We start from the raw sequence: 104728 nt of genomic DNA, 5'->3' as shown, positions 1-104728 counted from the left end.
TCTGAATCCTGTGAATATCCTGACAAGTTCATTCTCATAGATAACTCTCCTGTTATCTTCACAAAACAAATATAATCTTGAGAAAATGAAAACTTAGTCTTGTTCTCATCAGTCTCCCTCATCTTATGAGAGGTCTATACCTGCTGTTCATAGATGATGGACTTCAGTCCTCACAGATTGTTAATGAGGAGGAAGGACCTGATGTCATTTTGAGAATTCTTCAGTATGTTCACATGTTGTTCACATGTTTGAAGTGGATCTTAAGCAATGGAATAAAAATATGTTGCAAAAGAGGAATTGTGTCTCCCTTTGGTTCAAGTCCAGTAGTCACCACATTTTCTGTGTTCACAATGATCCACAGTCGGCACGTTTACACTACAGTACATGCTTGCAGCACGGCTGCAGTGAGGCCATGTTGATCGGTCAGTCGGCCCACCGCTCTGATCCACACTGAAACTATGTGATCTAAACTAAACTAATATGATGTGCCACGATTTCATTTGTCCTATAATTCAGTTTATAACTATTAAAAACTCCTGCAAACATCATGACATCCTCATCGCCTTAGTCTGTGTTAATGAGCCCACGTTAGCATGCTGACACTCTAAGCTAATAGGAGGATTGTAAACACTGTACTTGCTTATTGTTAGCATTTTATCATTGTCATTGTGAGAATGATAGCATCCTGATGTTAGCATGTAGCTCAAAGCACTGCTGTCAGAGCGTCAGGATGACTGCAGACTACTTTTCTTGTTAATCCATCTTGATTGGTCGTGATCAAATTGAATCAGTGCCGTCGTGACTCTGTCAGTGAACCTTCATAAACTGTGGTCCAACATAAAGGCTGGTTATATACAGCCTCAGGCCGACCTGCAGCACGTCCACGTGTCTGCACACTTTGTGTTGATGCTGCTTTTACCTTTTACTGATTAATACATTCATGTTGAGTGGAAGGACTGTGAAATCATGTTTAACAATCCATAGTTGTGTTTTCCTTTTGATTGAAAGGATTAAACTGACTCAGTACAGCTATGATCCTGTTAATGAACCATCATGAATGGTACTGCCATCATTATCAGTGGAAGGGCTGCTCCAAACAGTTGGTAGACAAAATAACACAAAGGTCTCTGTTAAGATTTCTGACAAACATTTTATTCAGACTCTCTCGTCAGTAGTGGACCATATCAACTGTATTCATGTATTCAAAGTATTCAGAGTCATTTCATTCTAATCATAAACATTCAAGCTGACGGTCAAAGAACAATCAGTCCCAACACTGTGTTTGTATTTTCCAGCAATTCTTTTCAGAAGAAATAACAATAACAATAAAATCCAAAACAAATGTGACAAATGTTGGTTGGTGTAGTTGTTTTCTGATGGAGGTCCTTCAGAACTTTGTCTTTGTTGTCGGTCCAGCAGTAACTCCTCTGCTGCACTTTACATGCAATGTCTCTGGTTACAACACAGACAATAAGTAACAATGTCAACAGTTAATAAATGAATACAAAACTGGAAAAATAAAGTGTTGACCAACATTAAATGCACAAAACAATTAAACAGAGTATTTCTTAAGAAGGTAAATAAAAGAATAACACTTACAGTGTATGGATTACAACCTGAAAAGAATCCAATAAAAGCAGTGAATATTTCAGCAGGTAGTTTAAAGGTTCAATACGACATTCACTGACACTAGATGTCGCACTAGAGCATCTCAGACTACAATGAATGTGTGTGTCAGCCACACCTCCCCCTGACCACAAACAGCTGGTATATAGCTCTCCTCAAATGGAGTATTTCCACCAGCACTTTTGGTTGTGCCGAGTCAAACCGAGCCGCGCTCATTAGCTTTTCCATCACCAGTTTCACTTTGGCGAGTTGAGCCGAGCAGCGCCTGTGATGGACCTGCTCCGGAGTAGGGCCGAACTGCACCCATCCCGACTCCAAGCGGGCTGCGATGACGTCTGACTGAGCCTACCTGTAACAATCACCCATCTCCCCCTCAAACAAGTGTGTGTTGCAAATTGATACTCAACTCATGTCTGAGCAGGAAACCTGAGAGAAAGACGTTTTTAGAGTCAGTGTGTTCAGCTCTCAGTACTTGTTGCCTCTAACTGAATCTCTTCAGTTTCTCTCTCACTGTTTTTTCCTAAGAGCAGTAATCAGACTTTGGCCTCTATCTGGACGCAGCTGCTGTTGGATGTGGAGTGATGGACAATATGTTGCTGAGGTATGTGGAGGCAGCTATGGATTGAGCAGTCTCCAGAACCATTGGATCGATCAGACAGATGGAGGAAACGTTTGTGAGGATCAGATGAGAGAGAAAAAAGAGACTACAGTGTGATAAAGATCAGTCTGTTTGAGTTCATCCAAACAGGAGACAAAGAGGACAGACACACCTGTATAGGTCTTTGTTGCTGAAGCTAAGTTACAGTGACTTCATTAGATGTGTTAGTGAGTATTTACATGACCAGAATGGAGTATGTGGGATTGACTCAAAGTAAACTACAGTGCCCATGTTCATCCTAATGAAGGAACCTGTCAGCCAGGGCAGCACTGACTCACTGATGTGTTTTTAATAGGTTTTGGACGACAGTGGAGCTCTATGACACAGAGGAATAAGATACATCAGGCTTCAGCTACACGGGAGAATACTTATTAGTCGGATCAACACATGCTGACTTTTGTTCTTTTAATGGGATTTATTGACAATATAAGTTAAGAATGATGATAGTCTTATCCTTTAAATAGAAAAATCAGTTTTCACTGTGTATGGATTTATCTTTGTGTTCTGTTAAACCTTCATTATTCTTTTTAAACAGTGATTCAGATCTTAAAGAGTTTATATTCATGTATGTTTGCTGACTATAACAATACTCAGACTGAAAGCAGCGTGTCAAATTAAAATATAAAGAGATTACTTATACTTACACCGGGGAGTTATCGCTCCATTAATACACCAAACATCACTGATGTAATCAGCCCATACACATGAAAAACGGCGCCCCTCTCCTTCTCTTAAACGTTGAAATCCAGATAGTTTTAAATAACCACCATATCGAGCAGGATTCAGGACACAGGATTCCTCTGCACAAAGTAAACATAAAAACATACGTAGAAATATTTAGTTACTGACTCTGACAGACTTTTGGAAAAAAAATAGTTGTATTGATTTGTTTATACCTTTGCAGACAGGTAGTTGTGACCAACTGCCATCACCGTGACACACCACGGTGTTTGAACCAACTAGTGTGTGATAGTCATAACATCGGTATTTCAAATTGTTTCTTTCCACTTTCACAACAGCACCATTTGCAATAGTTGGGTATGGTCCACAGTAGCCGACTGAAATAAAAAAGGAGGTTATTCACAGCACTGTGGTCCTCGACACCACATGATGTCACCAGCTGCTTCTCTTCACCTGCCAGTAACACAGAAAATACACACTATCCCTGACACATCCCACCCTCTGTCATGAACGCACACCAACCAATCAGTAGCAGTTACTAGTGTAGTGATAAAAGCATGATCCCTCACTGGCTTCCCACCAACAAACACTGCCACAACCACTCAGTAAGGCTGTACTGAAGTGATACAGATGTCATTTGAATTACCAGTTGGTACAAATTCAGCTTAAATTCAGCAATAAAACATGTCTGACACACGTGATGTAATGCCTCTGAAGGATTTACTTTCTACGAATGTAGGTCTGCTGTCTCCTCTGCTCGAGTCAGAGGTGGTAGAAGATCCTGTAAGACACAGAGCAGATGAAGGTATAAATACAGAGAGCATAAGACATATAGTAACTAAACTACTTTACTTCTACTACAGTAACTATGAATAGTTTATTTCTTCTGAACATTTGTTATGCTAACGATTCTTCTTCTTAATCTCCAGTGAAGTGCTTTTTTTTCACTAGCCTACCTCCACCTGCAGGCTGCAGACTGCTGCCAGATGTACCTCCTCCATGTCCAGGACTCGGTGTGGTTCCTGTGCCTGATAGGATGAGAGCGAACTCAAGACTCAGTCAAACTAGACTTACACATGCATCAGGCCTGCTATTAGGAACCGTGGACAGGGGGACAACATTTTCCAGATTAGGCCCCTCATCCACGCCCACTCTAGCACCACTGCTATCTACTGAAGTTAGCAACCTAACCAGCTAGCTCCGGCCCGTCCTAGTCCAAAGCTCCTGTGCTGGTGGTGTAAACACCATCACTCCCCGGGCCACTGAGCTCCCAGTCCAAACTGCTGGCTACGTGGCTAACTGAGCTAACGGCAGCTACAGTTAGAATCAGGAAGCAGTTACCGTGGTGTTATGCTGCCCCCTGTTTGTTCTGAGTGTGAATCTGACAGGTGTATAACAATTCTTGCATATTGCCTCTTTAATTATAACAAAGCACACAGAAAGTAGACTGTGACAAGTACAGGTATGTTCCTAAAGTAAACTGATTGAATTAAATCAAACAGGAAATAACTTAAATAATAATAATAATAATATCCAAATTAATGTGACTCAATGAATCAATAACAATGACTTTTGCTGTCTTCTGTTTCATAAATGTCACATCTCATATTCTGTCTTCATTTCTTCTATCCTGTCACGTTTCCCTTCTTCCAACCTTGTGTAATCTCTTTGTTCAAGGTGTTTTGTGGTGACAGTGTCTGACCCACCTTGACTCAGCTGCCTGACATCGGCTCTTCAATGACTAGTTAACGTTTGCAACGCATTCCTATGTAGTTGTGTCAATCTGTGCGCAATCGTCCTCGTCAGCAAGAAAATGCCTGACAAATGTAGTACATATACTACAGACATAATAGACTGGAGAGATAGATGCACACTCATCCACACCCAATACTCCACCTGCAGGTTGTGTCCCACTGCCAGGAGATGGAGTGTGCTCCCCACCTGTTGCTCCCTCTGTGGATCCACCCTGTCCAGTACCTGGTGCGGCTGCACTGCCTAAGTGGTAACAAAATAAGGTTTCATTTAACTCACCAGATATTTCTAAAGAAAATAAAATAAAATAAAATATAATTAAAACAATAGAAATGTTTATAATGTTTTACTTTTTGGGAGGTAGAAATGCTTCAATGGAAGGATCCCTAATGTTTTCATTTTTCATAAGCGCAGCAGGCAGAGTTGCACTCGCCAGTCAATTAAGGGAACTTGTGATCCGAGGACCATTTAGCATGTAACAGAACAAAACAATAGGTGTGTTTGCTTTTGGCCTGTTACACCATTAAGTTTTAGTTTTGGCCCTCTAAAGGAAAAAGTTTGGGCCCCCCTGCTTCACAGAGATATTTAACGGTGCAATATGTAAGACAATTATCTACTACAATCTACTACAAACAACAGTGTTGACGTCATGTCACAGATGTCTGTATTATGTTGTAAAGCATTTCTGCAGAAGTTAGCATGCTAACCAGCTAGCCCCGGGCCTGAAAACCTCTTTGTCCCAGTAGTCCAAAGGTCCAATGCTAGCGATGTAAATGCACAGACTGTCCAGCTAGCTGCGCTGCTAACTGAGCTAACAAGCTAACAGTCATAAACAGAATACAGTTAGCAGCAGTTAGCTACTCTGGTGATGTGCTGCTCCTAGGTACTTGTACTTTACTTGAGTATTCACATTTTCTGCTACTTTATACTTCCATTCTTCTGCAATTTGAAGGCATATATCTTACTTTTTGCTCCACTACATGTATTTGAAAACTTTAGTTACTAGTTAGTAGTCAGAGCCAAAGTAGCGCACTTTTAAATCAATGTATTTTTATCGGCAATCGCATTAAAAAACAAAAAACAGATTCCAACAGCCAGAAAAATGCTGAATATTGGATAATACGTTGAACCAGACAACTCAGACAAATTGGATTCATTTGTATGTATTGTTTTACTTAAGTGAATTTATTGCCAGAAAATAACTTTTTGATACACTGAATAGGAATACTTTTACTCAAGTACTATTTGTGTGGGGGAGGTAATATTTTAACACTATATCTTGACTTTTACTCAAGTATGATCTTTGGGTTCTTTGTACAACACTGACTACAGGGTACAAGTACTTAATACTGTGTTTACAATCTCTACAGTACTGATGCCATCAGTCTCTCTCAGCACAACTGTGGCAGATTTACCACCCAAATGTCATAGTACTGTAATGTTTGATACGGAGGGTGTTCGATCTCACACAGAAGTTAACAGAAGCAGGGTTCCCACTTACATAGCTCTGTCGCTAGCAGAATTTATCAGCTTCGGCTAGCTAACACGAGCTAATGCAAACACTTGGAGTTGTTTGAAGTCTCTGAATGACATTTTAAAATGAAGAAAGCCTGTGAAAAGGTCTGAAATAGGCACTTGATGGCTACATTATACCATCTATGGATATGATGCTAAACCACTGAGGCTCAGCTACAGCACATGTCCCAGGAGTCTGCATCCCAGCCGGCTGAGCCATTTCTAGTTCAAGTTAAAAGAAATCCAAAGTTTGACAGGCCCGTCATACTCAGTTAAAGTTTCTTTATCCATGGTTGGACAACAGCTGCTCAGGAAGGATTTGCAACTGGTCAGTTTTCTCTTTTACATTCAATAAATAAGTATTTTTATCACTGCATATCTCAGCACATTGTCAGTGTAAAAGAATAGCACCTGAACAGAATCCAATAAAAGCAGTGAATATTTCAGCAGGTAGTTTAAATTTTCTATACACAACATTCACTGACACTAGATGTCGCACTAGAGCATCCCAGACTAAATGAATGTGTGTGTCGGCCACACCTCCCCCTGACCACAAACAGCTGGTATATAGCACTCCTCAAATGGAGTATTTCCACCAGCACTTTTGGTCGTGCTGAGTCAAACTGAGCTGCGCTCATTAGCTTTTCCATCACCAGTTTTACTGTGGCCAGTCTAGTTGCGCCTGCTCCGGAGTAGGGCCGAACTGCGCCTGCCCTGACTCCAAGCGGGCTGCGATGACGTCTCGCGACTGAGCCTACCTGTAACAATCACCCATCTCCCCCTCAAACTAGTGTGTGTTGCAAATCGATACTCAACTCATGTCTGAGCAGGAAACCTGACAGAAAGACGTTTTTAGAGTCAGTGTGTTCAGCTCTCAGTACTTGTTGCCTCTAACTGAATCTCTTTAGTTTCTCTCTCACTGTTTTTTCCTACGAGCAGTAATCAGACTTTGGCCTCTATCTGGACGCAGCTGCTGTTGGATGTGGAGTAATGGACAATATGTTGCTGAGGTATGTGGAGGCAGCTATGGATTGAGCAGTCTCCAGAACGATTGGATCGATCAGACAGATGGAGGAAAAGTTTGCGAGGATCAGACGAGAGAGAAAAAAGAGACTACAATGTGATAAAGATCAGTCTGTTTGAGTTCATCCAAACAGGAGACAAAGAGGACAGACACACCTGTATAGGTCTTTGTTGCTGAAGCTAAGTTACAGTGACTTCATTAGATGTGTTAGTGAGTATTTACATGACCAGAATGGAGTATGTGGGATTGACTCAAAGTAAACTACAGTGCCCATGTTCATCCTAATGAAGGAACCTGTCAGCCAGGGCAGCACTGACTCACTGATGTGTTTTTAATAGGTTTTGGACGACAGTGGAGCTCTATGACACAGAGGAATAAGATACATCAGGCTTCAGCTACACGGGAGAATACTTATTAGTCGGATCAACACATGCTGACTTTTGTTCTTTTAATGGGATTTATTGACAATATAAGTTAAGAATGATGATAGTCTTATCCTTTAAATAGAAATCAGTGTTCACTGTGTATGGATTTATCTTTGTGTTCTGTTAAACCATTATTCTTTTTAAACAGTGATTCAGATCTTAAAGAGTTTATATTCATGTATGTTTGCTGACTATAACAATACTCAGACTGAAAGCAACGTGTCAAATTAAAATATAAAGAGATTACTTATACTTACACTGGGTATGAGCTATCACTCCATTAATACACTGAACATCACTGGTGTATTGATCCCAAATACATGGAATACGCCGCCTCTCTCCTTCTCTTAAACGTTCAAATCCAGATAAATGACGATATTGAGCAGGATTCAGGACACAGGATTCCTCTGCACAAAGTAAACATAAAAACACGTGTAGAAATATTTAGTTACTGACTCTGACAGACTTTTGGAAAAAAAAATAGTGGTATTGATTTGTTTATACCTTTGCAGACAGGTAGTTGTGACCAACTGCCATCACTGTGACACACCACAGTGTCTGAACCAACTAGTGTGTGATAGGCAGCACATCGGTACTTCAAATGCATTCTTTCAACTTTCGCAACAGCACCATTTCGAATGGTTGGGTATGGTCCACAGTAGCCGACTGAAATAAAAAAGGAGGTTATTCACAGCACTGTGGTCCTCGACACCACATGATGTCACCAGCTGCTTCTCTTCACCTGCCAGTAACACAGAAAATACACACTATCCCTGACACATCCCACCCTCTGTCATGAAGCCACGCCAACCAATCAGTGGCAGTTACTAGTGTAGTGTAATCCCTCACTGGCTTCCCACCAACAAACACTGCCAGTTATAGTTATTGGACTGAACTTCCAAGTCAGAGGTGCCGCTGCTGAGAACTAGAAACCAGGTCTCTGCAGTAATGGATAAAGGATTTGACCCAAGCTATCCCCACAACCACTCAGTACGGCTGTACTGAAGGGATACAGACTTCATTCAAATTAATTACATTAATCAGTCAGCCATTGAGAAAATATTTGAAAAGAATCTGAACTAACTTGGTCTGAATAGAGACAATACTAAGTTACAATACTTTTTTTTTCTTTACAAAGATAGAACAGGTGCAGTGTGTTCCCCACCTGCTCCACCCTCTGTGGATCCACCAGGACCAGTACTTGGTGTGGGTGCTTTGCCTTAGTGGAAAAACAGTACAGTACACTTCAGACAGATATTTGAAACAATGGATATTCAACCAATTCTCATATCTGCCAGCAGTGGCGGACTGGCACCAAAAAGAGGCCCTGGCAATTTTGACAGAGAGAGGCCACGTTTGTCTTCTCAGGTCATCTGCAACCAACAGAAACATAAACATTACACTGCCACAGAACATTATAGTATAGCTTAACCAGAACATGAAAAATAAATGTTTTACCTTTATGTAGTTACATTAGCAGGTTGCGCAATAATTTGCTTTTCTCTGCCACTCAGTCAATCACATCATCCGAGTCCAGTCTCATGAGGATCTCCTTCTCTGTTGCCATCAACATGAAGGCTTCCAAATTTTCCTCTCGCATTCTGCTCCTGAGACGACTCTTAATGAACTGTGTCGAAAAGCTTCTTTCACATGCCACTTGTGTGCAGGACAAGGTCAACAAAAATTTGTAGGCCAACTGTATTTTGTGGTACGCATGTGAAAAAAACTTCAGCTGCTGGAGGAGGAAGTAGCAACTAGGCCTGTCACGATAACACATTTTGCTGGACGATAAATTGTCCTAGAAATTAGAGACCATTTTTCAACTAATATAATGATAATGGCATAATAATGCAAGTACACCCTTTCAGAGATCAATAAACCTTAATTTCTAAAGAATATTTAACATTGGAACGTGAAGAAGACATTTTAAATATCCAAAGTAAATAAAGATGGAGCTTGTGGCCAGCCAAGATTCATAATTTGCAGCAACAATGTTAGCACCATTGTCTGTAGTGATGCGGAGGCGTGACGGTACACGTGATGATGATGATGACGTATGTGTTTTTTCCAAGGTGTTTCCCCGTGTCCTCCTGTTAATCTAAACATGTACCAGCTGTCTGTTTATAATCTTATGATGCTGTTATAATGTGCTGTGATTGAGATCCTGACTCACCAAACATCCTGGAAAGTGACAAAGTTAAGTTTTTCTATAATTTACATAATTACATAATCGCCATCAGTAAACAGGACGCTGTCTGACCATTTCACTCGGGGAGTTCACGAAGTTCACTAAGTCTCAGTCGGGAGGGCTGACCGTCAGCCAACAACAAACACTTGGTGAGTTAAAGTTTTCTGCCGGGGACAGACGCCGTTTTTCGGGCAGAGATGTGATGAAGAGTCGGCCGGACCGACAGGCTGACAGACATTTCTCCACGAATAACTGCGGTATTATTTTCCTCATATAAGTTGCCAAAGACACGACCAGTTACTATGTTACTGTTGTATGGTAATGTAACGTTGCTTTGTGGGACATTTATCTTTATTTTGTTGAGTGAAGGATCTGTACAGTTATCAGACACCAACACCATCAGACCGACACACCCTCGCTCCGCGCCGCGAAAAATAAAAAACGTCATTATTTTTATTTAGTTTAGTATGCCTATTATTTGTCAGAGTTAACAGGCCGTTTTGTTTGTTTGTTTGCTTTTTTCCCTCTTTTTTGTGGCCGCCTTCAGCTCCGCTTTAGTTTTTATTATAATGCGCCTCGCGGCCGCATCACCGGGCAGCTGCAGTGGCATTTGCCCACATTGCCCAATGGCCAGTCCGTCCCTGTCTGCCAGCAAAGAACCAAGTCTATGTTTTAAACGGACTTAAACTAGACACAGATATTTATTCATAATTTTGTATATTTAACACATTTATGTTAGCTTGTTAGCTCACTTAGCCATGCAGCTAGTGGCCCTATTAACTGACTGGCTCGGGGCAGCAGGGAAGTGTTGGTGTTTACATCACGGCCAACAGAACCGTGCTCAGCAGCCTCCCTGTGAACATGACCGGATCAGCACCAGATACGGCTGCTGAGACCGACAGATGCCAGTTTGATGACAGGTGATACGGTACGGAGGTGATTTACAGCGGCTCTGACCAAGATTCTAACTCCGGGGACAAAGCAGACACAGCAGGCGAGGACAGGAGAAGACGCAGCAAAGAATCACCAGCAATCACCGTCTGTTTAGTAAGAAAAATACAGTCGTGGTCAAAAGTTCACATACACTTGTAAACAACATGTATATCATGGCAGGCTTGAGTTCCAAATGATTTCTACAGAAAATTTGAATGACACAACTTTCTATAATCACCTAAATTGATTGTTCGAGTTGCTGTTTGGATGTTTTTGATCCAGCTGGTTTGGTCTCATTTTCAGAAGAACTATAATAAATTAATCATTGAACCAAACTTCATGGAAGTTTTTGTGACAGAGTAGTTTGTGTTCCACTCATTCATCACAGAAAAATGAGAGCTGTAGAAATCATCGGAGGTGAAGACTGCCATGATATACATGTTCTTTACAAGTGTATGTACACTTTTGACCACAGCTGTAGGTGCAAGAATATTTCCTATTTTGACATGTAGTGACTGTATTTTGTTAAATGAGTGATGCTCGATCGAGGAGAACATAGCTCAACAGTTCTTCTAGTAACACTGGTAATGCCATGCCACTTCTGCCCATCTGTGACTATTTAACCCACTACAGAACACTCTGTGGAAAAGTGCTTACCTAAGTCACGTTGTTGTTGATGGGAGAATATGGAGTTTGGTCAATCATGGAGCCAGAGCGTCTCCCGTATGAGATTTAGTGAAGGTTAGATACTGAAGGAACAGGGATACAGCACCTCATCTCCCCAGCTGCTCCATACAACCTTTCCTCCCTTCAACTACTAACGAGATAAGGTGTAAGGAGAGGAAGAGGGACCTCTGCACATGCAGAAGCCTGAGACCCTGAGCATGACCTCAGGGTAACTCTACCTCCTGGGTGAGCAGAGTGGGAGATGTATGTCTACAAATTTACAACTGTGGATTTCTGCACATTGTCCACTTACTGCACATTGGGCCTTCAGTCCAGGCTCCAGCTATGCACACGATGGTCTTGTCGCTGCCTGCTCCCTCTGCAGTATATCCATCTTCACATTCATACTGCAGCTCTGTATCTGCAGCAAACAGCTCCTGGTTTCTCTGATTAATGATGACGGCATGGGGGACGTGAGGGGGCTCACCACATGCATCGACACTTCCTGTAAAAATCAGCATTAGTGTAGCTGGTGAGAATTCAAACCTATGAGTGACGTTGTAGTCACTGATAGTTTTACAGCTTATTGGTGCAAAACATCTGACAGACTTACTCTCACAGACTGGCACAGAGGACCATGATCCATTTGTACATAAAGCCGTGGCATCCCTGTTTTTGAGTTGATATGCTTCGTCACATGTTATCCTGATTTTCTGTCCGTCTTCATACCAACCAGTGGGGCTTTCTGTGTACTTTGCATTGGGTATCTCTGGTGGAATACAGGCTTCTTCCACTGAGGGGGACAGAAAGACTCAACATCACAGTTTACTATGGTGATGGTCTCAAACTCTTTTTGGTGTTTGTATTTCTAAAATGTCAGTATATATATATCTTAAAAGACTTCCTGTTAAAGGGAAGGCTCCACTGCCTTGACTGTGGATATGGGATTAAAATATAAAGTCATTATTAAAAGTCAGAGGATCACTACAGTGCATCAGTTTCATGACAGTCCAGCTGATATGTGGAATAGTTCAGTCTGGACCAAAGTAATGGATCGACTGTCACTGTCATTCACAGAGCGACGGTGCAGCCGCGGTCAAAGAAAGAAAAAGAAAGAGTTAATTATAGACTCACAGATACATTGTGGTTGTGGAGACCATGTCCCATTCTGACATGTGCTTCTTGCCCACCAACCCTCCACTGCTGGTTTACGTCCAAGATCGCAGGAGTAGGTCACGTACACACCATTAGCATAAGTCTCACGCTTTGGGGAGAACTTACCACCAGAGTGTGGGAGCGCTGCAGGACTGTGTTGCACTTTGTGCTGAAATACAGTCATCAGCAAGATCACTCTACAGTGACTGTGTTTGTTTTAAAGCAATTCAGATGATTGTTGGTGAAAGTACTCGATATTCTTACCATGTAGCTCTCCAGGACACCAGATCAGAAGAACAAATCCAAGATATCTGATGCACATGTTGTCAGGAGTTGAATCATCCCACGACAAAGGAGACCTGTGAACTTAGTCCAGATCGCAGCCAGTTAATAATTGTTGAGGACCTGCCCCCAAAAGTTTGTGGAGTAAACACTCAGTCATGCTGTGGATGTGGAGCCTAAAGACAGACGAGCACAAAGGCGACATGCACAAGAACATATCTACAGACAAACAGCAACACACTCTCAGTTAAAGCCTTTTCCCTCTAAGTGTGCAGAGAGCCCTCCACTTTACAGGAGCATCTTTATTAGAATTCATTCAGATTACAAATTATTATTGTTCAGATTCAGATGATGAAAAAAAAGCAGTTCCAGATTGAGATGTGTTTTGTTTAAATGAGGTTCCTAACAAACAAAGATTGTGTTCAGTTTTGTGTTCAGCATGGCTTCCTGACCTCAGGTGACACTTTGTGTTTATTCCACATGATTTTATGTTGTAAAGGCCTGAGACAATGATTCATTTGTCTGGAGAGAAGAACCACCAATGGATCATTTGCTATCCAAAAAAATCTATTTGCTTATCGAGAGTCTAAATTTCAAAATGATTTCCCGGACTGGTGTGATCAGAGGTCAGTCGTACCCGCCCATATTCAGTTATTTATCCAGCCTGGTCCCCCTCTGGATTGACCTTTGATTGCTTCTGAGCACACTACACACCTTCAGTACACCCAGAGCTACACGGATACTCGACCGTTATGTCAGAATTAGACTCCATTACCATCCACTTACAAGAGCAGATATTCTAATTTAGAAACTTGTAAATCAAAGTTGTCAAACAGGTTGAAGTAACAAGCATGTTTAAATCTGATCATCTCTGAAATGACAGCTGGCCACATCTTAAGAGCGAAGCTGCTCAGAGCAAATACTTAGCTCTGGTGAAGTCATTGAAGGTAAATGACATGTTAGATACACTAAACCTGCACATTGACCCAATTCTCCTGTACAGCATGAGTGAGCTACCTCCTGCTCCTGGTGTGTGAATCTGAATCCTGTGAATATCCTGACAAGTTCATTCTCATAGATAACTCTCCTGTTATCTTCACAAAACAAATATAATCTTGAGAAAATGAAAACTTAGTCTTGTTCTCATCAGTCGCCCTCATCTTATGAGAGGTCTATACCTGCTGCTCATAGATGATGGACTTCAGTCCTCACAGATTGTTAATGAGGAGGAAGGACCTGATGTCATTTTGAGAACTCTTCAGTATGTTCACATGTTGTTCACATGTTTGAAGTGGATCTTAAGCAATGGAATTAAAATATGTTGCAAAAGAGGAATTGTGTCTCCCTTTGGTTCAAGTCCAGTAGTCACCACATTTTCTGTGTTCACAATGATCCACAGTCGGCACGTTTGCACTACAGTACATGCTTGCAGCACGGCTGCAGTGATGGCCATGTTGATCGGTCAGTCGGCCCACCGCTCTGATCCAGACTGAAACTACTGTATGTGTTGGATGTGCCACGATTTCATTTGTCCTATAATTCAGTTTATAACTATTAAAAACTCCTGCAAACATCATGACATCCTCATCGCCTTAGTCTGTGCTAATGAGCCCACGTTAGCATGCTGACACTCTAAGCTAATAGGAGGATTGTAAACACTGTACTTGCTTATTGTTAGCATTTTATCATTGTCATTGTGAGAATGATAGCATCCTGATGTTAGCATGTAGCTCAAAGCACTGCTGTCAGAGCGTCAGGATGACTGCAGACTACTTTTCTTGTTAATCCATCTTGATTGGTCGTGATCAAATTGAATCAGTGCCGTCGTGACTCTGTCAGTGAACCTTCATAAACTGTGGTCCAACATAAAGGCTGGTTATATACAGCCTCAGGCCGACCTGCAGCACGTCCACGTGTCTGCACACTTTGTGTTGATGCTGCTTTTACCTTTTACTGATTAATACATTCATGTTGAGTGGAAGGACTGTGAAATCATGTTTAACAATCCATAGTTGTGTTTTCCTTTTGATTGAAAGGATTAAACTGACTCAGTACAGCTGTGATCCTGTTAATGAACCATCATGAATGGTACTGCCATCATTATCAGTGGAAGGGCTGCTCCAAACAGTTTGTAGACAAAATAACACAAAGGTCTCTGTTAAGATTTCTGACAAACATTTTATTCAGACTCTCTCGTCAGTAGTGGACCATATCAACTGTATTCATGTGTTCAAAGTATTCAGAGTCATTTCATTCTAATCATAAACATTCAAGCTGACGGTCAAAGAACAATCAGTCCCAACACTGTGTTTGTATTTTCCAGCAATTCTTTTCAGAAGAAAAAACAATAACAATAAAATCCAAAACAAATGTGACAAATGTCGGTTGGTGTTGTTTTCTGATGGAGGTCCTTCAGAACTTTGTCTTTGTTGTCGGTCCAGCAGTAACTCCTCTGCTGCACTTTACGGGCAACGTGCCTGGTTACAACACAGACAATAAGTAACAATGTTAACAGTTAATAAATTAATATAAAACTGAAAAAATAAAGTGCTGACCAACATTAAATGCACAAAACAATTTAACAGTGTATTTCTTAAGAAGGTAAATAACAGAATAACACTTACACGGTATGGATTACAACCTGAAAAGAATCCAATAAAAGCAGTGAATATTTCAGCAGGTAGTTTAAAGGTTCAGTACGACATTCACTGACACTAGATGTCGCACTAGAGCATCTCAGACTAAAATGAATGTGTGTGTCGGCCACACCTCCCCCTGACCACAAACAGCTGGTATATAGCTCTCCTCAAAGTATTGGTGGAGTATTTCCGCCAGTTGAGCCGCGCCTGTGATGGACCGAACTGCGCCCGCCCCGACTCCAAGCGGGACGTTTTTAGAGTCAGTGTGTTCAGCTCTCAGTACTTGTTGCCTCTAACTGAATCTCTTCAGTTTCTCTCTCACTGTTTTTTTCTATGAGCAGTAATCAGACTTTGGCCTCTATCTGGACGCAGCTGCTGTTGGATGTGGAGTGATGGACAATATGTTGCTGAGGTATGTGGAGGCAGCTATGGATTGAGCAGTCTCCAGAACGATTGGATCGATCAGACAGATGGAGGAAAAGTTTGTGAGGATCAGACGAGAGAGAAAAAAGAGACTACAATGTGATAAAGATCAGTCTGTTTGAGTTCATCCAAACAGGAGACAAAGAGGACAGACACACCTGTATAGGTCTTTGTTGCTGAAGCTAAGTTACAGTGACTTCATTAGATGTGTTAGTGAGTATTTACATGACCAGAATGGAGTATGTGGGATTGACTCAAAGTAAACTACAGTGCCCATGTTCATCCTAATGAAGGAACCTGTCAGCCAGGGCAGCACTGACTCACTGATGTGTTTTTAATAGGTTTTGGACGACAGTGGAGCTCAATGACACAGAGGAATAAGATACATCAGGCTTCAGTTAAACCTTCATTATTCTTTTTAAACAGTTTATATTCATGTATGTTTGCTGACTATAACAATACTCAGACTGAAAGCAACGTGTCAAACTAAAATATAAAGAGTTTACTTATACTTACACTGGGTGTGAGCTATCACTCCATTAATACACTGGACATCACTGATGTATTGATCCCAAACACATGAAAAACGGCGCTTCTCTCCTTCTCTTAAACGTTGAAATCCAGATAGTTTTAAATAACCACCATATCGAGCAGGATCCAGGACACAGGATTCCTCTGCACAAAATAAACATAAAAACATACGTAGAAATATTTAGTTACTGACTCTGACAGACTTTTGGAAAAAAAATAGTTGTATTGATTTGTTTATACCTTTGCAGACAGGTAGTTGTGACCAACTGCCATCACCGTGACACACCACGGTGTCTGAACCAACTAGTGTGTGATAGGCAGCACATCCGTATTTCAAATATTTTAGTTCAACTTTCACAACAGCACCATTTGCAATAGATGGGTTTGGTCCACAGTAGATGACTGAAATAAAAAAGGAGGTTATTCACAGCACTGTGGTCCTCGACACCACATGATGTCACCAGCTGCTTCTCTTCACCTGCCAGTAACACAGAAAATACACACTATCCCTGACACAACCCACACTCTGTCATGAACGCACACCAACCAATCAGTAGCAGTTACTAGTGTAGTAATAAAAGCATGATCCCTCACTGGCTTCCCACCAACAGGCACTGCCACAACCACTCAGTAAGGCTGTACTGCAGTGATATAGATGTCATTTGAATTACCAGTTGGTACAAATTCAGCTTAAATTCAGCAATAAAACAAGTCTGACACACGTGATGTCTAAGGAGCAATGCATCTGAAGGATTTACTTTCTACGAATGTAGGTCTGCTGTCTCCTCTGTTCGAGTCAGAGGTGGTAGAAGATCCTGTAAGACACAGAGCAGATGAAGGTATAAATACAGAGAGCATAAGACACATAGTAACTAAACTACTTTACTTCTACTACAGTAACTATGAATAGTTTATTTCTTCTGAACATTTGTTATGCTAACGATTCGTCTTCTTAATCTACAGTGAAGTGCTATTTTTCACTAGCCTACCTCCACCTGCAGGCTGCAGACTGCTGCCAGATGTACCTCCTCCATGTCCAGCACTCGGTGTGGTTCCTGTGCCTGATAGGATGAGAGCGAACTCAAGACTCAGTCAAACTAGGCTTACACATGCATCAGGCCTGCTATTAGGAACCGTGGACAGGGGGACAACATTTTCCAGATTAGGCCCCTCATCCACGCCCACTCTAGCACCACTGCTATCTACTGACGTTAGCAACCTAACCAGCTAGCTCTGGCCCGTCCTAGTCCAAAGCTCCTGTGCTGGTGGTGTAAACACCATCACTCCCCGGGCCACTGAGCTCCCAGTCCAAACCGCTGGCTACGCGGCTAACTGAGCTAACGGCAGCTACAGTTAGAATCAGGAAGCAGTTACCGTGGTGTCATGCTGCCCCCTGTTTGTTCTGAGTGTGAATTTGACAGGTGTATAACAATTCTTGCATATTGCCTCTTAATAATAACAAAGCACACAGAAAGTAGACTGTGACAAGTGCAGGTATGTTTCTAAAGTAAACTGATTCAGTTAAATCAAACAGAAAATAACTTTAATAATAATAATAATAATATCTGAATTAATGTGACTCAATGAATCAATAACAATGACTTTTGCTGTCTTCTGTTTCATAAATGTCACATCTCATATTCTGTCTTCATTTCTTCTATCCTGTCACATTTCCCTTCTTCCAACCTTGTGTACTCTCTTTGTTCAAGGTGTTTTGTGGTGACAGTGTCTGACCCACCTTGACCTTGACCTTGACTGCCTGACATCGGCTCTTCAATGACACAACGTTTGCAACGCATTCCTATGTAGTTGTGTCAATCTGTGCGCAATCGTCCTCGTCAGCAAGAAAATGCCTGACAAATGTAGTACATATACTACAGACATAATAGACTGGAGAGATAGATGCACACTCATCCACACCCAATACTCCACCTGCAGGTTGTGTCCCACTGCCAGGAGATGGAGTGTGCTCCCCACCTGTTGCTCCCTCTGTGGATCCACCCTGTCCAGTACCTGGTGCGGCTGCACTGCCTAAGTGGTAACAAAATAAGGTTTCATTTAACTCACCAGATATTTCTAAAGAAAATTAAATAAAATAAAATATAATTAAAACAATAGAAATGTTTATAATGTTTTACTTTTTGGGAGGTAGAAATGCTTCAATGGAAGGATCCCTAATGTTTTCATTTTTCATAAGCGCAGCAGGCAGAGTTGCACTCGCCAGTCAATTAAGGGAACATGTGATCCGAGGACCATTTAGCATGTAACAGAACAAAACAATAGGTGTGTTTGCTTTTGGCCTGTTACACCATTAAGTTTTAGTTTTGGCCCTCTAAAGGAAAAAGTTTGGGCCCCCCTGCTTCACAGAGATATTTAAAAGTGCAATATGTAAGACAATTATCTACTACAATTATCAACAGAATGTGAAGAAACAACAGTGTTGACGTCATGTCACAGATGTCTGTATTATGTTGTAAAGCATATCTACTGAAGTTAGCATGCTAACCAGCTAGTCCCGGGCCTGAAAACCTCTTTCTCCCAGCGGTCCAAAGGTCCAATGTTAGCGATGTAAATGCACAGACTGTCCAGCTAGCTGCGCTGCTAACTGAGCTAACAAGCTAACAGTCATAAACAGAATACAGTTAGCAGCAGTTAGCTACTCTGGTGATGTGCTGCTCCTAGGTACTTGTACTTTACTTGAGTATTCACATTTTCTGCAACTTTATACTTCCATTCTTCTACAATTTGAAGGCATATATCTTACTTTTTACTTCACTACATGTATTTGAAAACTTTAGTTACTAGTTAGTAGTCAGAGCCAAAGTAGCGCACTTTTAAATCAATGTATTTTTATCAGCAATCGCATTAAAAAACATAAAACAGATTCCGACAGCCAGAAAAATGCTGAATATCGGATAATACGTTGAACCAGACAACTCGGACAAATAGGATTAATTTGTATGTATTGTTTTACTTTTATTTTTTTAATACTTTTATTTTTTTAATACTTAAAGCTCTGGTCTACGATCTGAGAAAGGTTTGAAGAAAGCATCCCCCCCCCCACACACACACCCCTCCCCTCCGAGCTCGTATCGCTCTCCCCTCGGAGCCCCGCGACACACCCCCTCCTGCAACAAACAACAAGAGCAACAAGCCGGCCGGCAGAAACCAAATACAGCCCAGCTTTGAATGCGGAGTAACGATGTCGGATTCACAGGTAGTTATTACAATGCACGTTGAAACTCACGTAAATCTTGTAAGTCATTACAATGTCCACAGCTAAGCTCCACAGCCAAGCTAGCGTAACGTCATTAGCATGCTACAGCTACGTTACCTTACAGCTAGGTAATAAGTTACAACAGCTAAGTTAGCCACTTCTAAAAGTATTGAGGGCCAAGAGACTAACAGATGCTGCCGTCAGCTTTCATCACAACGATCGCTTCCACATTGTGGCTGAAAAATAAACCTGTGTGAGTCTCGGACCAGCTCAGCTGGGACACACACAGCTGGTCCGAGACTCAAACAGACCGCGACACAAACGTGCCCGTAAACCGTAATCTCTTGTTTATGACAGATAAGACACACAAATACACACATCGTAACGCGTTTATGATAATCCATCATATTGATTTAGCAAAGGCTTTGTTGAAAACAAACAGACAAGACCGGGAGGAGGGTTAGCAAAACAGCTGAGTAGTGACCGGGCGAGAGGTTGTTATGGAGAAATAAATCCGGACAAATAAAATAAAAATCTGGAAATAAATCCGAAACCCCTCCGCTTCGTGTTGGGGTTTCATTCATCCTTTCATTCATCTTACTTGTTGCTTCATTTAGCTGCCACGAGCAAATACATAGGCTAATTTGGTGTAAACATGATAGCAATGTTAGCTTGTTGTTAGCTTACAATGCTAGCATAGGGCTAACATCTCCGTCGAACAAGTAAACAAGTGTTGACAATACTGCAGAGACAGACACCGTCTAATAACACAGAAACAAACTAACGGCAGCTTTTGGTTTCTCTGATCAACGATGACGGCATGCAGTACTTTAGGTGGCTCGCCACATACATCGACACTTCCTGTGAAAATCAGCACATTTGTCATCAATAGGTATGGGTGCTCAGAGGGCTGCTTGGTTGGCTCGGTTAGTGTAGCTGGTGAGAATTCAAACCTATGAGTGACGTTGTAGTCACTGATAGTTTTACAGCTTATTGGTGCAGAACATCTGACAGACTTACTCTCACAGACTGGCACAGAGGACCATGATCCATTTGTACATAAAGCCTGGTTTTTGAGTTGATATGCTTCGTCACATGTTATCCTGATTTTCTGTCCGTCTTCATACCAACCAGTGGGGCTTTCTGTGTACTTTGCATTGGGTATCTCTGGTGGAATACAGGCTTCTTCCACTGAGGGGGACAGAAAGACACAACATCACAGTTTCACTATGGTGATGGTCTTAAACTGTTTTTGGTGTTTGTATTTCTAAAATGTCAGTATATATATACTGACACTCACATATACTGACACAAGACTTCCTGTTAAAGGGAAGGCTCCACTGCCTTGACTGTGGATATGGGATTAAAATATAAAGTCATTATTAAAAGTCAGAGGATCACTACAGTGCATCAGTTTCATGACAGTCCAGCTGATATGTGGAATAGTTCAGTCTGGACCAAAGTAATGGGTCGACTGTCACTGTCATTCACAGAGCGACGGTGCAGCCACGGTCAAAGAAAGAAAAAGAAAGAGTTAATTATAGACTCACAGATACATTGTGGTTGTGGAGACCATGTCCCATTCTGACATGTGCTTCTTGCCCACCAACCCTCCACTGCTGGTTTACGTCCAAGATCGCAGGAGTAGGTCACGTACACACCATTAGCATAAGTCTCACGCTTTGGGGAGAACTTACCACCATCCAGTGTGGGAGCGCTGCAGGACTGTGTTGCACTTTGTGCTGAAACACAATCATCAGCAAGATCACTCTACAGTGACTGTGTTTGTTTTAAAGCAATTCAGATGAGTGTTGGTGAAAGTACTCGATATTCTTACCATGTAGCTCTCCAGGACACCAGATCAGAAGAACAAATCCAAGATATCTGATGCACATGTTGTCAGGAGTTGAATCATCCCACGACAAAGGAGACCTGTGAACTTAGTCCAGATCGCAGCCAGTTAATAATTGTTGAGGACCTGCCCCCAAAAGTTTGTGGAGTAAACACTCAGTCATGCTGTGGATGTGGAGCCTAAAGACAGACGAGCACAAAGGCGACATGCACAAGAACATATCTACAGACAAACAGCAACACACTCTCAGTTAAAGCCTTTTCCCTCTAAGTGTGCAGAGAGCCCTCCACTTTATATGAGCATCTTTATTAGAATTCATTCAGATTACAAATTATTATTGTTCAGATTCAGATGATGAAAAAAAAGCAGTTCCAGATTGAGATGTGTTTTGTTTAAATGAGGTTCCTAACAAACAAAGATTGTGTTCAGTTTTGTGTTCAGCATTGCCTCCTCATCTCAGGTGACACTTTGTGTTTATTCCACATGATTTTGTGTTGTAAAGGCCTGAGACAATGATTCATTTGTCTGGAGAGAAGAACCACCAATGGATCATTTGCTATCCAAAAAAATCTATTTGCTTATCGAGAGTCTAAATTTCAAAATGATTTCCCGGACTGGTGTGATCAGAGGTCAGTCGTACCCGCCCAGTTTCAGTTATTTATCCAGCCTGGTCCCCCTCTGGATTGACCTTTGATTGCTTCTGAGCACACTACACACCTTCAGTACGCCCAGAGCTACACGGATACTCTACCGTTATGTCAGAATTAGACTCCATTACCATCCACTTACAAGAGCAGATATTCTAATTTAGAAACTTGTAAATCAAAGTTGTCAAACAGGTTGAAGTAACAAGCATGTTTAAATCTGATCATCTCTGAAATGACAGCTGGCCACATCTTAAGAGCGAAGCTGCTCAGAGCAAATACTTAGCTCTGGTGAAGTCATTGAAGGTAAAGGACATGTTAGATACACTAAACCTGCACATTGACCCAATTCTCCTGTACAGCATGAGTGAGCTACCTCCTGCTCCTGGTGTGTGAATCTGAATCCTGTGAATATCCTGACAAGTTCATTCTCATAGATAACTCTCCTGTTATCTTCACAAAACAAATATAATCTTGAGAAAATGAAAACTTAGTCTTGTTCTCATCAGTCGCCCTCATCTTATGAGAGGTCTATACCTGCTGCTCATAGATGATGGACTTCAGTCCTCACAGATTGTTAATGAGGAGGAAGGACCTGATGTCATTTTGAGAACTCTTCAGTATGTTCACATGTTGTTCACATGTTTGAAGTGGATCTTAAGCAATGGAATTAAAATATGTTGCAAAAGAGGAATTGTGTCTCCCTTTGGTTCAAGTCCAGTAGTCACCACATTTTCTGTGTTCACAATGATCCACAGTCGGCACGTTTGCACTACAGTACATGCATGCAGCACGGCTGCAGTGATGGCCATGTTGATCGGTCAGTCGGCCCACCGCTCTGATCCAGACTGAAACTATGTGATCTAAACTAAACTAATATGATGTGCCACGATTTCATTTGTCCTATAATTCAGTTTATAACTATTAAAAACTCCTGCAAACATCATGACATCCTCATCGCCTTAGTCTGTGCTAATGAGCCCACGTTAGCATGCTGACACTCTAAGCTAATAGGAGGATTGTAAACACTGTACTTGCTTATTGTTAGCATTTTATCATTGTCATTGTGAGAATGATAGCATCCTGATGTTAGCATGTAGCTCAAAGCACTGCTGTCAGAGCGTCAGGATGACTGCAGACTACTTTTCTTGTTAATCCATCTTGATTGGTCGTGATCAAATTGAATCAGTGCCGTCGTGACTCTGTCAGTGAACCTTCATAAACTGTGGTCCAACATAAAGGCTGGTTATATACAGCCTCAGGCCGACCTGCAGCACGTCCACGTGTCTGCACACTTTGTGTTGATGCTGCTTTTACCTTTTACTGATTAATACATTCATGTTGAGTGGAAGGACTGTGAAATCATGTTTAACAATCCATAGTTGTGTTTTCCTTTTGATTGAAAGGATTAAACTGACTCAGTACAGCTGTGATCCTGTTAATGAACCATCATGAATGGTACTGCCATCATTATCAGTGGAAGGGCTGCTCCAAACAGTTTGTAGACAAAATAACACAAAGGTCTCTGTTAAGATTTCTGACAAACATTTTATTCAGACTCTCTCGTCAGTAGTGGACCATATCAACTGTATTCATGTGTTCAAAGTATTCAGAGTCATTTCATTCTAATCATAAACATTCAAGCTGACGGTCAAAGAACAATCAGTCCCAACACTGTGTTTGTATTTTCCAGCAATTCTTTTCAGAAGGAAAAACAATAACAATAAAATCCAAAACAAATGTGACAAATGTCGGTTGGTGTTGTTTTCTGATGGAGGTCCTTCAGAACTTTGTCTTTGTTGTCGGTCCAGCAGTAACTCCTCTGCTGCACTTTACGGGCAACGTGCCTGGTTACAACACAGACAATAAGTAACAATGTTAACAGTTAATAAATTAATATAAAACTGAAAAAATAAAGTGCTGACCAACATTAAATGCACAAAACAATTTAACAGTGTATTTCTTAAGAAGGTAAATAAAAGAATAACACTTACACTGTATTGATAGCAACCTGAAAAGAATCCAATAAAAGCAGTGAATATTTCAGCAGGTAGTTTAAAGGTTCAGTACGACATTCACTGACACTAGATGTCGCACTAGAGCATCTCAGACTAAAATGAAGGTGTGTGTCGGCCACACCTCCCCCTGACCACAAACAGCTGGTATACAGCTCTCCTCAAAGTATTGGTGGAGTATTTCCACCAGTTGAGCCGCGCCTGTGATGGACCGAACTGCGCCCGCCCCGACTCCAAGCGGGACGTTTTTAGAGTCAGTGTGTTCAGCTCTCAGTACTTGTTGCCTCTAACTGAATCTCTTCAGTTTCTCTCTCACTGTTCTTTCCTACGAGCAGTAATCAGACTTTGGCCTCTATCTGGACGCAGCTGCTGTTGGATGTGGAGTGATGGACAATATGTTGCTGAGGTATGTGGAGGCAGCTATGGATTGAGCAGTCTCCAGAACGATTGGATCGATCAGACAGACGGAGGAAAAGTTTGTGAGGATCAGATGAGAGAGAAAAAAGAGACTACAATGTGATAAAGATCAGTCTGTTTGAGTTCATCCAAACAGGAGACAAAGAGGACAGACACACCTGTATAGGTCTTTGTTGCTGAAGCTAAGTTACAGTGACTTCATTAGATGTGTTAGTGAGTATTTACATGACCAGAATGGAGTATGTGGGATTGACTCAAAGTAAACTACAGTGCCCATGTTCATCCTAATGAAGGAACCTGTCAGCCAGGGCAGCACTGACTCACTGATGTGTTTTTAATAGGTTTTGGACGACAGTGGAGCTCTATGACACAGAGGAATAAGATACATCAGGCTTCAGCTACACGGGAGAATACTTATTAGTCAGATCAACACATGCTGACTTTTGTTCTTTTAATGGGATTTATTGACAATATAAGTTAAGAATGATGATAGTCTTATCCTTTAAATAGAAATCAGTGTTCACTGTGTATGGATTTATCTTTGTGTTCTGTTAAACCATTATTCTTTTTAAACAGTGATTCAGATCTTAAAGAGTTTATATTCATGTATGTTTGCTGACTATAACAATACTCAAACTGAAAGCAACGTGTCAAACTAAAATATAAAGAGTTTACTTATACTTACACTGGGTATACGTTATCTGTCCATTAATACACTGAACATCACTGATGTATTGATCCCAAACACATGAAAAACGGCGCTTCTCTCCTTCTCTTAAACGTTGAAATCCAGATAGTTTTAAATAACCACCATATCGAGCAGGATCCAGGACACAGGATTCCTCTGCACAAAGTAAACATAAAAACATACGTAGAAATATTTAGTTACTGACTCTGACAGTTTTGGAAAAAAAAATAGTGGTATTGATTTGTTTATACCTCTGCAGACAGGTAGTTGTGACCAACTGCCATCACTGTAACACACCACGGTGTCTAAACCAACTAGTGTGTGATAGTTATAACATCCGTATTTCAAATATTTTCGTTCAACTTTCACAACAGCACCATTTGCAATAGATGGGTTTGGTCCACAGTAGATGACTGAAATAAAAAAAGGAGGTTATTCACAGCACTGTGGTCCTCGACACCACATGATGTCACCAGCTGCTTCTCTTCACCTGCCAGTAACACAGAAAATACACACTATCCCTGACACATCCCACCCTCTGTCATGAAGCCACGCCAACCAATCAGTGGCAGTTACTAGTGTAGTGATAAAAGCATGATCCCTCACTGGCTTCCCACCAACAGGCACTGCCACAACCACTCAGTAAGGCTGTACTGCAGTGATATAGACGTTATTTGAATTACCACTTGGTACAAATTTAGCTTAAATTCAGCAATAAAACAAGTCTGACACACGTGATGTCTAAGGAGCAATGCATCTGAAGGATTTACTGTCAGCGAATGTAGGTCTGCTGTCTCCTCTGTTCGAGTCAGAGGTGGTAGAAGATCCTGTAAGACACAGAGCAGATGAAGGTATAAATACAGAGAGCATAAGACACATAGTAACTAAACTACTTTACTTCTACTACAGTAACTATGTATAGTTTATTTCTTCTGAACATTTTTTATGCTACCGATACTTCTTCTTCTTAATCTACAGTGAAGTGCTATTTTTCACTAGCCTACCTCCACCTGCAGGCTGCAGACTGCTGCCAGATGTACCTCCTCCATGTCCAGCACTCGGTGTGGTTCCTGTGCCTGATAGGATGAGAGCGAACTCAAGACTCAGTCAAACTAGACTTACACATGCATCAGGCCTGCTATTAGGAACCGTGGACAGGGGGACAACATTTTCCAGATTAGGCCCCTCATCCACGCCCACTCTAGCACCACTACTATCTACTGAAGTTAGCAACCTAACCAGCTAGCTCCGGCCCGTCCTAGTCCAAAGCTCCTGTGCTGGTGGTGTAAACACCATCACTCCCCGGGCCACTGAGCTCCCAGTCCAAACCGCTGGCTACACGGCTAACTGAGCTAACGGCAGCTACAGTTAGAATCAGGAAGCAGTTACCGTGGTGTCATGCTGCCCCCTGTTTGTTCTGAGTGTGAATCTGACAGGTGTATAACAATTCTTGCATATTGCCTCTTTAATAATAACAAAGCACACAGAAAGTAGACTGTGACAAGTACAGGTATGTTCCTTAAGTAAACTGATTGAATTAAATCAAACAGAAAATAACTTAAATAATAATAATAATATCCAAATTAATGTGACTCAATGAATCAATAACAATGACTTTTGCTGTCTTCTGTTTCATAAATGTCACATTTCATATTCTGTCTTCATTTCTTCTATCCTGTCACTTTTCCCTTCTTCCAACCTTGTGTAATCTCTTTGTTCAAGGTGTTTTGTGGTGACAGTGTCTGACCCACCTTGACTCAGCTGCCTGACATCGGCTCTTCAATGACTAGTTAACGTTTGCGACGCATTCCTATGTAGTTGTGTCGATCTGTGTGCAATCGTCCTCGTCGGCAAGTAAATGCCTGACACATGTAGTAGATATACTACAGACATAATAGACTGGAGAGATAGATGCACACTCATCCACACCCAAATACTCCACCTGCAGGTTGTGTCCCACTGCCAGGAGATGGAGTGTGCTCCCCACCTGTTGCTCCCTCTGTGGATCCACCCTGTCCAGTACCTGGTGCGGCTGCACTGCCTAAGTGGTAACAAAATAAGGTTTCATTTAACTCACCAGATATTTCTAAAGAAAATAAAATAAAATAAAAAATAATTAAAACAATAGAAATGTTTATAATGTTTTACTTTTTGGGAGGTAGAAATGCTTCAATGGAAGGATCCCTAATGTTTTCATTTTTCATAAGCGCAGCAGGCAGAGTTGCACTCGCCAGTCAATTAAGGGAACTTGTGATCCGAGGACCATTTAGCATGTAACAGAACAAAACAATAGGTGTGTTTGCTTTTGGCCTGTTACACCATTAAGTTTTAGTTTTGGCCCTCTAAAGGAAAAAGTTTGGGCCCCCCTGCTTCACAGAGATATTTAACGGTGCACGTGTAAGACAATTATCTACTACAATCTACTACAAACAACAGTGTTGACGTCATGTCACAGATGTCTGTATTATGTTGTAAAGCATATCTATTGAAGTTAGCATGCTAACCAGCTAGCCCCGGGCCTGAAAACCTCTTTGTCCCAGCGGTCCAAAGGTCCAATGTTAGCGATGTAAATGCACAGACTGTCCAGCTAGCTGCGCTGCTAACTGAGCTAACAAGCTAACAGTCATAAACAGAATACGGGGGTGGCCCCTCCACTCCGAAACACCAAACATATCCCAATATGGTTAGGGTCAGGGGTTCCCCAATAGCCTTTTCGGAATAGCGGGGTCTTTAGAAAAAATGGGAAACCACACCATTACGAAGAATGGAAGTCTATTTTCGGAACAGCGGGGTTTCGGAAAGGCGGGGTGTAACCATAGAATACAGTTAGCAGCAGTTAGCTACTCTGGTGATGTGCTGCTCCTAGGTACTTGTACTTTACTTGAGTATTCACATTTTCTGCTACTTTATACTTCCATTCTTCTACAATTTGAAGGCATATATCTTAATTTTTACTCCACTACATGTATTTGAAAACTTTAGTTACTAGTTAGTAGTCAGAGCCAAAGTAGCGCACTTTTAAATCAATGTATTTTCATCGGCAATCGCATTAAAAAACAAAAAACAGATTCCAACAGCCAGAAAAATTCTGAATATCGGATAATACGTTGAACCAGACAACTCAGACAAATTGGATTAATTTGTATGTATTGTTTTACTTAAGGGAATTTATTGCCAGAAAATAACTTTTTGATACACTGAATAGGAATACTTTTACTCAAGTACTATTTGTGTGGGGGAGGTCATATTTTAACACTATATCTTGACTTTTACTCAAGTATGATCTTTGGGTTCTTTGTACAACACTGACTACAGGGTACAAGTACTTTATACTGTGTTTACAAGCTCTACAGTACTGATGCCATCAGTCTCTCTCAGCACAACTGTGGCAGATTTACCACCCAAATGTCATAGTACTGTAATGTTTGATACAGAGGGTGTTCGATCTCACACAGAAGTTAACAGAAGCAGGGTTCCCACTTACATAGCTCTGTTGCTAGCAGAATTTATCAGCTTCGGCTAGCTAACACGAGCTAATGCAAACACTTGGAGTCTCTGAATGACATTTTAAAATGAAGAAAGCCTGTGAAAAGGTCTGAAATAGGCACTTGATGGCTACATTATACCATCTATGGATATGATGCTAAACCACTGAGGCTCAGCTACAGCACATGTCCCAGGAGTCTGCATCCCAGCCGGCTGAGCCATTTCTAGTTCAAGTTAAAAGAAATCCAAAGTTTGACAGGCCCGTCATACTCAGTTAAAGTTTCTTTATCCATGGTTGGACAACCGCTTCTCAGGAAGGATTAGCAACTGGTCAGTTTTCTCTTTTACATTCAATAAATAAGTATTTTTATCACTGCATATCTCAGCACATTGTCCACTTACTGCACGTTGGGCCTTCAGTCCAGGCTCCAGCTATGCACACGATGGTCTTGTCGCTGCCTGCTCCCTCTGCAGTATATCCATCTTCACATTCATACTGCAGCACTGTATCTGCAGCAAACAGCTCCTGGTATCTCAGATCAACAATGACGGCATGGGGGACATGAGGGGGCTCACCACATGCATCGACATGTCCTGTAAAAATCAGCACATTTGTCATCAATAGGTGTGGGTGCTCAGAGGGCTGCTTGGTTGGCTCGGTTAGTGTGCAGTAGCTGGTGAGAATTCAAACCTATGAGTGACGTTGTAGTAACTGATAGTTTTACAGCTTATTGGTGCAGAACATCTGACAGACTTACTCTCACAGACTGGCACAGAGGACCATAATCCATTTGTACATAAAGCCGTGGCATCCCTGTTTTTGAGCTCATATGCTTTGTCACATGTTATCCTGATTTTCTGTCCGTCTTCGTACCAACCAGTGGGGCTTTCTGTGTACTTTGCATTGGGTATCTCTGGTGGAATACAGGCTTGTTCCGCTGAGGGGGACAAAATAAACAATCACACAAAGACATTTATGACCACTGACGGCTAATGTTAGCAGCTTTAGCCCCAGTGACTGAGCATTCTGGAAAGTCCTGTCCTAAACTAACGGCTAACCAGCCGAATGTGGGCAAAGCTGCCAATGGCCTCTTAGAAGATATGTAAATATGACAGTACTTGAGTTACTGGGAGGCCCATTTCATGAAAGACATTACTTAAACATTTTAAGGTGCACTACGTAGTTTAGGGTTTGAAATTTTAATCAGAAGAGAAAGGTCTTCATAAACTCTCTTTGTTTTCATGACTGAATAAACAAACTGACCTAAAAGGACAACATAATTTCATACTGTTTTATTTTGTTTATACGTGGCAGACCCTGCCACCTTTCTAGCTTCAAACAGTGTTCTGTGACCTCATTTGCCTCTGAGAACAGCTTGTTTACTCATTTATACAAAAAAACCCAAACATTTTCTGAGTTTGTATTATTACCTCATTAATTTGTTAAATATTAAAATTTGAGTTTGAATTTCTTCTCCAAAACTACATAGTGTCCCTTTAATATGTTACTGTAGGTATCGAAGCAATTTGTGCTCCTTTCAGTTAAAGAAAGTGGACTCTGAGACTCTGGGGTTACTTGGATGCTTGTTACAGACAGATGATTAAGTTCTTAGATGTAAACATAGATATTGTTAGTTTCAATAAGAAATGTAACAACATTAGATTGATTTTTTTTAACTCTACATCATCGTCATACACTGACAGATAGATGACATTATACTTCTGTAGTATTGAACCTTTAAATATATAAAGGTTTTTAAGCGTTATTAACCCATAAAACATGAAAGGTAACATACATTTTAAACTGGGAAAACACTTCTGTAGGACTTCAGCATTCAAAAATCCAGTGGAAATATTATACTGCAGATCTCTTACCTATGCATTGTGGTGTAGGAGACCATGTGCCATTTTGACATTTGCTTGTTGACCACCAACCCTCCACTGCCGGTTTATATCCGCTTACACAGGCATAAGTGAGGTTGGTTTCATGAGCATACCGGTCTTGCTCAGGGACAAAATAACCATTAGGCAGGATGGGAGCACCACAAAACCCTGCTGCACTTTGTGCTGAAACAGTGATAAGAGAGCAGTGTACTGCAATGTTTCTCTAAAACGCTGAAATGATAGGTGATAGAATGTAATGTTCTTACCATGTAGCACTCCTGGAAAGCAAAGCAGAAGAAGAAATCCAAGATACGTCACGCACATCTTGTCAGGGATTAAATTGATAGCAGAGCGAAGAGCCCAGTTCAGATCAGAACCAGTAAATGATTGATGAGGGCATTTCCCCAAAAAGTGAAGAAATGCAGAGTAATCTATAACTGTGGCTGACATCACGCTGTTGCTCGGAAGCCAACCCACTGATTAAATGCAGCAAGTGTATGTATTACACACACACACACACACACACACACACGCATATCGGTCCTGAAGAAAAGGTTTGCCCATTTCTAAAAATTAAAAAAAAATCAAAACCACCTATTTTTTATTTATTTCAATGTCTTATATTCACTTGTTTTAAAATGAGAAAATATGATATTGTTTCTGTGATTTGTGTGATTGTTAATGATTATATAAAATCAATTCTAATTAATTGATTAAGCCATGAGTTGAAACTAATAAAACAACATTTATAACATAGTATAAATATAGTTGTCATAATGATTTAGTGTCTTTGTAATTATGATATTATCTCCATATTGTGGTATTATCCTACAAGCCATATGAAATGTGTGGCTAAGTTTCACAGTCCACAAAACATTTCTGGATCAATTTGGAATATTGGTGCTTTCTGAGACTTGGATTAAGCTGTACGGAGCCATTTTATGTTTTCTTTCAGCTGTTTTTTTTTTCACATTATAAAACAAGTAATTCCCCCTGTGACTGAATTTTCATTTTTGGGTGAACTTGTCCATTAAGGCTTTACTTTAATCTTCAATTTTTTCACGTTTTATGTATGTAGCATGCCAGGAAAGAGTGTTTTTCTTTTTGACAAGTTTGTTGTCAGAACAAACAAACATCAGTGATTTATTTGTTTGGAGTCCAGATTTCAAAGTCATTTCCCGGACTGCTGTGATCAGAGGTCATCATTATGAAATACCAAACACAGTCAGGCCAGAGGTCAGACTGCAGTGGCGGACAGGGAATGTTGTTAAAAAACAAAACAAAAAAAATATGTATATTTGATTATTAAACAAAAACAGACCAGGAGCCATCCTCCATATTATGTATTAAAATGACCTAGATTAATATCATTGATTCTGACGTGACTGGATTGGATTGGATTGGATTGGATTGCCATCTGCTGGATGCTCATGTGCTCTGCATCACTTCACCCAGCCGTTGCTGTCAGAGCAACATGCTGTATGTTAATGACTGACATGGACATGCGGTGTGAATCTTTCCCAACATTTTATTTGATCAGTTTCACAACTTCTTTCAAGAAGTCAAATCATAAAGCAGCTTCAGCATCAGAGAACAGAAAATATAATAGATTTTGTCTTAATCGTTGTTAGGTATGCCAAATGCTTCGGGTGCACTGCTGCCTCTTTACTGTCCAATAGACCTACACTTCCTCCTGCACAGTCATAAAATATATTGCAGTTCAATATTTGGATTTTTTGTGATTATTGTTCTTTTTTTTAACACTAGACCTGTGGAAATAGCTGAATCATACACTTTTGGAGACTTTATCATGAGTCATATTTTTAAAAAGGTTAGTCAGTCCTTCAGCAGCATCATTGCTATAGAGAGCTGAAGTCACGCCCATTCCAGTTTCCCTCATGGGGAATTTCAGGAAAATGATGTATAGAAGTGAACTGAGAGAGTCAAAACCATTTTTTGATCCCATATTCATATATGATGTTTGTCAATTTAAAAGATCATTTTTAAACTTAAGAAAACTTGACGTCGTCTCGTTGAATGTTCACCTGTGACATAAACATTGTAGAGCAGTGGCCTCCCTCGTTCTGAGACGCTGATCCACAAACGCATTTTGCATTTAAGTCATGGTAGGAAACAGATTTAAATATTTAAAATAAAACAGGATAAACAGACATTTTTATCAGATTTTTTATGATCAGATTATTCATTTTCCTCCAGAAACATCTGGTGGACTGATTTGAACCTTATGGCGGTCCCAGTTGCAGGGCTGCCCTGTTGTAGAGGCTGTGTTCCTGCCTCGTGCTAATTGACTGCCTCTTTCCGTTGACAGTAATAGTGATAGATTGACTTGAATTGATTTGCATTCTGGGAAATGTTGCATCCTTGCTGATTAATAAGGAGAAAGACTTATCTTTGGTGCCTCTTGGTATGTTCAGCATGGTTGTTTTGAAGGGTTTTCACTAAAAAATCCTTTTAGACGGAAAGCTCACACACACACACACACACACACACACACACACACACACACACACACACACACACACACACACACAAACACACACAACTTCCTTTTGATAACCCCTTTTCTTTGGGCAAAGTTTCTCTCAAGCCGGCGTAGAAAGAAAAGTAAAAGTTCTTCCCCTCCTCGCGCACATCTGTTGCTGCTGAAATCACACAATACCAAACCACACTGCAGCATCTCAAAACAAGAGGAAACGAAAGCTCACAGTTACACACTTTGATCTGCTTGTTTGTGACACTTTAAGTTGCAGAGCTGCAAACAGAAACTGTAACTGCTACAAAACGAACTCCAGCAGGGCTGCTTAGGGGCCGCATACATACAGCATAGTACAGTGGAGCCTACTACCTAACATCAGTAGATATCTCTGCAACAGAACGTGTAAACATCATGATGTCAGTACCGTTATTCATCCACATTCTGTGGATAAATCCTTCGTTCTTACTGTGTCTGCTATTTTGTTGTTGTGTTCTTTGATTCGTTTGTGTGTTTAAATGCTGTTGTTGTGTTTTGTGAAATGTTTTGCTTTATAGATATTGTTGCGTTTTTCCCTCTCTGGGCACCCGTACCTCAGGATACAACACTGACCTTTGAGAGTTCAAGTCAGTCAAGTCATGTGTAATCGTGATCTCCATCACGAAAAACCAGCCGAAACCAATTATCGACCCACAAAGAGAACTACTGCATCTCCTCCAAGGGCAGCAGCTCCAGAAAGTGATGCAGGATTGGATGCTGTAAAAGAGGACGTGGGGTCTGGATGCGGTTTGTCCTCTCTGTGTGTGTGTGAGACCCTCAGTCTCCAGAGCTTTGTATTGATCTCTCCCTGCCTTCTCTGATTGATGAAGACGCTCTCTTTCCAATTTCCTCCTGGGTTTTTTTTTTTTTTTTCTTGCTCATCATCCGTCTTCACACTTCATCCTCCTTTGCCCTACATTTTCTTCACACACCTTAAACCCGATGACCATCCATCAATCCATCTCCAGTGAACTGAGCACAAGTGAGCTGAAGTAGGTTGGAGGTAGCCACTTAGTCCCCCACTGTGTGGACTGAGCAGTGGAGATAAAGTGCTCATTACTCTTCATTTAGGAAACATCCCCTGCAGACTTCATGTGACGATACAGCTGGAGAATAAACACTGGGGTTTCAACACTTCGTCTGTGTCCCTAACCCAGTTACGGTTTGCTACAAATGCCTTGCCGCCAGCCTATACTTGCCGTCAAAGGCTGTGGAAGGAACACATCTTCCTTAACAGCGGAAGTTAATGTATCAAAAGTTCATCCTGACCTTGCAGCAAAAAGCTGTCAGCCAAAGTTAACTGAGAACATAAGAATGTTTTAAGGCTTCGAGTGCTTCTTTTTCTTCGCTAATCTTTGAAAAGCAGAAGTGAAGTTCATGAGATGAATATTTACCCTCATGAGAGCCAGATATGCACTCTCCACCCACCCACACACACACCCACACACACAAACAGGCAATCAGCTATAAAGACGGTCACACAGTCTTTCAGTTGTGTTGATGCCTCTGGCTGCGTGACGTAATTGTTCTAAAAAAGAGCAGAGTCTGGGAACGCCGGCTGACGTGGCTTCCTGCCTGGCAGCGTCAAGCAGCAGACGATGGGGAGGACGGCGAGGTGGTGAGCCAGTGGATGCTCGCTCCCTCTGGGATGTGCTGCAGTGAATCCTCGTGCCTCGGTGTGGAGCCTGAGGAGCGGAGGGCCGTGGCGATGAGGTGCCTTCCTGCCGGCCTGGCTGATGAGCCCACAGCCTGCAACAAAGGCTGGTGGGACACAGGGCTGAAAAGGCCACTATTGTGTTTTGTTATTTCTTCTTCAGTTTGGTAATTTATTTTGTTCACCTTCATCCTTGCACGGAGGTAGATTTAAAGGGAACGTTAACCCAAAAGTAAATTCAGTCATTATCTATTCACCTCAGTGTTGTGTAACGTTCTGTAGTCCACTAAACATTTCTGGAGCTTTGCGGCAAAACACCCTTTTTTAAGGCCTTATTTTGGGATTAGTGATGTGAATCCTGGCTCTTTGCAGGGAGCCAGAGTATTTGGCTCAGCTCAGCATTAAGAACCGGCGCCTAAGCGGCTTTGTTTAGTCTGGCTTTGACAATTCAGCCAAGTTTAGCAACATTTTGACCTCTGATGGGTATGTGTAGATATAGATCACCTAAATTACCAGCAGGAAGTTGTGATATATTTATAGTGAAGAGAGGTTACTTCCCCACGTTTTGTCCACTGGAAGGGCGCCCTAGAGGGCACTTTATCATGTTTATCTACCAGGGGCAACCAACTAAATACCCCTCAACTCACACACTCACTCACTATGGTGGCTGTTAAAAACACAAAAGACTCTCTAAAGCCAGTGTTTGGTTTGTCTGCTCTGAGCTACAGTAGAAACATGGTGGGCTCTGTGGAAGATGACACATTCCCTGTATAGTTAATAAAGGCTAATTCTAAGCTAATGATCAATAGTTTCAGGTAGCTGAAAACATAATTATGAATATTTTCTGCCATTTCTGCCAATATCATTTTTGAAAATCCTTTACACTGGACCTTAAAGATCAAATAAAACCTTTATGAAACTGAGACAAAGATTAAGTGAACTTCAACCATGTACAACAGGCAGTAGACAGATATGTGTTTCTTTGAGGCTTTATTGTCTATTTTCATGTAATGACATAAAGCAATACTTTCCATTACTTCTCTCCTCTAGCACAAGACCAACAAAGAAGAAGAAGAAGAAAAAAAGACTTTAACAAGGCCATTGCATGACCAAATATGTGCTGTTCTTTCAAAAACTGAACTAGGAACTGACTGAGATCATTTAACTGAACCAGAACAGAGTCGTCTTCCGAAGTATTAACAAATCACTTACCTGCGCCCTCCTCTCTGCTCCAAGAGCTTTGGCTCTGACAGTTTTTTTTTTATCATATATGTACATTCAGACCACAAACACCCAAAATAAAAAAGAGAAGTGTAAAGGAAGTCTCTTTCCTCAAGTGAAGTGGCTGTTTGGTTTGTACTGAGAGTCACGTTCACATTTCTCTCAGTCTAAACATTGCTGAGTTGAATTCACTGACAACAAAATTGCAAACTTCTCTCCCTCTGACCCCATTATGTATTTGTCTCCACAGTATGTTGCCTTTTTATATAAAACATATTTTGGTATCTTGTTGAACTACATGAAAACATTAGAAAACAAATACAACAAAAACACAAAAATCCCCTAAATCTTCTCTCCGGTGTCCAGAGCAACATATCCACAGAGGAAGTGTTGGAGGAAGTCCACTGGATAATCTGTCCTCCTCGTGTTAACATGGGGATAATGATGGAAGATGGGATGGCAGCTTGGATTAGAGGGGCCACCTCTGCAAGAGGTGGACCGGGGAGAGTTGGAAGGTTGGAGATGGACGCTGTGATCTGGGCTCAGAACCTGAGGTGAGATTTGTGTTTCACCATGTATCTGTTAAACAAGAAAAGGAAGGAAAGGTGAGTTTTATGCAAATTGAAACATTATTCTGTACAACTGCAGTCCACAAAAACAGATGGGTGTACATGGACCTGCACGAGAATAAAGACTGACCTGTCGAGGGTTTCCCAAAAGCGCAGGAAGACGGGCCGGTCCAGATGGCGCCTGTGGCGGCTCAGCTCCAGGACGGTCACGTCCCACTTCTGCACGTTGGGGTCTGTCTTTGCCTCATCATACTTCAGATGAAAGGCTCGAACTGGAGGGGAAACATGCACAGAGTTGAGGGTGGAAGGAAACAAGGCGCCATCACTGCTGTGGCACCTTTAATTAAAATTCACACAGAAACTGATTACTCAATTAGCTGTTTGCTCTCACGGCTCCAGACTAACTTCTTCCACTAGTAGCACTGGTGCTCCTTACTGGAGATTTAGGAGCACCAGCACTTAAATCATCATGCAAAGCAATAATGATTAATAATAAAAAGTAATAATACAAATTATTACATTCCCTGTGATTCAACTGTATCGCAAAAATCATTCAAGCGTTTTAGAGGAAGTTTCCAAGAGTCCCACTGAATAAAAGAACTAGACATCAGGCTCCGACAGATCCCTGGAGAGGTTTAAGGTGACTGCTATCACTGCTGTGTACAGTGACACTTATGTGCAGTTTGATCATAAAATACATCCGACAACTACTGTTGGCATATAACAGACAAACAGAATGACGGCTGACTCATATGAACGAGTTCACTGCATGTTGCATGTGCATCAATCCACCTTACATAGGCTACGTTTAGGAAATGGCTGTATCGTCACTGTGCTGCATTTTTATAGACCACGAAAATGACGGTAAACTCTCGCCCACATCCAGCCCTAACCCTTCCTTAGATCAGATCTTGTGTGTGTGTGTGTGTGTGTGTGGGGGGGGGTTTGTAAATAAAAATAGCAAACTGTTCATACTTACACTGTTCATATTACAAATACTATGTCATACTGTAAATACTAACTTCATAGAGTTCAATAGAGTTATTTCTATTTCTTATCTTCTTATTATATTGTTTATTTTTAACTTTTTATTATTGTTTAGTGTGACACTGTCCTTTGGCTGCTGTGACTAAGAAATTTCCCCATTTGCAGGACAAATAAAGGAATTCTGATTCTGATTCTGAATATCTAAAGAATGTCACAGTCTGTATCACTCACTTTTGGCGAAAATGTCGACAGGAGATCCATCAGGCAGCAGCCACGGCCAGCCTTTGAACTGCCAGGCAGGACCCTGCACAAACACAGCCACCACTCGATCCCTGCAGGCAGAAAGATTGGTTGTTCTTGTTGTGTTTGAGACGTGTTTGTCAAGCAGCTGTGTTGATGTTAGCATGTAGATTGGTGCACTTTATACTGTAGGGTTAGTGTATTGAGGGTTGACAGGCACTCCACCAGGATGTAAAATCCTGCTCCTACACTGGTGCTGAAAACATAACATGAAAATACAACTGAGAGGGGGAAAAAAAAGAAAAGAAACTGAGAAGAAACCTCAACTCTTAAAAAAAAACACAGAGGCCAGATTTGTGAAGTACAAAAGCTGCGCATGTAACACAGGCTGCAACCCTGAGTCATATTCCTCAAATACTAATGACTCAGTCTCAGAGACGCTGGTGTCAACAGCTGAGCCCCCTGACGAGTGGACTTACAAGTGGTCGTTTAATGCAGTGACTAATGCTGTACAAATGTACCTGTACATCTGCAAACAGACTGAATTTTAAGCTGAAAAAGATTCAATTGAAGGTCAAATCCTTTGCATACTGTTTCAAAAGACAAAACTAGGATGTATGTGATTATATTATACAGAAATGAGCAGAGTATTCCATCAGAAAGGCTCACAGTAGAAGAAGCTACTTAATTAGAGATATTCTCATGCTATGTAATCCTCAGAGCCGTGCTGGTTTTTCCACATACTTCTTCTGTTTGGGGGAAGAATGTTAATAAGCCGTTAAACAGACATTAAATAAATGCTCACCAGTCCTGCGGAGCCAGTTTGAGCGGCTGATCAATGATGCGGTACGGCACAGTGACGCTCAGTGTTGTGCCACCAGGCTGGATCTGATCTTTGCGCCTCTGAAGCAGAACCTCATTGTCGCGCTGGAGTCCCTGCTTCTTCTTCTCTTCTGACGTGACAAACCTGGTATGGTACAAAGTTTATACTGTTGCTTCATTTGGTCACTGTTACACATGTTCTTACTCGAGTTCAAACATGACTTTTAATTAGTCAATCAATAAACCCCTCGCCTGGAGAGCGATTGTCAAATCATATCTTAGAATGTAGGCAAAGAGTTTTGTCCGGCTTTGGATTTTTCAACACGATGAAGTGTACATGGAGGTGTACAAAGACAGATAATAGGTCTGTAATGAGTTTAGATGCTGAATTCCTTTGTGCCCTTTCCAAAACCAGAAATACAAGAGCACAATTGTTAATAACTACATGGAATAACATCTACTCCATTAAAAAACTTTAAAGGGAGAACCCCAAACCTCCGTTATACTTGTCCCAGCCACATTTTAAAGGCTTAAAAAATTACATTTTCTTCCTCCGCAACTTCAATTTTGCTGGTTTCTTATTCAAATCATATACTGTATTTATGTAACATTATCGAGGATTAACATATGAAACCACGTTTCTAATACTGAAGACGAGGTTGTTTCGTCTAACATGCAGGCATACAGTAAACAGACAGATGGAGTTGTTGCATTGTGATGGTTAAACATCAACAGTTTCCGCAGATGCTGATCCTATTTGGAAACAGGTCAAGCGTATCATATGCACAGACGTATTCATGTCCACTGGTCTCTTGTCCATCTAACATGAGTGATATGTTACCTTGAGCCGACATTATGTATTACCTCCACATTCCAAAGAGAAAAGAAACGTGATTTTTCTACTTATAATGGATTTGTTGCCACACAAGCAAACATTACTACAGAACATTTCCTCTCCTCTCCTCTAGGCTTCAACCTCGTCATAGCTGCTATATTTAGTTGCATAATTAATTTCAAGTATAGATAATGGGTTTAATTAACAAGTAGATGTTTTCCAGCCCTGATTATTTCGCTGTTGCATTCAAAACTGGACGTTCATCCTTCATCATCTCTTGCTACATCACAGTTGACTATTAAAAAAATTATAAAAGCGCATTCATCATTTCCATCTGGGCTGCTGTGTGATCACCAGCATCTTCTCATGCAGTTGTTATATAATCATGAACTGTCCAACTGTCACCATCCTGTTAGCACATTACTTAATTGCTGTAATTACAGGGAAAAGGGAAACTGTGCCACTGGGTGTATCAAGGCACAGCGTGCGTCGAGTACATGACGTGCTCATGCGTACTTTGATTAATTTAATTTAATAACTGGGAAAGAATACAACCAGCTATGATTAAATGTATGTAAATTCATGCAGCATCACACAAACCTCTGATTGCTGCTTGAGTGTGTTGTAATGAATACACATTTTCAACATGTTTTGCTGAGGAAAAGTTATAGTTTGAGCTGGAACCAAGATAAGGTTCATGGAAGTGTAACAGTGAGCAGATAATCACAAAGATATGTAGAATTACTGCCCTGGGGTTGTTACAGCTTACGCCCATGTCTGTCCTGACTAATATAATATATGTCGGGAAGACTTTGAATGAATTTAATAAAAAAGGTATTAGGTGTAGATCTTGTTGATATGGAAGTAATCACCATATTAACGTGTACGATTTCACTGAATCATTTTCAATGAGAAACATGCTGTCATCACTTAGAGACAATTTCAGAGGAGTACAGAGAGCTTCATCACAAGATGCACCAACAATCACCTGAAGCTCAAGAGCAGCGAAACCACTCGGCTTGTTCTTCAAGTATGGATGCTGCTGCACAGAGGCTATAACTTGTAAAATGTGGACGCTTCACACACGTCTTCAACCACCACAGTTTGAAAGGTGGGCAGCTGCAATTAGTGCCAACCAAATCTGAGACATAGTGACAATCTCCCCCTCTGTTCCCGAGTTACAGTGTTGAATAATGGCCAGAAAACTGTTTTTTGCATAACATTATGATGTCACAGTGCATTCAAAATCTGACCTTTTGGATATCAAGTGTCATAACTTCATTATTTTATCCTATTGGACACTGGTATGTTGGATTTTTTCCAAATTATTGTAGGAATTCTTGAGCTAAAGCCAAGACCTCACCAAACACAGCGACCTTGATCTCTGACCACCAAATTCGAGTCAGTTCCTGCTTGAGTCATAGCGAACATTTGTACCAAATTTGAAGAAATTCCCTCTTGCGTTCTTGAGATATCGTGTTCACAAGAATCAGATGGAAGAACGGACGGACAACCTGAAAACATAATGCTCCTATGATGCCTCTGCGCCGGTGACAACCATTGTTGGAGGCATTATGTGTCTGGGTTATTCATCTGTTACAACGTGAACTGATTAGAGTTTGCATGTCAAAGGTAACTGTTACATAATAAAAAAACCTTTTTAAGCCTCCGCACTGGCGACAAGTGCGGAGGCCGGTTGTCCACTTACTTTAGATCCTGCAGAAGCTCCTTCGCATTGAGCATTGTGATGAGTGAGGTGGTGGCAGCGGGAATGATGACAATGGGTGTCCGGGACCCTGTCGACAAAGTCATAGGAAAGGCTCTTAAAAACAGGTAGTGTAAAGGAAGTCAAATGACAGAATGGTGACGATACGACGTACTTAACAGCACACGGTATTTTACATGAATACTAAAAACTTAGCATTTGACGAAGTGAAAGTGACGTACCTTTCTTTTGATTAGGTGGGGGTCTGGCCTGAGAAACTAAAGGAAAAAAAGACGAGAAAAATGTGAAAATGTGTGTATAAATACAACATATACAGGCAGCATTACATTTCACAGAGAGCGGATAATATAATGATACAAGACACTGGCATAGAGCTGGAGCCTATCCACGCCGCTGTACAATGACTGCACGCTGTTCCTCAGGGACAGTGATGGAATGTAACCAAGTACATTAGGGTATTGTACTTTTCTTGAGTACTTCCATTTTTTGCAACTGTATACTTTCACTACACTACATTTATTTGAGAACTTTAGTTACTAGTTACTTGGCAGATTACATTATTGATCTCGTGAGAGGTGAGTTGTTTCAGGAAGAAGACGGTGGACACATGAGGTGGAGAGAAGAGTTTGGTGTTTACCTCTAGGAGCTGCCAGCAAGAATTATTTTCCAAGGTCATGGCTGAAGATTTAACAGATTTTGACACTCTAGATGAGCAACAACAGTCACAACTATCCTTGCAAAATTTCAGAGTGGGACTTGTCCTTGAGCGAGACTTACAAAAGGTTACAACGATGATCTTATCATTTAACAAAAAGGTCCTTCTCTGTTGGAATCATTTCTGTAATGTTGTCAGACACTCAGCCTGTTTGTGGCACAAACAAGCACGTCAAGTGAACCCAACTTTGAAGTTCGGAGTTGCCTCTAAGGACTCCGTTGCAGCCATTGCAGCCATGTTGCGGCTGCCAGCTGAGGTGATCTACTGGACGGATTCTGAAAAGTTTGGTGAGTTTGAATCATTTACTCACCAGATTATGAAAACATATTGCATATAAAAATACTGGAATTTCCCCCTTTACTCAAGTACTAGTCATATGGGGAACTTTCGCTCTTAATAGTTTAACAAGAGTTTTACCTCAGTGTGACTTTTGGGTACTTTTTATGACACTGCTCTGGGACGGGTTAAATGAGAACAAACCCCACTTCTTTGGCACTGAGTTTGATTGTATGTGACCAATAAATATTCTGCACTAACTACTAAATCACACTAACTAGTACAAAATTAAATGCTTTAGCTGAACGATTCCTGAGAAATTATTCACTGCAGATGGCTCACTTCAAAACCTCAAATATTCAAAGACATGAACGATCTCTAGGCTGCAAGGACTGTGCATTCCTTTCTTTAGGCCGACATGTATCAAGCTGAGTTCCTCTGATCTAATCTGTATCGTGGGCAAATTTGACTGATGCTGCTCTGACATGCTCTCACTTGAAAGCTGCAGGAGAGTCGTGGGTCCATATTTGCTAAGAAGGGAAACAGACATATGATTCTTCTCACCAAACAAAAGTCCCTTTCACAGAGGCAACTTCCTCCGGAGATCATGTGCATATTTTCTACGGGATGGTCATGTGTGGCAAAAGCCAATATTACAGAAAATGTGACTGCGAAATGTTTTGCTCAAGGCCGAGTGAAGTGTAACTGTTCTGTGGCTGAGCAAAAGTTAAAAAGCGTTTTAAAGAGTATAAAACCTGATCACAGTCAATGAATATCACTGTCATGTACCTTTAATGAAGACTACCACACCTTGTCTCATTCCACATGGACATTTTTACAGATAGTAGCTAATAAAGTGAACAGAGGAAGCCCCCTCGAGCTACAAATGGTCAAATGTAGCAGCTGCTAGTCTCTGTGGAGTGTGACTGATTTGTTGGTTGGATAATGCAGTGTTTTCTCCTCTCACTGTCCCTGTTAAAGAGATAAGATAATCCTTTAAAGCTGTGGGTGGGAGAGCTAAATGACTGACATGTGCAGACAGCTGTCCAACATTTACTGACAGGCGGTGTGGGGAGGGAAACCGCCCACAGCCAGGACTGACGTGACTTGGTGACACTTGATGAAAATCACTAGCAGCGGTCGAGGTTACAGAGGATTATGACAGGAAGGGAGCTGCTGTGACAGAGTTTTTTTAGATATTTATTAAAACTGAAAACAATTTCTTGGGAGGACAGAGATTTTACATTTAACATTTTTTGCCTCATAGATAAGATGATACATGACAGTTAGCACATTAAAAGACACCTGTCTTTGTGTCAGTTGATTACTCAGTCTGTTTCCATGCAGTGCAGTGCAGAGTCAAATTATTACTCAAAATGCTTTCTTTTAGTCAAAGTAGCAAAATTCCAGTAGACTGCAACATGAATAGTAGGGATGCACTATGTAGGGATGTTGGTAAAAAAAACAGAAGATCATATTGCGATTATTCAGACAGATATTGCGACTGCGGTGCGATTCACAATTAGTGGGAATGAACATTTTTGCATCACAGTGTTCATTATTGCAAGAAAAAAAAGAAAAGAAACTGTAGTGCTGCAGAGATGCATGATAAATTCTGTTTTTACAAAGCTTCTTGCAATTTAGAGATTGCACATGATCATGTTGGGATTTCAATAATCTGATTACTTGCACAGCCCCAGTAAATACTTACACAATTTGCTCTGACTGTCCTGTGGTTCTCAAAGTGGGGGAATATTAATTTCCACGAAAAAGTCCACCCATAAGTAAGATTATGATGAATGCAGGACTATATATCATGGGTTTCTCACAGATGGGGGACCCTGGGACAAACTCTTATCAACCCGGGCTCCGTGGTCTAACTTGTGTCAGTTCAGGGGCCCTTGTAGGGAAGGTTTGAGAACCACTGATGTTGTGAATTTTATAGACTCTTCTGCAAAGGCACAGGCTAAAAAAGAAAAGAGTGCAGACGGATCTGCGCTCTGTTTGTGTTTGCTAACGAGGTATGATCTCTAGTTACGAAAGGTGAACCCACCGGAGTCGACTGAACAGTGTACCAATTGTACTTTTTATCCAGTCTGTCCCACCTGCCAGGTAGCTTTAGTCAAAGCAGTCAGTAGCTGTATGGTACAACCTGTACTTCTATATTTCTGAATATGCTTAGTGATGAAAGTCTGGCATGACTACTGCTGGCTGGTGCGGATCTTTAATTATTCTTGTTCAACTGTCATTCACATTAAGTCCAAAAAATGGGATTCAATCATGTTAAAAAAACAGAAAATTGCTCGTCAAGTTTTGTTAAACCTCCGTGCATAAAAATTTCACAATAATAGTAATAGTCATAATTGGCCATGTTTGCAGGTCGAGGTGTCTTGTCAGTCATTTTACAGATGTCTCTTTTTTAAGGAATTTGAAAAGGTACAATCCAAAGCAAGCACTCAGTAAAAGGGGCAATATGTAAGAATTTTGACTTGTTCAAAAATCAATTAAAATTAGCAACAGAATGTAAATAAGTACCAGTTTTGACATTTTGTGTAGGCCTACTGTGTTGCAGAAATATCTACTGAAGTTAGCATGCTAACTAGCTCGCCCCCGCCCCACTTGGCCCAAAGCTCCTGAGCTACCGGTGTAAACACCAATACTACCCTGGTCCTCAAGCTCCTAGTTCGAACCACTAGCTGCACAGCTAACTGAGCCAACTAGCTAAGGCAGCTGCTGTTAGCAGCATTTAGCAGTTATTCCGGTGATATGCTGCCCGCTATTTGTTTTGAGGAGGAATTTCACAGGTGGCCAATTCTTACATATTGCACCTTTGTAGGCAGACATATGCATGAATGTGCATGGACACTAACCTGGACGAGGGACAGGCTGCAGCGCCGGGGTCTGGGCCTTCCGAGCAGATGCCCCTTCCTGGAACACACAAGAACCAACGTGCATGAAAATCCAAAGGCTTAACTGAATTATTCTGACCGCTCAATGACACTCACTTAGACTTTGAGCGCTACAAATTACTTAAGTAATGAAACAGCCAGTCTGAGAAGAAAATGTACATTAAAAAAAGCTGAGTTATGGGAAAATGGGATAAGTTCAATTTAAAAGCTGTGACCCTGTTTCCACATTAATAGAATTCTCCTGGGAGAACATGGTCCTTTGCTGATAGTGGCTCATTCTCCACTCCCTCCAGGTCACTATTGATTCCCTGTAGAGACGTAAGTGTGTGCGCAAGTGCGTGCATGTGGTGGTTGGAGAGATGGGGGCTACACTAGGGGTCACAGACTTGCAGTAATCCATCATCCAGTGACATTCCCGCAGGCTGGAGCTCAAGCTGACAGAGGAGCTACAGAAACATGCAGACCTGGCTGGCCTATGGCTGAGGCCGATCAGTGCCAATACTGTCAGAGTGCTGTTACCTGACAGTCCATACCATCCCTGAATTCACAAGTGACAACAAACTCAACACAGTTATGTCTTAAATGAATAATAGTAGAACTATTACTGATAGATTTATATAAAGGCCGACCGGACCCAAAGCCGACCGAACCCAAAGCAAATATTACAAAATATTTAACTGGCTTGCCACAAAAAAAGAAAAAAAAAGAAGCAGTTACTGCTCTCTTTATGCAAATGAAATTTAAAGTCATACTATTGTAACTTTGCCACAGAATGAAGTTCATGTGATGTGTAGAAACAAAATCAGTGTTAGTATAAGACATGACCTATCTCCATTATTAATTAAACACACAATGCAAGCTTTATAGCCTTGAACTAAACACACAATATATGATTTATGTGAATCTGTCCATTTTTCCTCTCTATAGTCTATGAAATTACAAGTGTGAAAACTATGAAAATATCATACCTGAGCAGTGTGAAGCCTAAAACTTGCTCATGCAGTCCAGTCCAAGACCCAAAAGATACACCGTTTACAAGAATACAAAAATAGAGCAAAGCAGCAAGTCCTCTAATTTATGAAGTTAGAACTAATGGTTGGCATTTTGCTTCAACAATAACTTTTTAACTAACTAGTGATTTTCTAGTAATTAAATCGCTTACCAGATTCGTGGTGATGCATTTTCTGTCAATTGATTAATCGACTATTCGACTAGCGGTTTCAAAACTCGCCCATTTTACTCCCTCCCTCTCTTTCTATCACCACTTCTCTTGAAAGACCACAAGCACCAGTGGTGAAAATCAAAACAGAACTTAACAGTTTCAGTTGTCATTTTCAAAGTGTATATTTCTTTAATTTATAGTTTAATGTCCATGTGCTTGAATTTCAGGCCCATCACATGTAAACTACAGGACAGTATGGTCTATACCCTGTCAGTTTGTCATTGGGTATTTATGCAAAATTCAGTATGTCTTGTAATAGACAAGATTATGTCATGTTTCACTATCTCATAGGGGTATGGGGAGAAAATGCGCAAAGTCTATTTGATCGAGCCAGACAGGAAGTCGCACAGCTTATTGCCATAGTGCATCCAGTCGATTTTCAAAATAGAAAACACCCTGTGCCGACTCGTGATCTACAGCACCACAAAGTAGAAAATCTTAACAATTAACACACTTAAAACAGACAAATGATGAAACAATTTAGCTATGGAGCCTACTCAACCACACTGGAGGCACAAAATCAAGGAAAAATAACGAAATAAACACAACCTGAGCAATTCAACAACATCAGGCAGGCATGATGCCCTTCTTCTGAAATGCTCTCAGTGGGATGGAAAGTTGCATGCAGAGCAGAGCAGAACAAATCAGCGTTGCACACTCCAGGTAACAAAGATATGCCCGATGGAATAAAGGGGTAAGAGATCTGTGTGAAGCCTCTGCTCTGTTATCATGCAAAAGAGGTCTTTGAAATACATTATTCAAGCCACGAATCCACAGTAAAAATAATGAACAGCATGTGAATATTTCATAAGATTCATTTCGACTTCCCTGTGCTGTCCACTGATGCCAGGACAGTTCATCCCTGCCAATCAAAGCAATTCTGATGTCAAACTACTGAGCACTGAGAAATAAAGAGCTCTGTGCCAAAGCTGAGGTTTAGAGAATACCATTTGCACACCGTCGCACTGCACATTTACGATAATATAAATGCATTAGAAAAAAGCCGGTCTTAACTATTAGTGGGTCCCAAGGTCTCTCCATGATTACCAAATTCATTTTCTCTCCTGCCATCCCACTCGCTGCAGGGCAGGGTCTGTCAGCAGCACTGCAGGATCACTGTCAATTACAGATAAACTGCTCGTCTGCAGCTCAGCCGCAGGTTGGACACTTGTACATTTTCTCCCTTTGACAGCACGCTTTGCACCGACAGATCCAAGAGATGCTCTACTCCACATTACAGATTTACAAAACAGTATTCAAGGGAATGCAAGATAAATGGAAGCACCAATCAGGGACTTTCCAGGCGGACGATAGCCACTACATTGATGCAAAATCCTGTAAATCCAGTACTTCTGTACTACAAGGCAGCCCTGCTAACTGAACTGAAACATTATTTGCAGTAATAACATATGATACTAAACATGTAAAGTAGTTTGTCCTAGACAGCTGTGCTTGCTTTTATGGTCCAACATCATGGACTCATCACATCAATGTATTGTATAAACTGTGCTGGTAAAATAAATGGAAGTATTTCACCACTGGAAAAGTGGCTCTTGCATAAAACTGAACGGGCTCTGCAGTAGAAAGAGGCAATTATTCAAATGACTGGGAGAAAACCAAGAAAAACATCCAGCAACCAGAATGTGCTGAACCTTTCAATTCTGTACATTTTAAATGTTTAATTCGTCCAACCAACAGCTTATAAAGAGATTAAACTTACGCATATATACAGTATTGTATCATTTTGTGTTCTGATCTTTCATGCAGCATGAAATAAAATATCACACCTAGTCTTAACGTGGCAAAATTCAAATGAGAATGCCTGAAAAATTTGGGTGTTATAGACCACCACAGCTGAATGAGCACAGCGGAAACATTGTTTTAATTATCTGTGTTCTCATCATCACCCAGTACAAGAGACCGACAGGAGACGCATTTAAAGACTGTGACCAGACAGGGTTTTTGGGTTGCACTGTCCATCACTGCACTGATAAAGAAGATGTAACCTGACCATCAGTTCAATTTGGCATTCTGCAAATCTTTAAGATTTGTGGAAATGCCGACATGAAGGGTTCCCTCCCCTCTCCTCTTATTTCACAGCATGCCAAAGCGAGATAATGCTTTATTCCTCTTTCTGGAGAGTGGGCGTGAATACAAATAGGTCAGCAGCCCAGCCCCCCTCCCCTTGAACAGAGCAGGCAGCAACAGCAGCAGAGACGGCGTGACGTGGTGGGAGAGCGTAATGCCACCAAGCCTGGAGCTGACACACAACTCACAGCGCTACCTCCTGTTCATCTCCCTCCTCCCCTGCTGCTTCTAGCCCTCTCGCAGATATCAAAACGACAGCACAGAGCGGAGCACAAGGAGCTGCTGATTTAGGAGGGCGAGAAGAGGTGAGTGGAAACAACCCCCCCCCATGCAGGGAGGGAGGAAGTTAACATGAGAGCATGTGAATGAAAGAGGAAGAAGAAATAAGGATCAGCACGGAAATGGAAAAAAAACGTTGGCAAACATAGAGATGCAAAGCTTATGCATCATCCAGAGATGTTCCCCATCCATCCCCCGCTGCTGTGATATACACAATACGACAAGCGAGGACAAAGAAAGGACCCTGGGCTGCAGCTAACTGACAACTACCGACTCCTGACCGCCTTTGGCAAAAGGCAGCAGCAACGCAGCACCGTTAGCATCAAGCCTCTGGGGACAATGCGCCAAGGCAGATGGAGAGACTGCAACGCTGGAGATCTGACACATGTTCTGCCAATGCACGCACTCATACACACACTTGTGTATGCATGTGGTAGAGGGCTATCAGTGCCTGGAAGAGGACTAAATTTCCCCCGTCAACACCCACACGTGGGTTGGGATAAAAGAAGAAAATGATTGGTCGAGTACTGTAGAGGAAATAAAGGAGAACCTGAGTCGTCAGGCATAAGCTGTATTGTGATCTGGCTAACAGCGCAGTCGGAGCATTAGTGTGTGACGATTGTAATTCATCATATTTAGGAGGGATGGATGCCAGAGCGAGATGATTACCTACATTTAAACAGGTGAGTTTATGTTGCGAAGGCTTATAATGCAAGCAACACAAATCAGCACATTGCTTCACTAAAGAAATAATTCCTGCATTAAAATCAATCAGCAGTTTATATGACAACCACAGGATGTGAAGGGTGTGCCTATTTAAGGGCAACGGTAGTTTTCGTTTCTATTGATGCATGCAGAAGTGCCAACAGTCTTTTCAGTGCTTCTGTGAGCTCTCACAAACCGCTCTTTGTCTTGTTGGGGTCCTTTAAGAGGGTAGTGTGTAATTCAGTAAAAAACTGAGAGAACACACTCCACTTCAGGGTGCTAGCAGCCTGCGAGCATAGGCTGTTCTTTCAGTAAGCATTCCTCTTCTGGATACTGTTCAAGAGCCAGAAAGCAGAACATATTCTGTTCATCCCTTTACTGAAAGCAACATAAGATGGTTCCTTTAACCAAAAAAGCAACATTATGCAGCCTTAAACGAAGTTAGGTTAACAACCAGTAACTATGAAGATGCGAAAATAATTTCTACTAATGTAACAGTGTACGGAGTATATTCTAAGTGTCGTATCGTAGGCACCTGGACATGTTTCAGTTTCTTGAAGACATTTCACCTCTCATCCAACCATGACCTGGATGACTGAGAACCTTCATCAGCATGTATGGAGTATAAATTGTCCTACATAAGTGCTATGCAAACACTACTACTGACTCAGAGCAGGAAGTAAATTGGATTCATGTCAGTATTCAAGCGTCATCCATAAGTATAAAATGTATACTTAATCAAATCATTTCAATAAATGAATTAAAGTTCATATGAAAACACAGGGTCAAGGGTGAATATTGTTATGGGATGCAGAGTCAGCTGCTCATTTACATATCCAGTAGTTATGGACCAACATTATTATTCATTTGGAGTCATGTTTGTGGCCACCTGATAGATGCAAGTCTCATGCTCACTTTTCTTTTAGCTCCGTTTTCGATCTCCCCAACTCCCGAGGAGAATATCTGGCTGCTGCATGCTCCACTAGTGCTCGCCAGCTAGTCGCTAGCTTGGTTTGCAGCATGCAATGGTGATTTTACTGGTAACAGCTGCCTGGTGAGAGCTGCGAAAGTGAACTATAGTAATAAAGTTGCTGGCTGTAAAACCAAAACAATGAAATGAAAGAGCATATGACATGCTGTACGTATCTTATCACTTCAATATATCCTCTTCTCTGTCTCCTAGGCAATCATTAGAGTGGACCCACACCTCACAGCTGGCTTGTCAGAACACAACCAAAGCGATCTGGATATACGAGAATGAGATCTCAGCACTGGGGGTTTTCACAAGTCTTTCAGGCAGCCCATCACACACTTCACAAGGCCTTGTCAGAAGCTGCTGAGGTCTGCCCTTAAAAGTGTGACAGCTGTCTGGGTGTACAAGTCCTGCTGTAAATATGCAGTGGAGACGACGTCATTGCTGTACACACACAGCTAAACTTTTCTATCTCCTCTCACTGTTGGGTGTACTTGTCTTTCTTGTTCACCAGGTGTGGCTGCCTAGGTTCACAGATATACCACGGTGGAGAGGCCATCCTGTGGTATATGGAGGTGGTGAACTTCATACCACCAAAGCTAAGTGGAACATAAGCGGCCAACACTCAGCATGGAGGTTTGTCATTATTCCTCAACCAACCTTTAAGGCTGATGCCAACATCAGCTCCCCCGAGAAGGAAGGAGTCTCCGTTTCCCCGTTAGACCAAAGTTCAGAGGATACTTTGGCAGCGAGCATAGAGGGAGAACTTACCAGCACTCTAACCCAAGGGCCTTTCACTTATATCATCAATGAGCCTGACAAATGTGCAGAGAGCAGCCCTGTTCCATTTCTGGTGTTGCTGATAGCCACCGAGGCTCGGCAGGTGGAGGCAAGGAATGCAATACGGCAGACATGGGGGAACGAGAGCGTTGCACCAGCTCTGGGATTCATCCGGCTGTTTCTGCTGGGAAAAAACGAGGGCGAGCTGGGCATTTTACAGCAGAGGATGCTAGAAGCAGAGAGCCGGAGATATCACGATATCATTCAGCAGGACTTTATGGATTCATACAAAAACCTGACCATTAAGACATTGATGGGAATGAACTGGGTGGCAATTCACTGCCCACAAGCCAGCTATGTCATGAAGACGGACAGTGACATGTTCGTCAACACAGAGTACCTCATTTACAAGCTGCTTAGGCCTGAAATTAAGTCTAAGAAGAACTACTTCACAGGAAATAACATGAGAGGCTTTGCACCAAACCGAAATAAAAACAGCAAGTGGTACATGCCCCCTGAGCTGTACCCGAGTGAAAAGTATCCGACCTTCTGCTCAGGGACTGGTTATGTCTTCTCTGGAGACTTGGCGAGAAAAATCTATCGAGCATCACTAAGTATCCGCCACCTCCATCTGGAGGATGTGTATGTAGGCATATGCCTGGCCAAGCTCCGGATTGAGCCCACTCCTCCATCCAATGCGTTCCTGTTCAACCACTGGCGGGTTTCTTATTCCAGCTGCAAGTACAGCCATCTGATAACATCACATGGTTTTCATCCGAATGAAATACTTAAATACTGGCATCACCTGCAGAGCAACAAACGCAATGCCTGCATCAACACACCGAGGGTGAGAGCAGGCAGGACACAGTCAGCCAGAATGAACAAAGAGAAGCCAGCTCGATAACTGAACTCATTACGGTTAAACTTGCCTTGTTAAATACAAATGGTTTATATCCCAGCATACTGTATTCTTAAGTTGACAGCAAGGGATTAATACACACTTTATCCAAATGGGAACCCAAAAGAAACTAGAAAAGGCAATTTCTGAAGAAATTGTGGTGTGAATGCTGGCTGTTAAAAAGCTAAAACTAATCTGCATTACTGGCTTTAAAAAGTTGAATAATATCAATGATATGTGAAAGATGTGGAATATTTTAAGGTTTGTTGAAAAGCTGAAGGCAAACTGAATAGCTGGCTTTATTTGTATGCAGAAGCAACTTAAGGAGTATGAAGAGTTGGAAAACAGCGGAATGAAATCGTGTAAGAATAATGTGAAGCATTATACGTTTTGCATGGAGTTTCTAGCAAAAGTGAGAATGAATGGATACAAGTTGAAAAGAGTATGAATAGTTGGAAAAGGAAGAAGAATACAAAACATAGTGTAAGGTGGGAGCTAAACTGCATTGCCCAAATAGGAATAGGAGCTAAAATGCGTTTCTTAAAAAAATGCTTTTTTTAAAAAAAAGTTGCTTTTTAACTTCCCCTGCTGCCATTCTAGTGTTAAAATCAAACAGTTAACATGTGCTATACATGGACCACACATATTTTAGTGCCAAATTTTCTATAGCATACCCAAATCTTAGCGCTAAAAAAATGGGCTTAGCATACCAGGGTATAAAATATGCTGTTGCAGAGTGTTTAATAATGTAGTGTTTATATTTGGACTTTGGACTATTACAATTATGCTTTAAAACACTGGCTGTGTTTATATTTGGATGACATTACAATTTTGCTTTAACACACTGGCTGTGTTAGTTTTATTATTTTTTTAATAATTTTTTGTTTTTACTTTTCTTGGATTGCCTGTCATGAATCTTATTTAATTTACTGCACACATCTTGTAAGAAATGTGTTGTGGGGCCCCTACACTTCCTTTATTGTACGCCCAATTCCCAGAAAGCACACAAAGTGCTGTGATTTGAGGGTTAATGGGGCTAACCAAAAAGTCACAGTGGTGGTTAAGGAATCATGAGCAAAATTAACAGAACATAACATTTTCCTCCAACAAAAAAGACCCTGGACTTCTTCAAAGTTCATGTTAGTAATACATCCGTTTTCATACTGAATAACAAGTTTAACTCAGTTTTTATTTGGGTTTAGCTAGCTGGTTATTTAGCCATATTGGGTACCTTTTGCTGAAACATGTTCAACTTTTTATAAAGTAAATGTTTTTGTCAATGTCACTCTTCATAAACTTACCAATCACAGCCTAGATGGGGTAGGACATTTAAAACTTTCTGAATATTGAACTCATTTTTATGAATGGTCATGATTATTGACAATTTAGTACTTTGCATAAAACCAACCGTCATCGTAGACCACTTTCCTTAAAAAACAAAAAAAAATAAAACCTAGAAAAATGTTAAATACTGGTTGTGCATTTCTTAAACTGCTGTATTGTCAAACTGAACTGCAAGTAGTATGGTTTGCTATTTACTGAAATTAAAGTGAATATACTAACATTATATAATTAACATATTAATATTATAATAACATTATACTATTAAATTAACATTTTACTTTTCCATTTAATGTTATAATATCGTGCTAATATAGAAATTTCAACTAGTTACTCATCTTGGTTGTGGCTTTTAAATTGTATAGATTTAGAAAAGGGCCAGGACACAAACCAGCCAGTTCCACTGTGCAAATATGTGCTCCATCTAGCCAGCCTCCCCCTAAGACAAACAAATTCCCCTTGTACTATTCTACATCCATTTTTACTAAAGTTGTTAGAAATATTGTTCAGTAATCTTGTTTACATACTTGAAAAATGGCTGGGAGCTAATCTGCGTTGCTGGCTTTAATTTGTATGAAGAATCAGCTGAAGGAGTATTAATGGTTGGACAAGTGGGAAGGAGTCAATATGAAAAACTGGACTGAACAGTTGTGAGGATGGAACATTATTACCAGTCGAGACTGCATGGCTGGTATTGTTTTTACCCTGGGAGTCTGTATGTGTGTGTGTGTGTGTGTGTGTGTGTGTGTGTGTGTGTGTGTGTGTGAGATCAAGGCAAAATGTGATCTGAAGAGACATACTTAAGTGGAACCCGCCACAGAAGCTGTTGTTATGATTAATTTGCCAGTATGAATGACATGACTTAATGCAAGAAAGTCCCCAATACTGTTGTGAACGTTTGAGTGGTGTTTCCACATGAATGTATAACAAAGAGGAAAGAGGTTGAAGATGAGTGGGTCTGATGGGTTTTCTGATTGACTTCTTTTGTAACAAAGTTTCAATTTTATTCTTTCAAATAAGAATATTTTGAAAAGTTTAAATGTGATTTGAAAGTTGAATAAGAACCTCAATGCATGAAAGATGTGGAGCATCTATAAAGTTTAAATGGTGTCTCTAGCTGATAGTTTGAAGCTTGGGAAAAGTGTAAAAGTGTGTGATTTCTGAACATTCCTTCAATGATTTTAAAATGAGGGAAATTTCTCAGAAAACGTTAAATATTTCTGAGAGCATAAACAGTATGATTGAGAAAAGCAATAGCACACCATTCCTAATTGAGCTGAATATTTTCATGTTTGAATGATGTTTCTATGATGATAAATTAGGAAAGGGTTAAGTTGCAAACAAAAGCGGTGGAAGAATAATAAAGAGGTTTGTGTGTAGAAGAGCATATGTTTTGAATGTTGGAACCATTGTGTAAAAACTGATTAAGTGCTCTGAAATGATTGCCAATTTTGTACAAAAGAGATCCAAAATGTTGTATGTCTGAGTCAAACCACTGGAGAGTTGAAGTATACAGTTATATTTACAAAAAAATAAGCTGCGTTTCACTGTGGTGCAAAAGCTACATTTTTGTAATAATATTAAGATCTACTGTATTTGTTTTATACTGTGTATGCAAAGTGAACAGGGTACAGTGCCAATAAAACATTTCCACACATGTATCAAACAGTCAATAAAGTCATTTCAAAAGAAGCTTGTTTCCACATGAAGTCATCTACTAGTGATTGTTGCAGACCGACAACAAATGTGGGACCAGCCACTTTTGCACATCAAAAGTCCAAAAAGTCTATTTCTGGAAATAACATTTGAGAAAAAACAAACATCTTAAGACTTAATGAAGTGCAAATGTTCCCCTTATTACCTTAGTACTGTACTGTCTTTGTTAATTCCCTTTCCAGCTGTTATAGAGACCAACTGGCAAACAGCTAAGTAATATGATGCAACATGATTTTAGATGATGCACCTCTTAAATTTCTTAATGGTGGTGGTTTTGGTGGTGGTTTCTGCTGATTCTCTGTGAGATGTTAAACTAAACTGGAATAAATTGTGTATTTTATTTCTGACATTTGAAAACTGTAATTCATTTTAAAGTGGAAATCTCGAAGATTTCTGGAAACAGCAATTGCAGGTGTATTTTTGGACCTCTCTGCTTCCACTTCTGACGTCAGTCAGTTGGCAGCTTTGCCACGGCTCCATAACAACACCACATGAAGGCAAAAAGGGAATGATTCTGAGACAGCAATTATAACACTTATTATTTACTGAATAAAAAAATGTTGCTATAAAAGTAATGTTATGTACATAGGGTTGGGCAATATCTGCCGATTTGGCAAATGACATCGTGATGGACGATGACATAGTCGTTTATGAATTTGAGGCAGTGTTTCCCCTCAGTGTTGTCCTAAGGCAGCAGTTGCGTATTAGCTCACTACTGTAGCCGCCACTGTTTCCCATTGTTGCTCCGACATGAATCTCCAACTGACTCACCCTGCAGAGGAAAGTCCTCTCTTCCACCAACAAACATCTCTGTGCCAGGTTTTAAAGTGTCCTTGTCTCTGCACCACATGCCCGTAACTTAGCTTTGTTCAGCCTCATATGCATAAAACAACGCCGGCCTACTAGCCAAGGAAGCTAAGCAAAGAAAAGTGTGTATGAGAACGAAACACTGCTGCCACTAATTGTCTTGGCTTCGCCTAACTGAGCTGGTTTAATAAGAAAATAATAAACGGGACATGGAGACGTAATGTTAGTGCACTGAGAAGCAACACACTTCTTTTCATTTCCTCTCCCCACATATCACAAACAACAACAACTCTTGCCCTACAGCAACACTGATGGGACGGTGGCGTCGTTCATCGGCCCAACCCTAGCACATGCTTATTCATTGAACGTGTCACTAACTGAGCCGCTTGTAATGTTTTCTGGGAAAGTCGCCACCAACACCCAGTGTACATCTACACTTTGGTATAGCAGCAAATGCAAGGGCTTTCATCAGTGGGCCATAGACTCAATCATCATTGTGTTACCTCATTCGGCGATAGATAGTGATTTAACACATTTATTTACATGAAAATCTTTGAGATTATTACTTAACTGACCTAATTTAACTACCTGAGAAACAGAGATTAAGTGAATGAGAACTGAGCCTTTAGATGGCAGTAATCAACAACATCATATGTTACACACTTTTGTTTTTACTGCCTCAAAACCACATATGACATCATAAAAATACGTCACAGTGAGGGTTTGGTTAGCTACTGCAGATACCATGAATTATATGAATTATAAATGGGTCTTTCCAGATGTGCTCAGGCTAAAATCGACCTGCAGTGTAGCTCCTGTCATCTTTCAACACTATCAGCAAACACGAGAACTTTGATCTTACCGTCACAGACTTGAGGGTCATGCCGTGGTAGGTGCCCATGGTATCGATCTTGAAACCCTCCGTTTCTAAGAAAACAACAAACAATGTGTTGCAGATCACTGGCAGAAAAAAACTTTCTCAAAAGCATAAATGCAATAAAAGATAATGACAAAATGTTATTCAAAAAGTTGGCACCTTTAATTTCTTATCATCCTCACTTAAGGAAAAAGGTGCAAATGTACAATACCACACAGTCACACACAAACACACACCTCTTTGTAATTGTTAGATCAAAGATCAAAAATAGCTACAGAATCACAGGTAAAACTCACCCTCTTTTCCTTTGAATCGCTCCTGATCGTATCTGTTGTAGGCAGTTGGGACAGGCTGCTTGTTCCTTAGGGACGGGTCCTGGAACCAAATGAAACAAACGGTTGCTTACTTTACACACTTGTCAGAGCACAGTGCAGTCAGCCCGAGAATTCATTTCTGTACTTGCCGCGGCTCGAATGAGTTTAATAACTGCTGACCCTTTCTACATACATCTCCCAATTAATTCCAGACTTTATTTATTGGAGCAAAGTAATGTGAAAGAAAAAGTAGCAACTATACACACACAAACAGACACACTTTTTATTTTGACTCGTCTGGCCAAATGTAAACTTCCTTGAAAATTTGAATAAACTAATAATGCACAAAGAATGTCATTCTTACCGCCTGAGTAGTGTTCTGTGCTGGTCTTTGCTCTGGTGCTCGCCCCTCTTCTCTGGCTTTCACTGATTGAAGGATGGCAAAGATGTTCTTGGAGAAGTTCTGCAGTGGATCAACACAGATAACTATATAATGAGTTCATGCGTAAAATGACGATAAGTAAAACACATTAAGGTTTCAGGCTCTCAGCTAATGGTCTACACGTACAAAGATATATCGTACAAAACTGTCCCTCATCAGAATTGTTTAAAATCACATCAAAAGATGTGCTGGATAGTGTGCTGAATACTGCCATCTGCAGGCACACTGAAGTTTTAGCATGATATGATGCTGTAGTGTTCGTCTTTACCAACAGCCTTATTTGTATGGGATCTGTCTCCAACTACAGCATCTCCTGAAAACTGTTGTGTACCGATTTGTCATAAGTTTGCCTCGTGACAACCAAATACACCACAGCAGGGGGACAGAAGACAACAAAGCTGGAATGTTTGTGAGAATGAAAATAAAAGTGGCCCCTTGCTCAGTTGTCAGTTAACACTTTTTGGTTGTGAGAAAAGGCCAAAACTGTAACTACCTTTGTATGGAAATCAACTTTTGGAAGTGAATTAAATTCTGCCAAAGTAATTTATCTAAGCATACAGTTGATCAACCCTATAACAACATTGACTAGGGCATGTCAAAGTCCTTCAGATACCCCAGTAAAAACTCTTATTTTGAGAATGTATACCAGTGAATGAAAACCACACTATTGCTGCCATCTAGTGGTTAAGATTTTCACCTTGTTACACACTGTGGGTATTTCTACAGTTGAGCCAGGTGGAAGTTTTCCCCACACCCACGGTTTTGTCCCTGAGACTTCAGCAGATTTGTTAAAATAGGACAGCTGTTGTCCAACTCAGGTTTGTACAGTAAAGAAGCCTTCCATCCTTCTTGTAAGAGGAGTTGATTTTTGAGTCTCATTCCCAACTTGTCTAACAGCCACTGCCAAAACAGCTGAAAACTGAACACGATAAAACAGTCAAAGACAGCAGATGTCTGATAGTACAAACAAGAACAGAGGAGAAAGACGACAGAGATCCAGTTAGAAGCTACAAAGTTACTGTGAGCTGAACACACACGCTTTTAAAAAACCCTTTCTCTCAGTTCTCCCGCACAGACATGAGTCGAGTATCACAACAAAGGCTTGTTTAAAAAGGAAGAAGGGGAGTCTTCACGGATTGGCCACAATTGCGAATGTCATGCTGCCCGCTTGGAGACCAGGCGAGCACGCTTTGGCGCAGCTCTGGAAAAGGTCCGTGTGAGGGGCGGCTCGTCTCAACTCAGCACGCGGCACGGTTTGACTCGGCATGGCCAATACATCCACTGGAAAATCCCCACTTGACTTGAAATCAAAATCCATATTGAGCCAATGTGTGTATGACAATACAAGACAATCCTGACATTCTTATGCTCATCTGACACAGGTGTGTATGATTAGGCTGGTTCGCGGCCTGGCGCACAACACTGCGCTCAAACTACGCAATATTTAGATTGATGCAAGTAATGCTGAACAAAATTCACACGCGCGACTTCTGTCTGGGAATAAAACAAAAGTCAGTCCTAGTATAGCTAGCAAAAAACACAAAACGCTGGAGCTGGAAGACTCCCCCTGCATCCTTCAAAATCAGTCCCCCTGTACTGTGGTATGAAACAAATCGTGACTTCCGTTTACCATAAGGCCCCTAGAAGGAACAGTCCAACATTTTGGAAAACACAATTGATTGCTGTGAAGACAGAAAGCACATTGTTTGAAAAGACACATCACTGGGATTGGATATCTTGGGTTTCAAGCGGACTCTGACCTTTCCAGTGCTCTGGAGAATGGTTGTCCTGGTCCTCCAGACCCTCTCTCTGCTGACAATATCTCTGGTGACATCCACCTCAGCGTCCACGAAGCTTCTCTGCTTCAGGGTTATGTCGTCATCCAGATCTGTTTTGATGGTGGAACGTTTCTTGGCCATAATCTTGGCTTTGATGGCTGCAATCTTCTCCACTGACATGGCCTCAGACAGCGATCTGAAGAGGGAGGATACAACATTTGATCATTTTAACAGCTCACTGCTTTGAGGAGCAGGTCCATGAGTGTCAGATTAATATTGAGTAATACTGATGCTTCTGTAACGGGCTGCAGCGAACCATTACTTTCTTTATCAATTAATGTCTTTTTTTTTTTTTTTACTTAATGAAACAATTAATTGTTCAGACTATATCACAATTTCCCAGAGCCCAAAGTGACATCTTCAAATTGCTTTTGTCCAACTGACAGTCCGAAATCCAAACACTCTTCATTCATCATCAAGACCAACAGAAGCAGGAAATCCTTACATTTACAATGTATCAATTGTTTTACATTTGTGAATGTGAAAAATGATTGAAATAACAAAACAGATGGCAATTAATTTTTTTTCTATCGATTAATCGACTAATTGTTGCAGCAGGCAAGTCCATTATACCTGATCTGGTCAGTCTGCACGATGCCCTCTTTGTGGCCCTCCAGACGGGCAGCCAGACGCTCCTTATCCAGACGCACACGCTCCTCATCCTTAAAATGAAGACATGTACAAACTATTAGCAAACTACAGAATAAAACAGGATGTAGTATTTGCACCTATGATTTGATTTACCAGGTCAGTGCACTCCTAGAAGTTTAGTACTCTGTCATCTACACCGTCAATTAGTTAGTGGTATTTCGTATGATTACTGAGATTTTTGTCACTTGCTCTTGAAATGAAAACAATCAATTTATGACTTCTTATATTCTTTTCTTTGAACTTTACAGGGTAAATGTGATACGTTGCACCATAAGGAACCCCACATTGAACTATTTAACTGTTCCTTTAACGTTGCAAGAGTGAGTCGGTCAGTTAAAAGTTGTTGTTTTTGTTTTTTTAACAACCTGGATTAATTCATCAGATGTAAGAGAACATGTTTTGTTCCATACAGACTGCAACAAATGTCACATCATCATAGTTTTTTCAGTGAAAATGAAAACTGTAATGCAAAAATCATTACAATTAATTGTAATGTCCCTAATTCTAGCTTAATATCTACACACCAATTTCAAATAGACAATCAAAGGTTTCACTTAGCAATTTCTGTGGAGCCTTTGTGGTTTTGAAGTAGAACCAGATTGAAAGGATGTTTAACTCTTGAAGCCGTGTTTATTAAATTAAAGGCACACTATGTAGTCATGGGGAATAATATTAAGAGAAGAGAAAAATCTTCACTGATAGACTGAAAAAACTGAATTACCAAACTGTCAATTTCATATTGTTTGTTTTACTGTGTTTATATTTGCAGGATCCTTCTAAGTAGCTACTTCTCTAGTAAACTAATGTTTTGGTTACCTTATTCTCCTTGAGGACAGCTTGGTTATATGGGAATACCAAATAACTACTTCTGAGTTTGTATTATCACCTCATTAATATTGTAAATATGAACTGTGGGTGTGGATGAACAGCTATCCGGACCAGCTGCCTGCACACATATGTATTAGTTCACTATAGTAGAGCTGTTCCTGCTTGGGCAATGTAGAAAAGGAAGTAAATGATATAACAGCACTGACCAACATGTGAGTATAGTGTTTATACCAAAGAACTGGTGGCAGGATATTTTGTGTGAGTTTACCTCAATCCTTGGTTTTTTGGCTTCAGAAGATACCTCATCAGCTGCTCGTTTGACTACAGAAGCAGAACAGTGGTGTTATTCACTGCACACAAGTCCATTTGTTTTTCTGTTTTTTTTAGACAACTTTCCTGACTGAGATAATATCACTTCAAAAGAAGCAGTAGACAGCGGCAATTTACAAATTAAGCTTGTAACCAGAGTTTTCAATAAAAACGATTGATCCATGCTCACGAGGCAATAAATTCTTACCGCAGGTAGAACTAGCTATTCAAACGTCATTTAACAAATATAGTGTGAACTTACCTTGCGTTGGCCTTTGCAAACCTATTTCTATAGGTGCACTTCTGTCGATACTTGTTGATGTAGCTGTGAAAAGACAAAATAAGAAACTGCATTAATAAGTAACCAATGAGAACAACTAAATCTACTCTACTCCTCGTATGGTTCCATCAATGAAACCTGTCAATACAGTATAATGTCAGTCAGAGCCTGTGTGACATCAGGACATCGTTTAAATACATTGCGGGAGTACACACAAACAAATCTCTAACATTCTGCACACAATAGACAATCGACACAGGTCTCCCAAGTGCTACTTACAACTTTCGCCATTGAGATATGACAGCAAGCCTTTTCGATCAGGTCGTCTGACAACAGGGATGTTCTCTGTCTATAAACAACATGAAATCATGTTACCCAAAATGAGTGATGTATTTTGCATGTGAGACAAAAAAGAGAGGCTGAAACAGGGGGACTCTCCTCAAGTAATATTTTACTAATTAAAGGTGCACTATGTAGTTTTGGGGAAGACACTTCGGAAGAGAAAGATCTTCTTTGACTGATTTGTTATGCCTAAACAAACTAAATAAACAAACTCTTTTTTTCATGACTGAATAAACAACCTGACCTTAAAGGACAACACAATTTCACACTGTTGTACTTTGTTTATATTTGGCGGACCCTGTCACCTTTCTAGCTTCGAACAGTGTTCTGGGGACTTTATTTACTTCTGAGAACAGCTGGTTTATTCACTTATGGAAAAAATGTATATATCTGCCTTTGTGTTATTACCTCATTACTACTGTAAACATTAAAATAATGAGATTATATTTCTTCTCCAAAACGACATAGTGCATCTTTAATGAAATACAGGCACTGTCAGGATAAGGCAGCTTGATAGTTATTCCAGGACACTTACTGCAGCTCTTCGCACATACGATGGATGCGGGAGATGCACATTGTTGAGCAAGAACAAGATTGAGTCCAAAGTATAGTACTCTTTGGGCTGGCCCTCTTTACCAGTACTGAAGGAAGAAACACAAGCATAGAAAAACATAACCATCACTCCAAAACAAGATCATCTGACAACCATAACATACGATTTATCCTGCACAGACCGCTGCAAGCGGAATATTTAAGTGAATCTGAGTTACATAAGTGTATAATATGCAACTCATATAGTACAGTTACTTGATTATTACGAAACACAAGTTCTGACATGACATAAACACGGAACTATCAACAGTTACCCGGTGTGCTAATCTGCTAATCCGTGTGCAACTTTATTTTCTGCTTTACATGAGCAAAGTTTGCTTGTTGCATTGTAAACAAAGCTGCTTTAAGTCATGACAGTAGAAACTCAAGTGTCTAGTATTTCCACTGGACTCCATGGGAACACAACTCAATGCTAGCTAACGTCGCTGATGAGTTAGCAGCGAATTACTACTGCAAGTTTAGCTGTAGCTACACCGACTATAGATACCTTTAAAGTTTTTAAAAAAGAGAAAGCCTAAAACTAGCAAAGAGGCTTCATGGACTACAGCACAAAACTCAAGTATCACGCTAAAGTAAATTCAGAGTGCTTAAAGTTTAGGGTAAAACAACCGGGAGAGGAGTTAGGTTAGCATCTTAGCAGCTATAGCGAGCCTTCCTCCGTTTCCAGCAGCACAAGGCACCGCTGAGCTTTAGGTGCGGGCCTACTACTGAAGCGATTTACAGACATGTTACCGCTGACATACCCCCAGATTATGTAGTTGGTCTTGACATTTTTCGGCCAGGAGAACTCTCCAAATATAACTTCATCTCCTTTAGCGACGATTTCTTTTTTCTGGATGTTATACTGACGGAGAACACTCAACACATCCGCCATCTTCACTTGTCTTGATGTAGTGTGTTTGCGAGGCCCCCAGTTATCAACATGATGCGGCCTCGCAGGATGCCTGATCTGACTCAAACTTTATTTTTGACCATTTCCTCCCCAACGCGAGTAAAAGACACATTTTCTCAAATTGTGCCAGGTTGAATTAAATATGCGCCATCGCTAAACGTTAATATTTATTTTGACTGGTTTGTTTTTCCAATTGGCGCACACACACACACACACAGTGCTGGAAAGGTCCCAGTACCTTGCTCAAGGACACTTCCACTGCATGGACACTTGAGGCACAGTCCCCATCATATATTCACAAGAAAGTCAGTAATAATAGTGTAGAAAGCCAAAATCACAACAATATTTGAAGAGCAGCAAGGTGTTTATTAGGAGTCTTCATCGCAACTACAGTCAAGTACTTGCATGTTAAGCAAACTGGATACGACAATATGATCAGAAAAGAAGTTAGTCATGGTGGTAAAACACCTGTGAACTACCATACCTCATAACAGCTACCTCTCGTTCCAGACTTTCAACTACAAACGTATCGACGATCACTTTATACAAGTATTTCTTTGTAAGGAGTTAATTACATCAGAATGAATGATCAGTAACAACTTAATTGAATGCTGTCTGTAATTACAGCAACTGCTGTCGACTATAACAGCATTTCCATTTCGCCAAATGAATTGGTCCCTAACACTAAAACTCTGTAAGCAGTGTGTTTATTCTGTGAAACATAAAGCAGTGTACTTTAAATCTCTTCTGTTACAGGTTTTATAAAAGTACATTCAATTAATTTTGTTCCAGGAAGGTGGAAACTATCAGTTAGTTTTTGCATACTGAATGTTCTTACATCAAAAACACAGAAATGTGTGCTAGCAGATTCAGTCTGGATAGTTAACAGTTATTAACTAGTTATGGTGTTTCCTTCCTGGACATACTCAAATCCAAAATTGTAATGCATAGAATTCTGACTAAAAATATGAGAACAAGTCCATTCTCCAACTTACAGTAAACCGACTTACAGTCCCAAACCTTGGCATTATTGGTCAATTCCAAATATTCCATCAAAAATGTATAATCACATTTAAGAGCACCAAGGGTATTTTCTGGTTGATAAAACCCAACAACAGTAGAACAGACAGCGCAGTTTTAAAAATAAAACTGGCTTAGGGGAAAACAAGTGTTAATACAAAAACTAAAATTGTAAGTAAGAATGGAGTTTGAATGGAATTCTAGACATTAATATTACTATTAAAAAAACATCTACTGATCAAAAAACTCAAAGAAAAGTCAACAGAATACATTGTAGTCTTTTAACTTTTAGTGCTTTGTCTCAATTCTTCTCTCTTAGAGTATACACTGTAATAATTTATAATAATGCTACATAAAACAGAGGGACCGGCTTTCATATTTAAAAGGTGCACTATGTAGTTTTGGAAATACATTTTAATCAGAAGAGAATGATCTTCATTGACTGATTTTTTATGCTGTAACAAACAAAATAAATATACTCTCTTTCTACCCTGCCACCTTTCCAGCTTCAAGCTGTGTTCTGGGGACCTTATTTTCCTCTGACAGCAGCTTTATTCAGTTATGGTAAAAATAAATACTTCTGAGTTTGTATTATTACCTCATTTAAATTGTAATTATTAGAATTCTGAGTTTGAATTTCTTCTCCAAAACTACAAAGTGCCCCTTTAAAATGCCTCTACCATCACATCAAACCGGCGAAAAATCATATCATAGAAGCACACCAGAAACTATAGTAAATCCCCATAAAATAAACCTACCGTTAAACTAAGCCTCTAACACTCTGACTTTTATACTGTTCCTCTGACAATCTGCCATCATCTTGCTATAAATTAGTGGAATTTATTGTTAAATGGGTTAGTGTCTCACCAGGTACCATCGAAGCACTAAACAGCTCATCATACTATGCACTGTTTGCCCTCTTGACAGCATGATATGCGAAGACATATCGGGTCTCATCACTTCCTCTTCACATTTCAGAAAAAAATATATGCACATAACATCTTTAGAGTGTTGCCCAGCCAGCTGGACACTTTGTCAATTGAATTGTCATCTTTTGGATTAGTGCTGTTTGAGGGCAATCTACATGCTAAGTGAGCCACGTTGGTCCACTTTGTGCCTTCCTTTTGTACTCTAACCACTTAATTCAGAGACAGTCCTAATACATGATCAGATCAGATCCTGGGCGAGGTTACGAATGACGCTCAATGCTCCAAGGTCAAAGCCACAGATGCTCAGTAGACCCCTGTCCTCCGTGTCTGCGATGGCATGTCCAGTGGAAGTCAGCCCACACATTACCAACTTGGAATTGGCAACCATTTTCTGTTGAGAAAAATTTATTAAATGTTATTTGGGTCAATTGTCTGAGCAAAAAGCATTTACCAGGGTTCCTACACCACTCCACAGTCAAATTCAAGCACATTTCAAACATTTCCAGGGTGGATTTTCAACACACACACATACACTCAAAATGATCATTTCACTTCACATTAAATCTGATGTTATTGTGCTATAAACCAAAATCATATTTTGTGATAGCATTCTACAGAAGATGGACAAATTAAAGTTTCCTGCTTCAAAACGTGTCGCTTTTCAATAAATATAATTACCATCCTGCTGTATTTAACCTGGCTGATTAATTATGAAAGCAATGCAGTTTCAATTTCAAGTATTGTCAGGAACTTTATCCAAAAAAACCAAAAGAAGTTTTCAAGGATTTCAAGCACCTTCACAAACCGTGGTATGCCCACATTTATTTAAAATTCATGCTTAATATGTCTGTTCCTCATTAAAAGCCAAACTGGGTCAAATCGTTACACTTTCCTTGATTTGATGAAGAAACATTTTTAAAAAGGGTCCTGCTGACTGTATTGTGAGTCTTTGCCAGTTACACTTGGTAGGACCTAGCACCGTGCATGTATCCAGTATCCAGTCATGTTATTGCAGAAAACTGATTGTGACATAACAACAATATCACATTATTAGTCGAAATCATGATGATATGACATTTGTTAGGGTTAGGGTATTTGTGCAGCCCCAAACATGAATGCCATACCATTCTGGAAATTGAGAGCACAGGTATCAGCTTTAATGTAAACGTGAGAAGGAACCTCAATTGGCGAAATTAATTCTACTGAGTGTTTGTATGTGAAAGTCTTTATCACAGTGGTGCATTATTCAATTAACCCCCCCCCCCAGCAGAAAAAGAAAGAATGAATGAATGTACTTGTCTGTGCTTCCTTAGAGACTCCACTGGGCTGGCAGTGAATGCCCACAATGGGTTGTTGGTCAGAATGATGAACATATCTACTGCTTTCCCATTCTCCATGGCCCATGTGATGGGAAGGGTGCAGTCTGTGCTCCCACCCGGGATCTGGAAACAGACAGTGTGGTTAAAAAAAAGAGCAGAAACTGAGTTCAAGAGCAATATATGTTCAGTGAAGTGTACTGACAGAATTAAAAAAAAGAAAAAATCTTATTATGCATTTATGATTGTATGCTCAAGGACCTCTCGTGGTTGCGGTGATCAGCAATTTTTGGAAAACCTATTTCTCTGACAGTTCAACAGCCACTGACTGCTTTATGAAATACTATTTTCACTGTCGCTAGAACTCCTCTCTCTGCACCTTTCTTACTCAACGGCTAATCTACTGTTATTATGAAAAACTTTGCAACCAGTAAAAATGAGTAGTTGCGAAACCCTGAGTCAGCACTGGTTTACTACATGTGTTGCTCAGCCAATTGAGATAAGATGAGATGAGAAATAAGCATTGCAACTTGAGATAGTGAGATACACACATGCACAATACTACTGAATTGTCCTTTATTTAACTCGACAGTTGTCGTTGTTGACTACATACAGGTGTAGGCTACTTTGGTATACTGTACATGGCACTGAATCTTAACACAAGTTTGACATTACAATGTTCAAAGCCTTTGCTTAGGGGAATTTTCTCGAAACTAGTCCTCTTTGAATTTTAATTGTATTAATACAACATACATACATGGCAGTAATGTTAAGTGTTGGCAGATTCTTTTGTTGGCATTTTCACTTTAAGATTTACATTTTACATCAACTGTGGTTTTGAATTGTTCCTGTCAGAGATCTGCAATCTTCTGCTTTATTCTTTGCTGTTGTGACATGCCTTACCTTAACCAGTTCAACTGTTGCCTGTGCGAGAGTCATGTCAGCAGTGACAGAGCATGGAACCAAGGCTCCTTCAGAGTAGGCCAGTACATGTGTGTCCGCTTCTGTCCTTGCAAAAATCTGTGCCAGTCACAAAGGTAGAAAACAAAGCATGACATCACTATTCATTAAAATTCATCTCGCTCCCGCACACACATGTACAATGCTCCATAAATGAAACAAATACACATGCAACAAGAATTTAAACACTCAGAATCCTCATTGTGATGATGCGTCACTCAGCTAATGCCTGGAGGCTCTTTGGACTAAGATAATCGCAACGCGGAAGGAATTTGCAGGAATCCACAGTATGTACAAACAGACCAATTCCTTGATCCAGACTTCCTCCAAAGATGGGGCGGCCGGAGCCCTGCTTACAGACGCAGCTGTTCCAACTGGAGCAACAATTACCCACACGCTGTCTGTGAAGCCATCCAGCTCTAGAATCATCTTACCATAGTAATAGCTGCAGCAGCGACAGCAGTGCTGACCGACGACCCTGGGACAATGCTGCTCAGTGATGTGCTCACGTCTACTGCCACTACGATGCGTTTACCCACAGGCTCTACATTCTGGGGACAAAATGAGAGGTGAAGTGTTAGCGAATGCTACGGGTTGCAGTCTTCTTTTATGGTATGTTAGAAGCTGTGAAAATAAAAAGAACCTACCATAAAACTCTTGTAAAAGGCAGAGTCCAATGCTTTGAGGATGCTGCTGTCTGGTTCCCATTTTGTTTTACCTTGATAGCCTTGGCCTCTTTTGTAGTTTTCAGAAAACAAGAGTATGCTGTAAGGGTGGATCTTTGCCTAGTGGTTTCAAGACAGACATTACATACTTTAAAATACTGACTTAAGCTTATTTAAAAATAAAAAAAACATCCCCACAGAACTGTAGATTAATAAGCATCTCCTACCTTTTTTAGTGCCGCCTCATTCTGGATTCTGTCACATACTGCTTGTGTGTCCGAACTCCCTGGCTCGAGAATTTTGTTTGATGTCATCTTACCCAAAAACCTCAGCAATGAGTGGAGAGGCATTTCCTTCAACAAAGCTCTCCATACCTATGAAAAAAACAAAACACACATATCCTCAGATCATCAGATTCTGGACAAATGGGGCAAAGTACGATAGATGCACATCTTTCACAGTCCATCCAACGATGTGCCGCCACCCATATTCTAATAATAGTAATATTTTTTTTTCTATTGTCTGCTGGGAAATTAAAGTGTAGCTAGCTCCAACAAATAAAAATCTTAATCAGTAGAAAAATCTGCTAACTACCATTCACTGCTGATGTACTATTCATTTATATGACGACAAAGACATGTCTGAAAATAGTCCTGCAGTTTAATCTCCATGACAATATGGATGACTTGAAAACACACAAAACACTCACCTGTTTGGACTTCAGGTGGTCTGTCAGCAGCTGTTCCCTCTCCAGTTTGTGTTCCTCTATTAAATTGATGACCTCCGTTTCATCACAACTGTGCTTGACCTTCTCCACAACTTCAAGATACGAAAGCACTTTGACGACCTCTTCTGAATTCTCTTTGTCCGCGTATGCAACCTGGACTTCTTTCCATCCTTTTGTTACATATTTGCTGATCAAGGCGATTGCTGAAAACACAAAGATATGACCATTATAATCGTAGTTAAGAGGTCTTTCTTTCCATCTAAATCACATCTCAGGATTGAAATGCACATCTTAAGGCTGATTAATGGTTGCACGTATGCTCTACGCAGAGCCTACAGCATTGTAAGCATTACTATATGTGCGTTGACATGTAACTCGGTAAACACACTGACCTCTTTGGCTCGCAGCTGTGTCTGTAGCCTAGGCAGAGTGGACAGGTTGAATGCCCTCATGGAGGGCTGCCCTTCCATAAACACTGAGTTGGACACAGGATTTGGTTTCAGCAAGGCAGCGTTTTGCCACCAGGCTTGCTTGTGGAGGGGCAGCTCACCCTTTGGACATCCAGCCCATCAGCTCTCTCTGACCGAGAGACACTCCAGAAGCAATGCAACAGCCGGCCGGTCAGATGAGGTTGGTGTGTTTACTGGGGAAACTGCATGTTATGATGTCCTGTTTAGCACCGCCGCTAAGCACCAGAGGAAAAGCCAGAAATGCAAAGCTACCAAGCTGACCAATCAAAGTCGTTGCAGGCTGCGTCGCTGCAAGGTGCAGTTATATTTTTATAACAGGACAGGTTACAACTGTAGATGGTCAGCTCAGATATAAACAGATTGATCTTACAATTCAGTGCCAATGCCGTAAATAAGAAGCTGGTAGAGTTATGCTTTTGTCATTTTCTTTTTAAAGACATTAATTTACCAACAACACAGGACAAAAGTGAGTGTATTAATTTGTTTAGTCTGTAATGGAGATGGCTGCCAGCCTTCATTTTCCCTGGGAGATTTCAAGCCCCGTGGCTGACAGAACTGCATAGTGAGGTTTATAGGGAACCAACCTATGGCCATATATTCTAGAGCCATTACATTGCGCAATCAGCATGTCAGATCTCTCAGATCTAAATTGTTATTTAGCCTAACTTGTTTATTCCTGTTGATCCAGAATCCACAAACACTGCATAGCTACTGTGAATGATATAACAAGGGAAAGGGTTTCTGAAAATATGACAGTAATTTAGTAGTCATAACAAGGCATATTCCTACGAAAAAACTCATACAGATAATTAGTGATAAAACCATAACACAGATTTCCGTTAATACCTTGTTATTTACTGCAAGGCATGGATGATATTTTGCACCATCCCCTCTAAACAGTTGCGTATAATGTTGGTTTGTGTACACTCACCTTCATTAGCTGGTTTTGTGTGAGAGAGCCTGAGCAGATCCTGGTGCGACCATCCCTCTCTCTGTTTACATCTGGTCACAGCTGCAGCCAGACTCATGGCATCTTGTTCATTGTACCAGTCAGACACCGCTTTCCTCAGGGCACGTCCCCAAATCCCACACTTCATCCCCTCTTTCAATTCCTTCTTGTTCTGGATGACAGAAAACAGGTGGGCAGGGTCCCGACATACTTCCTTCAGGGCTTTGAACGCCGCCTGCCTGGTCTTCAGCTCGGAGTGCTGGGAGCACAAAGCCAAGGTGAAAAAGGACGGGCCGAGTCTGACAGCTCGCCCATCCTGAGTGAACCTTTTTATCTCCTCCACCACCTCAGCACCTCGACCCTCCTGCAGCAGGGACAGCAGAGCTCCAGCGCTCTCCATGCTGACTTGACCCTCCTCTCTGGCTGTGTAGATATCCCCCTCTGAGCCATAGCAGAGGAAGCGACACAGCCTGGCCTTGTCGCTGACTTCCCAACCATCACCTGTTGAGTTCAGGGTGTGGTTGCTCGATGAAGATATGGTAGTACTTCCCGATGGCTCCATTGTAACGCTGGAGAAGGCCTGAAACAGAAAGTGGTACAAGGGAATTTTTTGTAAAATTAATATTCACAGCCATTGGTTGATATTTGAAATGTACCTTAACAACTTTGCCACACATCAGATCACACTCACACCAATCAAAACAACAAGTGGATAAATGTACCAACCACAGCAGAGATTTAAAGGGATTATGGTAGAGTTAATTTCCCATTCAGGACATTCAGGGTGCTGGTGTGGGACTGGACCGGGCAGCATGGGAGATGGCTCATTATGCAACTTGGCAAAGCCCTAACAAAATGCCATGCGTTTGAGCTCCACTGAAGTGCTGTCGAGACTAATATCCAAACGGAGAGCCTCCATAGACACAAGATAACGTTGACTTCGCTGGCAACATTACTATTTAACTCAATGCATCAGTGCGCCGACAGAAATAACTTAAAGCCGATTACAGGACATGATGATACACCTGAGACAGATACGAGCCCCACTGAGCTACTAACAGGGGCTAGTAGAAAACCCTGCTAACTAGCTAGCTATGCTTTAGTGAGCTAACGTTACCAGTTCAGGTGCTACCGGTAACTTAGTTAAGCTAGCAAAGGAGGGCAGTCTGGACATGGCGAAGTTAGTTAACGTTAGCCAACTGGCTTAGTCGAGTTTAACATATTGATGGTAAATATGAACCTGGTTAGTCATTTAACAAAAAATACCCAACCTACTACTGACGTTTCTCAGCTACAGCTCAATAAAGTGTTCGCCCTCTGCTCTCATCTGACCACTAACTATAAAGTCGCAAATCTGGGCTTTTTTCCTCGCCGGACACCGGACAGCTAAGTTAACTAGGCGGCTTGATGCTGCTCGCCTGGGATGGGCAGCTGGCTACATCCCTAGCTCCGCTAACCTGGACTAAACTGAATTGGCTTACCTGCACACATACAGTGTTTGCTAGTCATTTCGGTCAATAATGTCATGACATATAAGGCTACATGAACTTACCACAATATATGTGCACAGTGGTCAAGTTTTTGATGTCAGCTAGCTAGATGGAAAGAGGCCTCCCCTCTGACCGTCAGCGAGATAACAAGGGGCGGGGCCGCAATGGTTGTTGGGATATGGAGTGCCCATGGAGCCAGAACAGAGACAGTGAACAGAGGAGACATCCACACTGAAACATTTGTATTTTAAAAAGTTGTATTGGCACTGACATTAAAAATCATTTCATTTTATTTTGATATTTCGGGGGACTTTGATGTGTTTTTCAATCACAATCTTTTGATTTTTTTCCCCTTCATGTCTGTTTTTTTCAGTGACAGAGTTTTAAGGGTGTCAGTATTTTTCAGTGTCACTGGTTTTCAGTTTCAACCTTCTGACACTGTTCTGCGCTCGTCTGTTAGAGCGGACAGGCGGGCTGCCCTGGCACAGACACTGCAACTTCGACAGGCTGATTTCTGTGCAGAGTAAAAACATCATTACACTATTAAAGGTAATACTATCACAGTGTAAAAATACCAAAGTGAAACAAGCTGGCTAAAAGTCCTTCATTCAAAAGTGCTTTGTCTACATGTGGCGGACCCTGCCACCATTCTAGTTTCAAACAGTGTTCTGGGGACCTTATTTTCCTCTGAGAGCAGCTTGTTTACTCAGTTTTGGAAAAAAAGATCTATATTTCTCAGTTTGTATTATTTCCTCATTAATATTGTAAATATTAAAAATCTGAGTTTAAATTTCTTCTCCAAAACAACATGGTGCCCCTGAAGCTGGAGCTGATTTCGGCCATGGGATTCCAAACAGACTGCGACCCAGGAGGAACCCCTCTTTAAAATGACAAACTGACATGTTTATTTGAGGGAGCTGGAGAGGCTAAATGATCTACAGCAGACTCCGTATTCAACGTTCCTGCTGGTTATTGTTTGTGTTTTTCTGGTGGGTGCGATAACAAGCAGAGAGCGATCAGGGTTTTCAAAAATAATCACCAAGCCTTCACAAGTAAAATGATACAGGTTATAATAAATATCATTATTATTGTCACAAAAGGTATTTTTCTCATTATTGCACACAACTCTTTATCACCTCTTGCGACCGATCCAGTAGCTCAAAATGTAATTGTGGTTGTAGGTCTTCTCAGTCACCACTAGGTGTCAGTAGCATGTCAACTGTACACAGGATGCATTTTTATAACACACATGGTGACATAAATAGTTTTGCTGTTTGGTTAATGAGTTCTTGCAACAGTTCGAACTATTTGTATGAATTTACCACAAATCATACTTCGTATGATGAATACATGTCACAATCATTTACATTTTTATAAATATTGTTCAAGTTCAACAATCCTGCAGTCATTTACATTTCATTTGATAGGCTGGCTGTCTCAGCCAAAAGTTCAAGTTTTACTTTCGTTGATATCCAGTGTTCACTGTGCACCAGATGGCACCTCCTGCAGTATGTTATGTCCATTAAACTGGGACAACTTTAAGTCTTGTCAGATGTTATGTTGTTGACATTTTGAAGAAAGGGGAAGTGCCTCCACCGCGTCTGTCAACAACCGTCTCAGTCTGTGCAACACTTTGCAGCATCCACATGCACAATGTCAGTCCTCGTGCAAAGACAGAGCTCACTCTGCAGAATGATTGGTTTTATATCATGCTGTATTAGATCTCCAGTGCTCTTTATCTTCAAGGCCTTTCTGTGCTTCCCAGGGCCTCTCGGCTTAGAAGTTGCATCAAAAAGGACTTTGTATTGCTCTGACTGAATGAAGCGTGGGAAGGAGCCGTTCTCCATCAGGCTGTAGATTTTCCTCTGTGCAACAACAAAACATGATGGACTCGGTTGCTGGAGACTCTGGCTGATGATCTCTCTTGTGTAGAAATCTATGTTAACCTGCAGAGACGTGTTAAGCAATACACAGGTAAAATAACCGAACACCACTGTTCCAGTTTAGACATTTATTGTAGACACAGTATGTGCCGCCACATGCATCATTGCCACAATCAGAACATTACTATTTAAAACGCTGGCTGCTGTTTTAAAGGTGCAATATGTAGTTTTGGGGAATGCATTGTAATCAGAAGAGAAAGATCTTCACTGACTATGCCTAAAACCAAATAAATAAACTCTCTTTGTTTTTATGACTGAAAAAACAAACTGACCTTAAAGGACAACACAATTTCACACTGTTGTACTTTGTTTATATGTGGCGGACCCTGCCACCTTTCTAGCTTCAAACAGTGTTCTAGGACCTTATTTTCCTCTGGGAACAGCTTGTTTATTCAGTTATGGAAAAAATAAATATTACTGAGTCCGTCTTATCACCTCATATTTATTGTACATATTAAAAAAAGAGTTTGAATTTTTTCTCCAAAACTACATAGTGCCCCTAAAATGATTCAAGTCAGTAACTAATTTGACCTTTTTCTCAAAAAAAACAAAAAACAAAAAACATATGCACTCATTGTCACTTGTGCAATAAACACATACAGAATACTGATGTGCAAACTATGATTTCTTCATGCTAACCTTATATTTGGGTTTGAGCACATTTTGCTGCACAACAGAGTTTCTTTTTACCTGTTTAGGAGAGTCGGCCTCGACGAACTCCTCATAAATACTTGCTGCTTTCCGTGTCAGCTCCTCTTGACTGTCAAAGGATTTGAAGTGTTCACAGGCAAGCCAGAAGTCCAGATTTTCCTCGCAGAACTCTGATTTCAGAAATTCTCGAAATGCTAATCGTCCACCTTTCACACAAGCAAACATAACTTCATTATAAAGACAACAGGCACCGACCATGATATTAGTTTTGCATTGCTTGAAGTAGGAGGGAAATTACGTTTCTGGGAAAGCAGTGCCTCCAGAGATTCTCCCAGTAGGCTTGCTTCATTTGTTTCCTGTCTGCGGACGAAGGAAAAGGAAGATTTGTTAGCATTTTAAATAAAACATTAGACAGCACAATATTAATACGCAGCATGATTAAATAAAAAGAACACCTGCTGATTTTCTTCCATGGTAATGGACTCTGGATGAACTTATGTATTCGGGACTTCCATGCATTATGTCTACAAGAGAAGTTAACAGTAGATATATTAAAAAAGTCTGGCCATCCCAGTTGTGTTAAACATTGCATTGTGAACGAGACATGCTGTACTTACATTCTCTTTGTGTCCTGGAGGCCCAAAGATGTATTCGAGAGCCCATTCATCATTGATCTTGAGTTACACTACCTCCTTTGTGAATTATATATAATTCCACTATATCTCTCTGTAAGCACGATGCTCTGAAGCCCCTGAAAATTCTTCCATAGATTTCCCGGCAGGTTTCCAACCTCTCGGCCTCACCACTGGATCCCGACTGCCTCCTTTTACCGATGAGGGTCAAAGCCGGAGTGGAATCCGGCTGTGATGTCAAGACACCACGTTTCTCCCTGAGCTTGAGGGTCTCGGCACTTTTGCTCCCTCCCTTGTGTCTTGCTATCTTTAACCTCTGTTGACATACAGACTGATTGTTACATAATGACAAGAAGCCACATGAATGTTCAAAGTGCGTCAAACGTTGTGCTCTTCCTTAATTTATCACAACACCCATCACATTCTCCTCAGTTAAGTGCATTACGTTAGCTTTTGAACGTCATCCAGCCGCTTCGTTATTCAACTCACCATTCAAGTCTGTGCTATTCTTAGTCACAGGTCAACAAGTCACAAGTTTCTTTTGGCAGTTTGGCTTTTTGGTTGCTGTTCCGTCTGTGTGTCTTCACTCCACTACCACTGTTAGTTCTTCATTGTTTTTTTCTGAAAATGCTGTTTATTTCATGATGACACAAGAAATTAACAGTATTTAAGAAAAAACAAAAAAGCCACATGCCTATGTATAAAATCATATTTAACCAGTAAGTGTGTTTAAAGGCGCACTATGTAGAAATTTGAATCAGAAGAGAAAGATCTTTAGTGACTGATCTTTACTCTTTGTTTTCATGACTGATTAAACTGAATAAACAGACTGACCTTAAAGGACAACACAGTGTCATACTGTTTTACTTTGTTTATATGTGGCGGACCCTGCCACCTTTCTAGCTTCAAACAGTGTTCGGGGACCTTATTTTCCTCTGAGAACAGTTTGTTTATTCACTTATGGAAAAAATAAAGAAATATTTCTGAGTTTGTGTTACTACTTCATTAATAATGTAAAATTTTATAAATTCTGAGCTTGACTCTCTTCTCCAAAACTACATAGTAACCCTTTAAAATATACATATTTTTGTGTTTGAAACTGTCATTTTGAAGGTGATATTATTGTCACTTGGACGTTGGAAGCTGAGATATGGTGAAAGCTGTTTTCTAGAAGGGACAATTCAATATCAGCTGAAGTAACTTTAGTCTAATTGGTATTTGGTAAGGTTCAAAGGCCCAATCTGTAAAGTTTGACCACTTAAAGACAGGTACAGTGTGTTTAAACATACAGTATAATTGGAGTATGTTTAAAATATTCCTTACAAGCTGTTTGCATAAAGTAAAACAAACAGAGATTTGAGCTGCTGATAGCATTAACAGAGGTCTGAATAGGCTTAATTATGGATATTATATTTCAGTGCACACTCTCTTTGGGGCAAGAGCAATTACTCTCGGATAAATCACTTCAGTTACTTTCTCCCCACTCAGATAAGTGCCTCTTTAGAATTTAAAGAGTAGCAGCACTTTAGCAGATAAGCAAACATTGGCCGAGACCATCAGCAGCACAAGGTCACAAAATGAAGACGGACACTCAACAAGAAATTCAGTTAATTTGGAGTTCAGATGGAATAAGACCAGAAAAACAGATTATAAACTGAGAATATTCTGCATATTGAGATCTTATAATTAAGATTTCCCAGTTATAAATAGCCTAGTTTAGGGAGAAAAGATATGATGGGTGTGAATATGCAGATTAGAAGGAGCTAAATCAACCTGTTTCTCTTCTTTTCCTACATATTCAAAGGGGCTCTGTGGAACTTCTGTTTTGTGCTGGAAGCTGGCCGTTTACTTTAGCAGACTCCATTTCTAATCTAATGTTAGCTACTGTGGCTATCTGCTATCTGCTACAATCTGCTCACATATGGCTTATAAATGGCTCCTTGTTAGATTGAGCTTCTTAAATGTATTTATCTGATGTGTTAAGTACGGTACTACATGTGTTGAAGGATGCAAAGGTGGAGGGGATGGGTATGGAGAAGGAGGACACACAAGTCTTTCTTTGATTCCTTTGGCAATGCTAAAAGTCTACAGCTAGCAACTAATTTTGGCGCAGTGCTGTTTTGAGGTAACATCAGATGCAGTGGTGGACCCAAAAAAATAAATAAAAAGGACACCGCATGTATGCGTCAGGGCATGTGATATATTGTTCGAAAGGTAAGGGGACCAACACTGTCATTAGCTACATTGTCTCAGAACAATAAATGTCTATACAAAATTGAACTGTAGCAACCAGCCAAAGACAAGATTTCCATCCGTACAGCCACACGACCAGCAGGGCTGAAAATGTTTTGGTCACAAGTGAAGAAAACTGAAAAACTGCAATTTGAACTGTTAGGTAACGCCACAGCTCAGTGTTAGAGTCTGAAAGGAATTATTGTGCTGTCCTTTTTCTGGCTCTTTATCAAAAACATATTAAGGCTCATCCGTCGTTTTTCTCGGACATCTTTAGTGTGATCAAAATGTACGCGTGGTATGACTGTTCTTTTAATAGACTCTGAGAGTTAAAAATAAAACACAATCAGCATATGAACGTGGGCTTTGCAATGACTGGTATGTGAGCTGTTGAACACAACACCATTGTGAGTGAGATGTTATCACACAAACCAAACAAAACCGGTCTGGACGAGACTGAACTTGAACTTACCACTGAAACTTGAACTTGAAGAATTTGCGTGTGATTTATGGGAAAAGGTTTCGCTCTGTGGAAAAGGAAGTAGCAGTGAGAGTGGCTTCACAGCCATCCAAAAGTCAGCTGTAAAGGTTTTATAACCTGAAGCTTGAATGCTAGAAAAAGTGCAGGTTGACACAATTAACCCCATGTTCTTTGAGTATGCCTTTATCTTAAGCAGTATAACTGATCCTGCAATTAACAACAAAACAATGCCCTCATTAAGTTGTAATATTCCTCAGAAAACTTTAATCCTTTAGATTAACAGCAGTGGCCATTAGAACAAATTCAGCCCTGTTGCCATATTGAAATTTTTGATTTTTTTGGGATTGAGATTTCTGCAATCCACATCCAATAAGAAATTACATGAACGATATCAACATTCACATTCAAATATCAATGTATGTGAGCTGACTTTCCTGTCAGGAGGCAGAGGGGATGGTGGTGGCATGCCAGGGCAAGATGTTTGAGACGGTATTTAACATTTGTAAGTGTGAAACTGACTGGATATTCTGAACCAGACGTCGAGACACTATCCAGCCATGTTTGTGACGACAGAACCAGGTCAGCCAAGACATGATCTCAACTCAAACAAGTGGATTTTGTGCTAAAAACCTAGCCAGATAGCGAAGCATTGTCTTAACATAATCCTAAAGAAATGTAGAGTTTCAACATGTTCATGGTTTGCATAACTGTACATTGCCAACATTTTTTTGTTTGTTTTTTCATTTGGGTTGAGCAAATCAGTAAAATTCTCCTGTCCAATGCAATCAGCAACTCACAAACTCAGTGTTGGGGCCTACATTGTATATGTATAATTAGCTATGCTGACTGTAAAATATTGCTAGTAAACACACTTTTGAAGTTACAACTACAGTTGTGATTTTATTCCTTTTTCGGTATGGATTATTTCTGGAGGCCTGAATATAAATATATGGCTATTAATGAATGACAAACAAAGAAAAACAAAGAAAACAGTCGAGCACAAAACAAAGAAACATTTTGTGAAGCAGAAATGCTTATTTTGAGTCCTATAGAAGCCCAATCAAAACATTGCGTTGTGTTACGTTAGGTTACGTTAAGTTATGCTATGCTATGCTACGCTACATTACGGTCAAGGTTTGGTTAGGTATAGGCACAAAACATACTTGGTTATGCAAATAAATAAATAAATATGCATTGTATGTAATTTCTGGTGCCAGGGGGCTCTCAAACAAAACAACACAAAGAGTGTGGGATCATGGGAGCTGTGGTCTTTTGTCAAACTACCACCATTACTGATGAAAATCCATAAATGTTGTTTGAAAGCATAGACGCTATATATTATATCTTGAAGAGATGCCAGCTCATCTCATAATTACAATTTGTGCAAAATCAGCAAATCAAGAAAGAGACCATTACAGAATGTTATGCATGCAGTTCATCCCCATTCAGTTACATTACTGCAGTGCACTCCTCTCTGCTTTTCTGCCTCACACAACAGAACCCTTCATAAACTTCATCTGACTCTAAAATGTGAATTAATCTATTCAGCATGAATTAAAAGCATTGCTGTTATATAAGCTGATACGACTTTGTAGGTCACATGATTCACTATTAAGGTCATTGCTGAGGAAGTAGTGTAAACACAGGCAGGGAAGCAAAACAGAATATCTAGGTCTGCTTTTGCATGAGCGTCACACCATTACCTACATAAAAACCCAATGTGATCACACTAATTCAGGCCACAGAGAACAAGAATATGCACGCACCTGTTACTTTCTGATGTATGAATAAAACTCATCAGAGTGGGTCATTGTCATCTTTGATCATTGTCATCATCATTTCAAGCTTTTAGCGTCTACGTGACTCGCACAAATTATTTAGTCAAATCTTGCAGCATATAAAACTATGTTGTTGTAAATTAAGAAGTTATACAACCCCTATTATACCGTGGATCTAAATATGGAGCCTAGATTTGCATGGCTGTAGTCAGTCGAGTATACTTTAGATCAGTTTTTACAGCTCTGGCAACCAAATACAAGGTTGAAAAAAGTTTTATAACTTTCCGTCTGCATTTCACATCAGGCCAGTGTAGTGGCTAAGTGGTTAAAAGGTGGTTGCATCGTTGGGTTTAACATGTTTAAATGATTGCTTACATGTCAACGGGGTTTTCCCTTGTGTGCTCTAGCTTCCATTCACAGTCTGAATACCTGCAGGTCGGGTGGGCTAGAATAGATTTGCTAGATTTAAGACCTAACCCTAACCCTGATACTAAATTTTGCCATGTGGGTAGAGGCAGTGAGAAAAATACTTGTTACTAACCCTGTATATACAGATGAGGTTTGACATTTGAATGCTGGCATGTGGTATATAGTCAGTCCTGCTTTCAGCTTAAACTGCAAGTTAAAATATGGACAGTGCACTCTTGGTTTTTGGCCATGTTTGCAGCATGACTCGCGGATGGCAATGATGGCCGGTCCACCACTTCGGTCCAGACCGAATTTCCAACTAACTTAGTGATCATCTTTAATGATTTACTGCACATTGGCAATTTTGGCTTTTAAATATCTTGACAGCTTATGTATGGATTGTTCTGAAAATTGTAAAAGACATTCATTCCCCCTGTATTGTTTTGTGCCGATATTCTTGTCGCTGTCAGGATGAATTGTAATAACTTTCAGGATTTCCTGACCTTTTCTCATTTAGTGCCAACATCAGTACTTGGTTTAACATCGAATATCTGCAAAACTAATAGCACTCCCATCAGCCTCAGTGGCACTTTGTGTTTATTGTTAATTAGCAAATGTTCCTAATGCATGCTAACATGCTGAATTAAGATGGTGAGTATAGTAGACATACTAAACATCAGTTAGCACAGCCATTGTGAGCATATTAGCATGCTGGTGTTAGCGTTTAGCTGGAAGCACTGCAGTGAAGTACAGTTCAGAGAGAATTCATCTGACCCCTCAAGAGGTTGCCTGTTTGTTATATATATACATTTAATATGAGGTACTTCAAGATTTTTGACATTCAGCTGGTTGACTTTCACTTTTACCAGTCATATCATTTTACCAGTCAAGTCATATTTTAGCACCATATCTTCACTTTTATATAAGTATGACTTTGGGTACTTTTTACAACACTACCCAACTGTTGTTGTGTTTGGTAAGTGCTGTAATTTGTCTAAATGCTAACAATTAAACCGTTGATGATCTCATTGTGATGTAATTGGTTATATCACTGACAGATTTTTTTTTAAAACCTCATGTTTGACTGAAATAGATTTTTATCTGGGCAAAAAATTTCCACATTGGAACATTTTTTTTAACAGCCACTGAAATAGACCTGAAACAAAGCCTCCTTTGTTAAACCGGTCGAGCAGCATCACACAGTAATCCAGTGACCTCCTGTATACAGAACCATGTAGTTACAAAAGGATGACTTCTGTCTTGTGACACACATCATGGCAAAACCTATGGCTTTCAGAGGTGAATTTCAGTGTGTGAATGTCTGAATGACTGAGTGGCTAGCTGTCTTTTACATCAATGGACCGTATATGTGTCATGGATTGCGTGACAACTTGAACATCCTGTCTCTCAGATGTGACCTCGATTTTTGTTGGTCTTACAGCATCTCGTAGTCATATGACTAATCAGTCGCCGGATCATTGTGTAACTAATAAACAGAGATGTGCAAATAAGGAAATAATGACCAGACAGGCAGTTGCCACAAATGTCAGTTTTAATACCTCAGCAGCATCTGAGTAAAGAAACAACTAACGACCTGTGTGAGAAATAAGAAGCTGAACTTACTGTGGTTCCCTTATACTGACAATTTATTTTCTATTATTGTCCAAAAGTACAGAAGACTTTCAGCGGCATTTTGACATATGTAAGTGAATCTGCTTGTGTGTGTCTGTGTGTGCTTGTGCAAACACAAGGACACAGGAGTGAGATTAAAAGAGGATGTGGTTGAGCTGTTGGATCTTAACACTTCTCCCCAATTTCTGTAACCTTTAACAGACAGATACCTGATGGGTTCCCACAGAAAAACTTCCTCTTTGGGGTTTTTCTGTGATATGCGTGTACTTTCAGTTTTAAACCCCTTTGCCTGCTTGAGAACAGTTTTTGAGGGTGATGTCTGATTGCTACACTGATAATTGGAAGATTGTAAAAACCAAAGGCTGAATGAATGGTGGGAAGGGCTCGAAACACATTCAAAAGCATGAAAGGCCGATGACACATGAAGGCTGATGTAAGAACAGATGCTGCGTAGGTGGGAGTGTTATTAGTGTAGGTCTCTCTGCGGTGCCAGTTGTTAACCCTTAAAAACCTCGCTGATCTCCATTAAAACCTGATGCTGGGCAGCCAGACGAAGTTTAAACCCACGGACTGGTTTCTCTTTCTTATTTTAAATTCTGGTGGTTACCACAAAGTTGCCAAAGACATCAAATGTGCAGGGCTGAACTGAAATGTGCTTAAGCTGATGTACAAGATATCTTGAATCTTTCAACATGACTGAATGGAACATGAATGGACTCAATGTGTCACTCTGTGCTAACACCTCATACTGTTGCTTCAATGAAATACAGGATTCATTTCACTCTTTCTGAGAGTTAGATGAGACAATTTGTACCCCACTTTGATATACCATATATGGTATGACCAGCGGCTGGTTAGCTTAGCTCAGTTTAGCACATAGGCCTACACTGGAAACAAAGGGAAGCAGCCAGCCTGTCTCTGTTCAAACATATTCTATTTGTGTATGCTTTCAGCAAATTATATTTAATGTGTTAATTTGTGAGCTTTTGAAGTGCTGGTAAATGGATTTTGTCACCTCTGTACACAAATAGGCTAGCTGTTTCCAGCATTTATGCTTAGCTAAACTGACTTCATGCTCAGTGTACAGATAGGAGAGCGATAATGTTCTCATCTAATTCTCAGCAAGAAAACTAAGAAGCATTTTTCCCTAAATTATTTGAGAAGAAATTATTTCTTTAAAGGTGCACTATGTAATTTTGGGGAAGAAATTGTAAACAGAAGAGAAAAATCTTCATTGACTGAATGTTTTAATCTAAATAAATAAACAAACTGACCTTAAAGGACAACACAATTTCATACTGTTTTACTTTGTTTATATGTGGCGGACCCTGCCACCTTTCTAGCTTCAAACAGGGTTCTGGGACCTTATGTTCCTCTGAGAACAGCTTGTTTATTCACTTATGAAGAAAATAAATATTTTTGAGTTGGTATTTCACCTCATTAATATTGTAAATATTAAAATTCTGAGTTTGAATAACTACACAGTGCCCCCTTAAGTACAATTTGGAATGTATAAACATAACAAGGACACGTAGCTTCAGAAATGTGAGTCACTGTACACTGTTCATTATTTCAAGAGCATGACTAGGTATTCATGCTGAACTGTGCTGCTGTAGACACTTCTAAACTCACCATAACCACAAGCCAGTAAACACTGTAACTGTGAGTAAATATGTGAATGAATGAGGAATGAACAAATGAATGAATGAATGAATTGGTGACTAAGTCAGGATTCTCAGGTTGATGTGTATTGAATGACTGATAGGAACCTGACTTTGTTGTGACTTTCCGTCTATCTAACAACACATCTCACTCTACGGTTAAAATAATTAGTTTAGAGATAGAGATATCATGCAAATATAATATTTTATTAAATATGTACAGATCCATCTAAATATACAGATTCACAACATTTTCACTTGCATTTTCAGCTGTAGGGTGCATTTCAACGTACAGTATAGCTTATAACAGATTATGATAGTTGTAACACATCAGTTATTCCACTGTGTCAGTAACTTTTAAATGCAAAATGCTGCGCATGAAAATCCACAGCTGGAGAGCATCTACTTTTCTACTGCTTTAGTGAGATAACAATAACCCAGTGCGCAGATATAGCGATCAGCCCGTGCTGAGTGGAAGCTGTTGTTTGCACCACATACACTTCCTGCTGTCTCTAACAGAAAGTCCCCAGCATTTTCACAGCACAAACGTAGCATCCCTGGAAAGTCTTTTGCTTTAGCAGCTATTACAGCATTGACTCATGTACTACTGTAGCCATTCTTGGCCTTGACCCGTATCCTTTTACAATACATCAGCTGGTTTTTAGCAAACCCTCTTCAGCTTTTTTACAACTGAGCTGCCTTCTCTAGTACACAGTCCAAGGTGGCCATGGCCAACTGTAAAGCACATCTTCTCCAACTCCAGGAAATGTTTTTGGTTACTTGTAGCATTAAGGAATCGCCACCTGTGGTCCCAGGACGAGCAAACAGGCAACACAGCTTCTCTCAGGTAGTACAGCATTGGGCTCAGCTTCCCAGTCCAAAGTCTACAAACATGAAGTCTCTGGCATCTAGTTTCTTTACATCTTCACTGATTCTGACGTGGAGTCAAGTAGAGCCTGATAGATGTCGGACCTGAGGAAACGTGGGTAAGAGTCCTTCTCCATCAGGTTGTAGACGATCCTCTGGGCATCATCGAAGCACACTGTGGTGGGCGTCTTAATGTTGCGTCTGATCAAGTCTCTGGTCTTGTGATCAATGTTGATCTGGAAGCAGAGGAGAGAGAAATGAGCACGGACAGAAATGCTAAACTCATGGCAGTATCTGTCTGCATTAAGAGACCTCTGCACATACCTCTCTCGCAGCCTCTGCTTGAATGTAGCGTTTGAAGATTTTTTTGGCCCTGGCTGACATCCTGAAAGAAGACTTGATCTTCTTATAGTCCTCACACACCAGCCAAAACTCAATGTTCTCGTCGCTGAACTCTGACTTCAAGAAGGCCTGGAAGATCTTCATGCCGTCTGAACAGATAGGAGAAATCAACAACAGTTAGCCAACGTCGAGTATGAATACCGACTATGAAACTCGACTGTGGGAATAATTAACTTACATTTGGATGTTAGAAGCCTCTCCAACGATTGGGACCACTGGGACATCTCCTCGAAACAAAGTCTGCAGAAGAGAGGTGCGGTGTCACTCACATATGCAATGAGCACGTCAACAGTTTAGCAGTTTGGTTTCCAGCAGAGAGGTTTTCTTCACTTACCCGTCGGTGTTAGGGGCTTGAGACGATCTAAGCTGACACTTCAGGTTTCCTTCCCTGGTCAACCAAACAAAACACAACCCAATGAGGCTTATTTCACCGACATGTTCGTCTTATACTAAAAGGTTGATCAGCATAACACAAAAAAGTGGATCCAGCACATCCATCATAATAAAATATTCACCTTTCTTTCCCCCTCTTCTTGTTGTCAGTGTCCATGTTGAGTTGCTGTAGCTCTCTCGGCGGTGATGTGACCAGACTTGGCATGGCAACGATGCTGTGTAAATGTGTGACTCCGTGTTGTGTTGCTCTTGGGAGATCTGCCACTGTGTCTGTCGGATGAACCCGCTCAGCGTCAGCCTATATATGTACAGCACAACTCCTGAACGGGGTTGGTGAGCAGCGTCACAACATCATTCTGAGCTAACCACAGAAAAAGAGGAAGTTTGGTTTGACGCAAAAGGCGCGCGCACTGCCACCATAGCTGTCTTTGTGTGCTGAGAGGTGCAATCATTAATTGTTTGGTTCAAAATGTAGGGATGCAAATGGGCCAGTGGAACATTCTACAGCAGATAGGCAAATGATTTAGTCCATGTTCCAGTCTGCCCGAGAACCACTGCCAGTTTTTATGTCTTTGTAAACATGTTATTAACTAAATGTTGAGGCTGTTTCATCATCATTCACTCAGTGCAATTCAATTTTAACACGTAAAAATACCCTGTTAAGCTTTACGGAGCACTTGTATCAGATAGTAAAGATATTTTTTAAAGACTTTTCATAAGAGCTTGCAGTGAGGAAGCAGTAGTATCCTGACAATAGCATCTGTTCCTCTCATGATATCATGTTTTCTTTGAAATGAGACTGTGTTACTTTAGGCTAAGCAACAAAATGCATCCTCACTCAATTGAACATTCAGGGGGTTTCAGCCTTACTTGGCCTGCTATAAACCAAGTGCCAGGCTTTGAAGTCAGTTATCGTAGTGGCCAAATTGTGTCATTACATCGTCACTTGATGCACTGCACCCCCAAAGAGAATTTTTCCCATAAGCTTACATTGTGTTTTTGTAGCTTCACAAACCTCTGCAAAATGACTTGTTTCACTGTCATAATCTGAGCCATTCGGTCTCAGGAAGTTAGCTGGCTTGGTTGGTGGAGGGCTCTTGTGGGCACGCTGTATGGGCCGCACAACGCGGAAGATCCAGATATTTTCATACCTGGGAAGTCGAGCATTTTTTCTGTCTTCAAAAGGCCACTGATGTGTCATCCTTGCTATAGACCATATTTACATGGTGGCCATTTTCCTCAGACATCGTGCTAAGTTTTTAGTTAATAGTAATTAATAATTACTTCCGTTAGAGAACAACTAATATAGCATTCAACCACTTCCTAGCTAACCTCACTATATGTTAGTGTCCTGATTGTTAAGCATTAGCCAAGTGAGAGAACGCATTCAAACACAACATCAAAATGTTGAACGGTTCTTCTTGACTGAGTCACTTGGTTCACTTTAGTTCACTAGACATATTAACTATTTGTGTTAAATGTAAAGCATGATACAAGATATTTCTTTATTTATGAATAAAACATATATTTTTGTTTTCTACTGATGTAGGTGCGAACCTGAACCTGTGTAGAAGACAAATTGTTGCTGTACAGTATTTTTAATTTTATTTTTATTTTTTTAATTTATTGCTGCAGTAATGGCATCTGAGTTTCTAAACATAATTGTTTCCTTTAACTTGTCTGTGATCTCACCCACTCTGTGGTGACACACTCTTGACTTGGTGTTGTCATATGAGGACAACGAGCATGCACTTCTCAGATGCTTGTATTTCTGGCCTCTCTTGTGTCTTGTTTTGCTTCCGACAGAAACATAGCCTCAGACAACACGACCACAACACAAGTTGAGATTGCTCTGGGTCAGTTTGAAGCTCCTCTTTCTGCTAATGACTTGTTACGTAACTTTAATAATGTCTTTCTTTCCAATTTGTAGCTTCTTGCTGTTATTTGATCGTTGACAGTGGTGTCGCGACAGGAAATACACGGGGGAAACAGAGAGGGGGATGACATGAAACTAAAGTCTCCCACCAGAGTCAAAGCAGGGACACTGTGGTTACTAGGTGTAACATTATGCCAGCCAAGCTTTTCCATTGTAGACAGCATTGAAGCTTGTGGACACAGAAAGTATGATACCATCTAAAAAAAAATCAAAAAGAAAAATCCCCCCAAAAAATCTGTGGCTTAAAGCACAGATGTGATACCAAGAAATCCTTTTGTTGTTATCAAGAAATCTTTTTGTTGTTATCAAGAAATCTTTTAACGGAGGTTAAAGGATGTAGAGCTAATCAATTTGTCAACATAACTGAGTAAAACTGCTAACACTGTCAGTTCTTCCTCAGCTGTGTCACTGAAGATCCCCCTTGTTCTCACAGTCACTGCCCTTAGAGAGATAATAAGGTTTGTTTTATTTGACTGTTTTAGTCACTTCCTGTTTCAACGTCAACAGGAAGTTGTGACAAAACCAAAGTTTTGTCATCTGGACATTCCTCTTGAGTTTTTGAAAGAGAACAATATCCAACGTTTGCTTCATTAGGTTCATTGGTGTGTTTCCTTTACTTTCCCTCTCTGCTCTATAGTTACTGTAAGTGCTAATGATGTAAGCAATGTGACGTTGATCAGAACTTTTTTGGAGGAAACTGCTGCAGGTCACATTGAGTTTATAATGACAAAAACATTCAGTCAGGTTTTACAGCACACAGGAGCTGAGCTGTCCTTACTTATCTGCTTTCACAATCCTGTTGGTACAAAAAATATCCATCCCAAAGCTGCTCCAGGGAATCCTTCAGAATTCTTTACTTGGATTCCTGATAAAATGTGTTGCATTGTATGTGGACCTGATCACACCTTACGCTTGCTTCACGATGCTGTTTACCCTTAAATATGGGCGATGCATATATGTATGATTAACTTAAAGTGGAAACAGACAACCTCCTCCTCCTTGTTTTTCTAATTGGTATCGTTATTGGCGGCTGTCACAAGTTATATTGTTTATTTTTGTTTTCCTCAGAGTAGCACCTTCCAACAGCACAGGACACACCATGAGTGTATTCATTCATTCAGTCTATAATGGAGACGTGAAAGCAGATGGAAATGGTGCCAGGCTGCCAGCCTGACTGGGTCACCCTCATTCTCCTGGGAGATTTTGTGCCCAGCAGACATAATTGTATGGAGAAAGAGAGGGTTATAGGAACCAATCTAAACATTGATGGTCTCTCACTTCTATAGCTATTACATTGCACAATCAACTTTTACTCCATGATACGTGAAAGCAAAAAAAATAATAAAAAAAATAGTCTCTATTGCCAGTTTAAGCTACGAGGGGAATTTCAAACATTTCCGACACCGGCACCCCCAGGTGGTAGTTTGAGAAAAACGGTGTGGCAGTTAGAAATGGGCACCAATTTCATTACCGAATATTCAAAAGCTTGTGCAAGTTCTTGAATGTCTTCAAGGACCTATAAGGAAGGGACATTACATCATCGAATTTAGTAGCGGTGCCAGAGTTTGGTGCCAGTTCTGGAAGACTCTGAAAGAACACGCAGCAGGGAATAGGAAAATGAGTGTTTGCTTCCAAATGTGTGCACCAATGCTAAATCTGATGTCCCTTCCCTCTCTTATAAATTCCTTGGTCCTCTTGTGTGATGCAGAATGCTTGAAGTGCCATATTTCTGTCAACAACCTTAAATTTGTTACCCAGTCATGTCCATATCTGGAGTTGGTAAACCTTCTTTCAGCTTGTGAAAAGTTGAAATTCAAACAAGAGTGTTCATCCCTGAAAATTATCAGGAAACTTTCACATATGCGTTTCTCCCTTCTCTCATGTGGATTCATTGACTGTAATTCTCCCTTGTCAGACAGTTGTTAAGGTTTTTAAGGTGCATTAAAATGATTCCAACTCTTGCATTGCTTCACCAGTTACCTGCAAATCTTCTGACCAATTTGAAGGTTTTACTGTATAACTTTGAAGCAGATACAAGTCTGGCTCCATACTCAGGGGCAAAGGCGATGAAGCCTTAACTATCAGTATCCCCGACTCTGGAATGAGACTAGCACTTTAAGGGAATGATCATGAAATGGCAGTGAAATCAAGATTTCAGTCTGAACTAAAATAATGGAGCAATGACACTGCCATCCTTAGAGCTAAAAACTCACCTGTGGAGATGAATCCTGAGACATCTGTGAAACCCAGTTTCAGTTGCATGCAGAGAAACTTCTGCCCTTTAGCGAGTTAATTTGAACACAGCCTCCTAGTGTTAAACTTTACACAGACATTCTGCACAGTGAAGCTCAAACAGAAAATAGAAGTGACAAAAACCACAATTTTGAGTGAGTGGGGGTTTCCAGACTTGATCCTTATTCATTTGATTGACCTTGCAGCCATTGCATTGCACTGTTTTGCTTTTGTTATTGCAAGTATATAATTACAAGTAAAACTTCTGGTATGAAAATAATACACTGTGAACAAACAGCAGGTTTTCATAGTAAATTCTCACAGTAAACTACTGTAATTATGCTTTTGTAGTGCATGACGGGTAATTATTTGGAATATTACATTAAGCTGCTGTGAATTAGAATTTTAGTGGCATTCTGAAGCGACCATCAACTGATTGAAAATGGTACATTACAAGGAAATACTGTAATTAGGGTTCAGCACCATGCAGTAATTTAGCAATGAAATATAGTAGTTTTACAACAAGGTACACATGCTGACGTGCTAAAGGGCTAACAACATGCTAACAGGCTAACAACAGGCTTACATGCTAACAGGCCAAGGTTGGACAAGTGGTCTTACAAGTCACTTATGCTAACAGTCTGACAGGCTAATATGCTAGCAAGCAATATGGTTGGGTTAAGTCCACCACTGCACATAGCATTCACAGTGATGAATGCCTGTAATATCTCAAGCAAGTTTCCAGTAAAAAGGATTTTCATTACTGTAATTATATACCGGATATTGTTCGGTTAACAAGCTGAGGCCTGACAAATGTAGTGACACATAGTATTGCAGTCAACTCAATGACTTCGAAGCAGAGGTTACTGTTTTGTCACACTCTGTTTGTTTTCTTGACAGGAAACGCTTGGTGTGAGAAGGCAGCCGCTGATACCTTGCTGTGGTGACATATACTGTTATCTCAACATTTTCTTTATCGGTGGAAACACCCGTCTGTGGATTTCCTCCATCAACTGTTGACACTCTGAGGATTATAACTTTTTCTTTCAATTCCTTTCGCTTTAATGCCGCCCTCGTTTCTTGTAAGCAATACCGACTGCACTTAAGCTTGAATACACGTTGCAATGCGGCATAACAGCGAGTGCAGGTTCAACATGTGGTTAATCATAGTTTTTATTTATTTATTTATTTATTTATTAATTAATTTATTTATGTTTTTACAGTACCTAACGAACTTAGCCCTTCTCCCACTTAGAGGTGGCCTGAGCTACCAGAGTCTAAACTAGAGGAAGTTGTGGTGAGCAGTCTGCACAGCGCCGAGTGTTATACAACGCTCCTCAAAATAAATCCCCACGTGCATTAAATGCCACCGACACACAGAACAAAATGTTCGTCTGACGCCCAGCAGTGACATGAAGAAACTAAGCTATGCCTACTTCCACTTTCCAAACTCCCAAAAAAAACACCAGTCAACAATCATGTTCAGGTTGTATGTGCAAAAGGAGAACAACATAGCTTTCATGAGTAATTTAAATCCTACATGCTATCATCTGACCTAGAAGCTGGTTGCGTAGGAACCCTGTGCTCTTCTGCATTTGCATACTTTTTACATAGACGATTATATAAGATAGTAAAATTCACCATGATCTTACCAGAAATGACAAGCAAAATACCTACACTATGTGCATTGTTAGAGATTTTTCCATTACACAAGATTCAAAGTTGGGGTTTGAATCCCCTCAGTTATCATGTTCAACCAACTTGGCAACATGCAACCATCTGAGGTGCCACCGAAAGTACACCACCACCCTGAGTCTGGCATTTCAGACGGAGTTGATTAAGTCACTTCCTCTCCACATTGTATTTAACGCGCCAACTTCTTCCAACTGCAGCTGAGACGTTGGAGAATTACACCACACGAAAGTCAGAGGAAGTGTGAGGCATTTCTTCTTGCTGGGTTAGTCGTGTCTTCTTGTTTACTGGATGACGTCCCTTGAAGGCCTCTGTTGCCATCTGGTGTATCTTTTGACCACTCGCCATGTTACAGTCTGACAGCAAAAAAGCTGATTTGCATTGCATTCGAAAGGACCACACCCAAATGCAATTCAACCCACAGTCTTTAGTTTTTGTCAAAAAACTACAACATAAATGGACGAAGAAACAGTTGATAGAACACAAAACTGAGACAGACGTTTTAACAATACAGTCACATTTTTATTTGCATGTGAAAGTTGAATTTCTCAGAGACTAAGGATGTATATTTGCATAATCAATTAGATAAAGTGTTGATAATACTTTACAATAGAATAAATCCTTTTTATTATGAACTTCATGGGATGGAGGAGGGAGAATAGATAATCATAAATGAATTATGTGCACAATCTCTTTAAAGACCTCTTTTTTTTTATCTTAACATAATTAAAGAGATGAAGTATAATACAAGCCCGTCTACTGGATCACACAGGTTGAGAAAAAGCTATTTCTGCTACACTTAAGAATCTGAATTGTATGGTATGAAACCCGTTATCCACACTGAAATCAAAGAGCGCTACAGTAGATCAGAGTCGGGGGAGAAGATTTTCGTGAGAGGCTGCCAGTTTTAAAACAGTCACCTTGAATCAGTTCTCCTCAGGAGTCCCTGATAGATGTCAGATTTTAGGAAGCGCGGGTAGCAATCCCTGGCCATCAGACTGTAGATGAGCTTCTGTGCTGTATCAAACGAAGTCAGGGTCGGCTGGGAGATGTTCTTTGTTATGTTTTCTCTGGTACCGCAATCTATGTTGATCTGGAATCAAACAATATTGCCCAGGGGCGTTTTACGACAGCTCTTTTCATCATCATTCACTGTAATTTTCTGGGGAGGAATTGCGCTTAACATATAGTTCAGGAGTTTTACCACCATAGAATGCAAAAATACACAGTTATACAGCAGCCACCTCATCTCTATAGGCCCTCTATATTCAAATTACAATAAAAGTGCTGCGACCTTTATAATAACCATCATTAAAGGTGCACTATGTAGTTTTGGGGAAGAAATTTCAATCAGAGGAGAAAGCCAAAACAAACTGTGTTCACTTACATGACTGAATAAACTGAATAAACAAACTGACAACACAGTTTCATTCTGTTTTACTATGTTTATATGTGGCGGACCCTGCCACCTTTCTAGCTTCAAACAGTGTTCTGGGACCTTATTTTCCTCTGAGAACAGCTTGTTCATTCACTAATAGAAACAAATATATTTCTGAGTTTGTATTATTAACTCATCAATATTTTAAATATTGAGTATGTATGAACTTCTTCCAAAACTAATAAATGGTATATTCATAGTTAAGTTAACTTTAGTTAATAGTTATTTCATTGCTAACATGAATGAAATACTAATAAATAAACCATTTATTAAGCAATTGTTAATTGTTAAGTCACATCTATTGTTTATATTACTTTGTAAATGGTTCATCTTCATCTATAAATATTGGTTGGAACTTTATAAACCTTTACAATTGCTTGATAAATGGTTTATAAAACACTTTGTTGTTTGTTAAGAGTGAACAATTTATGAATGATATCCATTATATGGTGTAATCGTTTTTTTTGTTTTCTTTTTACCTGTTTGGGCGCTTCTGTTTGGACAAACTCTGAGTAGATCCTGTTGGCAGAGGAGATCATCTCTGGGACCGTCTTGGTTTTTTTGTACTCCTCACAGGCGATCCAAAACAGTATGTTCTCCTCACTGTACTCGGACTTCAGGAACTCCCGGAAAGCTATCTGTCCGGCTGGAAATCACAGAGGACAGTAAGTGGGTTAGTGCACAGTATATATACAGTCAACTAGTGTATGTAGGATCAGAAGAGACTCTCACCTTTACAACTGAGGACCTTGTCCACAGACTCGCTCCAGGTCTCAACATCCTCCAGTGGATCCTTGGGGAAGCAACACAATCTACCCTTGAAAAGAGCATCAAGATCTATCACTAGCCCAGTTATCTGTGAACTCCACCTGCAAACCGCACTCACTGCCAAATTATCAACCATTCACAGTATGTGATATGTTTCAAGATGACTTGTAAACATTCAATTTAACGCATTGAGCACTTGAAAGCAACCTCCCATCACTACAATCCCCTTCAGAAACAAAGGCACAGCGCATGGTGAGACTTACAGTGAGTGAAAACCTCCTTGGCATTTTCCACATGGCTGCTGTAAGATGTTGCCTGCTGAAAATGGTAAAGGCCCAATAAACAAATATTCAGTAACTCACTTTATCGCCATCTCCTCGTCCTCTACGAAGGGAGACAGAGATAAGATCCTGCCAGACTGAAGAGGGGGTTGCGATTGTTTGGAAATAAAGGAGTCAAGTGACTGAACAAATCTAAATGACCCCCACCCAACATGAATGGAATATATGGAAATCTGTATGCAAAGTGTTGTCGTTGGGAGAGACGGGGCATCCTTCCATGTCTGTCGCACCTTGAGGAGAAACGAACTGGGCTGTGATTTAAGCTGACCGCACCTCCCTCCAAAGCAGTGATTATCATTAACATGAGTGTGACAATATGGGAGATGGTTCAGGATTAAATAAACTAATTAAGATTACCTTCACCAATAAATTTGAGACTGTTGAAGGCCTCACTTTTTCACCACTAAGTAAGAACTACAGTGTAGTTTCTTTATGGTTGTAATCATGTATTATTATTATATTATGGTGACATCATGGCTATTGTGGTAGTGGTCAAATTCAGTATAAGATTTGACCATTGAGCGATGGTCAGGAAGCTCCGGGAGAGATCCTGACCATAAACAAATAGCCTTAAACAAATTCACTATGGAGTAAAAAAGGGTTTGTCATCCTACCATTTGCATACCTGCAGTGTTCTTCATACATCAAGATGACAAAAAGAATAAACAAGCACTGATTTATTAATATGCCTCATACGACACGTTCAAATGATGTAGGTGATCACTGGCTCTTGAAACAAAAAGGTCGTGATTTGGATTTTTCAAACTCTGGTAAAGTAAACATCTTATAAAATGACAACCTGATGCTCTGCTGCTCGTGAGGCTGTACTCTTTTCATTATACCAGCCAACTCAATAGGCTGTGTGACCATGAAGTAAGCTGAGGGTTAACAAATACTGTACACTTACGATATGACACCACATCTAGCAAATGTTCTGATGAAATGAGGTGCCCTTGTTTGTTTGACGTTCGGACACTGTATAATTAGTGGGATGAAATGGACCTTTCAGAAAAGTCTGAGTTGTTTCAGTTATAATTGTCTTAGATGCTGGCATACAGTAAACGCTATTTACAAGTTGGTAACACTTGACAATAAGGTACACAAAATGTGAGTAGTTACTGAAGAACAGACGGGGAGATACTGCATTGATGAATCATTAAGTAATGAGGACTTCATAAATAACTGTGAATTGACATGCTGATCACTTTCTTCATTTGCTGGTCTTGTTTGACTGTCAACCAGCTGCTGAACTAGTGACGACTTTTTCATTCATAATCATCATTAGTTACTCTTTTAGTGTACCTTCAAGTAAAGTAGAACATTATACTGAGTAGTTCCCCAATATACCTCATTAGTTACTAATTACTTAATCATTACTTACTTTTTGTGTAGCATCAAGTAAGGTGAAGCATCATACTGAGTAGTTACCCAATAACGACTCATTAGATACTCATTACTTAATCATTGGTTACATTTTTCTTTTTGTGTACCTTCATATAAAATGACACTCATGACTGAGTGTCATGAGTAGTTACTGACTAGTCTCACATTAATCAGGTACTGAGTATTACCTTAAGTTCATAACTGGATCTTTGATAACAGACCAGAGGCAGCAGGATTCTCAAAAAATATCATAATAATTATACTCACACCGCATATACACTTATATTCACATTCTATTCATAATCTTTAGCATTAGTGATGTTGACAACTCAAAAATAATCGTCCGCTTCCTTGGTCTTCACTTTGATCCTGCCGCCCTCTGTTTTCGGCGCCGTCGAGGGACAGCTCTGCTCCCACACTGGATCGACTGCCCTGCTCCTCCTGCTCCAGGCGTCTGTCTCACCAGGCAGCCTCTAACCCTTTTCTTTTTTCTTTTTTTTAAAACTAAATGTAATGTATGAATAACAAAATAGGCTAATACTATAAATAAGACATGTCCGCATAAATAGAATTATGTCTGTATAGTGAATAAACACATTTGAAATCAGTAGTTGCAGTAAAAGCAAAAACTAAAATGATCAGTGAGTAAACTTTATATCCAATACTGGCCTTTAAAGTGTAGTCAGTAACATAATCTAAGTATCACAATTATAAAGTAATGTAACTTGAATACTTTCTGTTAATTTTTTATTACCTCAATACCAAACATATATAAATCAAGTACTAAGTCCAGAGTGATGTTGTGTGAGAAGTGTTGTCATGTGTGCACATGTGCATAGTTTCACACTATATCATTCCTTATTTTAAAATCATAATACTGTTACTAACGCCTTTAGTTTAGCAGCTACAGTGAAGATTTCTGCTTACAAAGAGGGTAAATAATGTCTTTTCAAGTCATTATGGGATATTGAGGCTTCTGGAGACTGTGATTACTGTAGGTCAGACAAGCTGTATGGAGCCATTTTATGTTTTCTTTCAGTCACCATCTACTTCAGTTGTTTAGGAGAATGCTCCAACACTGTTTTGCTGTAAAACTTCAGAAATGTTTTGCAGACTATTATAACTTCACCTGACTTTCCATCAGCATGAAGATGATGGCTGAATTTTTATATTTGGGTGAACTTTCACAGCATTCCATGAAGTAGTTATCGGGAAATTTCGTTGAAAAGGATCAATGCGAACCTCTTGGCTGTAAGTGGCTGTGGTTCAACCTCTGGGGACCGTGAATGCCTGGACACAATTTTCAACTTCCATCAAAAGATGTTTGATTGAGATGATTTGAGACAAGCACTACTCATTCTTGTGATCATAAGCCCATTGGGTTTAGTGTATACAGGTCACGTCATACAGTGAATCTTAATAAATACATATAAACATAAGTATGCCCAATGCATTTAAACCTATCCTGACCTTCCTGACCACAGGTGGAGACATGATGGGCCAAAACAAACCAAGAATGTAAATCACAGCAGGTGATGGAAAACACCCAGGCTGCTCCTATTTGCATGTGTGCAGACGCACTAAGAATTTGTTTTTCAAAAAAGGCACCAGCAGGAGAGAGATGAGGACAAACCGAATGCTCAGGATTGTTGCCTTTGAGTATCCAAGATGTTGTGATTCAAGTTATTCTAGACGGTCAGTGTTAGCATCCAAGGACAAAAGGGACTCTGTACGACTCTGAGCCACGAGCACTGACTTGTTTTCATACTCACAATCTACTGCGTCTCACTTGTGATACAGCATGCGTTTCAACTGTGTTTTTCATACCAAGTTGCAGTTTTTCCCACCATACAGAGGGTGGCACTCTCGTCCTCTTAAGGCCTCCTGTATATACTTTACAATTGTATCATGTGTCCAGCTCTCTCTGTAACTGACAGCATTGAATTTGTGTGTTTTTCTTCACTGTTGGTCCAGCTTGTTTTGTTAATTTGGACATAAATGGGGTTTGGAGCCTTCTACTGAAGCTGCTAAGAACCCGGACAGCAGGGTGAGAGCTGGTGCAGGTCGCAGATGTAACCTGAAAACCTATTTAAATTAGATTTCAAGTGATTCAGCAAGCACACCTGTGATTTAATTAGAAAGTGTTTAATCTCTTTCTCTCGAGTTGTATCATGGAAACAGGGAGCAGCAGGGATTGTGCAGTGACCTTCATTTCTTTGTTTACTTACTTTTCACCCTTTCAGCTGTAAATTTTGTCCAATATCTGATGACCATTAAATAATAAATCAAACCAAATAAACAAGGATAGAAAAACTCTAGTCCAGGCATTGACTTGACCTTGACAATGAAAACCAGTTTCTGAGTTTCAGAAGTCTTCAGAATTTTGTATAATCTATTCACAAACTTTCTTTGAGGGAAATAGTTAAAAAAAATGTTTTTCGTCTTTCTTTTTTTTTTTTGTTAGCCTTCAGCCTGCAGAGATTGTATTGTATTGCATAAGGGGCTCTGTGGAGCTTAGCAGACTCCATTTCTAAACTAACATGAGCTACTGTTAGCTACTGGAGAAAGGCACTGACACGAGGCACTCGAGAACGTGCATAAAGTCTCAAGCTTTGGACTCTGAACACCCTCCGACTCCCTCAAAAAGAATCCACAGTCCGGCAGCATTATGCAAATTAAAGGTGCAATATTTAAGAATTTGCCAAATAAATAAGGGGCAGCATATCACCAGAGTAACTGCTAACTGCTGCAAACTGTAGCTGCCTTTAGCTAGTTAGCTTACTTAGCCGTGCAGCTAGCGGTTCAGACTGGAGCTCGGTTCCAGGGGAGTGTTAGTTTTCAAACCTCTAGCATGGCAGCTATGGACCAGGAAGGACCAGGGCTAGCTGGCTAACCTGCTAACTTCATCAGATTCCCCTGCGACACATAGACATCATCATGTCAAAACTGTTAATCATTCACATTCTGTTGATAATTTTAGTTAATCTGTTTTTACTTTTTTCAACTAAAATTCTTACCTATAGCTCCTTTAAACAAATCATCCACAGGCTTATATCGACATCCGAGAGAAATGAAGGTTCATGTTCATGTTACAGTCTGCTCACATATGGCCAAAAAAAAAAGTGATCGATGCATGTAAATTGCTGCAAATTATTAAATAGAGCCCCTTACAGAACTGCCTCCGGCAACCTGGCGCCTATTCATCTGTGTATTGAGGGAGGTCGTCTGTCAGGAATTCAACCTCTTTTTCCCCCACATAAAGACTGTTGTGTACAAAGTCTCACCTTGAGGCTTTCAGACTGAACGCAGCCTTTGGTTTGAAGTTGCACTGAAATTTATTTAGGTCTGTCAATATTGCAGGCCAACAACATCAGGTGCAAAAAGATTTGTAAGGGGAAAATTTCAAAATTCAATATCTGAGCCTGGGAGTCAGCGAAACTACTTCTAAATTTGGCTCACGTAGCGTAAGATAAAAGCTTCTGAGACGGGACAACTGGTTCTTAAAACGGGAACGTGTGGTGTAAAAGTTTGTAACAGAGCCCATGGGTGCAAAACCACTGACAGACTTTTACTTGGATTGAGGAATCTTTTAAAAAGAGTCCCATTTGTTTGAGGAAATCTGCGTAAAACTCTGCTGTTAGACACCTTACAATAAATCTTTTTGTTTTAAACTCCTCTTAGACTGGTATTCATCTTGTATTACAAGCCTCATATCTCCAGGCAAACTGCTTTCCTACTCTTTTGTTTCCCCCTTGGAGCTCCTACAATACATCTTTAACTTGTGGATGATTTCAGAGGCTTTTAGCGCCGACTGAGTCACAAATTTAAATACCAATGGGAAAGAAAGAAGAAATCTGCCAGCGAATTCTTAGCGGCCAACTAATCTTAAGCTGTGATGAATTTGGCAGGCCAGCTGAGCTCCTACCTTTGTTAACACATCATTACATTTTCCCTCCCTTCCCAGACGATTTGTGTGAGAAGACAGCAGGAAACTGCAGCACACGCATGCCGCTGCCGTCTCGATGGATGCATAATTAATGTGAACTGTGAGATATTCCACACAGGTTTTTCTAAAATGGCAGTAACTTGGGCTGAGACGGACTTCATCCCTCTGAAGGCTACTAGAAGCCCTGACATCTGTGTTAATGAGCTAAACTGGCTCTGTGGGCACATTTGTGTACCCAGCTTTATGCTGTGCACACATATGTACTGGTATTCATTTTTTCTGCATATATACACAAGAGTTTGGGGGTGAACTCAGTGGGATCGCTGACACTTCCAAATTAATATGTATTTGTCTTTGTAAGAAGTATAGCTTGTGAATACATATACAGTAACATGAATAATTCTGTGCTGGGGTTGGTGGGATTTGATGAGGTCTATTAATTTTTCAGTGATTTGGACGAGGGAGCTACACACCATCACAATTTCCCCCACTAGTGTAATATGCAAACATAACGGCTCCATTTGTCACGTTTAGATGAGGTCATTCAAACTAATTAATGACACAAAAAGCCTCATTATAACTGCTTTTGTAAGAAAGTGTTTATTTGAGTTACTCCACATATTAAAGTACACACTGTATATTTTACAACAGCAAGGCAACAGTAATGATCATAGTAATACATAAATTATGTGAGATGGTAGCAAACTGAAAAACAGCAATCATAATTAATATAATATTAGATAATATTAGTATTCATATAAGATATATGCATTGTCTGTGTGTGGAAAACGGGATAGAATTAATCAATAACAGAAATGAGAGATATATATCCCTCATTAAAAAGTTTCGGTGCTCTGCAGACACCGTGGATGCACATTAGTCTTGAGGGGGTTGGACAGTAGGAGGGATGAAATCATGAATCCATTTTAATGAGATATGGTCAAATTAGCTTGTTCGCCATATCAACAGTATTTATGTTGTATAAGGTGCTATTGCTAGATTGGAAGACAAAGCAGTTGAAGCGTACTGTGTCTGCAGTCAGGAGAGAGGCCTCAGTGTGGAAGCCTGTACGGCTGGCTGAATACTGTCAGCAGCGCGGAGGCACTTCGGCTGAGAGTCTGTCCCCGACCATCCTGTTGTCACTCAAGTTTTGAGATTTGGGAAAGTATAAAAACCATCAAACCGCAGGCAGCGCAGTGCCTCTGAGAGAGAGAAGACAAGGGCTGCAGAATAATCTGGTGGCCGCAGAGAATACTCAATTCTGTTTGGCCGGAAAATTGTGCATTATTTTCAGATAACCACATGTCTCTGACATAGTGGCCTCGTAACCTTTTTAAATATTCCTACTGCTTAAAGGCTAACGGTGTCAGCTGTTATCCCGCTGTGTAGTATGTTTCTTAAAGGAATATTTCAACATCTTGGGAAATATGCTGATTTGCCTTTGAGGTGAGAAGAACGATGCCACTCTCATGTTTGCATGGTAGATATAAAACCACCACCAGCAGCCAGCTAGCTTTGCTTGGCATTAAGACTGGAAACAAAGGGCAAATTGCAGGCTGAACTTCAATCAACCATTGTTGTCACATGACATTGTCAGGCAACCAGGAAATAGTCTGTCACATGAACCGCCCGTAACCAGCAGCTGATTTGTTAATTATTAACAGAGATGGGTAGAACTGGAGTCTCTGGTGAGTGCTGAATTGACTGAGGGTTGACCTGAAGTTAAACACACTGAAGCACACACCCTCAGTGTTGCTTGCTAACGTTAGCTTACGGCTAGTGTACAGTAAAGTAATCTAGCTGTTAAGGCAGATAAACAGTGTGTCTCAGGTCCAAATCTTCACAGACGAGGTAAAGTTTTAAAGTTTTATCAATGTCTAGTTGTGTTCGCCAATTTCCCCTCAGTCTAGCCGAACAAGAGACTGGCAACCAAGGAGGAAGAAACTGGTATAATGGTAGTACACAACTCAACAAAATATTAAATAAAGGTTTTGTCTTTTTTAATGCAGAGTTCCTACATCTTATTTATCCTCGTGGTGTTGCCATACCTTGATGTCCAAGATAGCGGACATGCTAGAGCATGTGCTGCTTGGATCAGGTAGTGATAAAGCATAATTCCCAAAATGTTGAACTGTTCTTTTAAATTTTTACTTTAATCACCAGCCAGCTGCTATATGTAGGTGAGATAATCCACTGTAACCATTGTGGTTATAAGAAAATAACACTCTGCAGAAGCAAACCTGTGGATAATAAGCCTCCGCAACACACGGTGTGTTCCAACAATTGTGCTGCAAATCAGGGATTATCTCCTATATATTAATCTGTTTCACAGATTGAGCCGCTACGACTGCAATGTTACCACGTGTTACCAGGCCGAAGGTTCACTTGTGGCCTCGCCTCTGTCGTTGAACACACAGGAGCGTGACCTTCTGCGAAACATGGTGGCCCCCGGGCCTTTCCTCCTGGTGAGACGCAGATAAATGTCAGACTGGAGGAACCTGGTGTAGGAATCCTTTTTCATCAGGCTGTAGACTTTCATCTGGGCTGCTTCAAAACAGCTCTTTGTGGGCTGTGCTATGGTCTTCTGGATGGCCGTCTTGGTGCTGTAGTCAATGTTGACCTGAGTGAAAGGAAATGAGGACATAATGAATAACTCATACAGTAAGTAAATACAGTAAAGCTAGACTAAAGGAATGCCATGTATAATGAGGCACACTTTGTGTCTTGATCTGAATGTTTATAACAACACAATAATTACTGGACTTGGTTGTCGGATTCAGTTTGAGTTGAGTTTTTTGTCTCAACATACTAATTACGGCAATTATAGTCATGGGATACAGAAGTGTTTTTTTAACATTATTATGAAATACAAACTTATCATGTTATTACAAGAAAATGTTCTTGATATCACAATTTGCATGAGTGTGGGGAGGGATTTTTTTATTATCATTTGAATTTTTTTTCTCCCTCCTTTTCTCCTTTTGCCCATTCCAATCATGTCCATGCCCCTTTTTTTGCTCTTTAACACCCCCAACATACAACGTCCCAAAATACCATTTGTTTGTTTATTTGTCTCGTGTTGTTGTTTTCATTGTAAGCACTTAATGTCTTTGCACACAGTGTTGTTACTGTTGCGACTCTCGCTTGCTATGTGCTGCATCACAAAAGATAAGAAAGAAAAAAAAAAGAAAGAAAAATCATGACCACGACCAAAGCTCTCAGAATATTCACAGTGTGTGTGCACAGTTCATATTAAAGCGACGCTCGTTTACATTCTGACCTCCCTGGAAATCACTCGGTACGTCTTCAGCTCACTGATGCCTGCTCCAAAATCTTTCATTTGTACACATACACTCATCTAATACTGAAAGTGTGTGGGTGCTGCTCTCTCCAGTTCTGCAGAGTGTCAAAAACCTCAAACCAGACGGCAAACTCTCTAACGGTCAGATCTGCTGCAGGGCCTGAAAGCATATCAGATGGTGGTCGCATCATCCTCGCTAAGGGAATGGAAACCTTTGAAACCGCTGCTGTCTCCCACAGAAATAACCCGACCTGCTTTGCAGCAGTGCATGCACTAGATGCCTGACCTCAGTGAGCTGCTGCTTGTAACCGTTGCTTACAAAGGTCAACCTGCTGCAGGCTCATGACTATGTAGTGCTTGAGACTCTGCCCACTGATATTTTTATTATGATGACATAAATATTTGAAACCTCCCAAATGAACCAAAGAAAATGCTAAACCAGCCTTTATCCTACAGTATGTTGCAACATTACATCCATGTAGTTATAAATAAACATGCCATGCCATACCTCTTTAGGGGCGTCCGATTCAATAAAAACTGTATAAATATATTTGGCTTTGGACAGCAGCTTCGTGTCAGAATCGATGGTCTTGTATTCCTCGCAGGCCAACCAGAACTCGATGTTTTCCTCGCTGAACTCTGTCCTGAGGAACTGAGAGAAGGTTTCCACCCCATCTGATTGTGAGGAAACAGAGACAGAGACAGAGACACACTTTTAGTGACTGGAGTGACACAATAAAGAGAGGGACAGCTGAAAATGTGTATATTCTGAGCCTGTTGGCTAAATAAAGGTCACATTTGATTGTAGCAGGGCGTGCAGAGGAGGCACATAGACTTTCCATTAAATCCTCGTCCCAAAGTCGTTAAAATGGCCCCACTGTACAAACAATTAAATTATATCTATAAACCTTTCGTAGCTTAAATATACTTACAACATATATACTTAATATACTTACTATTTACAATATTATTATCTTACTATAGGGCAGTGACTATGTCAACCCAACTGAGCACACACAGTGGTTTACAGTGTTTCACTGTGGAACTAAAGTGCAACTTCCGCGACTATGAGGAAGTTGCACAGTTTCTGTATTACTATCTGTGCTAACAAACATTAAAAGATGTAGTGAAACTCTCGCTGCTCTCCTCATTAACTATTTATTGCCTGTAGCACTCCTTAACGGTTTACAATTCAAATGGAGCAAAATTGTTTGACAGCAGAAGGAACCGTTTTGGATGGCGATTTGACACATTCTCCAGACATTTTGGGGGCTTTGAACTGACCCGAGCTCTTCAGCAGTTCTTCAAAGGAGTCACTCCATTGCAAAGCTGCCTCCGGTGAGATGCTGCAGAAAAAAAATCAGAGATGCGGTCAGGGCTTCCCTAATGATGCTGCAAAAAAAAAAAAAAGGTTTTGGATTCTCATGAGACGTCTGTTTCTACAAGTGCGCAATGAGTCATGGAGGGTGCTGGAAACTGAGGTTAATAATGAATAATGCTTGTCAAAAACAGCATCGCCTCTGTAAGAAATTAATGGATTTTGCCTCACTTGCTGGGCGTCGTATTTGTCTTTTTATGGGGACTGACGTTTTCATGAGAGCCTGACTTGGTGAGAAAAAGGCTTAGTCGGCTCTTCCTCTCCTTGTCTTTCTGCCTGCAAAACAGAGGAGAAAGTACATCAAGTTCCACAAACTGTCTGTGAGCGCAACTGTGAAACTGTTCCCCAAATCAGCAACTTGTCACGGTTACTCCTCGCAGACACATTTCTTAAGTGGCTTACATGAAACACTATAAATTACACAACGACTTTGTGGTAGAAGTCACATATGCAGACGTGTTCTAACAAAAAGGCAGCAGAGACTCATCATGGAGGACAGCTGGGTTTTTAAAAGTCTAACAGCCTCACAGTCAGCTGCGGTGGCCTTGAATTACGCTCAGATAAGGTAATGCATTGAAACATCACATCTCTGTTATAATGGTGCCACGCTGCCCTTGAGTCAAATAAAAACCTTTCTACACATATGTTGCTTCATCTCTTTCCTCCTGATAAAAGTTGCACTACTCAGATTTCTGACATTAGCTGAAACATTTACTAAATCTCAAAATGAAATTACTCATTCCTAAAAAAAAAGAAGAAGAATATAACTGAGGTTTTCACACCAACCTGCTACTATCGTCCTTCATCTTTGGTGCCTGCAAGTCTTGTGGACCGAGCATTTTGAAATATGCTTCCTCCTTCGGGGCCATGTAGTTGAATTGAGGAAATAGAAAGAGAAGCGTCTCCATGCTGTTCTGTCTCTATCAGGCGTGTGAGGCGGCAGGCCGTAAATAGCAGAGTCTGAGAAGTTTTTTAACCCATCACTCGATGAACCGCCTCGCCTTTTATAAACCCGCTTTTCGCTTTTCATTTCCCATACCTTTTGTTCTACTTCCTGTAACCGTGCAACCACTTACTGCTAACAGCACCTCCATTAGTGATACAGAAACCCCCCTGGGTTCAACATCCTGCCAAGTGTTTACTTAGAAATTTGAAAAAGAAAGCTGCTCATTCACTGATTGTTTTTCTATGGTTTGTTTTGGTGGGCTTGTGGTAATATCTTGTCTTAGAGGTGCACCATGTAGTTTTGTGGATAATTTAATCAGAAGAGAAAGATCTTCACTGACTGATTTGTTATGCCTAAACAAACTAAATAAACAAATAAA

General features: G+C 40.4%; 9 protein-coding genes and 2 long non-coding RNA genes across 13 annotated transcripts; 1 reads left to right on the top strand and 10 right to left on the bottom strand.

The window, feature by feature from the left end:
* Positions 1-1172: 1172 nt before the first annotated feature.
* On the bottom strand, positions 1173-21610 carry LOC311266077 (coagulation factor XIII B chain-like; the record flags this gene model as incomplete). Its single annotated transcript, XM_084368261.1, has 14 exons — positions 1173-1452; positions 1600-1616; positions 2929-3084; positions 3181-3342; positions 3690-3746; positions 3922-3993; positions 4862-4960; positions 11782-11973; positions 12082-12261; positions 12603-12792; positions 16927-16976; positions 20775-20906; positions 21266-21457; positions 21553-21610. The coding sequence occupies 14 exons, from the start codon at positions 21608-21610 to the stop codon at positions 1438-1440; spliced, it is 1572 nt and encodes a 523-aa protein (XP_084224387.1). The 3' UTR covers positions 1173-1437.
* LOC311266278 lies at positions 15064-15572 on the bottom strand. Its single transcript, XR_014623691.1, has 2 exons — positions 15530-15572; positions 15064-15382 (listed from the first exon to the last, which is right to left on the bottom strand). It is a non-coding gene; the product is annotated as an uncharacterized lncRNA (long non-coding RNA).
* Positions 17257-18523, bottom strand: LOC311266277. Its single transcript, XR_014623690.1, has 3 exons — positions 18431-18523; positions 17488-17559; positions 17257-17313 (listed from the first exon to the last, which is right to left on the bottom strand). It is a non-coding gene; the product is annotated as an uncharacterized lncRNA (long non-coding RNA).
* Positions 21611-23892: 2282 nt separating the features above from the next.
* On the bottom strand, positions 23893-31077 carry LOC311266260 (complement factor H-like). Of its 2 annotated transcripts, XM_084368544.1 has the most exons (11): positions 30968-31077; positions 30693-30884; positions 29576-29755; positions 29220-29411; positions 27274-27372; positions 26336-26407; positions 26102-26158; positions 25583-25744; positions 25329-25487; positions 24206-24222; positions 23893-24058 (listed from the first exon to the last, which is right to left on the bottom strand). In XM_084368544.1, exons 1-11 carry the CDS (start codon positions 31023-31025, stop codon positions 24044-24046), a joined length of 1203 nt encoding a protein of 400 aa, XP_084224670.1. In that variant the 5' UTR covers positions 31026-31077; the 3' UTR covers positions 23893-24043. The 2 variants fall into 2 exon arrangements, with proteins under 2 accessions (XP_084224670.1, XP_084224671.1); XM_084368545.1 differs by lacking the exon at positions 26336-26407.
* A 4784-nt stretch (positions 31078-35861) lies between these two features.
* On the bottom strand, positions 35862-63397 carry cdc73 (cell division cycle 73, Paf1/RNA polymerase II complex component, homolog). The gene is made up of 17 exons (XM_084369728.1): positions 63234-63397; positions 62414-62519; positions 61816-61885; positions 61519-61581; positions 61216-61268; positions 60042-60130; positions 59391-59604; positions 57553-57651; positions 57171-57249; positions 56860-56924; positions 45150-45207; positions 41510-41545; positions 41271-41358; positions 38711-38872; positions 37897-37997; positions 36809-36950; positions 35862-36688 (listed from the first exon to the last, which is right to left on the bottom strand). Exons 1-17 carry the CDS (start codon positions 63362-63364, stop codon positions 36652-36654), a joined length of 1593 nt encoding a protein of 530 aa, XP_084225854.1. The 5' UTR covers positions 63365-63397; the 3' UTR covers positions 35862-36651.
* On the top strand, positions 48690-55508 carry LOC311266980 (beta-1,3-galactosyltransferase 2-like). Its single transcript, XM_084369731.1, has 3 exons — positions 48690-49460; positions 50666-50823; positions 50970-55508. Exons 2-3 carry the CDS (start codon positions 50740-50742, stop codon positions 52137-52139), a joined length of 1254 nt encoding a protein of 417 aa, XP_084225857.1. The 5' UTR covers positions 48690-49460; positions 50666-50739; the 3' UTR covers positions 52140-55508.
* A 571-nt stretch (positions 63398-63968) lies between the features above and the next one.
* Positions 63969-72059, bottom strand: ro60 (Ro60, Y RNA binding protein). The gene is made up of 9 exons (XM_084368156.1): positions 71971-72059; positions 70401-70998; positions 68982-69202; positions 68500-68646; positions 68255-68392; positions 68042-68158; positions 67551-67667; positions 66627-66773; positions 63969-65722 (listed from the first exon to the last, which is right to left on the bottom strand). The coding sequence occupies exons 2-9, from the start codon at positions 70978-70980 to the stop codon at positions 65570-65572; spliced, it is 1620 nt and encodes a 539-aa protein (XP_084224282.1). The 5' UTR covers positions 70981-70998; positions 71971-72059; the 3' UTR covers positions 63969-65569.
* A 782-nt stretch (positions 72060-72841) lies between these two features.
* LOC311267145 (regulator of G-protein signaling 21-like) lies at positions 72842-75370 on the bottom strand. 2 transcript variants are annotated; one of them, XM_084370011.1, is made up of 5 exons: positions 75120-75370; positions 74958-75026; positions 74801-74862; positions 74542-74708; positions 72842-73854 (listed from the first exon to the last, which is right to left on the bottom strand). In XM_084370011.1, exons 1-5 carry the CDS (start codon positions 75170-75172, stop codon positions 73525-73527), a joined length of 681 nt encoding a protein of 226 aa, XP_084226137.1. In that variant the 5' UTR covers positions 75173-75370; the 3' UTR covers positions 72842-73524. The 2 variants fall into 2 exon arrangements, with proteins under 2 accessions (XP_084226137.1, XP_084226138.1); XM_084370012.1 differs by lacking the exon at positions 74958-75026.
* An 8142-nt stretch (positions 75371-83512) lies between these two features.
* On the bottom strand, positions 83513-85254 carry rgs13a (regulator of G protein signaling 13a). Its single transcript, XM_084368181.1, has 5 exons — positions 85111-85254; positions 84930-84983; positions 84774-84835; positions 84518-84684; positions 83513-84429 (listed from the first exon to the last, which is right to left on the bottom strand). Exons 1-5 carry the CDS (start codon positions 85191-85193, stop codon positions 84244-84246), a joined length of 552 nt encoding a protein of 183 aa, XP_084224307.1. The 5' UTR covers positions 85194-85254; the 3' UTR covers positions 83513-84243.
* A 6203-nt stretch (positions 85255-91457) lies between these two features.
* Positions 91458-93350, bottom strand: LOC311267147 (regulator of G-protein signaling 21-like; the record flags this gene model as incomplete). Its single annotated transcript, XM_084370014.1, has 4 exons — positions 91458-91941; positions 92766-92932; positions 93019-93103; positions 93318-93350. 4 exons carry the CDS (start codon positions 93348-93350, stop codon positions 91765-91767), a joined length of 462 nt encoding a protein of 153 aa, XP_084226140.1. The 3' UTR covers positions 91458-91764.
* A 5955-nt stretch (positions 93351-99305) lies between these two features.
* On the bottom strand, positions 99306-104341 carry rgs18 (regulator of G protein signaling 18). Its single transcript, XM_084370097.1, has 5 exons — positions 104190-104341; positions 103575-103679; positions 103310-103371; positions 102534-102700; positions 99306-101344 (listed from the first exon to the last, which is right to left on the bottom strand). The coding sequence occupies exons 1-5, from the start codon at positions 104309-104311 to the stop codon at positions 101090-101092; spliced, it is 711 nt and encodes a 236-aa protein (XP_084226223.1). The 5' UTR covers positions 104312-104341; the 3' UTR covers positions 99306-101089.
* Between the last annotated feature and the right edge of the window lie 387 nt (positions 104342-104728).

Source organism: Pagrus pagrus (assembly GCF_965226575.1).
Source record: "Pagrus pagrus genome assembly, chromosome: 12".
Lineage (NCBI taxonomy): Eukaryota > Metazoa > Chordata > Actinopteri > Spariformes > Sparidae > Pagrus > Pagrus pagrus.
The sequence above is the reverse complement of the archived record's forward strand: the minus strand, read 5'-3'. Positions and strand labels throughout refer to the sequence as shown.

Excerpts from the sequence above, each read along its gene's own strand:
- cdc73 (XM_084369728.1), bottom strand. The coding sequence starts at position 63,364 with ATGGCGGATGTGTTGAGTGTTCTCCGTCAGTATAACATCCAGAAAAAA. Across the intron at positions 36,951-37,896 it reads TGTCGACATTTTCGCCAAAA|TTCGAGCCTTTCATCTGAAG; the intron begins GTGAGTGATACA and ends TTTCCCCTCCAG. Across the intron at positions 36,689-36,808 it reads TTTTGGGAAACCCTCGACAG|ATACATGGTGAAACACAAAT; the intron begins GTCAGTCTTTAT and ends CTTGTTTAACAG.
- rgs18 (XM_084370097.1), bottom strand. The coding sequence starts at position 104,311 with ATGGAGACGCTTCTCTTTCTATTTCCTCAATTCAACTACATGGCCCCG. Across the intron at positions 103,372-103,574 it reads ACAAATACGACGCCCAGCAA|CATCTCACCGGAGGCAGCTT; the intron begins GTGAGGCAAAAT and ends TTTTTTCTGCAG. Across the intron at positions 101,345-102,533 it reads AATCGGACGCCCCTAAAGAG|GTCAACATTGACTACAGCAC; the intron begins GTATGGCATGGC and ends CCTTTCACTCAG.
- ro60 (XM_084368156.1), bottom strand. The coding sequence starts at position 70,980 with ATGGAGCCATCGGGAAGTACTACCATATCTTCATCGAGCAACCACACC. Across the intron at positions 69,203-70,400 it reads CACAAAACCAGCTAATGAAG|CAATCGCCTTGATCAGCAAA; the intron begins GTGAGTGTACAC and ends TTGTGTTTTCAG. Across the intron at positions 68,393-68,499 it reads ATGAGGCGGCACTAAAAAAG|GCAAAGATCCACCCTTACAG; the intron begins GTAGGAGATGCT and ends TGAAACCACTAG.
- LOC311266260 (XM_084368544.1), bottom strand. The coding sequence starts at position 31,025 with ATGTGCGTGACGTATCTTGGATTTCTTCTTCTGCTTTGCTTTCCAGGA. Across the intron at positions 29,412-29,575 it reads CTCTGTGCCAGTCTGTGAGA|GACATGTCGATGCATGTGGT; the intron begins GTAAGTCTGTCA and ends TGATTTTTACAG. Across the intron at positions 27,373-29,219 it reads GACTGAAGGCCCAACGTGCA|GCAGTGCAGCCGCACCAGGT; the intron begins GTAAGTGGACAA and ends GTTACCACTTAG.
- LOC311267145 (XM_084370011.1), bottom strand. The coding sequence starts at position 75,172 with ATGATGAATGGGCTCTCGAATACATCTTTGGGCCTCCAGGACACAAAG. Across the intron at positions 75,027-75,119 it reads CTCCAGGACACAAAGAGAAT|ACATAATGCATGGAAGTCCC; the intron begins GTAAGTACAGCA and ends CTTCTCTTGTAG. Across the intron at positions 73,855-74,541 it reads AGGCCGACTCTCCTAAACAG|GTTAACATAGATTTCTACAC; the intron begins GTAAAAAGAAAC and ends ACGTCTCTGCAG.
- rgs13a (XM_084368181.1), bottom strand. The coding sequence starts at position 85,193 with ATGCCAAGTCTGGTCACATCACCGCCGAGAGAGCTACAGCAACTCAAC. Across the intron at positions 84,984-85,110 it reads AAGAAGAGGGGGAAAGAAAG|GGAAGGAAACCTGAAGTGTC; the intron begins GTGAATATTTTA and ends TTGGTTGACCAG. Across the intron at positions 84,836-84,929 it reads CAAGCCCCTAACACCGACGG|ACTTTGTTTCGAGGAGATGT; the intron begins GTAAGTGAAGAA and ends TCTCTTCTGCAG.
- LOC311266980 (XM_084369731.1), top strand. The coding sequence starts at position 50,740 with ATGAGATCTCAGCACTGGGGGTTTTCACAAGTCTTTCAGGCAGCCCAT. Across the intron at positions 50,824-50,969 it reads CCTTGTCAGAAGCTGCTGAG|GTGTGGCTGCCTAGGTTCAC; the intron begins GTCTGCCCTTAA and ends CTTGTTCACCAG.